This window comes from Ovis aries, chromosome 2 (assembly GCF_016772045.2).
Source record: "Ovis aries strain OAR_USU_Benz2616 breed Rambouillet chromosome 2, ARS-UI_Ramb_v3.0, whole genome shotgun sequence".
Taxonomy (NCBI): Eukaryota; Metazoa; Chordata; class Mammalia; order Artiodactyla; family Bovidae; genus Ovis; species Ovis aries.
The window spans coordinates 12,004,569-12,130,748 of NC_056055.1; the positions used below are offsets into that span (position 1 = coordinate 12,004,569).

Here is a 126,180-nt window from a genome sequence, read left to right on the forward strand (position 1 = left end):
TTTAAGTGATAGAAGAGTACTCTTGCCTGGAGAATCCCATGGACGGAGGAGCCTGGTAGGCTGCAGTGGATTGAGTGCTTCGCTTTCACTTTTCACTTTCATGCACTGGAGAAGGAAATGGCAACCCACACCAGTGCTGTTGCCTGGAGAATCCCAGGGATGGGGGAGCCTGGTGGGCTGCCGTCTATGGGGTCGCACAGAGTCGGACATGACTGAAGCAACTTAGCAGCAGCAGAGCTTTTATTTTAAAATGCAATTATTTACAATAGAATCCATTGTTACAATTCTTTCTTTTCAGTTCTTTAAGTTATGAGAGGAAGTTTTAGATGCTAATCGAAAAATATGTAAATGGGTTACACTGTTTTCCAAAATTTTAGGGGGAGTGGGGGAATGTGAACAGAACACTATGAAGTCACTCTTTTAAGGAAATAAGAGGAGATAGAATCATCTGGTATAGGGATAAATCCTATCCCTAAGAAAATAGGTTGCCTCATTCTCTAGAATGCAAGGTATGGTATTCTCTTGGACCAGGTAAAGTTTTTGCCTTTTCCCAGTGATATCTGGGAGGGAAAAATAAAGTGAATGGTTAGGGCTTGCCCAAGGTTGGGATTGATTGTCATCTTTTGTAAGATAGAAATCAAGGAAAGAAAGACTTGAAGGTTCTAATAAGAACTCATTGCCATAAGCAGAAAGTGGTGGAAACGTCTGAGGTGAGAATGAGGATCTAAAACATACACTATGTCCCTAAAAATAAAGGCTTAAACTAATTAGGATTTTCTCTTTCTCATTCAATAACAAAATTGGAATCAGGCTGACTGTAGGTTGTATGGCAGCTCGCACAGTATTCAGGGACCTGGCCTCCTATGGTTCGGCTTCAGTGGCCTTCAGTGGTAGGTACGTCATGTTCACAACGTGGTGGCTGGAGCTCCATCCGTGTCTAAATTAACTGAAAAGGCAGGAATTAACAGAAAGGACAGGAAGCAAAAATGACATATCTGTTGATTCAGACCTTTCTAAACAAATTATGGCTACTGCATTAGTTTCTAGACGAATTTGCTGCCGTTGCTAAGTAGCTTCAGTTGTGTCCAACTCTGTGGGACCCCATAGACGGCAGCCCACCAGGCTCCCCCGTCCCTGGGATTCTCCAGGCAAGAACATTGGAGTGGGTTGCCATTTCCTTCTCCAGTGCATGACAGTGAAAAGTGAAAGTGAAGTTGCTCAGTCGTGTCCGACCCTCAGTGACCCCATGGACCACAGCTTTCCAGGCTCCTCCGTCCATGGGATTTTCCAGGCAAGAGTACTGGAGTGCCGTGCCATTGTCTTCTCCGTTTAGATGCATTTAGCCATTCCACAATTGGAATTGCTTCAAAAATTTCTTTCCCACAATTTTCTATGTTCTTTCCACCTAGTCTTCTACTAAAGAAGTTTGAGGCTTCTGTATTTTCAAATTCATCTTTTTTGTGTTTTTTTTCCTCCTCTTAATCCTTCTGAAAGACATATTTTTAGCATTCCTCTATCTCTTAATTTGCTACTTCTCTAGTTTGCTGTGTCAAGCCTACTGTTCTCTTGGTTATTAAATTAAAAATAAAATTTTCAATTGACTAAAAAAATGTACTCCAAATCTATAGGAATTAGTAAAACAGAGGAAAGATTCTATATGCTGGTTAGAGATCGATGTTTCTGAGCTTGAGTTTTAGAAAGTAGAATGTTTTGAATCATGACATGGTTTTTTGTGCAGTGAAATATGTCTTCAATCAATAACTGGCTGAAAAGAGCAAAGATGAAGATCATTAATGTTGGGCCTCTGTTGGCAGATTGGATCCAGTCCCTGACTTTTTCAGCAACTGAAACGAATTCCAGATGAGTCTTATTTATTTATACAGAATTTTGGTTTGTCTGGGACTTTGGGAATGGATAACTGAAACTTTTAGGGTAGTTGGATTTTCTAGATAGTTTAGAATTAAATCTTTAAGGCGCTAAAATTGCTTACTTATTATAATCACTTTAGATGAAATTGCTTTGTAAGCTATTCTAATTCCTTGATTTTTGATGCATGAAACTAGACACCATTTCATCTTTTTTTTTTGGCCATGCCATGAAGCTTGTGAGATCTTAGTTTCCTGACCAGAGATTGAATCTAAGCCCTCAGCAGTGAAAGCACGGAGTCCTAACCACTGGCGTGTGAGGGCAAGGTCATTTCAATTGTGTCGGCTCTTTGCGACTCTATGGACCATAGCCCGCTGGGTTTCTCTGTCCATGGGATTCTCCAAGCACGAATACTTAAGTGGGTTGCCATGTGGTCTGTCCTCTAGGGGATCTTCCCAACCCAGGGAATGAACCTGTGTCTTTTCTGTCTCCTGCATTGGTGGGAAGATTCTTTACCACTAGCACCATCTGGGAAGCTCCCCTAACCACTGGATCACCAGGGAATTCCTTATTTCACTATTTCTTGATGTCAGGATTAGCACCACGAGCATCACTTATTCAAGTGAAATGATTTCAGGCTTATGGGATGGGTAGTGCTTTTGGTACTTTATAAATAACCCCAGTATGCTTTGCTTTTCAAGTTCTTACAGCTTCTTTTCATAGTTTTCCTGTATCTTCCCTTGTTTTTAGGGTGTACGTTAGAACTTTTGTCATATCCATGTACCTGCCCAGAAGAGCGCCCCCTAATATTCTGCTTCTAATCTACTTTGACTGACTATGGAAGCAAGATTGTTTATGCTTACTGTATCATAACTGTGCATACATTTAGTCTGAGTAGGACCTAGCAGAGGGGAGAATGACTTCTAAGGTATAAAAGACATATATTTTTAGTTCTTGGATTTAGTGATGTACTATTATTTTTTTAGTGGCCTTTTCCTGGCCCCCTTCTTAATCTCCCCGAATTATTTATCTGGTTTTTAAAGTATAGTTGATGTGTAATATTATGTTAGTTTCAAGTGCTAGCTAGTTAATTAAGTTGCTTAGTTGTGTCCGACTCTTTGCGACCCCGTGGACTGTAGCCCACCAGGCTCCTCCGTCCATGAGATTCTCCAGGCAAGAATACTGCAGTGGGTTGCCATTGCCTTCTCCAGGGGATCTTCCCGACCCAGGGATCAAACCCAGGTCTCCAGCATTGCAGGCAGACGCTTTAACCTCTGAGCCACCAAGTGTACTACATAGTGATTTGACATGTGCATACATTACGAAGTAAATGATCACCGAAATAGGTCTAGTGACTATCTGTCCTAATGCAAAATTATTCTATTATTGACCATATTCCCTGTGCTGTATATTATATCCCTGTGCTGATTTATTTTATAACTGGAGGTTTGTACCTCTTAATCCCTGCCACCCATTTTACTGTCTGTTCTCTCCCCCTCTGGCATTACCTGCTTGTTCTATCTAGGAGTCAGCTTTCATTTTTTTGTTTTGCCTTTTAGATGACACATGTAAGTGAAGTCATACAGCATTTGTCTTTCTCTGTCTTATTTCACTTAGCCTAATAGTTCAGTTCAGTCACTCAGTTGTGTCTGACTCTTTGTGACCCCTGGACTGCAGTGCACCAGGCTTCCCTGTCCATCACCAACTGCTGGAGCTTGCTCAACTCATGTCCATCCAGTTGGTGATGCCATTTAACCATCTCTTCCTCTCTCGTCCTCTTCTCCTCTGGCCTTCAATCTTTCCCAGCGTCACGGTCTTTGCCAATGAGTCAGTTCTTTGCATCAGGTGGCTAAAGTATTTGAGTTTCAGCTTCAGCATCAGTCCTTCCAATGAATATTCAGGACTGATCTCCTTTAGGATGGACTGGTTGGATCTCCTTCAGTCCAAGGGATTCTCGAGTCTTCTCCAACATCACAGTTCAAAAGCATCAATTCTTCAGCACTCAGCTTTCTTTATAGTCTCTCACATCCATATATGACTACTGGAAAAACCATAGCTTTGACTAGATGGACCTTTAGCATAAAGCCACCTATATTCATCCATGTTGTTGCCAATGGCAAAAAATTTTTAATGGCTGAATACTATTCCTATATATCTATATCCATTTCTTTACACATTCATCTATTGATGGACACTTAGGTTGCTTCCATATCTTGGCTATTGTAAATAATGCTTCTATGAACATTGGGGTGCATGTATCTTTTTGAATTAGTATTTTTGTTTTTTTCAGCTAAATACCCAGAAGTGAAGTTGCTGGATTGTATGGTAGTTCTATTTTCAAAAAAAAAATTTTTTTTGGCTGCACTGTGCCACTTGTAGGATTTTAATTCTGTGACCAGGGATTGAACCCTAGCAGTGACAACATGGAGTGCTAACCACTGGACATTTTTTGAGGACCCTCCACACTATTTTCCATAGTGGCTGCACCAATTTCTATTCCCACCAACAGTCCATGAGGGTCTTTCTTGTTTGTTTTTTAAAATTGAAGTAAATTCTAGATAGGAAGTATCCCAAGGCTACTATTCAAAACCAAAATCCCTAGTAAGATGATGATACTATTTAGTGGGGAAAATGTACTATTAATAGTTTGAAGGGAGAAGCAACTATTAAAAAAAAAAGCTTAGAAGTAGCATTATAAACTGCTATAAAGTACTGTATATAATGAAATGGTAAAGCCATCCCCCCCCCTAAAAATTCCAAGTCTACATACAGAAATATGTGACTTCATAAATATATAGGAATGTTTTACAGTAGCAGTTTTGCAGAAACCTAAATGCTCAATAGGCTTCCCTGGTGGCTCAGAGATTACAGCGTCCGCCTGCAATGCAAGAGACCTGGGTTCAATCCCTGGGTCGGGAAGATCCCTTGGAGAAGGAAATGGCAACCCACTCCAGTATTCTTGCCTGGAGAATCCCATGGACGGAGGAGCCTGGTGGGCTACAGTTCACGGGGTCGCAAAGAGTCGGACACGACTGAGCGACTTCACTTTCAAATGCTCAATAGGGGAATCGTTAAATTTTGTCATGTACTTATCATGAAGGTTTTCTTTTTTTTGCAAGTCTTTGTAAAGAAGACTATCATGCAGTCATTTAAAAGAATAAGGTAGTTCTCCACATACAGGTCAGAGTGGTTAAGAATGCAAATTCTAGAGCCATGCTATTTGCGTTCAAATTCCTCCTTAACCACTTACTAGTTTCTGGCACTTTAGAGTTGTTCCTCAATCACCCTATCTCATAAAAATTCCTACTTCATAAGATCTGTAAGGATTAAACAAATTCATCCAAGTAAAGCACTTTAAGTAGTGTCTGGCACAATTAGTATTAGCTATTATTACTGATAAAGAAGGATACCTGTGATATATTGTTTGAAAGGTAAAGTTACGGAACACACATTGTAGGATTCCATTTTTGTGAGAATGAACATACCTATATGTGATTTGCACACATGTGGGAATCTGGAATTTCTACATAGGAGGAATTTGTAAGTTGCTAACTGGCTTTGTTTGGAAGTCAAAATTACAAACGACTCTTTTTTGAACTTAGATTCTATACTTTGGAGGTCACAGAGTTAGATACACTGAAGTGATTGAGCACACACAACACACACATGTACTTTGGAGGAGGGGTAGCTTTAAAAGGATCTATTGGAGGTTTTGGGAAATGAAAATTTCCCCATACTAGTCCTTGGTAGTCATGCTATCTATACATTCATAGAAATGATCAGGAAAGGTTGTATACACCAAGCTGTTAACAGGAATCCTCTCCAGTAGGTAAGACGAGGGGATGGCGAGCAGGGAGGTGGGCGACAAACTACTTTATATTTCCGGTATTGTGTTATTTGCAAATAGTTCGTCGACTTTCGTGTCACCATCAAACAAAAGAAGCAAAACGTCCTCAAAAAAAGGGACTGATTAACTTAACATACTATGAAGTCATCAACAAAAACAGTGGTGGTGGTGGAGAGCTTTTTGAGATAACGCGGCACAATATTTACGGGGGGAAAACAGTGATACAGAATTTTTATCATGAATCTGAACCCCCTCCCCACTTATTTACTTTGGGGGCTTTATACATGTGTACACAGAGACAAGGCCCTGGAGGATGTACATTCAAGTGCACCCGTTAAACTGCAGTTTTCTCTGGGGAGTGAGATGGTGGGAGGGCGCAAGGGCTTTCACTTTCAACTTTAAATTCTGAATATTTGAAAATTTTGCAAAGATCGTGTATAATTTCTATAGTAAAAGCAATAAAGGACACAAACGTCTTTACTGTTGTGTAAGTATCTTGTACTTGCACAAGTTACATCTGGAATGGTACGTATTCATTTTTCAAGAGATTAGGTTTTTATAGATTTCTTTTAGAGATCAACACAATTTCAACTCACTTAGGATCTTAATTTCTTCTTAAACACACACAAAATGTACCTGATCTTGTACCTAATTTGTTATGCCAGTACTATCACTTGAAGTAAAGCAATTATGCAAACGCCTTAACTAAGTGACGTCACGGGCAAACAAGGCGTAAAGTTTAAATCACTATATTCAAACTCAATCACTCGGGTTACCAAAAAGAACGTAGGGATTGCAACAAAAATGTAAGAAAACAGCTCCTGTAAGCATACAAACTTGCATTTGAACTTTAAAAATCCTAGTTTATTGAACTTTTAGTTGGCGTAGTGATCTTCCCTCACTGGGTAGTCCTAGTTCCTAAGAGCATCAGAAACCTACACGCTATGACTGCCTTTAAGTATAAAAGAAGCCCAGCGAGCAGGGTCGAGGGCCGATCGCCGCGCCGGGGCTCGCCCGGGACTGAGTCAGCGGCAGGGCTGAGAAGTTCGGCGGGAGGCGCAGGGCGGGGCTTCCTCCCGCCGACTCTGAACCCAGCTTTACTTTTCCGAGTCCACGTCTCTTCCTTTGGACGGGCGTGTTTCTCCAGGTCGGGACCAGCCAACGTGACAGCCACAGACCTTTACAGAAAGAGCTCCGGCCCGGCCTCAAGGATTTCCCCGGTCGGCAGCCCGGGCCAGCTCGGCCAAGCCCCTCACGGACGGCGGCGCGCGGCTCCCCGCGGGCCGAGCTCGCCGCTCGCCTCACTTCTGGGCGCCCGCGTCGCGGCGCCGAGCGCAGCATCCCCGGCATGGAGACCGGCTCGGACTCAGGTCAGAGGCCCGCGCGTTTGTTTCGCTCCGGGGCCGCCGCAGGGTGCGCGGGCGCGGAGGGGCGGGCGAGGAAGCGGCTAGGCCGGGCCGCCCGCGCAGGCCGCCGCGTGCGGGGTCCGCGCGGGGAGCGCACGCGGGGCCGGCTCCCGCGCGCGGGGCGGGCGGCGGCAGGTGGGCAGGACGAGCCGCGAGCGAGCGAGCGAGCGAGGGCGGGCAGGCGGGCGCGCGAGGGGCCCGGCGGGGGGGCCGCTGGGAGGATGGCTCAGCTCTTTCTAAATATAAAACCGGCGTGAGTCGGGCGAGCGCGGCGCGGAGCCGCAGAGCCGCCGCGCGGGCCGGGCGCACGGGGGACTCGGCCGACCGACGGCGGCTGCTCCGCAGAGGCGCCGGGCTGCGGGAGCGCCCCAGCCGCGAGCTCGCGGGGGACTGGGAGAGCGACGCGTGCAGCGAGGAGGACGCAGGCGGCGGCGGCGGCGGCGGCGGGCGGGCGGGCCTCGCGGGCGCAGCGCGGCCCACGCCGAGCGACCGGAGGCGGCTCCCGGCCCCCGCCGCACCGCGAGCGGCGAGCCCCCCGCGCCGCCCGTCCGCACCCTCCCCCTCCGGCCCCTCCCTCCCTCCCCGGCGCAACATGGCTGCGGCCGCCGCCTCCGCCTCCCAGGACGAGCTGAGTAAGTGCCACGGCAAGCCTGCGGCCGCGAGCCGGAGTCAGCGCCGCGCCGGGCCGGGGGTGCGGCGGCCGGGGCCGGACGGGAGGGTCGGGTCGCCGGGCGGGACGGGCTGGACGGACGGACTGGCGGGCCGCGGCTGCGGCGTGTGGGGGGCTGGGGCGCTCGGGCCTGGTGGGCGGGCGGGCCGCCGCCGCCACCGCTGGCGTTTGTAGGCCTCAGCTTTGCACCGTCACGTTGCGAAATTGAAACCGGAGCCCCGGGAGGAGCCCTCTGTGCGATCCGCCTCGGCTCGGTGTGTCTGGGGGGGAAGCCTAGCTCCCCTGCCCGCTGAGGCTGGGCTGGCGGAGCGGCCGGAGCCCCAGGGTGGCGGGCTGTGCCCACCGTCCCGTCTGACCTCTCCGTGGATTTCTCCGGTCCTAAGTGTGGGGCAAGTTCTGGAAATAGCGCTTTCGGGGAGGGAGAGAAGGTGCCGTGTTGTGACACTCTGGAAATCAGCGGAAGGTCAAGAATAGGCGGTGACCCTCAGGTGGAGCAGGAAGGACTGGGGGGCAGAGAGGGTCGCGGCGCTAGCTGCAGGGGAAGCCTCGGGGTGACAGCGCTCTGGGAAAGGAGAGCCAGTGCACACTTGACCTTAAACGTTGCAGTTTTCCGGGGGACGGCGATCTACGTTCGGGGAAAGCGGTGGTCACCCTGAATCACAGGCCGCTCCGCCCGCCGCCCGGGTTCGCCTCGGTGCTTTGTGGGAAGTGTAGTTCCCGGGCGCCGCAGGCCCACGCTGGGGGTCAAAAAAAAAATCGAATTTTCCTAGGACTTGTAAGATAATTTCTGATTGCGTTTTGGGGTGTTTGGATATAAAGCTTTAAGTTGAAGTGTTGGGTTTCTCCGTGCTGCCCTTCAGTTTATGATCAAAAACAAGAAAGGTATTATTTAGGGATGCTGTGAGTTTTAAATGGAATGAAACCTGGGACAGGTGTAACAAGCCTTGGGAAGTTTCTGTTGTTACAGCCTCCCCTCTCTCAATTTCCATATGAAAGTAGTTGTACACATAATAATAATTTCTGTTTCTTTGGTCTTTGGCTGTTTAAAGCTACTTTAATATGCATGATCTCACTTTTCCCCTCGTAACAGCCTACTAAAGCAGGTAGGTAGAAATTATCTTTGTTTTAAAGAGGAGGCGTGTTTAGAGAGTTAAATTTCCCTGCTGCTTTGACACAAAACTGGCCTAGCAGTAGTGGTGTTTGGTCATTTTGAAGCTGAAATAAAGAATTGATGTGACCCTGGTTAGGATACAGAGCCTGAGTAGATTGGGTCTCTTGCGGTAGTTAGAGATAGACAGGGGCTGATAGTCACAGAGTTGTCGCTTGCCTGTTATTGTCAAGCTGGAGCACCACCACCAGGCCTTCTGGGGAGGTCAGCTCCCTGATCTTTTTTCTTCCATTTTTTGTTATTGTGGTAAAATAAACGTACCATGAAATTTACCGTCATAACCATTTTTAACTGTATAGGCCAGTGGTCTTAAGGACATTTCATATTGTTATGCAACCATCACCACCATTTACCTTGAGAATACTTTTCATCTTGCAAAACTGAAGTTCACTGCTCACTAAATCCCTCCTCCTCCTCCTCCTCCCCCTCCCAGCCCCTGACAGCCTCTATTTTACTTTCTGTCTCTATGATTTTGACATCTCTAGATATTTCATGTAAGTGGACTCATACAAGATTTGTCTGTGACTGGCTTATTTCATCTGGCATAATATCCTTAGGGTTCATCCATGCTGTAGCATGTGACGGGATTTTCTTCCTTTTTAAGGCTAATATTCCGTTGTAGGTATATTTCATATTTTCTCATCCACTCATCTGTCTGTTGATAGATACGCTGGTATGTTTTATCTGTTGTGACTATTGCTGATATGAATATGAATGTGCGTGTATCTCTTTGAGATTGTGCTTCCAGTTCTTTTGTATGTATACCCCAAAGTGGGATTGTTGTGTGATATGATAATTCTATTTTTAATTTTTTTGGGAACTGCCATCCTGTTTTCCACAGTGGCTATATCATTTTATGTTCCCACCAGCAGTAAACCAAGGGCTCCAGTTTTCTTCTAGAACCTTGCCAACGCTTGTTATTTTCTGTACTTTTGATAGCAGCCATCCCAAGGAGTGTGAGGTGGTCTGACTTTTTAAGTGGTTCCACTGCTAGATGCCTGAATTCATGTTATACCACTAAACACATTAAACTATAAATTACTAGTTGGAATGGGGAACAAAACTGGAGGAAGAATTGGGTCTCATTCTGAAGTGGCTGATGTATTTCTATACGTGTGTACTCCTCTACATCAGTACCTGTTAAGATGTTTGCAGTTCTTCTGGTTAAGGAATTTATTGGCTTTAGCAGCTACTGGAAAAGTTAGGAGGAAGTTATTCCAGTCCTTGCCTTTTCATTCTGTTTGGCCAAATCCCCAGTCATTGACTACAGATGTCTGTTGACTTGGTTTCTGTATTTAAGGAGAGATTAAGTACTTGGTAGTTGATACCTTAGAATAATTTAACTTGAAATTACAGTCATAATATACTGCACATATATATAAGGAACTTAAAATCACTTTCAGTTTCAGAAAGGCTGTAATAAAAGGAGAGATGGCTGTAAAAAAAAAAAAGGAGCTAAGTATCTGAATATTTGCTGGTTGTTGTTTATGACTAGTAGATGCTGTGTGTGCTCTATGCTTAGTTGCTCAGTCGTGTCTGACTCTGTATGACTCTATGGACAGTAGTCCACCAGGGTCTTCTGTCCATGGGATTTCCCAGGCAGAAATACTGGAGTGGGTTGCTGTTTTCTTCTTCAGGGGGTCTTTTGGACCCAGGGACTGAACGGCACATCTCCTGCCCTGGCACACGGATTCTATACCATCTGAGCCACCAGGGAAGCCCCAGTAGATGATAATAAAAGCAAACTACTAGATGCCAGCATTGTTCCCTCCCCCCGATATTTTATTATAAAAATCTTCACAGACATACAGAAAAGTTGATTCTACATATGATGTTTCACTACTGGCTTTATCACATATCTGTCCATTTTCAAGCCACACTTTACAGTGTTATTTTAATTATTTTGTTATTTTTGTTTAAAAAAGGATTGTGGTAAGATACACATACGTAACAAAATTTACCATCTTAGCCATTTTTAAGTGTACCGTTCAGTGGTATTAAGTACTCAATCCATCTTATTTTGATGCATTTCAAAGTGAATTGGAGACAACAGCGCACTTCAGTATTTCAGCACTAGCATTCTTTTAAGTGCTTTGTATATATTGTTTTATTCGTCAGTATAATCCTAAGAGGTAGGTAAAGTTATTACTGCTGTTTTATGGCATGGAAAACAGGCATTTTAGATTCCTAAGATCCCACAGCTAGTAGGTGGTAGAGTTAAAGTTGGATCGCAGATGGCTCACGGACGTCGGTAGCCAGCCTTTAGGCTGTGTACCTTGGTGTACCATAGAACAGCAAGCCTCCACCTTTTGGGCACCAGGGACCGGATTTGTGGAAGACAGTTTTTCCATGGACTGGAGATAGGGGGTGGTTTTGGGATGATTCTCATAAGGAAGGAGCAAACTAGATCCCTTGCATGTACAGTGCACAGTAGGATTTGCACTTCTTTGAGAATCAAATGCTGATCTGACAGAAGGCGGAGCTCAGGTGGTAATATGAGCGATGGGGAGTGGCTGTCAATACAGAGGAAGCCTCGCCTGCCTGCAGCTCACCTCCTGCTGCCTGGCTGGCTTCCTAATAGGAACCTGGAGGTGGGGGACCCCTGTCGTAGAGTGTTCATGCTGATGAAGAGATGAAGTCAGATGCATTCCTAACTTCTCAGCGACAGGTTACTTTAGTCCAGTTATCTGACTGCTTTTTTTACACTGCTGTGGGTGACAAAAGAAGTCTGCTGATGGAATTAAAATACTATTGAGAAGAAAGAGGAAGAATACATGTAAAGAGATATGTCAGGCCCAAACTGTATGAGTTGTTATAGATTATACTAGAGTAATATTAACAGTTTTGGTCCTCAGGTCTGTTATTTTGAGATGTGTAGTTGGTAACACTGCCTTTCTACAGATTTTAAATCATTGCGTTTTACCATTGCATTTGAAGTGATATGCGTGTTAAAAATTTAAATGGAATCTATAGCTGCTCTCAGTGTATCTGCTACCACACTCTAGGAGCTCCTGAGGAGGAAAACTGATGGGTAGGCTTGTCTTTTACTCTTCTCTTCTCTTTTCTCCCTCTCCCTCTCTCTCTTTCTTTTTTTCCGAGTAGTGTCATGGAGTGGTATCATGTATGAAGGTTGCCAAAAGGTAAGCAGGATAATCTTGGGTTGGAATTTGTTAAAATTTTTTATCCTTTCACAAACATCCTGTCATTGTCACTTTGAATCAGGTGATTGTAATAGAACAATGGTAAAGCTAATGTTTATTGAGAACTTACTGTTGTGTTCTGATCACTTTGTACATGTTAATTGGTTGAATCCTTACAACCCTGTGACTTTGGTACTGTTACTGTCTGGTAGAGCTGTCTCATATTACAGAGCTGGGGCTTGAACTCAGAGTCTTTGATTCCAGAGTTTGTGTTAATCCCGTGCTACTGCTGTACTACTGTCTCTGAAGGGGAAAATGCAGTTTATAAGAAGATCAGCATGGCTTTTTTCCCGATGTCTTGCTAGCCTCCAGAAGAAACCTCTTATCGTGTATAAAATGTTATAAGATTCTGATGTTCATTGAATAGGACATAATAGATTTTGGGGGAAGATGCTGAAATAGAGAACAATTATTTCTGACTGCTAAAGGCAGTTCTGAAATCTAGTTTGTAAATTAAGATCACAGTCTGTAGTTTTCTTTCTTTATATTTAGGGTAATGTAACTGTTTGGAATGGGATGAAATTCAGTGCAAGGCATATCTAGTTTTTCTTCCAATATTATCCTCTGCCAATGCATGGAAATGTTGACATTGTAGTTATATTTTAGCAGTGGGTAGGGAGATCTGACAGGAGAGGAAGCATTTGAGACTTTTCACCTGGTCAGCTGTTCATTGGTTTCATATTTTGGGCTGTATAATTCTAAGGCATCCTTAGAACCTGATCTTCTTTGGGGTAAAGGCAACTCAGGAAGGAGCAACAGCCTGGACTCTCAAACACATGGATGCTACTCAGCTTGACCGCTCGACACAGCCACTTTAGTTTTCAGATGTTGGCTGGATAGTCGTCATGTCATATGTCTTCTGAGAGAGTCTCTGCCAGTGCCAGGCATCTTAGTGGCTCTTTTAGGGAATGAGACAGGGAGGCTGTGTGTGTAGCTGTGTAGGTGAGCATGAGTCTGTGAGCACACTGAAACAGCCCCTGAGAGACGGCTGTTTTAATGGCAGCCATGCATGCAGCTGAGCTGAGCTGTGTAAACAGGCTAAATCAAGCCAGTATCATCTCCGTTTTGATTACTTAGCCAGAAAGGAAGGTTAGAATGGAAAATAGTGATGGTATTTCTGCTTTTTATAACTTGTCGTTTTTCACTTCTACCTCCTCTTGTTTTAAATTCTGCTTGCACTAACTTGTAATGTTTCATAAGGGCCAATGTAGGCGAGAATAATTGGCACTGGGGCATTCGACTTTGTTCAGAAGATAGATGTTAAAATTGTAGGCACTGCCAGTGTGCCCAGATGGTTTGATTCAAGTTGCTGGTCTGTGGTTTCGGTCCTGACCAGTCTCTGCCATGATGCTTGCTGTCTTAAATGCCTTGTTTTCCCCACACATTTTCTGGTTCAATAAGCAGACTTTAAAAATGGAGTAACTAGCTTATGGTCCTGGCCTCATAGAGCTTATCATTCAGTGTAGTATTTTTTGTTAGTTGCTCATTCATGTCTGACTCTTTGAGACACCATGGATTGTAGCCTGTCAGGTTCCTCTGTCCATGGAACTCCAAAGATTGGAGTTAAGAGATTGGCCCTTTCTGCCTTTTACAGTTTGAGATCTTGAGCAAATTGTATTTCTTTACTAAGTCACCGTTTCTTTCCCATAAGAAATGCATGTTAATGCAATGTACAGACAGTTAAATTCTGTATAAATTATTATTCTTGATGAGGGATGGTGGTAGGAAGTAAAGCTGGGAAGATAGGTTGGGACTGGCTTGCATACGAATGCCCACGCAACTAGTCTGAACTTTGTTCTGTAGACAGTAGAGGACCATCAAAGGCTTTTAAGCAGGGAATGTAACATGAGTAGATCCTTTTATAAGTTTAACAGGTGGCCATGATGTTAACATTGATTGCAAGGGTCCAGAGACCAAGAGCAGCGAGACTAAAAGGAAGGTAAATATTAGAGTAGCCAAGTTAGCAGAAGCTTAAGGTCTGAACTGGGATAGTGGAAGTGGATTCGACAGGTAATATAATCTAAAATCCTGAAAATAGGCAGAAACTGTTGGCTGAAGAGTAGGGAGTTATTCATTGAAGGAGTTAGAAATGATTCCAAGAATCTACCTGAGAGATTACAAGGAGAGAGAATGTAGCCTCTAGACAGATTTTGGGAGTTAAGAATAGAGATAAGAGAGAACAGGATTGTGTTCAAGAAATAGTAAATCATTTGTTGAATGAATGGGTTAAATTATTGAGGCACCCATGTTGAGTTGTCTAGGGAGACTGTTTTGAATAGTGACTAAAACCTCTGGCCTTGAAGTCAGAACTAGTTTTGAATCCTGACCTTGCCACATTTTATTTTTTTTAGATATTTATTTGGTTATGTCAGGTCTTGGTTGCGACTTGCAAGCTTCTCTCTAGTAGCGTTGCACAGGCTTAGTTGGCCTGCAGCAGGTGGGATCTCAGTTCCCAGACCAGAGATCCAACCCACATACCTTTCATTGAAAGATAGATTCTTAACCACTGGACCACTGGGGAAATCCCTGCCATTTTTAAGTTTTAATGTCAAAGGACCTAACTTTTGGGCCTGGATTTCTCATTTGTAAAGTGGGATAACAGAGCTATTTTACAGGGTTGTTCTAAGAGTGGAAAGAGATGATACATGCTAAGGACTTTGGTATAGTGCTGGGCACATGGGTTGCAGAGGTGTGGGAACTTTGATTCTGAGGCTTGGGAGAATGTGGGGTGATGTGGACAGATTGTCCAGAAGACAGCTGTCTGGGGGCTATGCATAGATAAGGATGAGAGGAAGTCAGAAAGAACCAGGGAAGGGGATCAAAAGTGTCAAAAGAGGGCAAAGGTTTCCCAGGGTAATGACTATTGACCATTTACATTCTCAATTGTTGTAATGTGTTAATAGCATGTGTGCCCAGCCACTAATGCTCCTATAAAAATATGGTATAAATCAGACACTTTGTTCTAATTTTAATGTAACGTTTTGTATGTTTATGATATATATGTACACGCACAATGTGTATGTTTATTGGAGTTTTTAGCCTTAATACCTACCAGTATGTGTGTGTGTGTATATATATATGTGTATATATATATAATATAAAGTATTAGCATATTACTTCTACACACTCAATTTTTCTTTAACTTAGCATACTTGATTTACAATGTTGTGTCTGGTGTACAGCAAAGTGCTTATTATACATATTTATTCCTTTTCATGTTATTTTACAGTATGGTTTATTACAGGATATTGAATATAGTTCCCTGTCCCATACAGTAGGACCTTATTTCTACACACCAAATTTTATTTATGGACATGTTCCTTACTACTTCTCCAATTTGGTAATGACTATAATTTCCCCCCTTATTCTGAATTTGCAAAAGCAGGGCATGCATCAAAGTAGGAGATCTTAGCATAAAAATGAAAATTGCTTATTTTGTTCTTTTAAATGGTAGCTGTAAATATAAATCTTTTAATTGTTTTTTTTTCCCCTGGTGTTCTAAATAATAGATTCTTTATACAATTGCATATGTACGAGTGGATGAACATACCATTGGTGATCCAGAGGATTTTTGCCAAGACTGGATAAACCATGTATCACATTGATTGTAGAGGTTAGTAGATTTAGTTCCTTAGGATGTGTGCATTTTTTGTAGTAGCATTTAAAAATGCATAAATTTATCAAATAGCTCTCCCCCACAAGATCTTCATGGGTTTTTCTCCTCTGACTGTCCTGAGATAACCAGTGAAAGTTCATATTAGTTTTTATTTATGTGAAGCTTCTATTCTCTTGTCATCACATAAACATTAACATTTAAAAAAATTATCAAGAAAAAGATAAAACTTAAAGGTGCTACTCAGCAGTGTGTGCAAGGAAGAGGGTGTGGGTGTCAGTTCACAAGTAGCATTGTATACCACAACCAGAAAAGCATGACTTTATGTGCTCCAGGAGGGTCATCATGGGTTTAATTGTTTTATTTATGAAAAGAGGTGTTGAGAAAGGCATCATCAGGATAATTGGGTATTCCTAATTCTGCCAGTTTGACATGTACTGTGATGGAAAAGCCATTAATTCTACTTCATCCTGAGGCTGAACAAGAATATGGTGTCGGGTTCACTCTTGGGTGATGCTGAATAGTCCTGTGATTGAAACTCTAAATTCAGATTGTAATTCTCTGATATTATGAGTTCAATATCCATGAGTACCTGAGATTTTGTAGCTTCAGTCCGAAGGTACATTTTGTTGCTGTCTTTCAATTTAACTACTGGATTCCTCTTCGCCCAGTTCATTCTACTGTTTCTTGGTGTGTACTTTGCTGCTAATGGTGTATGATGCCTTAATTCATTTACATGGAATTTTGAGTGACGGAATGAATGGAATATTTTATAAACCAAAGTTCAACTTTAGAATAAACTTGAGTTTATTTTTGCTATTTCACATATTTTTGTTCCATAACAGAGGTGGAAAATGGAAAGGTTGGGGAAAGGGTTTAGGAGAGAAATGAGGACATTATTTGCGCCTAGATTCTTTTCTTGGAGCTTTTTCATGGGCCTACATGGATAGATGTGTTAATTACGATAGACTGAAGGCAAGCAGGTCAAACCACAAATGCTGGGATTTAAATAATGACTTAAATAAAAAGCTTTCCAGAGTTTACACATCCAAGTGAGCGTTGTCGTAAGTAATTAACTGCTTTGGGTGGATCTTAACCAGCACACATTTGACTTTTATGCAGTCTGACCTCTTGCATAGTATGTATCATCTCCTTTAAGCCGACTTTCATAAGCTGAACTAATCTTTCTGCTCATCAGTTTACTAACACTGATTTCTGACTGGGCCTCTGCCAGCGGCTGTCTCTGGGGGAAAGAGCCTCTTTGGGGGTTGGGAGTGTTTGTGGCCTCAGTGCATCTGGAGTTCGGCCCACATTCATTAAATCTAGGGGACAGGTGAGCACTGCTGTTTCTTCACTTGACCCAGCCCTGCCAAGCCGACTGTGATTTCTTCCACCCCACCCTCTTTGTGTGTGCTGTTGCAGGGGTTGGTCAGCGGGGGAGTGAGGGGCTGTGTGTGTGTGAGCAGGGAGGGAAGAGCATTGCTCTGGGCTATCATGGGTTGGTAGTGGGCTTAAAGTAGCCTGACATTTGCAGATGGCTAGGACTTCTGAAGTAGCTGAAGAAGAAAGGCCACTTTCCTCTTCCCTGGAAAGAGTCTAGTCACTAGTGCATCCTGATGCAGGGGTTTCCACACGGGAGTGTCTGCTGGGGCCCTGGGGGTATTTGAGACTGGTGGATTGGGGAACAGGAAGATGGCTTGTCTGATTGCCTTGGTTCTGGGGCGAAGGAGTCTCAGCAAGGACTTTGTCAGCTGGAACCTCCTGCTCAGGACATCATTGCCTGAGAAGGCTCTTATCTACTGCCCGCTGGGTTCTTGGGCTGCCCTGGCTGGAGGGAGGCAACTGCTGCAGGCAGCATGGTGGATTATCTCCTACTGGGAATGGATTCCACACCTTCCCCTCCCTCCCTACCCCCCCTCCCCCAGCCACCCATTTTACTATATTTGTATTTACTGCTGGACTCCTCGACATTTTCTTTTTAATACGTTTGTGTTTAATGAGCCTTAAAAAAAAACAAACTGGGAAATAGGGACAAGCCTGTCTTTAGAAACAGAATGACATCACAGTTGTAAGCATTAATTCCCAAAGAAGTATCCTACTGACCTCATTTAGATTTTGCCAAGTATTAGAGTGACATTTGGTGACCCAAAATGGGTAACAGGAATCTATAGATGTGAAGTTGTTCAGTCGTGTCCGACTCTGCAATCCCATGGGCTGCAGCCCACTGCAGGTTCCTCCGTCCGTGGACTTTTTCAGGCAAGAGTGCTGGAGTGGGTTGCCATTTCTTTCTCCAGAGGATCTTCCTGACCCAGGGATCAAACCCAGGTCTCCTACATTGCAGGCAGATGTCTGAGCCACTAGGGAATTTCAATAGATGATGTAGACTGACACTTCCAGTTAGTATGTGGTTAGATTTTTAAATTCTGGTAGATTGATCTACCGGAAGAGATTGAGTATTACATATAAAATCTAGATTCCAGCTAGGGCATCCATGTTCTTTGTAGTTTTAGCCTTTATCTCCTAATTGCAGAGATTGTCAAAGTCCAGAGGGACTCACTGCACTATGCCTGTACTCTATCACATCCAATTTTTGTGAATTTTTTAGTTTAATTTAACTTAATGCTTTTCTTAGCTTCTGGGCCCCATTTCTGAAAAAAAGTGTTTTGGTTCCACCCTTGTCAGTTTGGACATGAAACCCATGTGTTTTGCTGGTGATGCAGACAGACACAGACACATACACACCCTTGTTAATTTGGACATGAAACCTAACGTGTTTCACTGGTGACACACACACACAGATACACACAGACACATAGACACACCCCTCTTTCCCTAAGCATTTCAGGAATTCACTTAGCTCTAAAGCAGCTCTTAACTCATAGATGTAGTGAGTCATGGGGAAAGGCCTTGACTTTCTGCCCTTTCCTGGTGTGTCCTCCCCTTCCATCTTTCTTTTTTTCTCCTATCCTTCTCTTTGCGATAACTTCTGTACTCCTCCTTATTTGGAGCAGAACAGATCTGTCATCTTCAAACCTTCTGGATTTCTTTCCACCTCTTCTTTCTTTTTTAAAAGCCTTAAGCACTTGTCATGATATTAAAAACATACAGTCCCTTTCCCAAGAGATTCTGATGTCATGTGTTATGAATTGTTACCAATCCCCTCCTTTCCTTTGCTGCAGAGTTATCAACCTAAATAGCTTTTCCAATGCATGAGGAATTAATATTGCATACACCCAACAGGAATTTGAGCAGCTTCTTTCTGTGAGGCACTGAGTTAAATGCTGGGATACTAAGAGACTAAGTCAGTGTCTCAGCCTGCAGAGTTCTGGAGATGGATGAGCAAATGGACACCGTCATGTGGAAGCACATCTCACGGAGCTGTACGGTCTTGGGAAGGAGATTGGCCGGTGGCAAAATGCACAGTGAAAGATAACAAGTGCCAGGGAGATGTAGAAAAGGGCTTTGAGAGTTTGTGGAGCCAGAATGGGGTGTGTAGGTGTGAAGCATGTAGTATGTGAGCTGGACCTCAAGTGGGGAAGAGTTGGGTATGTGGAGATGGAGAGATGGTCAGGAGAGGTTGGGAGGGCATTCCTGGATGAGGGACTAGGTCGATAAAAAGAGCTGGGCAGAAAGACCACATGGCGCACTTAAGCAGCTCTTGCAGTGTGGACTTCTGGTGGGGAGCAACGTGATGCATGGTTGAGAAGGTCCTTTGTGGCTGGACTGGTCCACTCTTAAGAAGGACTTCCTGTCTCCTTTGATATTCACCCCAGGCGTATGCTACATGTTCTAGCTGCTACTTACATTTTTAATGTCCTTTTTCCTTGGAGAAGGAAACAGTAACCCACTCCAGTATTCACGCCTGGAAAATCTCATGGACCGAGGAGCCTGGTGGGCTACAATCCATGAGGTCTCAAAGAGTCGGACACGACTGAGTGACTTCTGTGCGTGTGTGTTTCCCCTAAGATTTTTTTTTTCTTTTTTTGATGCGGACCAATTTTAAAGTCTTTTAATCTGTTACCATATTGCTTCTATTTTATGTTTTGGTTTTCTGGCTGCAAGGCATGTGGGATCTTGGTTCCTTGACTGGGAATTAAACCTGCATCCCCTGCGGTGGAAGGCAAAGTCTTAACCACTGGACCACTAGGGAAGTCCCTTTTAATGTACTTTAATGGAAATGGATCTGGTTTTTTTTTTTTTTTGCCTCTTGGCAAAGGCCGTCCATTTGCGTTTGGACCCAGTGGTAAGGTGAATTTCCCTGAGGCTTCCCTGGTGACTCAGTTGGTAAAGAATCTGCCTACAATGCGGGAGGCCTGGATTTGATTCCTGGTTTGGGAAGATCCCCTGGAGAAGGGAACGGCTTACCCACTCCAGTATCCTGGCCTGGAGAATTCCATGGACTGTATAGTCCATGGGGTCACAAAGAGTCAGACACAACTGAGCAACTTTCACTTAACTTATCCGGTGGTAAGGTGGTGTAAGCAAAAATGGGATACTTACTATAAGGAGTCAGGGAGTCTTACGGATATAAGAGGGGCTCTCAGGAGGGGTTTGGAACTAAGAATTAGAGGTCCCCTAGTTCTTCCAGCTTCTCTGTGCACCTGAGGAAGAGATGGATGAGTCAGGGGCCATTCCTGTCACATGGGCTGTGGTCAGGGTACAAAGTCACCGTGTACATCGTTGTCTAGCAAGGCTTAGCGTCATCCCCGCCCACTTTCTTGTAATGTAGCGTATCAGAAGGAGCATTGGGTTTGCAGTTGGACCAGGAGGTTGAGTCCTAGCCCTGCCACTTCCTACGTTTGTAATCTTGGTCAGCATTCTCAATAACTTCTAGGCTCTGTTTCCTCATCTGTACGTTGAAGCGAATATTCCTACTTCAGTAAACAGCAGTAATACTTTAGAGGGAGGTAACTGTGTTCTGTTGTGCACTTGGAGGTTAAAGACCTCTTGGTTCAACTTGGGACTCTATGTCATTAGCTTTGACCTTTGGCAAGTCAGTCAGGATCCTGAGCCCGTTTTTTCATCTACAAATGCAGACAATAGCTGCTCACCTCGCAGGGTTTTTCTGAGGCTCAAATGGCCGTGTAAAACTGCTTTTTGACTGTAGTATATTTACATACATGTGAAGCAGAAGAAACTGAATACTTTTAGGGAGTCTGTTTCCTTGTGAAATTGTTCTATTATAGTCTAGTGTATTTCAGTGGTGACTTGACAGATCTTTCTCAAAATATCCTGTAGTGTTGGACTGTTAATTGATTAATGATGCTGTGAGCAGTGGTCCAAGTATTTTCAGCTTTCCTTTTCAATCTCATCTTCCACTTCAGGCTTCTCAACCTCATTTATAATTTAAAATTTGCTTTCACATTCAGAAAAAAAAAAGTAATGTTGTTTGTAGAGAATTTAAACAAATGTAAAGAAATCTGAAACCTGTCCCCCTGGAATAACCATTTTTCTCTTTTAAATTTACACAAGTAATTCATGCTCATGAAATACTGATAAATTAGTAATGACATAGAATTAAACCAGCAAGCCAGAAAAGAATCCTCTGAAATTTGACCACCTAGGGGTAATTACTACCTTAAATGTAGTCCTGGTCCTTTTGACAGAAATGCTTTTCTTACATACTTTGTAAGGAATGTTTTGATGTGTAAGTTGTCATGAAGAGGTGATTCACCTAAGGAAAATGAGTTATTGCTTTTTCTTTTCTTCTTTTTCATTTTCTAAAATATTTTTTCCTTAAGTGATGATACGAGTGAAAGCCACCTTTTATAATTCTGTGAGAAAATAGCGTTTCTTCCCTGACTCAGAGGCCAAAGTTATATTTTTTGGAGAGCTACGAAGAATGAGTGATTTATCTGGACAGTTTTATTTCTCAAGGATAATGATACGTTTTCAGAATTATTCATGACTAATGGTAGATAACACTGAAATGAAGCCCTTAAACGTTTCCTGGGTTATTTCTTCCGTGAGGGTTAGGAGGAAGGAAGGTCCTTTCTGTCCCTTTAGCTGGAGAAATTGGAGACAGGTGAATAATAAGAATCAGAATTATTTAATGAAAAGTGAATGAATGTATTTATTCTTAGTAGATTTTTTTTTCCTACATGAATGTAATAGCTGATATAAGCTAAACTGAAAATTGTTTATTTGGGGATTTAAGAATCTCAGTTTCTGATGTGTTTCCTTCGATACTAAGTGTTTTTTACAGGCTTTTTTAGGACAGTTTTAGGTTTGCAGCAAGACTGACAGGAAGGCACAAAGGTTTCCCATATGCCTCGCCCTGCCCACCAGATGGCACGTATCTTACCAGGGATGGAGCTACACTGATGCATCATAACCACCCCTCTTCTGAAGTTCACACCATGGTTGACTCTGGGTGTTGTGTATTCAGTGGGTTTGGACAGATGTATAATGATACATATCCCATCATTGTAATATTGCAGAGTATTTTCACTGCTTTACAATACTCTGTGCTTGCCGTATTCATCCCTCCTCCCTTCTTCTTCCCTGGCAACTGCTGGTCTTTTTACTGTCTCCTTGAAGAACATCAAATAGTTAGAATCATAGTATGTAGTGTTTTCAGATCGTCTTGTTTCACGTAGTAATATGCTTTTAAGGTTCATTCTTCCATGCCTTTTCATGGTTTGACAGCTCATTTTTGTTTAGTGTTGAGTAATATTTCATTGTCTATGTGTACCAGTTTATTCATTCACTTGCTGAAGGACCTCTTGGTTGCTTCCAAGTGTTGGCAGTAAGGCTGAATGAATAAAGCTGCTGTAAACATCCGTGTGCAAGTTTCTCTGTGGACATATGTTTTCAGCTCCTTTGGGTAAACACCAAGGAAGGCATTTGGCGGATTGTATGGTAAGAGTGTGTTTAGTTTCCCAAAGTGGCTGTGTCGGTTTGCATTTCTAACAGTAAATGTTCTTATTTTTGTTCTCCCGTATTCTTTTAAGGCTCCTTTCAAGTTGTAAATTTCTTTATCCTTGAAACATGGATTCTTTAAAAAAAATTTGCTCTGTATGATATTTTTCCTGAAAGAAATATATTTTTACTGAAGAATATTTGAAAAGTACATGAAAATATAAAGAGAAATTACTGATATATTTTCTTTTTATATAGTATCATAAAACAATTATTATGGTATGTATGCATATTCTTTTTTAACATAGTGAAATATTTCTAGTATGAAGAAAAATATATCGAATAATCTTAGAAACAGTTATGTCCCCACTCATCTTTGTCAGATCTGTACATTTTTTGCTGTTAGCTTCAGGTCTTTTATTTTTTAATAAGACTAAACATTACTGATAAGATTCAAACTCCCTGTGTTACCCCATACAAATTTTCCTTTTTTCTCCTCTCCTCTCCCCTTCCCTTCCCTTTCACCTAGGGCTTGTCATTCCTGTGCAGTATATATCATAAGCAGTACACACAGGCACACACACTGAAGAACTTGACATGAGTGGAATTATAATGTACAAATCCTGCAACTTGCTTTCTTTGTTTGATCTTAGTTTTTAAGGTATTGTTATGTTGGTCCATGTGACATGTGACTCTTGGTATTTTCATTGTTATGTGCTACTGCTGCTAAGTCGCTTCAGTCGTGTCCAACTCTGTGCGACCCCATAGACGGCAGCCCACCAGGCTCCCCCGTTCCTGGGATTCTCCAGGCAAGAACACTGGAGTGGGTTTCCTTTTCCTTCTCCAGTGCATGAAAGTGAAAAGTGAAAGTGAAGTCGCTCAGTCATGTCTGACTTCACTGTTACGTGAGCCTGCGACATTTGCTTTATCCATTTTCCTGGTAACTGCCATTTAGATTGTTTCTGTTCTTTCTTTGATTTACTGACCCCATGGCAGTGAACGGTTTCTTTCTATTTTTAAAGTTTTTATTTATTCACTTGTTATCGGCCCTGCTGGGTCTTTGTTGCTTTGCACAGGCTTTCTCTGGTTGTGGCAGGCGGGGGGTCGTCTTCTGTTGCGGTGTGCCAGCTCCTCGTTGCAGAGCGTGGGCTCTAAGCACGCAGGCTTCAGTCATTGAGGCGCATGGGCTTAATTGCCCCGCAGCATGTGACGTCTTCCTGCACCAGGGATCCAATCCATGTCATGTGGCATGCGTTGTCAGGTGGATTCTTATCCACTGTGACACTAGTGAAGTCCCGGAGCAGTTTCTTACAGGTGTCCTTGTGCTTGTCTCTCCCTGGGAGTTTTTCTCCAGGACTGTGATACACAAGTTGTTTTCTGAGGACTGGGGAATTATGTCTTGCAGATGGGGCACTCATGGCAGAATGTAAATCAACTCTCACTGTTATTTTATTTAACATTTCTTAGGCTGGTAAGACTTTCCTAGTGAAGGAAAAAGTGTTCTTTCTCTCTTAGGGGGCTGGTGGACTAGTTTGACTAGCACTGCCCGAGAGTATATTCCGCTGGAGGAGGGCTGCCAGGTTGAACGGATGTGCCTGTTGAGCTGTAGTGGAGACTGCTTACCTAGAGACTTGTTGCTTAGAGACTGTATCACTGTAGCCTGTCAGGCTCCTCCACCCATGGGATGGGATTCTCCAGGCAAGAGTGCTGGAGTGGGCTGCTGTTTCCTTCTCCAGGGGATCTTCCCGACCCAGGAATCGAACCCGGGTCTCCCGCATTGCAGGCAGACACTTTACCGTCTGAGCCACCAGGGAAGCCCTCTGTCAGTGTACACCGCATGAACAGTGAGCCTCAGTTCCTCCTGGTTGGTTTCCAGTCCTTACCAACATTTGAAGATTTTTTTCTAATGTGAAGTGAAAGTCGCTCAGTCGTGTCCAACTCTGCAACTATACAGTCCATGGAATTCTCCAGGCCAGAATCCTGGGGTGAGTAGCCTTTCCCTTCTCCAGGGGATCTTCTCTACCCAGGGATTGAACCCAGGTCTCCCGCAAGATTCTTTACCAGCTAAGCCACAAGGGAGGCCCATTTTTCTAAAGTAAAAGGTGCGAAATTGTATCTCATTATTGTGTTAAGTTTGCGTATTCCTGATCAGTGTGATCGAGCATCTTTTTATGTGTTGTTAAATATATGACTCTTATCTCTGAATTGCCTGCTTATGTTCTTTGTCCATTTAAAAAGTTTGAATTAATTTGCTTTTCCTTGATTTGTAGGAGTTTTTAAAGTATGTTCTTTGCTCAAGTTCTTTTCATGTAATAACATTGTAGCTATTTATAATTTATTCTTTTACTTTATGGTGTGTTTTATGATATTTTAAAATCTTAACCTATTAGCCTTTTGTGCTTTGTACTTGAACTTTAGTGTTCCCTTTTCACTTTTCTCTTGAAAGCTTTAAAATCTTGCTTCTTACACTTGTGTCATTTATTTATCTGATGGAATTTTAAAATTTTTTGTTTTTAATACAGGCAAGCAAATTTTTTTCCAGTTCTTCCTGACTAGTCCATTTTTTCTTCCCTGAGTTCTTATAACCTCCGTTTTCTTCCTGTTTTTGTGGGGTGCCTGTCCCTCCCTTTCTCAGACTCTCCTTCTTCCATCCTTAAATGCTCTTGTCTTGAGCAGTCTGTCTCAGGCCTTTTGTTGTTGTTTTCTCCTGCAGATGCCATACATGTGTGCTAAGCATGAACACCAGCCTCGCCTCTTTCTTCTCTACTCTGTACCCATGCCCACCAAGCTCTGGCACACAGTAGGGCTTCGATTCATGCTGGAATGAGTGTGTGAGTGAATGAGTGACCTAGATAGCGAGTCTGCTTCACAGGGTGAGAGTAGCAGGTTGCTGGGCCTGGGAGGAGGGGCACATCTGGAGGAGCAGGCAGAAGGAGGTCAGTTATAGGTTGTCACGTTTGGTCTTAGCTTCTTCTTATTCATAGTAATGAGCTTTCTCTGGTGGTGTTTTCTGACCTTTGAATTTGTACATTTTCCCATCGTCACAGATACCACCTGAATCTGGCAAGTTCTTATGATTCTCTTATGATTCTCTTATGATTCTGGTGATTCTCTCAAACAGGGCTCCTTGTAGAAGGTGCAGTGTACAGGGACCCTGCCCTATAAAATACAGGTCATCATGGTGGAGGGTTGCATGGGTGGCTATGTTCAGCGGCTCAGTCGTGTCTGACTCTGTGACCCCCATGGACTGCAGCATGCCAGGCTTCCCTATCCTTCACTATCTCCTGGAGTTTAATCATACTCATGTCCATCGAGCTGGTGATGCCATCCAACCAGCTCATCCTCTGTTGCCCCCTTCTCCTCATAGGTAGGCAAAGGTTTTTAGACTGAACATCAAAAGACCCTGTTCTAGTTCATACATGGCTGTGATTACCTCTGTGATCTTAGATGACGTTGAAATTCACAGTGCTTTTGAGTGTTCAACAGTCTTTCAGTCCTCTCTAAGTCAAATAGAAACCTTTCTTTGTGTGAGTTTCAAAACAAATTTTTCTTCTTGACTTGGGCAGTAGCTACATAGGTGTTTATAATAACTCATTAAATTATACTTACATCTTGCACACATTTCTAAATGTTTTATTTCATAATAAAGGAGATTTAAAAAACCCACAAAAGACAAGGTTTCTTTACATCCCTCATGAGCCAAAAAAAATTCAAGTTGGATTAAAGAAAGGAAAATTGTAAGAGCTAGAAGAAAACACGGGGTGTGTGTGTGTGTGTGTGTGTGTGTGTCTGTGTGTGTGTGTGTGTGTGTGTGTTGTGGTTGCCAGGACCACCCCCAGGCTCCGTGACTTGCTGGGATTCACAGGACTATGCACTTACTTGTACTCATGGCTAATATTTATTACCATGAAAGGATAAAAAGCAGCAGTCTGGAGGAAACCAGGTGCATGCTTCTGAGAGTCCTCTCCCACTTGAAGCACGTGGGACATGAGTAATTCTTCAGCAGTGAGTTAGGACAACTCACACAAGTTATGACAACACGTGTGAAGTGTTGTCTGCAGGGGGGGTTCATTAGAGACTCATTACTGAAGGCTTTTATTTGGTGCTCTTCACGTTGGCACCTTCTGCCTAACACATTCCAAAATTCCAGATTCTCAGGAGGAAAGCATGTGTTGAGCATACAGCATATTGTTTGCACAAACAGTTCAGACACAGCGAGTCAGTCTTCATCAGCCCTGGCAATGGTGGGAACCCTCCTGAAATCCAAGCTTTCCTGTGGCAGCCAAGGACTGGCCTTGACTGACAAAACCTCATAAGGACAGCAGTCTCAGGCCCGCTGTGTTAACTCTTTGCTGTAGAATATCGTGTTTTCATAATCTTTGAATTAAAAAGGTATTTCTAAGCATGGCTAGAAACTCAGAAGCCATGAAATGAAGGAATGGTACATTGATATTTGAAAAACTTACATACAATAAGAAAAAAGTCACTAGGCATACTGGGAACAAAGCATTTTAATTTAAGGGGGAACAGGTGGAAATTTTTTCACTATTATATAGAAGCTTTTAGAACTTAGCAGGTCAAAAGAATAAGGTAATTCACTGAAGAAGAGATTTCAAATGACCAATGAATATTTAAAAAGATACTTTACCTCAGTAATAAAATATATATGAAACAATAGTGTGGTTCTTTCTCATCTATCATATTCAGCTAAGATGGATTACTTACGATCTTGGTAAGATTGATTAGATTACTCAGTGTAGGCGGGAATACAGGGAAATTGGTATTTACAAGTACTGCTAGTGGTACAAAGGATCATAACCTTTTGAAGGGAATTTGTCAAAAATCTCTTAAACTTGACACTCCTACACTTTACCTCAGTAGTTCCATTTCTAGGGTTTTAGCTTACAGAAACCCATCCAAGTGCACGGATACACAGGGATAAAGATGTTCTTTGGAGCATTGTTTGTGGTACTGTAAATCTGGTAATGGGCTTCCCTGGTGGCTCAAAGGTTAAAGCATCTGCCTGGAATACAGGAGACCTGGGTTCGATCTCTGGGTCGGGAAGATCCCCTGGAGAAGGAAATGGCAACCCACTCCAGTACTCTTGCCTGGAGAATCCCATGGAGGGAGGAGCCTGGTAGGCTACAGTCCATGGGGTCGCAAAGAGTCGGACACGACTGAGTGACTTCACTCAAATCTGGTAATAGCACATAGTTGAATAAATCATTCTTCTAAAGTTGCTATTATCAATTTGATCTTTATTTAGTGTCGAGTGACTGAACTGGACTGATGGAAAGATACTTAAAATTTTATGCATATCTCAAGTTTTTTGTCTTTTTTTTTTAGTGTAACTCTTTTGATATTAAAACCTGACCTGAATGGATGTGAGTGAGGTTCTTTATCCACATAGTAAGACATATCCGTATGTCTTACTGCAGAAATCTGAATGTATCTAATTATAGGAACTGCCCTAGAACGCACAGTGTGGTTAGGGTTATATGAAATACAAAGCATATACACTTTATTTTAATTAAGAAAATCTGAAAAGTCCTGAGACATGCATTACTCCATGTATTTGTGTTAATTAAAAGGAAAAAAAGGCAAATTGTAAAATGGTATATGTTATATTCCAGTTTTTACGTTAAAATAATGTTAGTGTATGAACAGGAAAAAGTAATAGCTCAGAATATATTCCCCACATTGAACGGTGATGATCTGAGGGTATGGTGATGTCTTTAATTTACCCATAAGTGAAATTAAGTCAGTATGGGTTTGACTAAGAGGAATAACATCACCGTTGATGGAACTTGCTCTTGACTCTAGAATAATGTCTGTCATACCTCAGATGCTTTGGTGATGACCTGGAGGATCTCAATTCCTACAACTGAACACTAAGTCTTTGCGAAGGGTGAACTTAACGTTAGATTCCTCTTGAATTTTCAGAGCCTGTGGTTATGCTTCTTGTTTCTGAATAGGCACGTCCGGGGTTAGAGGCCTGATGCCGACTGCCACTTTCACGGGGCTCAGTGTCCAGGGTTGAGGGGAAAGTCACAGGTTCTCCTCCTCTTGTGCCTCTGACAACAGGATTCAGCCACCATCCTGTTGCCAAATGTTTCCCGCTATTTTCTTGACTTTGTAGGCTGAAAAGGTCAGTGGTTGATTATACCTGCATGTTTATTTACATTTCTTTTCATAAAGTTGAACAGGATTGATGATGGCTTGTTGAAAGTGCTGCTGTTACTCAGATGAGGCATCAGTGTGACGCTGACCTCCCCAACGGGTGCAGAGGCATCGCCTGTTCCCTAAGGGCGCTCGGCTTCTCCGACAAGGACCCCCATGTGATGTCTGAGGCCCTTTCTTTCCGTTCCCACATTCCCATCGTCTGCAATTTTACTATGTTGGGATGTTATCTTTTCCTTTCTAGTGAGGGAGAAAGTGTTTGGTGCTCTGCTGGGCATACAGAAGCAGCACCCAGATGATTGTATGAAAAATGAAAGGGACCAGATGTCACTTGATTTTTTTTTTTTTTTAAGCCTTTGGCACAGGTTCTGCAGATGAGTTTCTTATGAAGAATCTAGCCCTGCCTTCTTCCACCGGACAATTCCAAGTTTCTGTAGCTAAAATCTGTAGTTTCCACTGCCTGAGATCTGTGAGGCGCTGAGGCAGGGCAGAGACGCCTTATCTCTAGTTTGCACAGATACGCTGGATGAATCCATTGTTCTTAAAAGCTACTTTTACAGCAGTGTTTCAACTACTAGCAAATCGAGGGGTTTGGTCTGCTAATCTCAGAGGCAGCATGCGCACCTCCCCTCCATTCCTTCCTTTACTATTTTAAAAGCTGAACTTGAGACTTTATTTGGATTTCACCAGTTTTTCCACTAATGTCCTCCTGCTGTTCTGGGATCCAGTGCAGGTTGCCACACTGCGTTTAGCTGTCACGTCTCCCCAGACTCCTCTGGTCTGTGACGGTTTCTTAGCCTTTCTCTTCCACAGTCTTGAAAATCTTGGTCAGTACTGGCCATGTATCCTGTAGGCTGTATTTTGACTTGGTGGTGTTGGTTTATTTGTGTTACCCCATGTCTAGATGGAGGTCGTGAGTTTTCGGAAGGAATACCCCAGAGGTGAAATGCCCGTCTTGTCACATTTGGGAGCCTGATACCCAACCATGGCATCACCTGGTTAAAGTAGTGTTTATCCAGGTTGTAGTTGTACCACTGTGAAGTTAACGTCTTCCTCATTCTCTCTTCTATTCTTTGGAAGCAAGTTGCTAAATCTAGTCTACCCTACAGGGATGATGGGTAGAGGCAGGAATTAAGGTCTATCTCCTGTAGGGGGAAGTATCTACACATAAATTTCATTGAAATTCTATAAGAAAGACTTACCTCTTTTCCTCCATGCATTTAACCATTCAGTCATTTATTTATATCACTGGGTCATGTAGATTTCTTTTATACTTTGGGTTAGAATCCAATACTGTGTTATTAGTTCCTCAATTTGGTCCAGCCTTGACTGTGATGGAGCTCTTTCAGGGTGGTTCCTGCATCCTTTTGACTCATTCCAGGCCCCCTTTCCTATCTGGCCCCCTTTCTTTTCTGCAGGACACTTCAGGTCCACCTGGTTTTTTCCTCACCCTGACCCTAGAGTCGGGCTGCTTTGCCTGGAAATGTTTTTAAAAACTAAGATCTGGGCACTGGGTGTGCTTGTTGCTACTCGATTGTGCCAGGTTGTTGTTGCCTCTAGGCTCCCCATAGAGATACATATCTACATACCTATATTTATGTATCTATATCTTTATGTGTGTGTGCGTGCATATATATATAAATCTTTCTCTGAAAATTATTATGGAAATTTCAAGTATACACTAAAGCACAAATTCTCAGTATCTATCCCATAGCTTATACAGTTATCAACTAATGACTAATCTTGGTGTCATTTATATGGCTTCTCCCTATAGCTCACCCCAGCACCCCCAATTATTTATTTATTTTAAAATGAGAACCTACCTGAATGAAGCCATGGCTATTTTTATTTATTTTTACTTTTTATATATATATATATTTTTTATTTTTACTTTTTGAAGTATATATATTTAAGGTGTTCAACATGATAATCTGATACTCATATACATAGTGAAATGAATAGTTCAGTCAAGCTAATTAAAATATCTTTCTCACAGTTGCCTTCTTTTTTTGGTGAGGTGAACATCTGAAATTTACTCTTTAAGCAGATTTCCAGTACATCTTTGATTATTTGATGTACATCTAAGTTGCTGTGTTATTTCACTTGTAGATATTTCAGTCTTTATCTCTGGAAGGAAAGAATTCTTTTAAATTTTTAAAATTTTTAAATAACTTGTAAAGTTGAAGTATAGTAGATACAGTAGAAAGTATGACAATATAGAGACTGTGACTTTTTATAATATATATTTTGATAATCACCACTCAGAATGTGAGATGTAGGACATTTTCAGCCCCTTAGAAGGCTCCCTAATCACTACTGATCATTTTTATAAGAACCTCTGAAAAAATAAACATAACCGCAATACAATGATAACATCTAAAAAATGAACAAAAGTCAAATATCCAGTCATTTGCCATTGGTAAATTCCCCTTTCACCTCTCCCCTCCCCTGTAGTGTATTGATTGAACAGATGTAAACTTTGAGTGTGTTATTTATTTATCCTAAAGTTTATCACAGACTGGGTTTTGCTGAAAGCATCCCTATGGTGTTAAGATGTTTCTCAGTGGCTTTCTTGGTGGAAATTTATCTTTCACAGTCTGGTTGGCTAATTCTAGTAGTAGTGGGCAGTGATTCTGTCTTTGCAGAAATTTCATCAGTAAGGTGGTTCCACCAAAGATCTATTATCCGTGGTATCTGATTAAAGTTCTCCTCCCTGACTCTCTTATCTAGAAAATTTCTTAAAAACTTCTGTATCTTTTCTGGTATCCACATCCTTTAGAAACACTGAATAGTTTTGTAAGTAGGAGAGAAATTTTGCCTTGTTTCCTTCCCTTCTAGAGGTTAAATGACCAGGACAGTTCTAAGACAGTATAATTAGCTAGTAAAGCTTTTTAGTGTTGTTTCACAGCGGGGCCAAAATCATCTGTACAAAGGGCCAGCTATGGTTAAAGTTCTGACTGCAGGATCTGCATATAGGAAAAAGGATTAAGTAAGAAAAGTGATTAGTCTCGGTTCTGTTTGATTTGCTAAGTTCTCCTTTTTTCTTTTTATGTTATAGATCAGCTTGAACGAGTCTTTTTACGACTTGGACATGCTGAAACAGATGAGCAGTTACAGAATATCATATCTAAATTCCTTCCTCCTGTTTTGCTCAAGCTGTCCAGCACCCAAGAAGGCGTGCGCAAAAAGGTAAGCATGCTGGGATTATTGCGGGTGAATTCAATGGGGAATACATGGATGTATTTTATGAAGTGAGTTTTCTGTTCCCATTATTGAAATCCAGCTTCATGAACCCAGTTAAGGCCTTTCACAAATGGACAGTGAGTCCATAACCTCCTTCCATGATTTCAGAGTACCTTTTGAATGCTTAGCACAGCTACTTTTAGCTCCAGCTGTAAACTTGGCATCAGTACTAGATGATAATAGTTGAGATAATTGTTCTGGAATGCATGGAGGCCTGATTTAAAATCCATGCTCCTGAGTCCAGTATGAAAAGTGGTGGTTGTTCAGTTGCTAAGTTGTGTCCCACTCTGTGAGCACATGAACTGCAACACGCTAGCCTCCTCTGTCCTTCACTATCTGCTGGAGTTTGTTCAAATTCATGTCCATTGAGTTGATGATGCTCTCTAACCATCTTATCCTCTGCTTCCCCCACTTCTCCTTTTGCCTTCAATCTTTCCCAGCATCAGGGTCTTTTCCAGTGAGTCAGCTCTTTGCATCAGGGGTGCAAAAATCTTCTTTAATCATTGGTTATGAATATGAGCTTAATTTAAAGGGATTACCAAGGCACCAGGGATTCCCTGGAGAAGGGCATGGCAACCCACTCCAGTATTCTTGCCTGGAGAATCCCATGGACAGAGGGTTCTGGTGGGCTACAGTCCATGGGGTCACAAAGAGTCAGACATAACTGAGCAGCTAAGCATGACAATGAATATGAATTTAATTTAAGGTAAGCAAAAGAGATGTTTTTAAAAGCGAGGCAGTCTTGCATAGCTCCTGTTTTAGGATTTTTATAAAGAACTATACTAGAAGTTGCATAACCATGACATCAAGATGTTCTTTTTTAACCTAATGTTCTACAGGGAACATTTGGACTCTTCAGTTTAAAATAGTTCATTAGCCTTCCAGTGTATTTATACTAGACTTTCGGGTTTTTGAGCTATCATCAGATTTCATCCCTTGGGCCACTCTAATTGATTGGCGATGACCTTCCTGGAGGTCTGCCCTGAGAGGGATTTTGAGTTCAGTGAAGAAAGAGTATCTTTCAGAATGTCTGTTATGTTTACAGGAAGGAATAGGACATTCTTGTCATATATTAATATTTGACATGCCTGTTGTTAATAACTGCTTTGCTGAGATAGATATGTGTTTATGTCATTTTCCTATTTAAAACTCTCCTATGGCCTTTTTTTACCCTCAGAATAGCAAGGTATAAAAGGCCTTCATGCGTTGGTTTCTGTTTCTTTATTTAGTCTCATCATTCATTTGGCAAATATTTGCTGAGTACCTTTTATACGCCAGGTGTTAGGAACACCTTGGTGAAGGAAAGAAACGTCTAGTTAGGGAGACCATTATTAAACCATCAGGCAAACAGTATAGAGTTAAAATTGCAGTCAGTGCTAAGATGGAAAAGGACCCTATGAAAGAATATGTTTGGGGACTTGATTTAAGTTAAATGTAGGGTGTAAGGGAGGCCTCTGTGATGTGTAGGAAATAGCCAGGCGGAGAAATGGGAGACCAGTAAGGGCAGAGAAGGCCCCATGCAGAGATTTTGAGCTGGAACTGAGTGTAAGGCCAGCGGGGAGCTGAAGAGGGCCACAGAGCTGCACCCAGCGCATCAGAAGGAAGGGCTGGGAGGTCGGGCGTGGGGAGTCCAGTGGCAGCTCGCCAAGGGTGTTGGTGATAGTGACTCCAGCACTCTGGCTGTGGCATGGAGAGAGACTTGCAGTGGCGACATCAGTCGAGGTTTCTCGGCTGAGTATTTTCAGTAAGGTGGTTTTTTTTTTTAAAACTTGTTTACTTAGGATTTTTACGTTTCCTTGTGTTTTTATCTTTTATAGAAAATCATTTATCTCTAACCATCTATATGTTCCATTGTTTATTATTCACCTCTATCATACTATTTCTCTTAATATTCTGTCAACCATTCAAGTGGAGAAATTCCATTCTTGTTTCTACTTTTTTTGTTATTACCAAACCTTTGCTTTTTTTTTTTTTTTTAAAGGCGAGAGAACACCTTTTAAAAAGAATTTGCAGTCTTTTTAAAAAATGCACTTGTTTATTTATTTGACTGCATCAGATCCTCGTTGGCACCGTGCAGGATCTGTCGTCGTGGCGCGCAGGCTCAGTAGTGCTTGCGGCAGGCTGTCTCTAGTTGTGGTACCTGAGCTTAGTTGCTCTGTGGGATGCAGGATCTTCGTTCCCCGACCAGGAATTGAACCCTTGTCCTCTGCATTGTAAGGCAGATTTTTAACCAAGGACTACCAGGAAAGTCTCAAAAAACAGCTTTTAGATTTTTTTAAAAGAGTATTTTTCTTCTGTTTGTATTCAAATATTCCTTTTTTTGTTTTCCTTTAGTATATTTTTCTCACATAAGATTTCAGTTTATATAGTAATGATAAAGGTTATTATGTGCCAGGAAAAGTGCTAATAACTTAAATCCTCACAGGATTACATGAGGTATAAATATGATTTTCATTTTATAGACTAAATTGAGACTTGGAATGATTGTCATTTGTTTAAGGTCAGATTAAAAAAAAAAAAAGAAACAGAACCAAAAACGGGTTTAGCTGAGGATTTCTTTTTGGTTACAATTTTGGTTATACGCCTTGGGCTTCCCTGGTGGCTAAGCTGGTAAAGAATTTGCCTGCAATGCAGGAGACCCTGGTTCGATTCTTGGGTTGAGAAGATCCCCTTGGAGATGGGAATAGGCTACCCACTCCAGTTTTCTTGGGCTTCCCTGGTGGCTCAGGTGGTAAAGAATCCATCTGCCTGCTTTGCAAGAGACCTGGGTTCAATCCCTGGGTTGGGAAGATCCCCTGGAGAAGGGGAAGACTACCTACCCCAGTATTCTGGCCTGGAGAATGTCATGGCCAGAGTAGCCTGGCAGGCTGTAGCATGGGTCGCAAAGAGTCAGACACAACTGAGCAACTTTCACTTTCACTTATACTCCATTGTTATACTGATGAGCAGTATTAGGTTATTTTAATTTTGACTTAATAATTAGTTTATAAGAATATTGTTTTCAGTTTCAAAATTGTGTAAAATTTGCATGGTTTTATTGCATTCTGATTGGAAACCACAGTGAGCAAACAAACGCTCTAATCTTTTAAAGTATATAATTTCTGATGTTCATGAAAGCTATTCATAAGATTGAAAAAAACAGTTCCTTTGTGTGCAATATGGGAGCTCAGTGTGTGGAGAGGCCACTCAGCACCGCGCCCTCATTTCTCAAGAAGCCTGTCCTCTAGTCCTGTTGTGAACTGATGGTGAATTACGGTCTCCTGCTACTGTTGTGAGAATAGTCATTTCACCTGGATGCCTTTTGGTGCACAAATTGAAGATCTTGGCTTTCTTAGTACTTTACAATATGTTACATACTTTTCTCATCTTTTAAATCCCATTTAAGATTTTTTTTTTTAACCCCAATACCTCTCCTCTGAGATAAGTATTGTAACCAGTGTTTTCCTTCCAGGTAGGTTTGATCGGTGAATCTTTGGCTCAGCTAACCAGTTTAACTTTATTGACTTTGGCTGCGTCTCTTCATCTGTATAATTGACATGTCTCTTTCTTTTTTTTTTGAGGTTTGGATGGAGGGCATTTTACATCGGTTGCTCTGGTTATTAACCTCGCTCATCGCTTGATCCGTTCTCAGTCTCTCCATCTCTCCCTCTTCTCCTTCCTTACCTTCTCATCCTGCCACACATTTTCTGTGTAGGCCTTTGGTCACCTGTATTCTGTTTTAATATAATGATTAATCAAGCCAGTCTATCCACATTCTTAACCTTTCAGTCATTAATTTGTATCCGAGTAAACAAAATGTTTTACTCAGTTACCAGCAATCACATTATTTTTATCTTGATGAGATTTCTCCCCTCTCCCTCTCCCCTTCTGTTTCTTCCTTCTTTAGAAAGCACTGAGGATCTGGTGAGCTGTTTTGTGGTTGGATCCTGTGTGAAACTTTGAATCACTTAACTGTTGTTAGAATTCTAAGCAATATCCGCCTTTTTTCTTCATTTTACTTGTTACGTTTGTTCTCTTACTGCCTCCCCAGTCCTCACTGTGTGTTCTCCAAGATATTTGTCAATAAAAATATGTATGTTAAAGATCTTTTCCAAAGAAGGCATAGCTGCTTCTTTTTCAAGCTGTAGAATTCAGAAAAAAATGTTTCATTTTTATATTTCATTGTGTAGCATGTCAGGTTTTTAGAAACTTGCTAATTTGAAAAAGGACCTTTGGAGTCTTTTCCCTAGAAGTTTGCCTTTGATTTTCTTCTCATATTCCAAATAATGCTGACTTTGATCTGTTGGTGAATTTTTCTAACCTTTTTACAAAAAACTTGAAGGAAATATGTGAACATGTATTTGAGTGATGAATAGTACAGGTGAGTTTTTGAAAACAGCTTTGAATCCTGTGGAATATTATGCAGCTATTAACAAAGAATGAGTTAGGTCTAAATTAAGAAGCTTATATATTTTTAACTGGAAACAAAGTGGACTCTATGCTGATGTTAATGATATATAGCTCATTTTTGTAAAAAGTAAAGATGTAAAATCTAAAATGTAAATATGTTTGTAGAAGTTTATGTGACTGCAGAGAAAGATGTGAGGAAGAACACTAGACGGTTAACACTGGTGTCTTTGAGTGGCTGTGAATGGGCTAGGGAAAAGGGATGATTACTTTTTTTTCAATTTATTGTAATAAATGGGTTTTTCTATTATAATTTTGAAAAGCAGCAAAATAAAATAAAGTATTAAAGATATAATTATTATGAACTTTGTTTCATATTATAAAACATCGATTTTATTTGCTTTTTTTGCATATCGTTTCTGTTGATAAAGAGGTTTTGCTGGTAAGTAAGTGTGAAAACTTCCGGCCTAAGGGAAAAGAGATTTAAGAGCTGAGATACCTGTTTACATTCTAAGCAGTGTGCTAGACTCTGACATATCTTTTCATTTAATCCTCACAATGGCCTGTGAAGTGTTATCATTTGATTTCTGCAAATGAGGACAAGTGGTTCTGAAAATGATATAATGCAAAGCATTAAATGCCTATGTGATCATTGTCTCTCAATTCATTACAGCTTACTTAACAGCTCTGCCGGGTATAGATGCTCATGTTTTTCCCGTTTTATTGAGGAAAAAGCGGAGGCTCAGGGAAGCTAAATAATTAGCTTTGTGGCACATGGGATTTTATACCTGAGAGATGATCCTAAACTAAGTAATTTCTGCCAGGCTTTGCCTCCACTTGATGGCAAACATGTTCATTGTTTCTCTTACGAATGAAAGTGAATTCAGTACATGAAGGGTCAGTGAATGAAAGTTGGGGATGAGAGAATGACTGAGAACAGTAACATAATTTGCCTGCATGTTGTTTTGACTCCGGGCTTCCCTAGTGGCTCAGCTGGTAAAGAATCCGCCTTCAGTGCGAGAGACCTGGGTTTGATGCCTGGGTTGGGAAGATCCCCTGGAGATGGAAAAGGCTCCCCACTCCAGTATTCTGACCTGGAGAATTCCATGCACTATGTAGTCCATGGGCTTGCAAACAGTCAGAGACAACTGAGCGGCTTTCACTTTATTTTGACTCCAGGTGGTGGAGACTTGATGTATGTTTCCCTTTTATTTGTTTTGAAGTATTAGATACTTGGTCAGATTTTTAATTATTTTGAAATATGGCTATTTGGTCAGACTTTCATGATTTGTACAGTCCTGTGCTTATACTAATACCTTTTGCAAATAGAATCAATATAATAATTGGACTTTTGATTATTATGTTATTGTTAATAAAGGATATAGATGTTTGTCACAAATCTGGAATTCAGTTATAAACATTAGACCTTTTTTTTAATCATAAAAATAAGACTCCTATAAAAGCAGGGTAGTTTTTAGTAAAAGCTTATGTATAAATAGTTTCAGCATGTAAAGTTTTATCATCAGTGAAACTAGGAGTTAGTTCCTGACCAGGGATTGGATTTGGGCCATCTCAGTGAAAGCTCCTAGTCTCTTAATCACTGGACCAGCAGGGAATTCACAGGAGAAATAAGTTTCAGATTTCTGCTACCACATCATTAGAGTACATTTCCTGTTTTAAGGAAAGTGAGATATGTTATGTAGAATTCTAGTTTACGTAAAATTAAAATTAGAACTGACCACTGCTGGTGGGAGTGTCAATTAGTATAACCACTTTAGAAAACTGCTTGGAAATAGTCTAAGGTTTATCATACATATACTTCATGACCAAGCATTTCCAGTCCTGGGTTTATATACAATAAAAATGTATATACATGTGCACCCAAAAGACATCACTAAGAATGTTCATAGTAATTATTCCTAATGGTCCAAACCTGGAAATAATCTAATATATATCATGATGGAGGAGAATGGATACATTCTGGTTTTCTTCCTAGTAGAGCAGTGAAAGTGAACCATTACTGTGCGCAACACCATGGATGAATAGCAGATATAATACAGAATGAAAAACACATAAATCTGGTATTAGAAGTCAGGAGGAAGCATTAGTGAGTTGAGTGCAGGAACTTTGTACTTCTGGTGTTACAAAAATGTGTTTCCTTTGTGAAAATTTATTAAGCCATACACATTCTTAACTTTGCTCTTCAGCTATGTGTTATACTTCCATTAAAAAGTTGGCTAATGAACAAATGAATTTAAATGAATGAGTAATAAGAACTGATGGAGACAAAATATTATACACCCATGGCTAATAATTTTGGAGGTTTACTGACAGAGGTTAACTGTTGTTGATTTTAGCTGGGGGAAGGACTGGTTCAGTGGATTTCCTGATTTTTACAAGTTTATAAAGGGTTCCAGGCAGTAGATAATCTACTACTATAATCTAGTAGTAGAATTTGGAAAGTAAATCAATATTTAAGGTGATAATATTGCTAGAAGAAAATTAATTGACTTAGAATTTTAAACCTGTGATGAACAAGAGTATGTAATTCTGGGCGCTGTTGTTTATCTCGGGTCCTTATAGGAATCAGCCCAGCTTAGGTCGTGGGAAGAGGGCTGTTTCCTTTGGCCTGTCTCCTCCTAATTTTTTTCCCTGTCATCCAGCTGAATCATAAATCTGGATGGGCAGGAGGTTGGGTGAGGTAAGCCTGGTAATGTAGAATTCTCGGTCTTTGCAAAGTACCAGGGTCCTGAGAGTGTCTCACAGTGACAGACCCTTTAGATACATTGAGCTCAACTGTCAGTGTGTCTGATAAGGTTAAAAATATGGATCCTGGAATCAGATCTTGACTATGCCACTTGCTGTCTCAGTCAGCTTGAGCAAGTTACTTCCTTTCCTGAGCCTCTGCGTCTTCCTGGGTCAAATGGGAGTGAAAACAGTGCCTCTTCCGGTTGTTTTGAGAATCAGATGAGACAGGAATGCAAAGTGCTGTTCTGCATGGAAACTGCTTGATAAATGTCAGCTATTTTATGATTATTATTATCACTTGTTTAATGAATATTATTAGATTTGTTATTCTTAAAATGCACTTATTTCATGATTTCTGTAAATAACTGAACTTTTGCTGTGAACATCCCTATAAGCTCTCCTTAATACTTGCTTTGAAGCTAGAGCTCAAATTTCAGAAATGATGGAGAATAGTGTAAGCCGTGCCCTCTGGAATAGTCTCACTTTAAATTCTTGAGTCTTTAGTTAAGGCTTTCTAAAAATCTTATATCTCAGTGCTCCTTTATTAGTTAGATAAAGTGGTGTTATCCCACTTTATGGTTAAGACTGGGGTCGTTTGACGTGAGCCTGTGTAGCTCCCTTTCTTCCTGTGAGAATCGTTGCTTGTTGACCTCGGTTTCTGCCGTCTCTTCCCACTTAATGGAGAGGAAGCTTGGTGTTACTTACTTTAAACTGTTGAATAGAATCAGAGGATCTTCAGAATAAAGCAAAAACTTCTCAGCATTTTACCCAAATCCTTTTTATAATCGAAGCCGCACTTTTATCTCTTAGGAGCCAGACACAACTGAGCGACTGAACTGAACTGAACTGATTCTGTTTCAGTCAGATACAGTGCACCGTGTTTGTTTAGACCTCTTACACCTACTTATAACTGATCTTCTGCTTGGGGTTTCATCTGCTCTTTAGGACTTCGTTTCCTGTCACTTTCTCCTTGATCTTGGCAGACAAGTTTTCTTCTTGAAACTCATGGTACCCTGAGTGCTTCTCTTTCTGTAGTACTCTTAGTTAGTAGGGGCTGCTAGAACAGTGTACCGCAGACTATCTGGCGTAAACAGCATTTGTTTCTGACAGTTTTGGAGGCTGGAAGTCCATGATGAGAGTGCCGGCATGGTCAGGTTCTTCATCAGGAACTTTTCATGGTTTACACAGGGCTGTCCTCTTGCTTTATCCTCAGAGGACAGAGAAAGGAAGAACTGATATCTCCGTCCCCTTATAAGGGCGTCCATCCCTCACATGTGAACTCTACCCTAGTGGCCTCATCCAAACCTCGTTACCTCCAGATCACAGCGGGGATTAGGGCTTTGCGATACGACTTTTGGGAGACACAGACATTTAGTCTGTAGCATGGTGTGTTGCAGTCATTTGCTCACCACCTTCTGGGGGACTGTGCCTCAGTACAGGCCTCTGTGGAATCTCAACTTTAATTAACATAGAGGACATTGTGAAATACATTGCCTAGTAAAATTCTGGTGTATGGATTCTTGGGGATAGCATTTGGAACAAGATTCCAATACTCTATACTCCCTTTCTGGGATGCCAAATTTACATCCTTTACCAGAAAAAAGTAAAATCGGTAATACTTGAGAAATGAATTTGTTTTTAAAATATGATCAAGAATTTCAGTTCACGCCTTCCTCTATTTCAGGTAATGGAACTGTTGGTCCATCTGAATAAGCGCATAAAAAGCCGCCCCAAGATACAGCTCCCAGTAGAGACGCTATTGGTTCAGTACCAGGACCCTGCTGCGGTCTCCTTTGTCACAGTGAGTATTGTCTTGGACTATTTTCTGACTCACAGTACGTTTTCTTCCATAACGTTTAGTAGATGTTATCAGTATATTGGCCAGCCTAGAATTTCATCTTAGACTATTTCTAAATAAAACATGAGATGTTTTTCTTCAAACGGACACACTGTTTTTCCATTGAGTATTGACCTGGAGGAAACGGTAGGAACGGGTTAATATATGGCCGTTTTACACAGGGCGAATGTTGGTATAGTGATGTGTCAGGTATGTTGATATATAAAAGAATGATTGATTCTTAGTAAAAGATTATGAAACATTGGTATAAATAGAAAGAGAAGGGTTATGTAGCATAGAATAAGTAAAGGATGATAGAAGAAGAAAAAAAGGTAAAAAGACAGGAAGAGATAGGAAGGCTGAACTAAAAATAATATATTTGATATATATATTATATATTTAGAAAGATATTCTTTTTAAAAGTGGAGTAAACTGGGGCTGGTAAGAAATATTCCTATTAAATGTTCTCTTCATGAAAATGAAGTGTAAAAAAAATTGATGCTATGTAATGGCAGATGATTATTCTTTTCCTGGTCCTTGCGGTTGTAGCTTTGGGGCAGAATTCTACTGGGTCTCATCTAACATCTGGATTCCAAACCTTTGGAGCCACCTACTGGCCCAGACCATCTTGTCTGTTCCTGCTGTGGGCATACAGCTCCATTATACATGTGTCTTCCTCTAAGCAAATAGGAACAGTGTGTGCCAGTACAGCTGCCAAATAGGATGTCTTTAAAGGAATAATTTTACGAAGTCTGTTCTAAAGTCCTTCAGAAAAGCAAATTTCTATCCTATGTGTAAATCTGGATATGCATTTATGGGTTTGCTTAAAATGAGGCATTCACATGGTGACAGCATGCAGCTTCCCCTTGCTTCATCATCCATCGGTCAGATGTTGGAGTGAGGAACCACAGTGCCACAGTGTACTGAGGTTATTTTAGTAATTGGCTAGCTTGGAAATGACAGCCTGGAACTTAACATGGGCCTCCTCTCAGCTTGAAAGGATTAATGTAACAGACTGGGAGATCTGATTCTGGTGTGTAGTATGTCAGTTTAGGTAGGTCAAAGGATTACTTTTTTCTTTTCAGTGAAAAGTAACTGCACATGTGAGTACCTAATTCCCCGCCCAGGTTTATTGAAACATAGAATTGACAAATAGAATTGTATATGTTTAGGGCGTATAGCAGGATGATGTGATGCATGTTTCAATGCTCTAGACTAGGTCATGCTCCCTCCTGTGAAGCCCATCTTAAAGCAAGCACTTTGAGTGAGTGGGGCTGGAGTTCTTCCTGAGACAGATTGGTTGGCCAGGCTGTAATAGGTGATAAGCATGAGGAAGGAGGATTCAGTTTCTTCATTATAAGATAACTACCTAGGCTATCAACCATGCATTTTTGTTGAAATCCTTGAATATTTCTTTTATACTAACTTGCCTTTCTTTCATTGCGTCAGAATTTTACTATAATTTATGTTAAGATGGGCTATCCTCGGCTACCGGTGGAGAAACAGTGTGAGCTGGCTCCTACGCTTCTTACTGCCATGGAAGGCAAGCCTCAGCCCCAGCAGGACAGGTATGCTGTCCCCGGCTACCTGCTCCCCCACCTCTGAGAGTCGGTGCTGCCGTTCAAAGACAGATCCACACGTCTGGTTTCACCCGGTCAAACACAAAGGCTTAAGCTCCTTCAGCCGATATTGCTGTGTTACCTCAACATGGCTGTTTGGTTAATTTTGTAAATTATAAAATATCTTGTGAGCATATGGGAAACTGTGCAGAACCGTTAACATATTTTTCAATCTAAATGCATTTTCAGTTTGGTCAGTTATTTTGAAGCAACTGATCTTCTTGATTGCAAAAATTAGAGCTTGTGATTGCAAAAATTAGAGTTCTAATATGCTTTTCATCAAACCTTTCTGTCTTGGAGGATATAAAGTTTCAGAGCAGTTTTCTTAAGAAACCGATTACTTGTTTGTATTCATGTGGGAATTGAAAAGATGAAGAGGTTTGGACTATCATCCTTAGTTTCTCGGTGTAGCCCCAAAGTCCTGTATCCTAGCCTTGTTGTAGTGAGAAACATGAAGAGAAGCTATGGAGGGAAGAGTTAAGTCATGTTTTCAGTTCGTTTTTTAGAGCATAAACATTTTTAAAACATCTTAATGCTCACATTTACAAGTAAAAAAAAAATTTCTTTGGGGAGTGTGTGGTAGGATCCCTTTAATGTCTGTGTGCGTGCGTGTAACAGGATAACAAGGTGCAGAGAGCTGTGTTCTTGTGGTAGCTAGTGCTAAAAGCCTTCCTACAAGTAAAATTAATAGACATTGTAAACATTGTTTGAAATTGTTTTCATAGCAACAGGTATAGTGAAAGAAGGAATTACTGAAGCTGTGTTACTTAAATTCACACAGTGGAAATTTAATATTATATTCCAAATATTGATATGATTCATGTTTAATTTCTTTAGCTTTCGAATGACTTTATTTTTAATTAAACATGAAAAGGGGAAAAAAAAAAGATTGACAGGATGTGTTGTCTGTTGAACTTTACCTAAGATTTCATATTAAATCTCTTGTGGTAATAGCTACTAACATTGAGCTCATATTATATACATTTTTCTCAGGTGTTTTTGTGATGAGTCAGGTTGGCTAAAATGTCACTTATCACTCAATATACTGAGGTTTCAGTAAGAAATAAGAATGAAGTCTAGGCCAGTCCCTAGACTTTGTAAATGAGTAATTTTGAAGATGAGTGGTCCTTGCTATTACTGCCATTTTTTGCCATGTGATTTTTTTGTTGTTATTGTTTTATCTGTTATTTGCATGTATAAAAAACCCTTATTTTTAAATAGTTGCAATAAATGTAATTGTTTTTTCAGCTTAATGCATCTTTTAATACCAACCCTTTTTCACATGAAATACCCTGTTGAATCATCAAAATCAGCTTCTCCGTTTAATCTTGCTGAGAAACCAAAGACTGTGCAGCTGCTTTTGGACTTCATGCTGGATGTCCTTTTGATGCCTTATGGGTAAGTAAACCAAAGCAAAACAAAACAAGTGCCCTTGTTCTTGACTGCTTTTACTGTGTGGAGTCCAGTACTCTTTTCAGTGATTCAACTTTCACGTGAAAATGAGTGTGTCTCAGGTTTGCTTTGGTGCAGCCCTGACCTCTCCTAAACTCCAGCCCCACTGCTTACTGACCTTAACAGCCTGGAGCCGCTTTTGTGCTTTCAGACTTGACCCATCCAAGCTGAAATCAGTCTTTCCCAGTAAACGTAGTTTCTCTCCTTTAATTACATCAGTGCTGTGATGATTCTCTTAGCCATGTAGGCATACAGTTATAAGTTGCTCCAGCTTTCGCTTCCTGGTTGCTTCAATGTCAATTCCATAAAATCCCCTACCACTGCCTCCATGTGCCCTGGAGTCATTCCCATTGCTACCTTCTAGTTCTGGCTCCTTTCACCTCTCTTCACCTCTCTTCATGTTTCTCACCAGCTTCTCTTCTTTAGTACTGTCTACACTGCCGCAGAGTTTCCTGATTTTTCAAATGCAGATCTTACCAGGTTACACTTTAAAATCCTTGGGCTGTTATTTTCCAGTCGTTACATGCACTTGTGCATTTCATGCATTCCATGCACTCTGTATCTCCTGGCCTGTCTTTGTTTTAAGAGCATACAGTTCCCTCTGCTTAGAATGTTTCCCCATCACAAAAGAAAGGAAGAAGGAGAGAAAACAGCAAGAAGCGACAGCTAAGAAAATCACTTTGAAAAAGCCTTGCAAAGGAGCTTAGACGTCAGTGCTGTTGTCTCTGACGCAAACTCCTCGCCCTAGGCAGAGGACGCTCTCCGTGCCCGCATAACACCAAGCATGCGTCTGTGGGGCCGCTTGGTATTTTGGTGCGGTGTTGACATGTCCCTCTCTCCTACTAGGCTGGGAGCTCTTTGAAGTCAGGAGCTGTTTGCTCCGGCTCAGGCTCCTGGTGCCCACATAGTGCTTCCAGCCTGCTCATTGTTTAGGTTGTCCTGCTGCCAGAGGTATTTTTCTAAAGTACTGCTTCCATTGTGCTTCTTTGGTAATCTACACCACGAGCGTGGCATGGGGGGCTCCCCATCGTCTGTCCCTCCCTCAGCCACAAGAGAGCTGACGCTGTTCACTTTCTCTCCTCTCCCATTTGTTCTCTTGCTCTTCTGATTTGGCGGCTTTATTTTCTGGACCTTCCACTACCTCTGTGATGTGTGTGCTCAGTTGCGTGTGACTCTTTGTGACCCCATGGACCGTAGCCCGCCAGGCTCTTCAGTCCGTGGAATTTTACAAGCAAGAATACTGGAGCAGGTTGCCAGTTCCTCTCCAGGGAATCTTCCCGGCCCAGGGATCAAACCCACATCTCTTGTGTCTCCTGCATTGGCAGGCGTGTTCTCTACCAGCTGAGCCCCCAGGGAAGCTGCCGTGGAACTTGTGTCATATGATTCCTTATTTCTCTGCAGTTTCTTTGTTGTCTGATAACATCCTGTGCTGTTGTGCGTGCTGTGTTGTTATTTTCTCACCTTGCTCCAGTCGGCAGACACTCAAGTCTTACACCTCCTGTTGTTCCTCTGTCTGGTGTTTGGGATGGTAGTCTGTACAATATTAGTTGTTCAGTAATTGATTGGTTTACTTCCCGTGTACTGCCAGTCTTGCTGAAACTTAGGAATAAATGAAAATCTCCTTTTATGGTTGTTAAATCAGGAGGCAGCCAGAATTGGCAAGTGATGATGGCTTTGGTAATTTAACTTGGAAGTCCAAATTTTAACTTAGGCACACAATGTACCCAAGCCAGTGGTCCCTCACATTTTTCTTCCCAGTGAGAATTTGCATTGTTTATATACAAATATTAAAGTGGTTCTTCAACAAGTTTTAAAAAAATTAGATGAATTTAGGAATGAAATGAATATAATATATAGTAATGTGGAATAGTTTACTGTGCTGTTAGGCTCCTAGTGTTTAATTTTTACTGTAATGGATATTTTAATATCAAGTCTGGGAATTCGTCAGCTTAGAATTTTAGATTTCAAATGGACTTGATTCATTATTTATATCAAAATTTTCATTTTGTAGATGAGAAATGCTTAATTGGTTTAAATGCTTAACCAGTTTAATTGGTTCAAAATGAATTTACCAGAAATCTTATTTTTAATCTATAGATGCTAAAAATGAAATAGGATGATAAATCAATAAATAAGTATTTGTGAAGCTGTATGCTTTGAACATATAATGGGAAAAGCTGATCCTTATGATTTTTTTTCTTTGGATCCTTTTGAATTTTTTCATTTTGGGGGCATTATATGCTTGTGTGGTAAGTGGTTTGGAGGTTTTAGTGGGTGTTCTAATGGAGAGATACAAGAAGTTTAAGGAGAATTGAACAGAAATGGGAATGAATATAAAATTATTCTCTGCTTTGGGTATAAAACAATAGCATTTTTTTTTAACTTCCATTACAGTCAACAAAATGTAGTGGGTTCTTAGTGACTTTTAGAACAATAATTTATGGATTGAGCATGAACAGAATACTTATATTCATTATTGGTAACTGTTATGGTTCATTTGTAGTCAAATTGAGCAGATATACTCTAACGGTTAATTTGCTGAGGATGTGGATACCTTTTAAAGATACCTATTTTTAAAATTCTCCTTTATGATGAAATTTTAATTTCAAATGTTTATTCTTCAACAAAAATTCTGTGGGAGGAAAATATGTAACTGAATGTATTACATATGCATGTGTTTGCTTGTGTTTTTATAGAGGGGTTAAATTCCCATTTCCTTTCCAGATATGTGTTAAATGAATCCCAGAGTCGCCAAAATTCATCTTCAGCACAGGGTTCTTCTTCAAATAGTGGGGGAGGTTCTGGAATACCACAGCCTCCCCCAGGAATGAGCTTTTATGCAGCTAAACGAGTTATTGGAGATAACCCATGGACACCTGAACAGTTGGAACAGGTATCACACACTGTGTGTTCATATGGAGCTTAACCCTGCACACTTGCCCCTGTGAAGTCAGTCCGTGGAAGCATGTGTCAGAGAATTCCAGTTATTCAGACTGTCTAATGAAATACATTTGAGAGAAGCGATTGATGTAATGTGCTCACATCATCATGTCATTTATTGATTAAAGCCCCAGGGAGAGGGAGGAGTGGGAAAAACTCTTCAGGTTTTCAAATGTTGCGTCCATATTTCACGTATAAAATACAGCCCACTTACAGATTGAATGTCTTTAACTTCTTTCATTTTAGTTTTTAATTATAGGTTTAATGTTTAGCTGCTTTGCTGCAGTTAAAATACAATTTATCTTATGTTATTCAGCTTTTTAGGGCTGTACATTTTGTGTAAAGTGAGGAACAAGTGACCGTATGGGGGAAAAAGCATGATGCCCTTTTATATTTCTTCCTGGGAATTGAAAAATTGGCATTAAGAATTTTATTCTGGATTTAAACAGGACACAGATGTTCTCTGAGCAGCTTTTAAAAAAGACTGGTGCTCTACAGAGAAGGTGCCTCACTGTGTCTGTGTCATCAGGCACCTCAGGGAAGAACAGATGAGATCAGTATGTAATTATTTTGGAATTCAAGCAACATGGGTTAGTCTTCCAATCCTTCCTTTATCTCTCCATGGCAGTCTAAATGATTTGGTCCTTTTCTTTCTGGCAATGTAAGTGATCACTGATCAAAACAGTGTTCCCAGGAAAGGGAAGAATTCAAGTGGGCATTCTTGCCACTCATAAATTTATAGAATGATTTGTTCAGCAAGGGTTCTATGTGATTAGATTAAATCTTCATATTTTATAGATCTTTTTTCTTCTTAAACTGTGATGTAAGAAAGAAAGGTAAATACTAGCAGAAGCTACTCTTTTAAGTGTGATCTATGTGACAGGCACTATACTGAGTACTTTGAATACATCATCTCATTTAATCCTCACAGCAGAACTGACAAGGCATAGAAATTATTGGTTCCCTTTTGTAAAAAGAACTGAGTTTGGAGATTCACCACAGTCTCACTGCTAGTAGGAGGCTTTGCACCTAGGTCTCTCTGAGCGCTAAAGCTCTCAGTGCCGGAGAATCACTGTTAACATTAAATGGTAATCTTACATTGGTCATGATTTGCTGATTCCTGAGGGCTTCTGTATGCCTTTTGTCCATTTCATGGTCGAGCCTTGAAGAGTTTGGTTTCGAGGATGAAAGCTGTTTTCCTCTAACTTTTAAATATCCCTTTTGTTTTTTACATTTTTTTCTTTCAGATGAAACAGCTTTTCTCTTTTTCAAATGATGGTGTTAGTGATAGTGTAAATATTCAGATAATACAGAACATTATAACAAGAAATTAAAAATCACTCGGAATCCCACCACCCTAGTTTGTCGTTCATCTTTCACCTACGTTATATACGTGTGTGTGTACACAAATGTAATTTTACACATTACACTTTTATATATGTAATATACTATTTGAACTTCATTTTTTAAACAAAATGTCAGGTTTTAAAATAATGTCTTTTTAAATGTCTGTATTAAATAATGCATAAGTCACACATGTTTTAAACTAGTCTCCTATTCCTAGACATGAGTATTGTTCTCAGTTTCCTTTGAACGCTTTTTCTAGAAACCTTCATGACTCGCATAGCTGCAGTCAGTGCTTGCATCTGCTCTGTTGCAGCGCTTTTTGCAAGTCAGCTGTATTGAACACACAGAGGGAAGGCAGGCAATTTTATGATCGGTTTGTCTGCTTTTTAAAATTGCATCCTTTGTCATTTAGTATTAATAATTGTAAACTTCATCGGTCCTATTTCATATACATGAGAACTATTATGTAACTGATTTTAAAGGTAAAATTTCATTTTTCAGGCATATTTATCCTAAATTCAGTTATTTGTGGTAAAAGGCATAGCTTCTTCATGTTGCATGAAGTTCTTAGCAGAATCTAAGAATCTCTTCTGCAGTCATTTTAGCCAGTTAGATTGAATGCTGTTTGATTAGAATTTTCCTTACATTTGAAATTCTTGCATATGTTTGAAATCATGTCGTTTCCAGTATGTAAGAATGTAGAGGGCACAGTTAGTATGTTAGCAGTAGAACAGAACTCCATGGACTGTGAGTTTTATTTCTTTTTGAACTGTCACAAGAATCCATGGAGTACTTCACTCCTCATGTACCACACTGTACCTAGAGGCTCCAGATTTGGACTTCAGTTCAAGGCTTCACCTTTCTAGAGAGGGTTTCCACCCAAATAGGAAGGGTTTGTATCATAGTGGCCTTGGAGTCTGAGAGACTTGGGTTTGGATTGTGCCTTCATCATTTATTAAATGTCTTAATCTCTTCAGCCTTGCCTCAGTTTTCTTATCATAAAAATGGGTATAATGATACTCATTTCGTAGATTGTGAGGGTTAAATGAAATCATGAATAGGTATGGTCTAGTATGGTCCCTGGCACACTGTAAGGCTAAATAGGAGTGGCTACTGTTGTTCTATTAATCTTTGGTTTATGACCATAGTAATATGTTAAACAGATACTTCAGGTTGGTGGTCTTTGTTTCTCTGATCGATGTTTTTCCTTCCCTTCATTTATCTACAGTGCAAATTGGGTATAGTGAAATTCATAGAAGCTGAGCAGGTGCCTGAGCTCGAAGCTGTTCTCCACCTGGTGATTGCTTCTAGTGACACACGCCACAGTGTAGCCACCGCAGCAGACCTAGAGTTGAAAAGCAAGCAAAGGTGAGCTCCTTCCCCCTTTAAACTTTAAAAATTGAAAAGATGCTAGATTTCTAAAAGCTTGCTCAGCACATATTCTTTTCAGCTTTTGCATAATGAGGCATTCAATTTATGAGATTGTGAAATAAACCTAATTTGTATGAAAGACAGTTTGCTGAGGAGCAGAATTCTATATAAGGCAAAGAGGAAAAGCTGTTTGGAGAAGCAGTCTAAAATTGGAATGGATAAGGATAATTACCATAAGAACTGAGACCTTTGTTTAGGTAAATGAACTTAAAGAACTAATGTTAAGAAAAATGTCGAAACCCAAAAGTTACTCATTTTTGATTCTTCCTCTAAAATTCTTTGAGATGGCTTTTAATAAAGGATATGTAGGTATTATGGTTAATATGAAAATCAGGTCCTGTGAAAAGAGATACTGAATAGGTCTTAATATACGCAGGAGAAAATACATATAAATAGACTCATGGAAAAAATTGTATATAAGAAATCAAATCATACACAATAAAACAATAGTATGCCAACTGGTAAATAAAATTGTGTAACAGTTGATTACTCCATTTAAGTTTCTGTTGAAACTGCTGTGCTTATACCCTGTTGATTGACACCGTAAGTTGAAATAATTTTTGGAAAGCAGTTTGTAGTAGGTAATGAATCATAAAAATACTTACAGTATTTTTTTTAATCTGAATTTTCTGGGACTTTATCCTAAGAGAATCACTCAAAAGAAGAGAAATATTATATTTAGAAAAATGTTATAGATTCATTAATTGTATTATTTCCTATAATTGTTAAAAAAGGAAAATCAGATTTCTACAGTGAGTAAAGAGTGAAATTAAGTATGTGACCTATATAGAGTATTATATCTATATAGGTATTATTATCTTCCCAAATAATTATAAAAATAATACAGCAACATGTAAATTGCTCCAACATAATGACAAGTGAATAACACATAATACAAAATGATATATGTCCTGATTTTTAATAAATGACATGTGCAAAGACTGGAAAATACATGAAAAATTGAAGATACCTTGTTTTAAAAAATCAGACTATGGAATACTTCGTTCTTGGATTTATTTTAATTCTTAATGTAATAAAAAGACCATGGAATGTGGGTAAGATGATAAAACTTTATAAAGGTGTATATCACAGTTTTCCCTCTCCAAAGAAATACAAGTAGGTATCACAGGATAATGAAATTAGCTTCATTGTGTCTTAGTTTGCTTGTTAAGATACAAGTGATCTGTGTCTGTGTGGTCGTGGTTGGGAATGCATGTCTGTCGTGGAATTAATTCTGGTCCTGCCTCTTGCTGATTGTCTGAATTTGGAAGACTCACTTAACCTCACTAGACTTTGGACTCTGTAAAATGAGAAATTTGGACCAGATTGTACTTAACATTCCCTACCAAGTCCAAAATTCTTTCATGCTTCTGTGACTGTGTCTTCCTGGTATCTCCTTCAAGAAACTTATTTGGTTTTGAAGTGTTAAAAAAAACCTTTTAAAAAATTTTATTCAAGTATAGTTGATATACAGTGTTGTGTTAATTTCTGCTGTATAGCAAAGTGATTCAACTATGTGTATATTTTTTTATAGTTTTATAAAAATATAAAATATATTATATATATATATATATATATATATATATATACTTTTCTATATTCTTTTCCATTATGGTTGACCACAGGATATTTAAGATAGTTCACTGTACCATACAGTCGGACCTTATTATTTATCCTTTATATAATAGTTTGATGTATTTATATTTTAAAAATTTAAGTATAGTTGATTATAGCATTGTGTTTATTTTCTGCTGTACAGCTAAGTGACTCAGTTATACATATATTCTTTGTCATATTCCTTACCATTATGGTTTTTCACAGGATGGTGAATATAATTCCCCGTGCTATACAGTAGGACCTCATTGTTGATCCATCCTGTGTATAATAGTCTGCATCTGCTTATCCCAAACTCCAGTTCTTTCTCCCTCCTCCCCCTTGGCAACTGCAAGTCTGCTCTCTGTATCCGTGACTGTTTCATAGATAAGTTCATTTGTGCTATATTTTAGATTCCACATACAAGTGGTAGATCATGTGGCATTTGTCTTTCTCTTTCTGTCTTACTTCCCTCAGTATGATAATCTAGGTCCATCCATGTTGCTGTGAATGGCATTATTTCATTCTTGTTTTGTGGCCGAGTCGTATTCTATTGAATTTATGGGCCACATCTTCTTTATCCTTTCATCTGTTGATGGGCATTTAGATTGCTTCCACGTCTTCATGTCTTGGCTGTTATGAATAACGCTGCTGTAAACATACGCATGCGTGTATCTTTTTGTATTATTGTTTCGTCAGGCTGTATACCCAGGAGTGGGATTGCCAGGTCCCACTGGCAAGTCTTTTTTTTTTTGAGGACCCTCCAAACTGTTTTCCAAAAAAACTTCCTTTAAAACTTCGTTTTGTTTGGACTGGCTCCATTCTTTATACCATGCAATAGATTGGATTGTTGGACATATAAATGTGGTGCTACAGTATTCTGATTAGTTTTGGTTTTGTTCATTAAAACAAGTGTATTTTCCAAAAAAAAAAAAAGTGTAACATTGTTGAGAGGTAAAAAGTGAGTTGAGAACAATGTGTAGTTAGCCCATTTTGTTAAATAGAAATCCCAAAGTATCTCTTCAAGCGATCCTTGTCTATATTGATCTATCTACCTGCCATACCCATCTAGCTATTTTATGTGCATAGGAAAGAAGTCTAGAAAAAGATACACCAAAGTTAGTGGTTACTGAAAAGAAATAGAGAGGGTTAGGGTGCAGAGTATAAGGAATTGTATTCTCTATATTAATAATTTTTGAATTTTCATAAGCGTGTAATCGGAAAACTAAAGCTAGAAAGGTGACAAGAGAAAAGAAGAAGAAACAGTGAAAGTTATCCTTATTAGTTAACCACTGTTAGGTTTTTTGTTTGTTTTACTAAAGTGTGTGTGTTTTGTCAAATCTGTAAACTTGAAGTATTTATAGGAGAGAAACAAAGGTGGAACTCAAGGATTATTTAGTAGAAATCAGCCGAGGAAAGATATAGGTAAATATAAGTAGGATTGTAGACTGTCTTTGAGGATAGTAGGATTGTGGCTATCCAAATGAGGTATTTCGATAAGAGATGAAAGAAGAGCTGGATTAGGAAAACAGTCTAAGCACCGTGGTAACTTACATTTGCACAGATACCATATGGTTTGAAAGCAGAATCAAGGTCAAAAGAGAGAAGATAGTGTGGTTAAATCTTACTATTCAAGTGAAACACAGAACCGCATTATCACTTGGTTTATAGAATGACTGGCTGGCAGCTGCTGCAGAGGGTGGGTGTACATCACCAGTCACATTGTATTTCTAAGTCAGGGGTCCCCAGCCTCCATACCATGGACCAGTCCTGCTCTCAGATCAGCAATGGCATTAGATTAGAAATAAACTGCACAATAAATGTATTGCACTTGAATCAGTCCCAAACCATCCTTCCCTCCACCAACCCATGGTCTGTGGAAAAACTGTCTTCCAGAAAATCAGTCCCTGGTGCCCAGAATGTTGGGGGTGATGTTCTAAGTCACCTTATTGTGGGGCCCAATTAGGAATAAGTCTTAATGACTAAATGGCAGCAAGACTGCTCTGTAGAATTAGGTGTTAAGACTGCAAGTGTGTGCTGGTAGATAAGAGGGGGATGCTGGAGGTCACAGTGACACAGAATTTGAGAAATGCCATGGGCTGCAAGCTTCCTAGGCTTGTGGCTTTAATGGGTAAAATGGTTTTTTTGGTCACTTTCCATATCACTTTTGAATTTCCAAGTGGCTAAACAGAAGAACTGTGCCTCAGGGCTCTTTGAACAAGTGTAGTATGGCTCTGCTTTGTTGTACCTGCTCCGTGTCACTGACCCTCAGAATGGAATATAGTCCAGATTTCCTGAGTGGTACCAAATCGGGCCGCTGGCTGCAATGATCTATGTTACATTGAATCATGGTGGGATAAGGGACTTTATTTTTCCTGTTTGAAAACTAACTTTGATAGAAATGAATCCCCTTCCTTCTCTTTTGCAGTCAATTGCCTTCTCTTCATTTGTGTATTTATAACATTTTTCTTTAGTACTGTATTGAGGTTACGACATTTTGAAATTATTGAAGTGGGAGAGAAAAATAATAATTTTAACAAGCTTTGTTGAAACTTTCTGTAGCTTGATTGACTGGAATAATCCTGCCATCATTAATAAGATGTACAAGGTATACCTTGGAGATATACCACTGAAAACAAAAGAGGTAGGTTGTTTTGGTTTATTCTTACATCGTCATAAAAGCATTTTATTGACATGGTGATACTTGAACATTTTCTCCAGGTTATTTTGATTTAGGCTGAACATACGCTGTAGGAAGTACTAGTTTGAGACCATACTAGTGTCGGTAGAGTAAAATCTCCTGAAGTAGCTTAGTTTACCTGATGTGGTGTTTTTTATTCAGCTGCCTAGACTAGGCCTCAGTAAACATTTTCTGCAGATATTTTCGACTTTAATGGCTTTATAGTTCTGAGGCTGCAGCTCCTCAATTTAGCCGTAACGTGGCAGCAGTCAGAGAACACAGCTGAAGGAGCATGGCCGTGTTCCAGTAAGGCTTTATCAGTAGTGAAATTTGAATTTCTTATTTTGTGAAATACAATTTTACAGAATATCGCTTTGATTTTTAAGAAGTCGTTTGAAAATGTAAAAACTTCTTTTAACTCACAGACCTTACCAAGACATAGTAGGCTGGATTTGGCTCATGGGCTGTAGTTTGTTGACTCCTGGTCTAGAATCTAGGACAGTAGGTGGGTTCTTCTGAATTTTCAAAGTAAGATGTTGCTTAATAACATAAGTTCTTTTTAGTTCACTGTGTTTGGAAGTATTCCAAGTCTAAACCTAGACATGCAAAATTATTTGTTTGCTTTATAAACCATAGATAGTTGTTTTAAAAATCGTATTAACTCCTGTTAGATTAAATTGAGTGTAATAGAGACTTCCCTGGCTGCCCGGTGGTTAAGGCTTCCTGCTTCCAGTGTCAGGGGCAGGGGTGTGACCCCTGATTAGTGAGCTGAGGTCCCTCATGCTGTGACACAGGCCTCCCCCCACCTCCCCGAAGAAGAAAAAGTTGTGTGCGATGTAGCAGAGAGAACAGTGAGTTGGGAATTCTCACCCCGCCCTGATTGTCCTCCTGAATGGATGTGTATCAATGTCTTGGAGAGGAGAGATCTGGCTTATTGCACAGCTTTTCTGGGCATCCTGTTCTTCATGTAGAAGAACCATTAGGTCAGTGGTTCTCAGAATGTGGTCCATAGGTCACAGAGGGTCCGAGGTTCACAAAGCCAAGACAGTTTTTGCCTTTTTTTTTCCTGTGTTGAATTTTGCACTGATGGTGCAAAAGCAGTGATGTGTGTCACTACTGGGACCTTAGCATGAATCAGAGCTGTGTCATTAAATAATTATTAGGAATCGTTCTGTTCCTCACTGTCAGCACTCTTGGTTAAAAAGGAGAGAGGAATTAAAACTCAGCTTATGAATATCCTTGATGAATTCATGCAGAAAAAATTATTTTATATTAAGAGTAGAGAGACAAACTCTGGTTATTAAGATGGGTATTTGGCATGAATTTTCTCTTTTAAAATGAAAAAAAAAAGATTTCAAGAAAAACAGTTAACATGCTCTGTTGGCAGTGGTGAAAGTTGAGCTTTTTAAGCAAAAATTAGAATTTTGGGAAATTTGTATTCATTGTGATGAGCATGACAGCTTGTCAGTATTTGCAGAGTTTTCTGATAAGATTGGTCATGATATTAACGTGTGATTTGTGTGTGTGTAGATGTTTTATAATGAAATATTCGCGTAACTCAGTGAGCCAATATTTTCCAAATGACCAGTGTTGTTACAGAAGCATACAAGGGTAAGGGAGCCATTTAATATAATTTAATAGAGTGGTGGAATTTAGTGTACTGTAACAGAGTATGCAGAGGTTCCATTGATACATTTTCAAATCCACATGACAACCTTTAAGAAACTATTGTATATCAAGTTTGTGGAAGTTTGTGGGTGGTATCTGTATTTAGAATATCTGTAATTAAGAATATCTGTAATGACCTGAAAAACCTAGTAAAATCATCACCAGTTTTCCAGTCACATATCTGTGTGAAGCTAGCTTTATTTTTTTTTTAATATACTTAAACCAGAATAACATATCACAACAGATTAAATGCTGAAAAAGATACAGGAATCCAGCTTTCTTCTATGAAAGTGGATAGTGAAGAGATTTATAGAAAAAACAATACAACTCTCTCAGTGCAGTTTTTTGTTTTGAAAAATGTAGTTTTTAATTTGTCTAAAAATATGTATTTATGAAAATATATCATGGCTTTAATACTATTTTTAAGTGAATAAGTACTTAAATTTTTTTCAGTTTTAATTTCTAATATAGTAAGTATTCATAGATATTCCAGTATAAAAGAAATATCTTTGGAAGCTTCAGTAGTTTTTAAGAGTATAAAGGAATCTTGAAACAGAAGTTTTAGAGACCATTGATTTAGATGATCTCTCATGATTTCTTTCAATTGATAGTAATTTTGAAGTGCTGAATTATAATGTTTTCAACAGGGAGCAGTTCTGAAGCCAGAGCTGAAAAGGGACCCAGTCAGCACAAGGGTCAAGTTAAAGATTGTCCCCCACCTTCTTCGTTCTAGACAAGCTGCCGAAACGTTCCCAGCTAACATTCAGGTAACTGATTTTTTTTTTTCAAAAGAAATACAACATGTTTACAACTTCTATGTCTATGTAACTAGAGAAAGAACTGCATTAATGAATATTCAGGAGGTAGGTTGATATGTATAACAAGATTAATGAGATTCTTTTTTCTCTCTCAAGTTTAGCTGTAGAAAATACTTAAAATTTTTTATTATTGAGACTTCCCTGGTGGTCCAGTGGTTAAGACTTTGTTTTCCAGTACAGGGGGTGCAGGTTCCATCCCTGCATGAGATCCCACATGTCTTGGAGCCAAAAGACCAAAACATAAAACAGAAACAGTGTTGTAACAAAATCTGTAAACATTAAAAAAAAATGGTCCGCATGAAATATTAAAATTTTTTGATTATAGAATATATACTCTATATGGTTACCATTCCCTCTAAATGTATGGTGATAATCCCTTTCAAACTAGTGCTTTTCTGAGTGGTGTTTTTCCAAAAATGGTAGTAGCAGAAACTTGTAGAATAAGTGGAATAATGAGTGGAAATAACGAGTCATCCTTGCTTGGAGCCCCACGTGCAGGCAGCGGCCGCAGCCTCTGAGCTCTGCCGCCTCAGTATCTTCGTCTCCCTAGGGCAGGTGCTGATGTTAATGGAGCTCGTCACTTCTGGTTTTGCTTGTCTTCCTTACAGTTCTCTTCCTTGTTGCCCCGTCTTGCCCACAGTCGGTCTGTTTTCTGTGTTGCCACCAGAGTTATTTTTGCACTTGGCAATCTTTGTACTCTTTTGGTATGGGATATGAGCCTCTCCGCAAAAGCCCTTGCCTTTCATCCGAGTGATGACCAGTCCAGCTCTAGAGACAATTTATTTGAGCATGGTTTTGTCATTAGTTACTTGCTTTTGATCTTAAATAGGGCTTCCCTCGTGGCTCAGTGGTAAAGAACCCACTTACCAGTTGTAGGAGAGGCAGGTTCGATGCCTGGGTTGGGAAGATCCCTTGGAGAAGGAAACAGCAACCCACTCCAGTGTTCTTGCCTGGGAAATCCCATGGACAGAGGAGCCTGGCTGGCTACAGTCCATGGGGTTGCAAAGGGTCAGACATGACTTAGTGACTATAAGCAACAACAAGTACAACTTTTCATCTTAAATAAACCTTAAGGTTTTTTCCCTGAAAAAATCTGTAGAATGGGTGTAATGATAGTAGATAGCTCATAGAAGTGTTGTAAAGACTTGAGTGGGATAGCCGATAGAAGATTTAGAGCATGCTGCTGAAAGTTCTCAGTAAATGGTGGAAAGGCAGCGGTTATTTCCCATCTGGTCCCGTATCTCAGCACCCTCGCCCTATAGCTTACGCACCAGCAAAGGTCGTTGCTCTTAAGTGTGCCGTTTCCATGGCTCTGTTTCATGCCTCCTGGTGTAGGGCCCCTCCCCCTGTAGCCTGGTAAACATCTCCTCTGGTTTCAGGATCTTCTCTAGTGTGGCCCCTCCTCTCTAGAATGTCCTTATTTCCTGCCTCTCCTCCCTTTCAGTCCCAAAGTAAGAACACGCTCGTCTTGCTCACTGTATGTGTATGGTGGACATTGACTTCTGTCTTCACGTCTCTCCCTCTTAAGACTTATTTAAGTGGCTGCTTCCTCTTCTACCTTCTGTCTTCATCTCTCTCCTTCTTCAGGCTTATTTGTCCTACCTCCTCCTCCCAGGTGATAACAGCTTTTATTCCCAATATCTGCTCTCCAATATTTAGTAGTAGTAGTGTTAGTCACTCAGTTGTGTCTGACTCTTTGCGACCCCATGAACTGGAGCTCACCAGGCTCCTCTGTCCATGGGATTCTGCAGGCAGGAATACTGGAGTGGGTTGCTGTTTCCTTCTCCAGGAGATCTTCCTGACCTAGGGATTGAACCTGGGTCTCCTGCATTGCAGGCAGATTCTTTACCATCTGAGTTACAGGGAAGTCCTTGACTGATTTCAAATACTGTGTTCTGTGTTTCCATAAACATAAAATAATCACAGAGCTTCTTCCATTTTGCATATTAGACACTGTTCTCCCTCGTAGTGCCTTAATAATTTTGGTTCAGAAATGGTGGTGGTAGTAATGCTACATTATATAATAAGCAGCTAGAATTATGTGGCAGAATACTCATAGACCTCTTGTAGGTCTACACTTTGTCAGTCAATTCAGTTCAGTTGCTCAGTTGTGTTTGACTCTTTGTGAGCCCATGGACTGCAGTACACCAGGCTTCCCTGTTCATCACCAGCTCCCGGGGCTTGCTCAAACTCGAGTCGGTGATGCCATCCAACCATCTCATCCTCTGGTGTCCCCTTCTCCTCCCACCTTCAATCTTTCCCAGCATCAGAGTCTCTTTAAGAGTCAGTTCTTCCCATCAGATGGCCAGAGGATTAGAGTTTCAGCTTCAGCATCAGTTCTTCCAATGAATGTTCAGGACTGATTTCCTTTAGAATGGACTGGTTGGATATCCTTGCAGTCCAAGGGACTCTCAGGAGTCTTCTCCAACATCACAGTTCAAAAGCATCAGTTCTTTGGTGCTCAGCCTTCTTTCTAGTCCAGCTCTCACATCCATACATGACTACTGGAAAAATTGTAGCTTTGACTAGATGGACCTTTGTTGGCAAAGTAATGTTGCTGCTTTTTAATATGCTGTCTAGGTTGGTCATAACTTTTCTTCCAAGGAGCAAGTGTCCTTTAATTTCATGGCTGCAGTCACCATCTGCAGTGATTTTGGAGCCCAAGAAAATAAAAGCCTGTCACTGTTTCCGCTGTTTCCCCATCTATTTGCCATGAAGTGATGGGACTGGATGCCATGATTTTAGTTTTCTGAATATTGAGTTTTAAGCCAAAATTTTCACTCTCCTCTTTCACTTTCATTAAGAGGCTCTTTAGTTCTTCGCTTTCTACCGTAAGGGTGGTGTCCTCTACATATCTGAGGTTATTGATATTTCTCCCAAAAACCTTGAACCAGCTTGTGCTTCATCCAGCCCAGCATTTTGCATGATGTACTATGCATAGAAGGTAAATAAGCAGGGTGAGAATATACAGCCTTGACGTACTCCTTTCCCAATTTGGAACCAGCCTATTCTTCCATGTCCATTGCAACTGTTCCTTCTTGACCTGCATACAGATTTCTCAGGAGGCAGGTCTGGTGTTCTGGTATTCCCATCTCTTGAAGAATTTTCCAGTTTGTTGTGATCTACACAGTCAAAGGCTATAGTGTAGTTAATAAAGCAGAAGTAGATGTTTTTCTGGAACTCTCTTGCTTTTTTGATGATCCAGCAGATGTTAGCAGTTGGATCTCTGGTTCCTCTGCCTTTTCTAAGTCCAGTTTGAACATCTGGAAGTTCACAGTTCATTTACTGTTGGAAGCCTGGCTTGGAAAATTTTGAGCATTACTTTGCTAGCGTGTGAAATGAGTACAATTGTGCGGTAGTTTGAACATTCTTTGGCATTTCCTTTCTTTGAGATTGGAATGAAAACTGACCTTTTCCAGTCCTGTGGCCACTGCTGAGTTTTCCAAATTTGCTAGAATTTTGAGTGCAGCACTTTCACAGCATCTTTTAGGATTTGAAATCACTCAAGTGGAATTCCATCACCTCCACTAGCTTTGTTCATAGTGATGCTTCCTAAGGCCCACTTGACTTTGCATTCCAGGATGTCTGGCTCTAGGTGAGTGATCACACCATCGTGATTATCTGGGTCATTATCTGGGTCATGAAGAGCTTTTTTGTATAGTTCTTCTGTGTATTCTTGCCACCTCTTCTTAAAATCTTCTGTTTCTGTTAGGTCCATACCACTTCTGTCCTTTATTGTGCCTATCTTTGCATGGAATATTCCCTTGGTATCTTTAATTTTCTTGAAGAGATCTCTAGTGTTTCCCATTCTATTGTTTTCCTGTTTCTTTGCATTGATCGCTGAGGAAGGCTTTCTTATCTCTCCTTGCTGTTCTTTGGATCTCTGCATTCAAATGGGTATTTCTTTTTCTCCTTTGCCTTTTGTGTCTTTTCTTTTCTCAGCTATTTGTAAGGCCTCCTTAGACAGCCATTTAGCCTTTTTGCATTTCTTTCTTGGGGGTGGTCTTGATCCCTGCATCCTGTACAGTGTCACAAGCCTCCATCCATAGTTCTTTAGGCATTCTGTCTATCAGATCTAATCCCTTGAATCTGTTTCTCACTTCCACTGTATAATCATAAGGGATTTGATTTAGGTCATACCTGAATGGTCTACTGGTTTTCCCTACTCTTCAATTTAAGTCTGAATTTGGCGATAAGGAGTTTATGATCTGAGTCACAGTCAGCTCCCAGTCTTGTTTTTGCTGACTGTTTAGAGCTTCTCCATCTTTGGCTGCAAAGAATATAATCAATCTGATTTAGGTGTTGACCATCTGGTGATGTCCACATGTAGAGTCTTCTCTTATGTTGTTGGAAGAGGGTGTTTGCTATGATCAGTGCATTCTCTTGGCAAAACTCTATTAGCCTTTGCCCTGCTTTGTTTTGTACTCCAAGGCCAAATTTGCCTGTTACTTGAGGTATCTCTTGACTTCCTACTTTAGCAATCCAGTCCCCTATAATGAAAAGTACTTCTTTTTTGGGTGTTAGTTCTAGAAGGTCTTGTAAGTCTTCATAGAACCGTGCAACTTCAGCTTCTTCAGCATTATTGGTTGGGGCATAGACTTGAATTACTGTGACATTGAATGATTTGCCTTGGAAATGAATGGAGATCATTCTCTCATTTTTAAGATTGCATCCAAGTACTGCATTTTGGACTCTCTTGTTGACTATGACGGCTACTCCATTTCTTCTAAAGGATTGTTGCCCACAGTAGTAGATGTAATGGTCATCTGAGTTAAATTCGTCTGTTCCAGTCCATCTTAGCTCACTGATTCCTAGAATGTTGATGCTCACTCTTGCCATCTCCTGTTGACCACTTCCAATTTGCCTTGATTCATGGACTTAACATTCCAGGTTCCTATGCAGTATTGTTCTTTATAGCATCGAGCTTTACTTCCATCACCAGTCACATCCAGAACTAGGTGTTGTTTTTGCTTTGGCTCTATCTTCATTCTTTCTGGAGTTATTTCTCTACTGATCTCCAGTAGCATATTGGGCACCTACCAACCTGGGGAGTTCATCTTCCAGTGTCTTGTCTTTTTGCTTTTTCATACTGTTTGGGGTCCTCAAGGCAAGAATACTGTAGTGGTTTGTCATTCACTTCTCCAGTGGACCACATTTTGTCAGAACTCTCCACCAGAACCCATCTGTCTTGGGTGGCCCTACACAGCCTGGCTCATAGTTTCATTGAGTTAGACAAGGTTGTGGTCCATGCAATCAGTTTGTGATCTTTTGTACTACACTTTGTTCTTCAAAAGTAGCTTCAATAAACCGTCTGGATAACAAACACAGTGGAAGCTACCACTAGGAAGCAACAGAGAGTTCATGCTGCAGTGGGCCACCACTCTCATGCAGAAGACATCAGGAGATTAAATTATTTGGGAGGTATTAGCTTTCTTAATTACATGTGAATTTATTTTGAAAGACCTTCTCTGCGGGGGAGTGGTGGCCCGCTGCAGCATGAACTCTGTGTTGCTTCCTAGTGGAAGCCCCACAAATAGTGTAATACAAAAGACCTGCTGTTGAATCCTCAGTCGTATTTGAAAATAATAAATTGCTGTTCTTCTTAATTGGTATTCTTGATATTCTGTTTTCATAGGTGGTGTATGATGGACTCTTTGGTACAAATACAAATTCAAAATTAAGAACATTATCCCTGCAATTTGTGCATCACATTTGTGTAACGTAAGTTTTTTGCACTGTTTATAAAGTTTTCAAGCCATTCGGAGCGATGAAGGGATGTAAGAGCATCTCACCTAGAAAGAAAATGTGTTTGCTTACCTTAAAATATGTCACATTTTGATAGATTATTTAAACTTATGTCATTCATATCTGTTTTAAGTAATAATCTGAAACAATATGTAATTACGAGATTCTTACATCTTGCTTTGTGTATGTGTTGTTTTTTAACAAGCTGTCCAGAAATCAAGATTAAGCCATTAGGTCCAATGCTTTTGAATGGTCTCACCAAGCTAATCAATGAATATAAAGAAGTAAGTGACTTGGTTTTTTTTTTTAATTTTGTTAATATTTTAGTTTTTAAATTCTGTTTTAAACTTTCCTGGTCTGTATGTTGATACAGTTAAAGTTATTCCATCACTTCTTAACATTTTGAGGTGGTGCAAATTTCAGAAATTACCACCATCTTTTGCCCCTTTTTGGGGAAATAAGCATTAAAAATTGATATGGACCTTGAGGTGGTCTTATCATTTCTTTATGTAACATTTTAAAAAGCTGGTACATTTTATTTTAGAAACTGCACAAAATGGAAATGAAAAGAATTAGATTTTATTTTATGATTTATTTCCATATAGGTCTATTTGGATTTGCTTGTATTGAGAAACTGTTAATTCTTAGAGACTGAGATTTTATTGATTCAAAACTGTCAAAACATGCATTCAGTAAATTTTTGATTCCTTAAGCTAAGTGGGATGAGGATTCCTTGGATTGTAGTTTTTCAAATCCTGTTTTTTCTTGCTGTATCACTCTTACCATTTCTAGTGTTTCAAGGGAATTGGCTAAAAAGAAAAAAAGGTAAAGTTTTAAGAACTCTAGTTAATGTTCTTTTCCTAAGTCTTAGCTGAATATGAATGCATGTTTGCAGTAGTATAGTGACCAGTATTTTGCCATTTGGAGTTAGAATTGAGTTTGAATCCTAGCTTTGTTCCTTTGTGAGTAACTTAAATTCTTCGGACCTCTGTTCTTTATTAGAAGAATGAGGCTAATAGTATCATTTCATTGAATTATGGTGAAGATTAAATGATTATAGATGATTGTGAAGATTAAATGAGCTAATTTAGCATAGCGAAGCCATGTTAGTAGATATTATTATTATTGAAAACTGTTCACTTGCTGTGCAGCTGTGCTTTGGGGCAGTCCTAGGCCTGACTCTCCTGTCTTCTTCTGTTGAGTGAACAGAGCTTGCATGGTGCTTAAGGCCTTGGGAACCTTTCAGATTATTTTTATGGCATAGATACATGCTTTGGATGGCTGGTAGAAATAAAAATGCTTTGGGGCTTTTGGGGGAGAAACTATATATTTGAGACTAGATTAGAGTGGCCAGATAATCTACGGGGCTGTAATGATCTTAACCTCCAGATGACACCCGCATGTCTTCCCAACAGATGACCCATAAGAGTGGCCATGTGGGTGTGTGAATCCTTTGTGAAGTGTATAAACCTCACCTCATAGAAGTGCCGCTATGTTCCGAGTAGTGTCAGACTCCTGATTTTCATAAAGCAATGTAAAATTGTATCTCTATCTTTAGTGGACCCCTCTCTAACTCACCCGAATACTATGATCCCTTTAACTTTTTAAGGTGAAAGATATGAGAAGAAGCAATTTACTATAGTGCAGATTTATAGACAATTGCTCTCCTGTGTCCTGAAATTTGGGGTGAGAGAGGGTGGATCCTAGTCTGTTGGGCAGTGATTAATTCTCTGATAAGTTAAGCTGTCTTCCTAGTATGTTGGTGGTGAATTTTGGTATTTGCAGGTTACGTAGTATTGAAAGGATCCTGAAGTTAGCATCAGTGGAGAGAAACTTTTCTATCATATGACCTCTGCATTTTCCTTTTGGAGTGAGTGGGGGATGGAAAGTTTTGTTTTTGTTTTTTCTTTTAGGAGTCTGATGCATCCTGGGTTTGGACATTTTAATTTGTTTTGTTCAGATTGTGGTATCATGTAGTTAGGCACAGTGAGACTTAGGTTTAACAAGGAGTAAAATAATGCATTTCATTGCAGCAAAAAGGTTTTGCCGTTTACTGTGTTTTTGTTCTGTCTGCTTTTTTGTTCTTTTTTTTTTTTTTTTTTCTTAATTTCAAGGACCCTAAGCTACTGTCTATGGCATATTCAGCTGTTGGAAAACTCTCCAGGTGAGTAAACTCCTTTTCAGTGAGAGATACCTTGTTGGTAAACTAAGAAAAATTGTGGCATTTAATAGTGGATGGATAATAAATTTGTTATGATTCTGAAAGGAAATTATTTAATGGCTGCAGGTTGTTTAGAAATGTCTTCCTTGTAGAAGGATAATGATGTGAGACGTCTTAATTTATATTTGAAGATATGTTACTGTATTAAATGGCAGTATTGAAATGAGATTTTGAGCTGGGTTGTGTCCTAACGTGTTAGTTTTCTTGCACCCTACATAGAGACACTTGATTGATCTTAAGTGTTCTTGTTATGACTTACTACTAGTGATTATCATATCATTAATCAAGGGTTTTTCTAGTGATTCTCTTTTCTGATAGTGTTAACGATTCTTGAGTTTCCAAAGGTGGATTTTTTTTTTCTCCTTTGTTTAGTATGGTTTCTTGCACCCACTTCTTCCTGGTTTCCTTTCTTCATGTATTTCAGAGCAGGGGGTGAGAGGAGCAGCATCTTCAGGGGCCCTAACCACTGCCTGCTCCCCTGCACAGGTTCTTTACTGGCCTGTGGAGACTAGGTCGGACTCTTCTGCACTGTGTAGGGAAGGAGTTTGGGGGCTCAGAAGACAGTCATTTCAGATCAACTGATAGAGCACAGCGTTGTCAACAGACCTTGTCCCTTGCGTGCTGGCATGCAGTTGACAGAACTTGTCACCGTAGTCTTTAGTTTAAATAGCACTTAGTCTCATCTCTTTTCTTTATTTCAAAATCAGAAATGTTAACTGAATGCATGGAATATTCTAGTGAGACTATCTGGATAACACGTATATTAATCTAGAGTTACTTGGATTAGACAGTAGAATTAAATATGGACTTTAAAACAATGTTTGGTTCTTTGGGGAGGTAACCCAGTGATGCTCACATGGTGCCCAGGGGTTAAAGTGCAAGTTCAGGAACACGTGTGTTTAGTTTCGTTCTTTTCTGCCTTATGGAAGTTTTTGATAGTAATGATGGTCTCACGTTCTCTTGCAGTCGAATGCCACATTTATTCACTAAGGATATAGCTCTCGTGCAGCAGCTTTTTGAAGCCCTGTGTAAGGTAGGGAAACACCTGGCAAGCGTGTGCTTTCTGTTTGGATGCTCGGCTGGAAACTCGACCGTGAAGGAAACACTGTTTTTATCATCTTTCACAGGAAGAGCCCGAGACGCGACTCGCTATTCAAGAGGCATTATCCATGATGGTTGGAGCTTACAGTACGTTGGAAGGCGCACAGCGGACTCTCATGGAGGCACTTGTGGCCTCGTATTTAATAAAGGTAGGTCCAACTGTGTGAACCACAATGGCTGGTAGTGTACACATTTTATATTTTTATGATCAAAATTTGAATTGCTTTTCTTCTTAATAATGAAGAGGAGTATTTGCTTTCCCTTGGATTGTGATTTATGATTTGTTTTCTTTGCCCCTGTAAAGTCTTTTATTGTCAGTCTTGCCTTTCAAACCAAGGTTTCTAGGCACAAACTAGGCATAGAAAATAGCTGTTTGAAGGGAAAATTCTAAAGTGCTGTGTTTTTAATTCTTCGTTATGGAAATATGATTTTAGAGAAGGAGTAGTGATATGCACAGAGGCCTTATGTTTAAAGCCTTCCTTGTTGGAGAACTTTTTTTAATGGCACGTTCTCCTGCTTGGAAGTGTTTTGTTTTAACTGGTAGCTGAGCCCTACAGTCCCTTGTAGTGGAGTTCTGTAGGTAACACTGGGGGAGAAGGGCAGAAGGAAATACACATTGTATGTATCAAAATGAGTCTGTAGGAAATAAGCCAGCACCATCATACATACTCTTCTTTCTTTAGCCCTCTTCATCTGCCTGTTGTGGAAGTTTGTAAGAGAATTTTTAATATCTATGGTTATATACACATAGTGTTAGTCACTTAGTCATGTCCAACTCTTTGTGACCCCATGGACTGTAGCCCACCAGGCTCCTTAGTCCATGGGATTCTCCAAGTAAGAATACTGGAGTGGGTTGCCATGTCCTTCTTCGGAGGATCTTCCCGATCCAGGGATCAAACCCAGGTCTCCCGCATCACAGGCAGACTTTTTACCGTCTGAGCCAACAGGGAAGCCCAATATACATATACACGCGTGTATATATGGTATATACAGTATAAAATAATATGTGTTGCTTTAGTCAGTTTTTTGACCTCTATTTCTAAGAATAGAGAGGGAGATTAAAGAGGAAAAATGTCAAATGTTGGTGAGATTAATATGATTTGCGTGCCACTGAATTTGGCTTCCATATTTATATTGAGGGAATTACTAAAGGTTCAGAAACGTGTCTGGCTTCTGTTGAAACAGAACAGGATAATTATGAACATTCAGAAATCTTATTATATATAGAGTCCCATTGTCAAATGCTCTTGGTGTCCAGTGTACCTGGCTCATGGTCGTATAACATGAGCAAAGTAGTATAGGCTTATTTGGAAGCTCATTAGAATCAAATACTTAAAATTCTTCATCAGTAACCTCACAAGAAAATGGAATGCTTGTAGAGTGCACAAGTGCTGGTTGTACTTATGCAGATTAAGTCACATAACAATATTACCAAGTCATAGGTGATTTGGTTTGTTTTCCCAGACTACATGGAAGGCAGCCAGACTGAGAGCTAAGTCATACAGACTAGTCCTTAGTATATTGCCCTATAAAGGGAATGCTGAAGAGTAAGAACACCTGAATGAATGAGGTAGCACATGTTTCTAAGCACCTCTCATCTCACTTATGTTGTGACTGGAGGATTGACTCAGGGGGAAGGTAGATGAGAACAAAGCTTCAGCATCATTAGACTCTACAGCTGCTTTTTCTGGTCGAACTTTGTATTTATAGATTGCAGTCTCAATCTATTTAAGTTAATTGGATATAGGTGAAATTGAAAGTTGCTTAGTCATGTCCGACTACTTGCAACGCCATGGACTGTATAGTTCATGAAATTCTTCAGGCCAGAATACTGGAGTGGGTAGCCTTTCTCTTCTCCAGGGGATCTTCCCAACCCAGGGATCGAACCCAGGTCTCCTGCACTGCAGGCAGATTCTTTACCAGCTGAGCCACAAGGGAAGCCCAAGAATACTGGCGTGGGTAGCCTATTCCTTCTCCAGCGGATCTTCCCGAACCAGGAATCGAACTGGATTCTCCTGCTTTGCAGGCGGATTCTTTATCAGCGGAGCTATCAGGGAAGCCCCAACTGGATATATAAGCTGAGATTTTGCTTTGGAGTCATTTTTAATTTTAGAGCTAACCCGAAAGTGTTGGCGATATTTTACTTTAAATTTGTAGGGACTCCAGGTAGGCTCTGTTTGTGTTCCCTGCATACTATATGAATTTCACTCATGTGACTGGGAGCTTGAGAGTTGAGGAAACAGAGGTGGTGGCCGGAAACCACCCCTGTGACCTTGGTCCCATGGTGGGGCTGAGTATGGGCATCTATAGAGAGATTCTCTGATAGCGGTCTTGGTGGGGTTTCCTGCTTTACTTGGAAGATCCCCTTAGGTCATAAAAGCACTTTTTAAGTAATGCCTTTGTCCAGAGACTTTTAAACAACATGGTTAAGGATCTCGACTAAAAAGATTTTTATTTATTTAGATATATTTATTGAAATATCAACTTAAATTTTGATTATTTACAGTTAAAATGACTTACCTTGATTGGAATGAGTTGTTACTTATCTTGACTGGAATTTTTCTTTTTTTAATCTCTGTGTTATGTGTGTGTGTGTGTGTGTGTGTGTTTATGTGTCAAATAGCCTGAAGTTCAAGTTCGACAAGTGGCTGTGAAATTTGCCAGCACGGTGTTTCCCTCAGACCATATTCCTTCCAGATACTTGCTCTTGTTAGCCGCAGGAGACCCGTAAGTTTCAAAGGTGTTGATATGAACTTGGGTTTATTTCACATTGTGTTGAAAATCGAATAAAATTTATGCTGCTTGTAGCATTAGTCTGTGGAATTTAGAAGCAATGTATTAGAGTTAAAAATATGGCCCCCTTGACACAGCATGCAGACCTGTAGTCATACCCTGTCTTGTTATTTCCTGTGGGTAAAATTCGAAGATGCAAGCCACGTGGCTAATGAAATTTCGAAAAAGAAGTGCTTGCTTCTCATGTATTTTATGATTTTTTTGCATGTAGCCAAGAATATCCTTAAGATAGGTGCCAGATAAAAGTGCTGATCTTCGTCTTCATATGATCACTCTCCGGTTGGTGAAATTCATTTATTTTTCTTCTCTTTCCGGAAGGCGGGAAGAAGTTCATGGAGAGGCGCAGAGAGTTTTAAGGTGTCTTCCTGGTAGAAACAGGAAAGACAGTGCTTCTAAGCAGATGCCGTCTTTCCCAGAAATGGTGTACTATATCCAAGAAAAGGTATGGTATTTACTCTCTAATATATTATTAGTTTGAATCATACAGTGAATGATGAAAATAAACATACTGGTTTTTTTTTTTGGTGACACTTTGTAAAATGCTGATCACTAAATGCTGAATAGTAGTAAAGTTTCTAACAATGTTAATATTTACCATAAGAGGGAGGTACAAGATGAGAAAAATATAAATCTCAAATGTAATTAATTTGCCCAGATCTAAATTATTTAGTTTCTTTTATGCTCTTCAACATTTTGGCTTTGTTTAAAATTTTTCCCCTTGGCAAGACATGCTTAAAAATATTAACACTTATTATTTTTGTGTTTATTTTTTGAGTTGTGCCATGCAGCCTGTGGGATGTGGGATCTTAGTTCCCCTACCAGGGATTGAACCTGGGCCCCCTCAGCAGTGAGCGCATGGAATCCTAACCACTGGATTGCCAGGGAATTCCCCCACATATATCGTCTTATTTTTAAGGGCATTATTTAAGGCAGTGTAACTTTAAGAACACTTTAGGGAGCAGTTCAGATTTCTCCCCCCTGTGTTCATGAGAGAACATCATATCTGCTCTTTGCAAGTCTCCTATTTTACTGGTAGATCAGAGGATTGGCAGTCACAACTCAGACCTGTCCGACTTTTTACATGAATGTTTCTGAAAGTGTGCTGGGGGACAGCTTACTGCCTTCATCTCTACCGGTGGTCTTAGCTTTTTGCGTAGACAGACATCTTACAGGTGTCGGAGGGCAGTTTGTGGCAACCATGGTTCCCTTCCCTGTAGCGCTGCCATAATTGGGGGCAAAAGGTGCTTTCATGCTCATGTTTTTCTTCTACTTGCATTATTAATGAAAACAGCCGGCATTCAGTGCCCTGGTTCGACTGTGTCATTAGATGCCTGGAGTAGGTTTATTCTTCTAACTTTTACTCTAACTGTGTCATCTTTGGAGCTTTTTCTTGTTTTCCTTTCTTTTAATGAAAGTGTAGGTAATTTGTAGGTTTCTTCTTTTTTAAGAAGCCAGTCAAAAGGCAACACATCTGTCACTTAGGGTTTGAGGTCTGTGTACAATCAAGCATGAATAATGTAAAAATATTTGACTAGAAAAAACAGCAGCAGACAATAACGTAGCTAGAAATACAGTCACCTTTGAGTCAAGAAAAGGTACATGTGCTTTGTTTTTCAGTAATTGGTTTTGGGGGGTTTTTTCTTATTAGGCTTCCCATCGAATGAAAACACCAGCCAAGTACATGACTGGGACCACTGTCCTTCCATTTAACCCAGCAGCGTTTGGAGAGGTAGGACCGGAGTATATTTCTGTTTTGCTTTTGCAGAACGTTCTTAAAGATAATAATGTCACAGTCAAAGAGATGTCTGTGAATTTTTTGTCTTCTAGGTAAAAACCCATACAGTGACGTCATTGTTTTATATCAGATTGTTTATTAGGAAAAACAGTGCTTGCTAGTTGGTATTGTTTCAGTTCACAGCAGAGTCAAGAAATATATTTATCTCAGTGAGATTCTCTTCACAAGAGACTTAGGTACTTTCCATTGATTGCTGTTGGGAATTCACAGCAAATTAGATTGGAATTTTAAAGCCAACGATATATTGAGGTTATTTGGATTATCTAGCTTTGGAGGTTGGAGGGTTAGATTAATCTACCTCATTTATTAAGGACAATTCTATTGTTTCAGTCATTGGCTTGAGATAAATGGCAAGAGATAATCTTGTTCACAGTGAGAATACTCACGATGGAATTGTCGCCAGTCCTGTCCCAGCTGTCAAGGAAAAGTGCTTCCAGAGGACTCCTGAGCAGCTAATTTGTGTCAGAGGTTTTTAATGACATCATAGCTACTCTTCTGTAGATGATTTGAACCCATTTTCTCAAATTTCTATGCTGGTGGAGATTAAATTCAGCTGGAGTTCCATAGGAGTAGATCACTGGCCCGGGTTTCTGCCTACTGTCTGTCTGTCTGTCTGTCTCTCTCATGAACACACACACATCTCTAAAAAAAATGATTTTCGTTATACCTGTTTTAGACTTTAAAAGTTGAGTGTGCATTTTAACTCCATTAAACTCTATTAAAAAGCACTCTCTGGATTATAAAAGCTGGTTATGTAAAATTATAGTTTTTTCAGTTCACATATTGAGTCATGTTTTCCAGCTACTGTGAGGATTATTGAATAGCTTTGTGAAGGATAGTGGGGGCATCAAAGCTGGGAACTGTCACTTTGAAGAACATCTCCCACCTTGATTTTTTTGAGAAGCTTATCTGGGTGTCCTTCTTTCTTCCATCCATAGATTGTCCTGTACTTGCGCATGTGCCTGGCTCACAGCGCGGGGGTGGTGCCTACCTCTCAGAGTTTAGCTGATATGCAAGACCACGCCCCAGCCATTGGACACTACATACGGACTTTAATGTCAGGCAGCCAGGCGGCACCTTCCTCCTCATCTTCCAAGAGTGGGGAAACCAACCCTGTGCAGATCTACATCGGCCTGCTTCAGCAGCTGTTAGCAGGTGTCGGAGGTAGGAGGTCATGATGCCGAGGACGGATACTAAAGCACTTAAGTAAAAATCTTAATTTTAAACTCAGCTGACAATTTTCACCAAAATTATTTTCTCTCCTCTCTCCTATAACCGAACGTGAATCTTTCTTTTCTAAACTTGTCTAATTTCAGCTTTGATACACTATTTCTCTTTGCAGAAAGAAATGCTAACAATAGATAATATATTTTTACTTTGGAAGTGGGAGTGAAGAACAGGGCATCTTTTTATAGACAATAAGGCTGTAAATTTGCTGTATTGAGTCACATACTATGTATTCAGGTTAACATTTGTTTTGTAAAACTTGGAAATGCCTCCTAAAGATGTAACCTTATGCTTTGAAGGAATTTAGTGATCCCTGTATGTGTATCACTTTTCTTGACATTAAAATGCTTCTGAATTCCTTCTTCTTTAGGTTTGCCAGTCATGTACTGTCTGTTGGAGGCTGTCTCAGTGTATCCAGAAAAGTTGGCCACCAAATTTGTAGACAAAACTGAATGGATAAAGGTATATCCTTTGCCTGTGTGTTTCTTTTTGATTCTCTGTGTTTTAAACTTCAGTGTCATGATTTCGCCTTCCTACCAGGGTTCTTGTGACCTTTTTTGCCTTTAGGTCACTTTGAAAACTCTGATCATCAGACATTTCCTAGGAAGCTTGTAGGTCAGTGTGCAGCAGTGATCCATTTAGATGAGGGGGGAGATGAATTGAGAGTCATATAAGTAAAAAAGAACTATTTTTCTGCTTTAAAAGTAAAGAAGTAATCATTTTGTATAGTTTAAATAAAACATTATGTAAAACATCTTTCTCTGTCTCTCACCTGCCCAGATTCCTTCAACTTCCTGCCTCTTCCTCTCTCACCTGACAGACATATAGGTCATCACTTATTTGTATATGGTGTCCCTTCTAGAGTTGAGGTACATGTATACATGCAGATGAAATCAGCATTTTAAATTTTTCTTCCTTTTTTCACATACAGGTGTTACACGATACTTTTTCACACTGTTTTGTACCTTCTTTCCCTTAGCTTTAGAACATGAAGTTATTCCTGCATGACTGCAGAGAGAACATCCTCTTTGTTTTAACAACTTGTTTATTTTCCACTCTATGGCCGTGGAATTATTCTTGTTGATCAGTCGTTCAGTCGTGTCCAACTGTTTGCAACCCCGTGGACTGCAGCACGCCAGGCTTCCCTGTCCATCATCTCCTGGAGCTTGCTCAAACTCATGTCCATTGAGTTGGAATTATTCTAGATCCTTACTGATGGTCATTTAGGGTACTTCCAGACTGCTGCGATGAACAGTCTGTCATTTTGAATACGAGTGGGTGTATTTTTAGTTGGATTCTGCAGAAATGGAATTGAGGCCACATGGATGCACTTCTGTAGACAGCGCACATCCTCCATATGAGAAAGTGGAGTCTTGCTCAGTCATGTCCGACTCTTTGCAACACCGTGGACTGTAGCTTGCTGTCCGTGGGCTATACACTCCTCTGTCCATGGGATTTTCCAGGCAAGGGCACTGGAGTGGGTTGCCATTTCCTTCTCCAGGAGATCTTCCCGACCCAGGGACTGAACCCAGGTCTCCCGCACTGCAGGCAGACGCTTTACCCTCTGAGCCATGAGTAGTTCCGGTTCACACTCCCACCAACCATGTGTTCCCATGGTCACACCAAAAGAGTTGCCAGGGTTAGCAAATAAAGATGCAGGATACTCAGTTAAATTTGAATTTCAGATGAGCAGAGTGAATCATCTTTCTTAGTACAGGTCTGGCTTCTGCAGCTTTGTGTACCTCTTGTGCTTCATGATGCAGCTCTTTTTGGAAGGTACAGTTTGAATTATGGTAAAATGTACAGATTCTTTTAAGTGTGAATGCGTGAATGTGGTTTACCAAGAGGAGTGAGTTTCACCCTTCTCTAAAAAAATCTAGTCTCATGAAATTGCATCTAGTTCAAAAAGATTTTTTACTCTGTGGAGATTTGCTGATTTTAAAATGATTTTAGACCTTTGGTCTTGTAGATCAGGGGGTCATTAGCCTGCAGTCTGTGTGCCAAATCTGTCCTGCCTCCTGTTAGTGTGGCCTGCCAGCTAAGACTAGCGTTTACATTTCTTAAGGGCTGGAGGAAGAATCAAAAGATGAGTAAAATTTCCTGACCTGTGGAAATTACAGCGTCGATGAAATTGTATTGGAATCCAGCCACATCCATGTGTTGTCTGTGACTGCTTTTATTAATACAGTGGCAGAGTAGGCCTCCTGCGTCATTCGAGCATGTAAACCTGTTTTAGGTCAGCTGTATGTTAATTCCAACTGCTTTATATTTTGTACCTTGGATGAAAATGCACATGAGATTCTGGTCTACCCTGTGTGTGGTCAGTCGTGTCTGACTCTTTGTGACCCTATGGACTGTAGCCCACCAGGCTTCTCTGTCCATGGGGTTCTCCAGGCAAGAACTCTGGAGTGGGTTGTCACACCCTCCTCCAGGAGATCTTCAGGACTTGGGGATCGAACCCACATCCCTTATGTCTCCTGCTTAGGGGGGTTCTTTAGCACTAGCACCTTCCAGTCAAAAAAGAAAGAAAGCATTTAATCCTGGGAAGGAAATCCTGGCACTTCCTGCCCCCTCCTGGCCCATGCACAGGCTCTCCAAAGATGAAGGTGCATTTTGAGGCAAGGCACTCCTCAGAACAGGACGTGCCTGCCTCAGGCCTGCAGTGACTCACTATTATTCAGAAATGGTAACATCGGAAGTCTGCTGGCCCCGTATCCTGCAGTGACATTCAGGCACATGCAGGTCCCTTTCTTTCTTGAAGAGGAAGAAGTTCCCAAAGAACAAATTGGGGTGGGGAGGGGAGTGTGGTCCCCTGTGCTAAGGACCCAGGGAATTGCAGGAACCTGCCAGGAGGGAGAATGAATGCCCTTGTGGTCCAGAGGGCAGAGCAAGGGCGCCCCCATGTGACCAGAGGTGCCACCTGCAACCACGTGTTCTTTCCCATGGGCCGCATCCATCAGATCCTCAAAGCTAAAATGCTCATTTTCAGAAAGGGAGGGTAGCTGGGCTTCATTTTGTTTTGAAATAGTAGGTTGTTTTATTTTCTCAAAAATAGCAATAACTTGAACATTGTAATATATCATGTGTTCTTTTAACTTTAAATGTTAGAAGTTGTCAGCAGGGAGATGATCCTATATCATGTACATATTTCTTTCTACATTGCTCAGAGTCTCATGAATAGCAGTAAAGAAGAGATGCGTGAACTGGCAGCCTTGTTTTATTCCGTGGTGGTATCTACAGTGTCGGGAAATGAGCTGAAGTCAATGATAGAACAGCTGATAAAGACTACAAAAGACAATCACGTATGACATCAGTTTTGCCTTTCTCTTTGTGTGTGTGTGAAATAGAAGTTTTACAAAAGCATCTAGTATATTTTTTTCTATGTTCTCATTTGTAAAATGAACATATAAATTGCTTGCTTTTATGATGGTAAAGATGAAATGAGACAGATAGCACTCGGATGCAGTCAGTTCAGTCAACAAGTCTGAGTGCCTTGTGTCTCACAGGCACTGTTTCAGGGGCTAGGACGACAATGGGGAGTAGATACATGAGAAGCTCTGGTAGTGCTTGGTGCTCCTTCCCCATCTTCTGCCACCTCTCTCTGTACCTATCCCATCCGGAAACACTGTTGAAGTCATGTGCTTTTCAAATCATGCCTGCCCGTGTTTGGAGGTTTTTGCAATTAGAAATAGGCTTTAGTTCATTGTATTTTGTTGGCAGTAGGGGAAAAATCATGCTTGGAAATTATGATGGTATAGTTATATAAGTGTTATAAGGGAGAAGAAAACGTATGTGCTTATCAGAGCATCGAGGGAGTCACCTCACCAGAACTGAAGTATGGGATTAGGGAATCCAAATATAAGTCATGACTCAACTCAACTTCTCAGAATTCTCTGTGTTTGAAACTCTAGGTTTCTCTTGTTCGCCAGCTGATTTATTAACATCCCGTGGAGCTTCCCATGATCACCTTATTCTTTGGCCTTATGTTTTGTGGGGGAGATGACTGTGATAAGCACAGTTATTGCAGTGCGTTCACACACATGTGAGAGAGAGAGATAAGACATACGCTGTCGTGTTGTTAAATCCAGAGCCCGGAGATACAGCACGGATCCTTGCTTGCACTGGGATTCACAGTAGGAAGATACTTGGCTAAGAAGAAAATGAAAATGGCAGAGCAGCCAAACTTGGAGACACATGCTGATTTCCTGCCCGAGCAAGAGGCGCTCATTCAGAGTGCCACAGAAACAATCGGTAATTAATGCGTTTATGCTGATGTGGATGTCAGCATAAATAGGTTACAAGATTTTGAATGAGGTTAAAATTTATTGTAACATTTTAATTTCTTTTTATAGCATTGTACTCTAAACACACAAGCTTTTTCACAAAATCTTGATGCTAAATAAATTCTGTTTTTAATAACTGAAGGTATTCTCATTTTTCTGTATATATTTTCTATTTGTTTCTGTTTAACAGAGATGATTCCATTATGGGAAAAAGTTTAAATGTCAAGAAAGGACCCCACTCCGTGGTGTTTTATTACTAAAGAAATGATAACAAATTATTAATTAGAAAATATATTGTAGACTTTGATTTTTATTTGCTGTCTTTAAGAAAATCTCAATTACGTCTCTGGTTGTTTTGGATTCCAAGGGTGATAAGTATAATTCTGTTTTGTGTAAATGTGTTCACAGGCTCATTTTTGGATAGTACCTCCCCTCTCTTGGCGATTGCTGCCTGTACAGCCCTGGGAGAAATTGGCAGAAATGGTCCCCTCCCAATCCCCAGTGAGGGATCAGGCTTTACCAAGCTGCATCTTGTGGAGAGCCTGCTAAACAGAATACCCTCCAGTAAAGAAACAAATAAGGCACGTCTCTTCCTTTTACCCTTCTCTTCTAAAAACTGTTTAATTTTGAGTTGTGGGTGATCTGTATATAGCCTTTGTGTGTGTGCCCTTTTGACCCAGTTACTCCAGTTAAGGCCCATAACTTGTTAAGATTAAACGCATCAAGTTTATTCTTCTGTCATGCAAAAGGTAGATAATAAAGTATTAAATAGTTATATGATTTTTATAATTTCAGACCAGCTCTAAATCTTAACCTCCTATAACCAGGTGGGTTTTAATAAGTTTGGGCATTGGTAAGCAGTGTGAGTCATCTCTGAGGAAAAGGACCTTTGAATGTGAAAGTGAAGTCGCTCCGTCGTGTCTGACTCTGCGACTCCGTGGACTGCAGCCCGCCAGGCTCCTCTGTCCATGGGATTCTCCAGGCCAGAATACAGGAGTGGGTTGCCATTTCCTTCTCCAGGGGATCTTCCCAACTAAGGGATCGAACCCAGGTCTCCTACATTTTGGGCAGTTTCTTCACTGTCTGAGCTACCAGGGAAGCCCAGAGGATCTTTATAGTATTTTAATTTTAGATAAAAACCTTCATAGACTTTAAATTTTTTCTTTGGGATAAGAGTACCTCAGTGTTGAAATGTAAGATGATTTAATGAACAGAAAAACTCAGTTTACTGCAAGTTTAATAAATATGTAATCTTATTCTCAATCTAGCTAGTTTTTAAAACTTAGCAAGAAGATTGCAGTGTAATTTTTATCGGCTGTTATTAGCTAGTCATTACCATCCAAGCATATGCTGAGTGCATCACCTGCTTTTATTAACTGAATCCTCAGAAGGTCTAGTGAGGTAGGTATGCTTGTCATCTCTGTTTTCCCAGAGGAGGAACATTCAGAAAAGTGAAGTAACTTGCCTGAGGTCACACAGCCTCAAAGGCTACTAAAAGTGGTCTAGCTGTGACCCGATCTTAGGTTCCTTCTGGGCCCAGAACCTCCATTTATAACTGTTATGGTTTGTAGGGTTCTGAGCTGGTTAAAGACTTTGTGCTTCCTTCTTTTGTAGTGGTGGACCCTTAATAAACTTAGTTTCGTGTCTTTCAACCTCCAGTGTCTTATAGACGTAATTCTGTAAAATTGGATGCTTGAAAAAAAAGAAAACTTGCACGGATGCATTTAGTTAGACAGACTCCTCCTCCCTACCTTCTCATTTTTCTCCCAGAAGACATTTTTCTGGGACTAAGCTGTTATATACTTCCTTAAAAAAAAAAAATTGTCTGTTCTTCCAGATGAAAGAAAGAGCTATCCAAACACTGGGGTATTTTCCAGTTGGGGATGGAGATTTTCCTCACCAGAAGCTCCTCTTGCAAGGTCTGATGGATTCTGTGGAGGTATTTATATTGCTATCTGATTGTTAAGTCATTCAGACGAAAGGCATTTTTTTGTTGTTGTTGGAATTTTGCATGTTGTGAGGTTTTAAAATGAGACTTTGATTCATTCGTTCCCCAAGTGCTTAGAGTACCAGCCATGGGCGGTGCTAGTCATAGCATTGATTGAGCCGCCTGTGCGGGGAAGTCCTTATCTCGCGATTTGTTCTGTAAAGTGTGGTGCAGGGTGAGTAGAGGGGAAATATACGCAGTCACCTGGCTGAGGGGAGTGGGTGCCGGTGTTCCGGTTGCTCTTGAGTCTGAGGTCTTCTAGATAAACGTCCAGTGTGGTGGAGAAGACCTCCAAGTAGCTGCTAGCCAGTGTGATCAGTGACTCGACACAATTGGCCCCAGTTGGGCTTTGGTTGTTTTCACTGACTCACGTTTTTCTTCCCCAGCCTCTTTTTCCGTCTTTGTTCTGAGCTTTGAAAGACCCTCGTGTACTTCTTTCTCAGGGTGTTGCTGCGCCTCTTTGGAGACCTCCCCTGACCCCTCACCCGAGGGTGGATTTGCTCGTTCTTTGTGCTTTCCTGCTTCTCCATGGTTTCTTCACATTCACCACAGTTCCTAATTGCCCACTAGGCTGAAGGCAGAGTTTGCTTTGTGCCCTACAGCCCATAAAACTGGGGCCAGGTGGTGTGACTGGCAGAGTCTTGATGAAGTATTTTTGAGGTGAAATTTTTTGACAAGAAATTAAACTCATGTCAGATTCTCCCTGGATGTCACTGACATTGTATCCTCTTGGGGAAAAGTTTGTGATGTCTGGTTTCTCATCCTTTTTCTTTTTTTAAATCTGTTATATAGATTTTGCCATTCTTCCTGGACCCACCTGATGACAACAGACTCTCTGCTGTAGCCAGGTTGCTTCAGAGACTGAGCATCTGCTGAGACTGAGCTTGGATTAGCTAAACTGTCATCTGTCCCCGCAGTGTCCCCATAGCCCTCATGCTCTCTGCTCTTCATTCTCTTCCTATTCTCCATGCTTAAGTCTCTTCCGGTTCCTAGCAAACACGAGAGAGAAATGCCAGAGACTGGCCCAATTCCAGATCTGTTGTGATTCACAGTTGTGAGATGTGTCAGTTTCCAAATCTGATTTTAAAAATTTGGGTATATGTATACAATATGCATAGTTTTGATTTTTGAAATAATTTCAGATTTAAAGTGAAGTTGTATGAATAATTTAAAGGACTCCTCTATATCCTTCATCCAAATTCACCAAATTACATTTTACCACATTTGCTTTTTGGTTCTCTGGGTTTTTTCCCTGAACCATTTAAGGTGGTGATTTAATCACTAAGTTGTTGTGTCTGATTATTGCAGTCCCATGGGCTGTAGCCCGCTAGGCTACTCTGTCCATGGGATTTTCCAGGCAAGAATACTGGAGTGGTTTGCCATTTCCTTCCCCAGTGGATCTTCCCGATCCAGGGATCTAACCCTGGTCCCCTGCACTGCAGGCAGATTCTTTACCGACTGAGCTACCAGGGAATCCCTAACAACCATTTGAGAGGATCTTGCAGATATCATGTAATTTAAGTGTACAGAGAGGAGATGTCTGTCAGTGATAAAGGCCAGTGTTATTGTGCAGTTACTAACAATCAGGTGTCTACTAGTTGCCGTTTGTATGTTAACCGTGTTTAATCCCTATGGCCTGAACAAGGTGGGTGATGGTATTATTTATGCTCATGTTACAAATGATGTTGAGGCTCAGAGTTTAATGCTGTTAAACTTAACTGGTGAGTGACAGTATTTCCCTCGAGATGTGTATGGCTTCACAGTCTGTGTCCTTCTCCCCAAGTGAATGATTCCAGTCTTCCAAAGATTAAAAACCGCTGCTTATTGGTTCTCTGCTTAGGTGAAAAGTGCAACGCGGACTTGGGAAAAGATCTTCAAGTCATTCTTGGGCGCTCTGTTCCCTCACCCTGCCCCACTTTCCAACCATCCTGTTAGAGCGTTTCAGGCGAAAGAGTGGAAACAAACAAAGCACACTGAGAAACAAGACCAGTAAACAGCCTTTTTATGGAAATGGATGATTTGGGGAAATGTTCTCTCTGACCCCTGGCTTTTGTCCCCTTCATTGCAGGCCAAGCAAATAGAACTTCAGTTCACCATCGGTGAAGCCATCACCAGTGCCGCGATAGGAACTGGTTCTGTGGCCGCCCGGGACGCCTGGCTGGTAACCGAGGAGGAGTACACGCCCCCCGCCGGTACCTTACAGTCAGCGAATTGGTGTATTCCCGCTGTATAACTCTCTTCTGTTCTTGTTCCCACCTCTGAAGCCAGAGGGAAAATATATACATTCCATTTTGACTCTTTTTCTAGTAATTGTATATGTCTCCTGAGTTCGGCTCAGTCAAGAAAGATAGCTGGTTAAAGGAGACGGAGCACAAAGTGAGCAAGAGCCGTTCCTTTAGTCCTCGGGCAGGGAGGCCAAGGAGTTGGCTGTCGATTCCCTTCAGACCTGTGCTCTGTCCGTGAGGATTCCTTGGGGTGTTTAGCCAGTGTCAGAGGTCAAGGCCTAGCAATCTCCCAAGTTTTGTGTGCCCCGATTCTTTTTTTTTTAATTTATTTTTTAATTGGATGAAAACTGCTTTATAATGTTGTGTTGGTTTCTGCCGTACAGAAATGCAAATCAGCCATAATTAGACATACATCCCTCCCTCTGGAGCCTTACTGCCCTCCTGCATCGTGCCCCCTGCGTCAATAATTTTATTTATTTATTCTTGGCTGTGCCAGGTCTTCGTAGCTGCGTGTGGGCTTTTCTCTAGTTGGTGGCAAGCAGGGGCTCTTCTCTAGTTGCAGTGTTGGGCTTCTCTTGTTGTGGAGCATGGGCTGTAGGGTACTTGGGCTTCAGGAGTCGGGGCATGTGGGCTCTAGAGCACAGGCCAGTAAGGCGCCTGGGCTTAGTTGCTCCTTGACAAGTGGAATCGTCTCAGACCAGGCCGTCGAACCTGTGTGTCCTGCATTGGCAGGCAGATAGTTTACCACCGGGGAAGCCCACCCCTGATTCTTCATCACGCAGTGCCAATCATGCTGCAGGTGCGTCTCTCCACTAAGTTGCTCTGGCTTTCAGTGGCCGTGTAGGTGAAGGAGTGTGTACTTTCTGACTGCACGTTACAGGTAGAGTGACTTCACATCTCTTGTGTGCTGTGAGCATCCTCCAGGGCACAGGATGGCTCTCTACAGCAAGGTGTCCTGCTGAGGCTAATCCTGCCGGCCTCAATAGTGCCGAGGTTGGGGAACTCTGAAGGGACAAAAGGAGAACAGTGGTGTAGTAGCGGGAGGAGGAAGGCGAGGTTAATAGAGGTTGGTTTATGTGTTAGTTTTTAGATGGGAGATGGGAAAGATACAACAGAGAAAGAAGAATTGCTGACACCAGAGAAAATGGGGATAATGAAAATTAAGACAAAATTAACACAGCATTGTAAATTAACTATACCCCAATAAAAATTTAAAAACAAAGAAAACCATTTATTTTAAAAACTTCATATGCAGTTAAGGTTCCAAAGGGAATATGAAGGAGGGGAAGTAACTTTTTCCCCCTACAGTCACAATTTAAATGAGTAAAGTTACATTAATCATATGGATATTAAAAAAAATTAAGATAGTGTCCTAGAAAGAGAAGTTTTAGGTTCAGAGCAAAATGAAGAGGAAGGTGCAGAGGTTTTCCACACCCTCCGCCACTGCACATGTCTAACCTCCCCCACGTTGGTGATAATTTTTCATTCTAGGAAACTAAAGGTGTCTGAGTACATTTGAATGGTTATTTAGTTTATGCTAGGTTCTGAAGTAAATGATGATCAGTTCCTTCAGCAATTTATTTAAACACCTTATTTGTTTAGATATTAATATGTTGTAGGATTGTTCTGTTGAGTAAATGTTGACTAGCATTTAACATTTTTTTCGGAAGCTCTATTCAGTTATTTTAATTTGCTTCTTATCATTCTTTGCTTTTCCCTAGGAGCCAAAGTTAATGATGTGGTCCCCTGGGTGCTGGATGTGATTTTAAATAAACACATCGTCAGTCCCAACCCACATGTGAGGCAAGCAGCGTGCATCTGGCTCCTTTCCCTTGTGAGGAAGCTAAGTACCCATAATGAAGTGAAGGTAGGCCATCTATAAATGTGATCCAGGTCTATTGCAGTCTATCTATGAAATATTTATAATAGGTGGTCGGAAGGGAAATGTATGGGGGCAAGGGCCATTAACCTGTAACAGATACTTTTGAATAAGCTACACATGAAGGAATGAGGGCTGATACCTGGTATATATGAACTGGAGGATGATTCTTAACTTGAAGGTGTAAAGTCAGAGGAAGTGATGAGGACGGGGAGGTTTGGACTGTGTGAATAGACTGCTGTCAGTGGTACAGCCTTCAGGTAATTTGGCCACCTTCACAGATGAGAGTACAGCAGGGTTTGTGACTGCCTCAGGTTGTGAGACTTCACAGGTGGTGTGTACCCCGAGAGCAAGATTCTCAGTCTCCCAAGGGGTAGAGTTTCAGTGTTCTGAATGTCTCTTTTCTTATTTCAGTCTCATCTTAAAGAAATCCAGAGTGCATTTGTTTCTGTTCTGTCAGAAAATGATGGTAAGTTATTGGCAAATATTTGATTTCCAAACTTCTTTAAACTTGTATCTTAAATTTTGAAAAATCTGGATTATGACCATAAGAGAAGGCTACAGGAAACTTGATTCTTACGCACTTATTCATTGTGTGTGTTAATTCCTCCGTTGTGTCCAACTCTTTGCAACCCCATGTACTATAGCCTGCCAAGCTCCCCTGCTCATGGTATTCTCCAGGCAAGAATACTGGAGTGGGTTGCCATGCCCTCCTCCAAGGTATTTTCCTGACCCAGGGATCAAACCCATATCCCTTGCGTCTCTTATGTCTCTTGCATTGGCAGGCAGGTTCTTTACTATAGCGCCACCTGAGAACCCCATTAATTGTATTCATTAATGAATCATTTATTCATCAGATCAGTTTTGCATTTGAAAGTGGAGCCGAGGCTATGTTTAACATGCGTAGCTTCTACTAAATAATAGCTTTCTTCTACTTAGGATTCATTTTTTCCCTTTGTGATTTAAGCTAGGAGAGGGGGCAAATATATGTGTTAGATATTTAAATAGTAGCTTTGTTTTATAAATTGTTTTAAACATGTGATATAATATTGACCTTTCATTTAAAAATTACCCGTGGGTTCTCCTGAAATTGATGACCTCTCACGTGTGCCCCTTGCATCCACTGACCGTTTGTCACTGTACACTGAGGCCCAGCCGGGTTGGCTCGATTTGTGAGTTGGATATTGTGTGAATGCAGTTCTCATTTACAGGGACTTGGCTGGTGTCCTGTCCACTCAGATGATTTAATACATTTTTTAACAAAATAGGTTGATGGTGTTTTCATATCTTTGCTTTGATATCATTTTTAGTTAATGTTGCAGGTTTATTAAAGTTTTTTTCACTTGATGGCTAGAGAACAAATTTTTATTAATATTGTTTTGTCTGACTTTTGTGTAGAACTGAGCCAGGATGTTGCCTCAAAAGGCCTTGGGTTGGTGTATGAACTGGGCAATGAACAAGATCAGCAGGAATTGGTTTCTACTCTTGTAGAAACACTGATGACTGGCAAAAGGTACTGTGAACTTGAAAACTTCAGATTTGAACATGCAGGGCAAGTTTTGTACACACCAAGAATATGCAGTGAAAGAAGGAGAGTTCAGTTTTTGAGTTTCCTGTTTATTAAGCCTTTTCTAAATTGCAAGTCATCAACTGCTATGCTGTGGACAGCAGTTTAATTATCCAGTGGATACTGTTTAGAAAGTAAACTAAATTACTGTTCACAAACATGCCAATAACTCAGGCTTTGAAAACTGAATGCTCTCGGGACAGGTAAAGCATTGGATTACAGAAGTACCATAATTATGATTGGCTAAACAGAAATGAAGACAGGAGAGAGGGCTTGCGTGTCCTTCACAGTCTGATCTGTGAAGAGAATCGATTTGTTCTTCCTGGACTTTATTTTACAGAATTCTCAGGCTAATGGGAAGGGCGAGTTGGCTTTTACATCTTGCTCACTGTAGATACTTAGTAGGGAATTTGATTTTATCGGTTTACGCCTGAAATGTTTACATTAGTTGAATGGCAGTATGAAAATTTTGAGGCTCATGTAAATTCTTGCTGTTGTTTTTGTTTAGAGCTAAACATGAAGTTTCCGGAGAGACAGTGGTGTTTCAGGGAGGAGGTCTTGGCAAAACCCCCGACGGGTAAGTGTGCCAAATCCACCCATCATTGGAGACGCCTTCCGTCCAGTGGAGAGGACACTCACCAAGTTGATTTCCAGCCTCGTGGGAAGTGTTGTGTGTTAGCGGAAGAAGACCCTTCAGAGAAAAAGCATAGGGTTTTAGATTCAGTTTCCTGGAAACCAGACTGAGATGGAACTCTATGTGCTGGAATTTGATTGAAGGGGACCTTGGGGTTCTCACCTGGGGAGTGAGGGGGCAGGACGTGGCCAGGAGCCAAGAAGGAGCTGAACTGCTGCCCACATTTACGAGGTCCTGACCCATCAAGGAGCCCGGGACTGGACTGGGAGGGCGATGCAAAAAAGTTCTTATCACTCTAGCTTAGAAAAGACCTAGGGAAGACAGAAGTTGTCTTCAGACGGCTCTGTCAGGATCCGCAGACTTTGGGGCACAGTGTACAGAAGGATTATCGCGGCCTTGGAGGTGGCGAGGGCTGTACCCACACGGGCGTCGTACGTGCCTTAGGTCACTCACCAGCTGTTGCCGAGAACTGAATGTGGCAACTTCTTATTTTCTCTTCACCCTGGTTCTCTGCCTCTGTGGTAAAGAGATAACTCAATATTGGAAATTCAGTGGAAATAATTTTAAGATGTCCTAGTGATATTGGTAGTGTAACTTTTGTTAGACTGGAGGTAGAGAAATACATGACTGCGTACTTTTTGGTTCTTGTTTTTAAGCCAGGGCCTCTCTACTTACAAGGAGCTCTGTTCTCTGGCAAGTGATCTTAGTCAGCCGGATCTGGTGTATAAATTTATGAACCTGGCCAACCATCATGCAATGTGGAACTCTAGGAAGGTAAGTGGCTGTTGCTGGACAGTTTTGTGTTTTTGTCTTCCCTTCAAATCAAACCTGCCTCACTGGCAGACAGTGAAAATTGATAACGCAGTGTGTTTTGTACAAGTCTGTGGGGAGAGAGCTCTATCCCACCCCAGAGCTGATATAGTATTGATACTGGACACTCAGTAAATCAGGCTATCTTCAGAGACAAGTCTAGGAGGGAAAATTTTGTGGTATTTAATGCATTAATATTTTATTGCAGTAGGTATGTCTGAGCTACTTCATCTTACTACTGTGTTTCTAGGGTGCTGCTTTTGGTTTTAATGTAATTGCTACCAGAGCTGGAGAACAGCTGGCTCCTTTCCTGCCTCAGCTAGTTCCGCGTCTTTATCGTTACCAGTTTGATCCTAACCTTGGCATTCGACAGGCCATGACAAGCATTTGGAATGCACTGGTCACTGACAAGTCAATGGCAAGTATCTGTGAACCCCGGTCCCAGGTTACAGGTGGGATGCAAACCCAGGCTTACCTCCCTTTCTCCTCTGTATACCTGTTTGTTTAAACAAATAGACTTTCTTTCATCTTTTTGCTTTCTTCCTCCTTTCAAGGTACCAAAGATGCTCATGGCAACAGTTACTGAAACCTCACAAATGAAAGTAGTGAAATGTCTAGTGGGTGGATGGTTAAGGAGATGCAGTATATCCCCACCTGTGGGAAACTGTGTCTGTAGCACTGATGCAGTGGAGAATAGGAGGTAGATGAGGAGGCAGGCAGTTACCGTGTTTGGCCACTTCTCTTATTCTCTCGCATTGTTAGATACTAGGATTTCTCAGGACTTGCCTCTGAGTACCTTTTTCTTTCTCCACTTTCTCCTTTGAGATGAGCTCTCAGTTCCAGGGCTTGTAAATGTCACCCTGACTGTGACGGTTCCCAGTCTTATTCTTCTGACCCAGGCACGACTTGTGTTCCTGACTTCACTGCCTGCTTGACATTGTCACTTGGATGTCATTTCAAGATATGTTAGACATACCACGTTCGGAACAGATCTTAAGAGAAACAGCCTTCCCTTGGGACTTCCCCAGAGGTCCAGTGGTTAAGACACTGTGCTTCCGCTGCAGGGGATGCGGGTTTGATCCCTGTTCTGGGAACCAAGATCCCACATGCCATGTGGCTGAAAACAAAAACTATTGCAGCCTTCCTGCTCTCTTCTTCCACGTTCATCTATTTCCCCAAGCTGCAGAACTGGGCGGCATCTTGTTGCTGTCTGTCTCATCCCACCCTCAATTGAATCTAGTAGCAAATTCTGTTGATTCTTCTCCCAAGGTCTCCCAAGGTATTTCTTTCTTTCCTTTCTTTTTTTTTTTTTTTTTTGACTGCACAGTGTGGTTTGCAGGCTCTTAGCTCCCTGACTGGGGAGCGAGCCTGAGCCCATGGCAGTGAAAGCACTGAGTCTTAACTACTGGACTGCCATGGAATTCCCTGCAAAATATTTCTTGAATCTACCCTCTTTTTTCCCTAATTCTTCCCTAATGAATACGTTGTCATCTTTCTTTTCTATTTGCCCTCCTTCATTGACTTACCAGCAGTAAAAGTGATTTTTAAAAATGCAAGTTGGATTGTGTTTGGGGTTGAAATCCTTTGGTGGCTTCCTAGATCACTTTATTTTTTATTGATTTATCTTTTCAAGCAGATAATATTTTTATCCAAGGATGGGAGTAGGTCAGGGAGCGTTCCATGGTGAAAAACATGAAAATATCCTGGGCTGAATAATATAGTTTCCTTCTGTTATTGATTATTGATGCATTATTATTTGTTATTATTCCATTATGATCAAACACGTTTTGTATGATTTCAGTCCTTTTAAATGTTTTGAAACACTTCATGACCTTGCAGATAGTGACCCTGGAGAATGTTCCCTGTGTACTTTAGAAGAATTTGCATTCTGCTATTATTGAAAAGAAAATGTTCTATAAATGTCTGTTGGATCTAGGTAGTTTATCTTGGTGTTTATCTCCTGTCTAGTTATTCTTTTTTTCTGTTTTGTATTTCTTTAAAAATTTTTTAAAATTTATTTTCAGTTGGAGGGTAATTAGTTTACAAGATTGTATTGGTTTCTCCTGTCAGCAACATAGATCAGCCATAGGTCTATGTATGTCCCCTTCTGCTTGAAACTTCCTCCTACCTCCCATCCCATCCCACCTCTCTAGGTTGTCATGGAGCACCGAGTTCAGCTCCCTGTGTTATGCAGCAAATCCTAGTTCAGTTAAATAAACCCCATGACCCTTACTGTGTCTTTCCATCCCTAAGCACGATACGGCCTGTTCCTCTCTCTCCAGTCTGGTGCTGGAAGGCACTGGAGGGTTTCCCTCTGAGGGTTTGACGAGTTCTGTTTGCTCTAGGAGAGTACTTGGTACAGATGAGCAGCCGAGATCTCGGAGGCTGAGTTCAGGGCCCAGGCCGAGGCTCTTGAGATGTGAGTGTCATCTCTGTGCATGGAAGGTAAAGCCACAGGTGTGGATGGGATCACTGTGAAGGCTGTCTAGAGACATGGCTTAGAAAGGCATCAGTTTCTTTCATCTTAGATGAGTTATTCCCTTCCTCTCTTGGTTTTCTTGCATGCCAGTGAGGATAACAAAACCTCTCACCTATGAGAGTAAAAGTGGAAAAGCCATACGTTTTGAAGTTCTGTTATTGTTGCTTAGTTGCTAAGTCCTGTCTGACTCTGCGACCCCACGGACTGCAGCATGCCAAGCTCCTCTCTCCTCTACTATCTTCCAGAGTTTGCTCCGATTTGTGTCTGTTGAGTCGGTGATACTGTCTAACCATCTCATCCTCTGCTGCCTCCTTCTCTTTCTTCCTTCCCAGCATCAGGGTCTTTTTCAATGAATTGGCTCTTCATATCAGGTGGCCAAAGTATTGGAGCTTCAGCTTCAGCACCAGTCGTTCCAATGAATATTCAGGGTTGATATCCTTTAGGATTGACTGGTTTGGTCTCCTTGCTGTCCAAGGGACTCTCAAGAATCTTCTCCAGCAGCACAATTTGAAAGCATCTATTCTTAGGTGGTTTGCCTTCTATATGGTCCAACGCTCACACTGTATATGACTACTGGAAAAACCATAGCTTTGACTATACCAACTGATGTTTGCAAAGTGGTATCTCTGCTTTTTAGTATGCTGTCTAGATTTGCCATAGCTTTCCTTCCAAGGAGCAAGTGTCTTTTAATTTCATGGCTGCGGTCACCATCCACAGTGACTTTGGAGCTCAAGGAAGTAAAATCTGTCATTGCTTCTGCTTTTTCCCTCTTGTTTTTTGCCATGAAGTGAGGGGACTGGTTGCCATGATCTTAGTTTTTTGAATGTTGAGTTTCAAGCCAGCTTTTTCACTCACCTCTTTTACCTTCATCAAGAGGCTCTTTAGTTCCTATTCACTTTCTGCCGTTAGGGTGGTGTCATCTGCATATCTGAGGTTATTGATATTTCTCCCAGCAGTCTTGATTCCAGCTTGTGATTCATCCAGCCTAGCATTTCACATGATATACTCTGCATATAAGTTAAATAAGCAGGGTGATGATATATAGTCTTGTCGTATTCCATTCCAGTTTTGAATCAGTCAGTCACAGTGAATCTGCTATCAGTGTGTTGTTGTTATCAAATGAAGAAGTGTATAGCAAAACTAAAAGGTTAAATTCATCTTCATTCTGAACAGTCAGATCCTTCTTCATGTGCCAGACACTGTGCAAGGTACCAGGGAGGCAAACACAAGTGAGATGCTGTCCCTGCCCTTGAGGTCTCAGTGTGAAGGGGCAGGACTGTTACTGTGCCGTCTGATATGATGCACTTAAGCAGGTGCCATGGGCATATATGGGGCAGGATCGATGATTCTTGTCTGTCAAGGTGATGCCTGATTTGAATCTCGGAGAAATAGAAGTTAGCCAGGCAAGTAGGTGATAGAAGAGCTCGAGGTAATATGTGCCAGGAAGTGGAGGTGAATGAAGGTGAGATAGGACATGAGACCGTGGGAGCCAGAGAGCCGCAGGAGGTCTTCATATCCATACTTGGGTGATTGGACTTCATTATCACACGCTGAGGAAAAGAAGAGATCGTGCTTGCATTTTAAGATGATCGGTTGGGCAGCTTTTAGCAACCAAAGTGGGGAGAGAGTTGTGGACTGAAAGGCCTAGAGAGACACTTAGGCTGTTACATATAGAAACACAGTGTGGTAGAGATGCACCATTTGACTATTGATGGATTTTGCATTTTAAATTTTACCCTTTTACTCTCATTAGGTGGATAAGTATTTGAAGGAAATTCTTCAAGATTTGGTTAAGAATCTAACCAGCAATATGTGGCGAGTTCGAGAATCCAGGTATCATTTTTGGAAATATAGCTAGTCAAAACTGCATTTTTTTCCCCCTTCAAATTTCCAAGTTTTATACCTTGTGCAAAAAGAATGAGTTAAAACCACTAAAAAGCATATCTGTGGTTGGGTTAGATCATTAATAACGTTTAAGCTATAGCCAGTGGTTTTCCTAAGTTGTCTTAGTTTTTCCAAGTATGATTTATTGGGGTGGCCAAAGTTTGTTCAGACTTTTCCATGCCACTGTACTGAAAAACCTGAATGAACTTTTTGGCCAGCCTGATGAAAATAGAAGATCACTTGTTAAATTAGACATCAGGGTGCATTTATATAGTCTCATAACTGCAGGGTAGCATTCATTTATGCATAAATAATTTAGGTCTACTCAGTGTCTGCTGTGTGCTTGGTAGTGTGTGCTGGAGGGATATTGCCAACTGAAAAATGATGATGACATTTGATGGTTGTAAACGCCGTATGCCTGTGGTGTATCTCAGGCATCAAGGAGACTCATACCTATCTTGGAGTAAAGGGGTTAAGACTACAGGTATAGGCAGAAACCATATTCTTATCTGATATGAATATTTTCTAGTGAAAGACTGAGCTTTTTGGATCATATATTTGAAACCAAATTGTTTATTTTCAGCTGCTTAGCTCTGAATGATTTATTAAGAGGAAGACCTCTAGATGACATCATTGATAAACTTCCAGAAATTTGGGAAACCCTCTTTAGAGTGCAAGATGATATAAAGGTACTGTATAAATAAACCTGCATTTATTTGTAGACTAGCACAAATTGGAATTGTTAAGATATGTGTGTTACATATTTCACAATTCAGTATCCGGACAATTTTTTAGAAGACCAAAATTTTCCGAATTTTCCTCCAAAGTCTCGGTCTTGATCTGTCTGTGAAGTGGTAAGGTTAGATATCTTTAGGTCTAAATTTAATTACCGTTTTTAAAAAAATAAAGGGTAGCTACTGCTTGATTTTCTTTCAGTAGAGATCTTGCAGTGCTATTGATGAATGACAAATAATAGTTTAGAAATAATCCAATATAACTCTACTTTGATCACTTTCATAACTTGCATCAGTCATTCCCAAATAATGTGTCCAGTTTTTCTCTAAATTTTGCCTTGACAATCTAAATTTTAGATTTTTCAATCTTACAATCAAAATTAGATGCTTCTTTTTTTTTTCTTCATCAGAGATTTTTTAGGTCTTTGAGAATCTTCACATACGTCTTCACACAGTTGCTTTTATAATCAATTTAGTTTCTAAGCTGTTATACTTAATATCCATATTTTTGTATGGTCAAAATCGGTTGTATCTAATTTAAAAAATAATAGTCTATCATGGTAATATGCTCCTTGATGGGTACAGAGCCTAGTGAAAGACTGTTTTTACTTGTTAATGAAAGTAGGGTTTGTCATCAGTTTGTGTAGATTTGGGGGCAGTTTAATTGCATGTTTGGGGGTAGATGAGATGGAAGCTCTGACTTGTATGATATCAGACTTCTCTTTTTTTTTTTAGGAATCTGTACGAAAAGCAGCAGAGCTAGCTCTGAAAACTCTAAGCAAGGTGAAAACTCTTAATCTTTTACTGGGGGTGAAGTGGGGCAGGATTCTATGTGACAATGAAAATAATAACAATTTTTTGTCATATAAAGTGACATTTAGTTGCATTGTAATTGACTTCATGTTACAACCTACTGTTCTTAACGATGAATGGAAAAGTGAAAGAAAGTGAAAGGCACTCAGTAGTGTCCCAACTCTTTGCAAACCCATGAACTGTAGTCCATGGAACTCTCCAAGCCAGAATACTGGAGTGGGTAGCCTTTCCCTTCTCCAGGGGACCTTCCCAACCCAGGGATTGAACCCAGGTCTCCCACCTTGCAGGCAGATTCTTTACCAGCTGAGCCAGGAGGGAAGCCCAGTGAATGGGAAACTGGGTGCTATGACATTAGAATACGAGCATTTCTAACAGAGTCTGTCTCTGGGCTCTTTAAATGGTCGGCTTCTCTGGGCCTTTATATAAGATACGGCTTTCTCTCGACTCTGAAGCACGCATTACATTTAGATCAAGCATCTGTTCTCTTCATTATTGCTCTGTTTATGTGTTAACCTGCCTTTCATAGTCACGAGGTTGGCAGCCTTTTTAAAACTAGTTTCCCATTTGTGTTTTGTTTTGTGGTGTATCAGGGCCTTCTAATGTGTTCTAGCTTGTATGCCTTGCTGTAAGTCACATGACTAGTACGCAGTAAAACTGGGTTTTAAACCCAGGTGTTTCTTCTTCCACATTTGTGTTCTTGACCTCTGTGCTATGCTGCCACCCAAAGGTATTGAGGATCATTATGGTGACAATACCTTAAGCCTCTTCGGAGTGCTTTCTTAAATGGTGTCTCATTTCATCTTCAGCTGTTGCCTGTTTGACAGATGAGAAGACCAAAGCTTAGAAAGTAAAATGTGTTAGCGGATTTTCTGTTTAGTTATTGGCAGCCCTAGGACTCAACCCCAGATCACGAGGTCTTCTTTTTCTCTCTTCAGTGGTAGAAAGTGTTGCATCACTTGCTCTCTTCTGTGGCTGTAGGAAGTGGCAAGTGTTTTGCCAGATGAACGCTTTATCAGATGAGGGGTCAGGTTCACTAATTTCTATGCTCTTTGTCTGTGAGGTCTGTGTGAAAATGTGTGACCCTGCCAAAGGAGCAGCTGGCCAGAGAACCATTGCTGTCCTCCTGCCCTGCCTGCTGGACAAAGGAATGATGAGTCCTGTGACCGAAGTTCGAGCCCTCAGGTTTGAATCAGCTGATGAGATGAATATACTGGATTTACTTAGTTCTTAGCCATCCGGTAGAAATTGGATTTCTTCAAAGGTTAAGATTCTGGGACATATGGAGAAGGGAGTTGAGGAGAATCCATTGGGGTGACCCAAGAGCGTGTGTGAGAAGTGGCGAGTCGGAACATTTTTGCAGAGACATTCTCTTGGGAACCTTGCTTCTGCCCAGCGTTCTGCCACCCTGCCTCAGCCGGGAGTGCAGGGCGGTCTTTTCTCGTCACTGGCCTCTGCCCCCATCAGGCACATCTTGTTATGCCTCTGTTAAGCAAGATCTTGGGAAGCTTGCTTGTTGATTATATTACTTAGTAACATTTCACCGATTATTAGATTTAAAAATAAGCTGTTTACTACCTGTGAAGTATTCAAGAAACATGTATTTAGATTTGTATGGCTCTTCTAAGTCAAAGTCAGTAGTGAAAGATTCTAGTTTCGTTTTTTTTTTTTTTTAACTAGAATACTATCTAGAATGAATTCCATTTTTATTTCACTCTTTATATTAGATCAGATTAATAGTATTAGCACTGTTTTGTGGTAATCAAGTAGTTGGTTTGGGAAAGTTCTTTTTAGAAGGATTCAGCTAACAAATGCAGAGGAATGATAAAATTAGGATACCACCATTTTGCTGTCATCAGTAAGATGACCCAGGTAATGATCGTAAGTGGCTCTAAGTCCACTGGTGAAAGGCTGATGTGGGGAGTTACAGTGGATGGTTGGTTTGTGCTGACCAGACTTGAACCCTCTGATCACTCTTTGAGAGCACAGAAAAAGATAAGCATGCTAATGTGATGGGATTGGACATGACCGACCATCTATGAAAGATTCTTATTTTTAAAAAAATTTGAACTAAACTTGAGTTAGCCTGCAGATCTGCATAAGCTACAGAGGGACATGTTAAGTGATACCGTCAGAATACGGTCAGTGAGGACAAATAAGTTATAAGAAAAAAAGAGGAAGGAGGGCCCTGTGAAAAAAGATTCAGGAAATGCAGTAGATTGCAATGTGTGGATGGACTCTGGATTCAATTCTGTCAAACCAGCTCTTAAGGACATTTGTAAACCATCAGGGAAATTTGGATATTAGATGATATGAAAAGAATTCTTAATATTTTGGGGGTGTGAAATGGTATTTTGATGATGATAAAGAGTCCTCCTCTCTTGGTGACACATACTGAAGTTACCTTAGGGATTATGCTTCAAAATACGACGACAGCAGGGGTAAAAATTATATGTATGATCTGTATGCATGGTGGATGTATAAGTGAGACAGAATTGGCCAAAGGTTATTTATTGTTAAACTGAGTGGAGAACATAATAGAAGTTCACTTATGATCTTCTGCTTTCATACAGATGTGAAATTTTCTTTAATCAAAAGTAGAAACAAAATCCAGAGAAACAACACAGAGCTAAGACCAGGCTCTGAACCCAAGAGAGAATGTTCCTTAATGCAGGAAACTGCAGAATATCCTCATGATTAGACTTGTGGGGCTTCTTCTTTTTGTTAAAAGAACTCAAGAGTTGTGTTTTGTGTGTCTGTAGTATCAACACCCTGGTGAAGATCAGCAAAAGCGCAGGAGCCATGCTGAAGCCACATGCGCCAAAACTCATCCCAGCCCTGCTGGAGTCCCTGAGTGTACTGGAGCCCCAGGTTCTCAATTATTTGAGCCTCCGGGCTACAGACCAAGAAAAGGTGAGTTGACAGCACAAGCGTATTGACAATTATTGTGAAAGGAGAGGCCCGTTAAGATACTGAATAGGTCCTCCAGAGTCCTTGGTCAAACTACACAACTCAAATGATACTTTCAATACTCTCAAAACAACATGCAGTCTTTTTTTTTTAGTAGTGGGGTGGGCAGGGAGAGGACTCATACACTGTTATGTGAAAAATGACACTTCTAGCCAAAAAAATACATCAGTGCATTGATTTAACAGAGTTTTGGGTACATGTTTGTTTATTTTTTAGGGGTTAAGGCTACACTCTCAGAGTCTTTTTCTATGAACTGTTCTTGCCCTACAAGTCAAGAGGATTTCTAGCTAGACTTTGGCATGGTTCAAAAGTATCTTGCTTTTTACGTATACTATAGTTCCCTAGTCTCTTAGAGTGTTGGGTTTTTTTTTTTTTCCTTTAAATTACGGATGAAATATATTTATTATGAAAAATTAAAACAACACAGAAGTGTAGAAAGTAACCCGCTGGGAGTCCCCTCTTCTCCGGCAGCACAGTGACATTCCCGAGGAGTACACGCTGTCAGCAGTTCCCTGTGTCTCCTTTCAAGTTCTTTTGTAGTCACAGGCTACAAAATCAACAAACACATTAGTTTAAAAATAGAATCAAGCTACAAAAGTTGTTCTGCAGCTTGATTTGTGTTTTTAACAAAACACCGTGTGTGTACGTCGGTCTGTTTCATTCTTTTTCGTGCGTGTGTAGTGTTCAATAGTGAGGTTATTTTGAGCTTTTGTGCGGGAGCTTTTATAATATCAAAAGTTAGGAATGTTCTGTTTCCCTCCACGTCTGTGCCAGCACTGAATAATCTCCGTCTGATAAGAATCTCATTCTAATTTGCAGTTTCCTGTTACTAGTGTTGTCCATTGTCTTCATATTGTGTTAGTCATCCGTATTTACTTTGTGAGTTGTATTGTTTCTTTTCCATGTTTGTTTTTCACTTGTTTATATTTTTGCGTTTGCCCTTATTAGAACCGTCAGGCTCCTGTCATGTGATTGTGAAAGCTTTCTCTAAGCTCTGTGTGGTTTTTGGCTCACCTAAACTGTTCTCTGCTCATTCCCTCTGCCTCTTTCTTCTTCAGTCATTCTTCCTCTTTCAGCAGTAATCTTGCCCTTTCCTGTGTTCCCACCTAATAGGTGTTGGGAATGAAGAAACGTAAACTGTAGTTCAGACTTTGCAGCTGTAGGCAAGTCGCTTCTGTATGCCTAATTTTTCTTGTTATTGTGTCTGGATAGTGTCAGCCCCTCCTGCTCCTTAGTTCTTGGACTAAGACACCATATGAGGGCCCTTTCCATAGTTAAAGGAAAACATGTATAAAAATTAACAATCATGTCTTAGATGGAAAATTATGTGATCTGTCTATTTATTGGATGGAGAACCTGAGGCTCCGGAAGGCTGGATAACTTGCCCAGAGCCATACTGGGGTGTGTTCTAGCCGTGGTTAATACTGAACTGTTGTCTGCATGTCTAACCTGTGATGAGGTGCTGCCTTTACATATCTGTGGTTGAATGCAGGACCAAAGAAGTTATTTAGACTTGTGTTTTAATTTGTTGTATCTATGTATTCTTTTTGAAAATATTCCTTAATTTGGCAGTCTCACCCAGCGGGAGTCTGCGGAGGTTCTTCTTGAGTGATCGAATGTCCTTGTATTTGTGTTCTCAGGCTGCAATGGATAGCGCCCGACTCAGTGCTGCCAAATCCTCTCCCATGATGGAAACAATCAACATGGTCAGTGCTTCCTATAATGAGAACGTTTGTCGGCTTACTTTAGAGTGTAATGTACAAAGTCTTCAGGTTACAGTGCCTTGAATGAACTAGAGATTTAAGGGACGAGTCAAGCAGCTGTTGTGACTGTAGTTTTTTCTTAAGAATTCTTTTTTCTTCTCCTGTATTGCTAAAGGAACACATACTTTACCCAATACTGGACTCCATTAGTCTAGATTTGTCTCATGCAGGGAAACAATATATTAAAAGATTTCCCTGTAAATCTGTATCTGTATGTCTTTTGGCCTGCCTGTCTAAAGAAAGGTTCAGCTATTTGTCTCTGCCTGAGCACTGTCTTGGGGACCTAGGAAGGTGTAAGCTGGAGGTGTTCAGAGAAATAGACAGCAGAAAAGGTAGGGAGAGAGAACTGAGCACCTTTGATAGGTTGTTCAGTTAAAGGAAGGGGATTTGCAGAAAAGAGCTGCTTAGCACCAAGTTTCAAAGTTCCAGTGTCTGTGGAGTCGTAGATTAAGAGTCCCTAAGGTCACAAAAGCCGACTCTCCTGTGCCTGCCCTGGAGTGGTTAACTGGGAACTCATGAGCTACTGGAAATTGTGGTGGTAGGCAGATCACAAGATTAGACAAAAGAAGAAATTTTTCTAGTGCTTACTGGGGAATTATTACCAAAATTTGGTCTAAAGATGTTATATTTTAGTTGGATGATGGAGGAAGAAAGATAAAAGAAATAGAAATAGTTAGCAAACTTCTTATAGATATGTTCATCGGTGATAGAATATAGTGGTTACACTGTCAAAAAAACAGTATCACAAATTCAGCCTACGAAGTCAACTTTAATAAGATGGCTTGGTAGGTCAGTTTTAATCTGGACTGATAAAGAGGAAATAGACCCAGAGAGATCCTTTCTTTTTGGGTGCTCATTATTTATTTTCTCCTTTATAAATCAGTGCTTTTTATTATTTTTGTTTCTAATTTTGAATCACTGATAAATGGCTTTCTTGTGTGTAGTATAATGGTGGTCTTAACACTGAAATTAGAGCAAAATCAAACCAGTAGTTTTTCAACTTCATGTCAAAACCAGTGGGGTGCACAGCTGATGCGGGCAGTTTTTTAAGGGGTGGGGGCGTGGCTAGTTCCCCGACCAGGGATCAAACCTGCTCCCTCTGCAGTAGAAGCTCAGAGTCTTCACCACTCAACCACCAGGGAAGACCCGGGCAGTTTTTAATTGAAGATATGGTACTGACTGACTGACTGACTTATTTCCTTAAGTTAACTTTATATTTATTCTCTTCCCAAAGTGCCTGCAATATCTTGATGTATCAGTGCTGGGTGAGCTAGTTCCTAGATTATGTGAACTGATCAGGAGTGGTGTAGGTCTTGGAACCAAGGTAAGTAAGTGTATTTTTTACCAGAGAAATTTGCATCTTCATTAGTTTGGGCCACAAACATAGCATAGATGTCATGTGTGAAATACATTTTTTTTCTTAAAACCTAATACTATTTTACATTAACTAGTTTGTTTCTGTGACTGCATTAGTAACTTAAAACATGTAACTCATTCAGAATATAAAACGCGTGATTTACTCAGTAAATATCATCTCCTCTGTCCAAGGGAATTCTCCAGGCAAGGATACTGGAGTGGGTTGCCTCCTGGTGTCTCTGTGTGCATGGGTCTTACACAGTGCCTTCTTTAATGGCCACATGATACTTATTCTCTTGTGTGGCTGGAACATCATTTATTTTAACCCGTCAGGGAACATCTGATTGGTTTTCGGCTCTTTTGATTCTCCACAAGGCACTGTGGTGAATGTCCTTGGACACATCTGAAGCTACTTCCTTTGGTTAAATTCCTAGAATTGGAAATGTTAAAGCAAGAACGGAAAGGACGGCAGGTTGCCCTCCCAGAAGATCGTATGAGTCCCCTCCTCACTTGCAGTGTATGAGAGCAGTGTACATTTGTGCTACAACGGTTCCTGCTGGAACTCTTGAAGAAAATCTTCATGTTGGTAGTTTAAAATAAGAGTCTTTCCTAGATGGTCTCTTGGAGGGGCTGTTAGGCTTTGCGTATTTCTTTAAATCTTTGACTCCTGAAACAAAGTTCGATGGAACACGTGGCCATCAAACTTAGGCCTTTGCCTTTGTGGTCCTGCAGGGAGGCTGCGCCAGTGTCATCGTGTCGCTAACTACTCAGTGTCCCCAGGACCTAACACCTCACTCAGGTGAGTCTGCCTGAACCGTGTGCGGCGATGTTTTGGTATGGCCGTGTCTTGTGTGACAAGGTTTTAAACGGAAAAATAACGGTCATTGAGCCACGCTTGAGATAACTGTGTACTTCTTCTTCCCTCAAGCTCCCCCGCCTCTGCCTTTATCTCTCTTTGCAAGAGGTACAAGGTGATCAAGTTTAGCACGTTTTCACTGGTTTACAGATTTTATTTCTTGCTGGTATAAGGCAGTGAAAGTATCTCCTCTTCTGTAGGATTTGTAATGTTACATGGACATTTTCATCTTGGATTGATTTCCAGGTGGGGGTGATGGACTTTTGTAAAAGTACCTCACTCATTTTTGCAGCTTTCCCCCCAGTATTCTAGGCACAGATTATTATTTGTTTACTTTTATTTCTTGACACACTGTGCCATCTGCAGGATCTTACTTAGTTCCCCCTGGTACCTCCTGCGTTGGAAGCACAGATTCTTAACCGCTGGACTGCCAGGGAAGTCCTGATGCAGTTTAATTTTTAATTTTGCACCAAGCAAAGAGAAGTGAATGGATAGTACAAATGTAACGTGCAAGAGCTCTAGGCTACCATGGAATAAATCAGATACTAACTACAGGTTTAAGTTTGTTTGGGTCCTGGGAACAGAGCAGAGCGGTCGTTCTACCAGGTGTCAAGATTTTCCTCCTTTGTTTGCACCAGGTAAACTCATGAGTGCTTTGCTTAGTGGCCTGACTGATCGGAACAGTGTAATTCAGAAATCCTGTGCATTTGCCATGGGCCATTTAGTTCGGGTGAGTTGAATTTCTTACTTAGTTAAATAAGTATAGTGGCATAGTTATAGAGAAATGACTGGGATCGTTTCTCTTCCAGACCTCACGGGATAGCAGCACTGAGAAACTCCTGCAGAAGCTTAATGGCTGGTATATGGAGAAAGAAGGTGCCTTTCTTTTCCTATTTCGGTTACTGTTAATTTAGATGTAAACAGCCTAATGTAACAGGACAGATCAGGTCTTACCCTTTCTGATTTTATATGCTCTGCGAGGAACATTGCTGGTTGATTTTACTGGTTTGTTTTATTGTGGTACAAGTTCTACGGTGGTCTTTTTCAGCCAGTTACTCTTAAAGACGGTACGAGTCATGAAGATTGTGGGCTTTTCTGCTTCTCTTTAGAACCCGTCTACAAGACCTCTTGTGCTCTGACCATTCATGCTATTGGACGATACAGCCCCGATGTACTGAAGAACCATGCCAAAGAAGTTCTGCCTTTGGCATTCCTAGGCATGCATGAAATTGCTGATGAGGAGAAAGCAGAAAAAGAAGAATGTAACTTATGGACTGAAGTGTGGCAGGAGAATGTCCCTGGTTAGTAAACAGTGTCTATGAATTAAACCTGTTCCTTAAGAACCACAGTTGAAATTTATTTTTCTCTTTAAAAAAAAAAAAAAACTTTTACTGGAGTATAGTTGAAATGAAATATTGTGTTAATTTCTGCTGTACAGTGAAGTAAATCAGTTATACATACACCCCTTGTATTTTATATTCTTTTCCCATAAAGGTCATTACAGAGTGTTGAGTAGAGTTCTATGAGCTATACAGTAGGTTCTCATTAGTTATCTGTTTATATAGAGTAGTACATATATGTCAGTCCCAATCTCCCAATTACCCCTCCTGCCATACCCCTCCAGTAACCATAGTTTGTTTTCTGCATCCCACTGTTGGAATTTCTAGCTCACTTTTCATTTGCAAACTTCTGTAGTTACTTTTCCCGGCACGTTAACACTGTGTGTCCCGTTGGGTTCTCAGCCTGTCCAAATTGCTGAGTTCTCAGGTTGGCACTCAGAGCTCTTTTCTTTCCTCTCTCATTGCTGCCCATGTGAAGAACAGAAACTGCCCTAACACAGCAGAATTTGGCTCATTTCAGTTGAGAGTAAACAGTGATTTTTCTGTTGCTCTGAGTAATATTTTAGCGTAGTGCTTCTCCACTCTGCTTTTCACCTGGACACACATTCATGGGTGAGAGCCCAACTCTGGGCGCGTCCAAGTTCGTAAAGTCCTGCTGCTGTGAAGACTCCTCACACCCCTCCTCCCTTTCTCTTCCTTTCAGAGAGTGATGTGGTGCAGTGTCGCTGCTGAGTCACTGCTTTAAACTGACGTTCACCGACTTTTATTCCAGACTTAGGGGGAAAAAAATCCATTAGTTTTGGGGGTTGTTTTGGTCATTTAAAAGTTGCTTTAATTTTGCTTTTCATAATCTAGGTTCCTTTGGCGGCATTCGGTTATACCTGCAGGAGTTGATTACCATTACCCAGAAGGCTTTACAGTCTCAGTCCTGGAAAATGAAAGCGCAGGGTGCAATTGCCATGGCGTCAATTGCAAAGCAAACCAGCTCCCTCGTGCCTCCGTATCTGGGAATGATACTGACCGCATTACTACAAGGCCTAGCTGGAAGAACGTGGGCAGGAAAGGTAAAGGAACCATTCATGCCCAGTTAAACTTAAGGTATCCTTAAAGGATTATGACTTCGTCCTTCACGTTTCATTTTCTGTAAAAATTAAAATATTGTTTTGTGGGACAAAAGATGGATGGTTTTTGTGAAACAGATTTCTTAGGCAGTGGGAAGCCTTGCGTAAACTTTGATTAAATGTGATATTTCATCAGAGTATAACCCACATGTCCTTGAATAGTGCACAGTAATGCTGGGGGTTAATTTTTATTTATCCTGTTCAACTTTCCAAGATAAGTCTTAAACCAAGTGGTCATCCTTTTGTCCCTGTTGACCTCACGAGCAGACCGTCAGGACTGGGCATATGTGAAACTGAGTGTCCAGGCCAGTGTGTCTGAACCCCAGAGTTCAGAATGCACGTCTCTGGGGCCTGTGAATTGGTCATTTTTTATAGACGGTTGATGGTAGGCTACACACAGTGACCGTATATGGGGAGCAGGAGACTGTGATCGTATATAGTCTGTGTGACGTGGTGGAATCCCTGGTGGCCCGTGCAGAGCTGTAAATGAAGTGGGGGCCTCGGAGTCGGAGCCAGTTCTGATCCCATTGTTAATGCTTCTGCCTCTCTGCCCTTGGGCAAGTCGGTTCTCTAGGCTTCACGCAGTGGAGATGAGGACAGTTACCCTGCTTCCATGGTCTGGAGTAAAACTCTGTGGATGTGCTCAGTAAACAAAAAGTATGTTATAGATGTGGTGACTGGTTCATTTTTGTTGCCATAATTTTTAGATGCTTCTGAGGTAGTTGTAGGCATGTGCAGAAAATGTAAATGACACATGGGTGCTGATCTTTTCCTCTTTCAACCCTTTAGGAAGAACTTTTGAAAGCCATTGCCTGTGTGGTGACAGCTTGCAGGTAAATGTTCCTTCAGTGAATCAGACTCCATTTCTTAAACTGAGCTGGAAAGCCACAGCCTTTGTTAATTGTTTGATGCTTTTGTGTGGGTCTTACAGTGCAGAGCTGGAGAAGCCTGTGCCTGGTCAGCCCAGCACAAATGAAATCCTGCAGGCTGTTCTGAAGGAGTGTGGCAGAGAGAACCCCAAGTACAAGATTGTAGCAATCAGTTGTGCAGGGGATGTCTTAAAGGCCACCAAAGAAGACAGATTCCAGGAGTTTGCCGACATTGTCATACCTCTCATCAAGAAGGTAATGACTGCCATCTTCTTTCAGGTTTCGTTTATACTTTAAAAAATTTTTAAAAAGGAGGAGATTTTCCTGTGTCCTCTTTGCACATTTTGTTAGGATTCATGTAGCTGCAAATTGCAGAAGATCCCAAAACATCATGGCTTTAAGCAAGACAGACGTTTGTCTCTCACATACTAGCTTTGGGAGTCTGGCTCTTTACAGCTCCCAGCTCTGCTGTCCCTGGGGGGTGGCCACTATCTTCACAGTCCACCGTGTGTCTGCGTTCCAAGCGGGCGATGGCAGGGGAGATGGAGAAAGGATGAAAGGTCAGAGTAGGCACATCAGATCTCTTTTAAGGGGAGCTCCTGGAAACTGGAGTAGGGCCTTTTCACTTCCCCCATTGGTCAGTGCTTAACCAGATGGCCAGACCTGGCTGCAAATGAGGTTGCAAACAGGAATCTTCATTTTAGGTATCCATTTCCCCTCCATGGGATAATGGTGGATTTTTTTCTTTTTTTTTCAACAAAGCAGAGGGCTTCCCTGGAAGTCCAGTGGTTAAGACTCTGGACTTCAGTGCAGGGGGTGTGGATTTGATCCCTGGTCAGGGAACTAAAATCCCACATGCCATGTGGCATGCCAAAAAAAGAGAAAACAAAGCAGAAAGATGAGTTTATTGCAGAGATTTCATCCTGAGAGCCAGGAAACTTAGGGCTGCAGGACCAGTGAGTTCCTAAGTCTGGTATTGGAGTAGACGAACAGTCTCTCTCATGGTGGTAATGAGCTTTGCATTGCAAGTCTGTGCAGCAGCCAGCCCAGGCATCCCAGAGTGAAGACAGGGAGCTCAGTGTGCCACTGCTAACTGCCTTTGCTACAGATTGGGGGACTTTGATCAAAAATGGACCTTGATTTATTTTGGATAATGAAGTTCTCGTTTTTAAAGGTTGGACACTGATTCAGAGAAAGAAGGGTATGGTTTACCAATTTTTTTTTTTGGTGAAACATAAAATATTTAAAATAACATTTTTATTTGGTTTCTTGTGTTGCTGCTATTTTGCAGTTGTAAAAAAAGTTGTTTAAATAATTTCTGTTACACACATAATGGTAGTGTATGGATTTGGGAGACCTGTATTTTAAATGGATCATTTCACCAGCCAGCTGGACAAGTGACTTCCTAGCTTGTTTCCTTATCTTATAAAGACAGAGTTTGGATTTAGATCATTACTGAGTTCTTTCTCCTTTAATTCCATGATTGTAATGCCACCCTTTCTGTGTTGTGCTCAAAATACTATGTATACGATAGGTTTTTTCACCTTTGCCCACAGAGTCCTTTACAGGATCACCCACATTTATTGGAGAGATGTAGTCTTCCTGTTCAAAATTCTTTTAATGAATAGGGCGACCCATAGTAGAGAATTTAGCATTTAATTCCTGGTTAATATCTCATACTCTGGTACCCTGAATGTTTTAATAGTATACTTGTAACTTCAAAGAAAAAATTTTTTTTTAATTTGCTTTCTTTTTTTTTTTTTGCCTTTCAGAACTCACCTGAAAGCATTGGAGTACGGACAACCAAAAATGAAGATGAGAATGAGAAGGAAAAGGAGCTCCAGCTGGAATCTCTGCTGGGAGCCTTTGAGAGCCTGGGCAAAGCCTGGCCCCGAAGTGCGGAGACCCAGCGTAAGCAACAGAAGCTGCATTTCAAGAAGGGCTGCTGTAGTCAGGAGTTACGTCACAAGAGCAGAGGCATTCTTTGTGATGATTTAAGGCTGCAGTTTCCTGTAGAGCCTGACTGATGGATAGAGAGGATTATCCAATATAAATCTTACTTCTATGTTGACAAATAATCTCATTGACCATTAATTTGGTACGGCTGCTGTAACATAGTCCTGCAGACTAGGTGGCTTCTTTTCTCGAAGTCTGGAGACTAGAAGTCTGAGACCAAGGTATCACCAGTGTTGAGGTTTCTTCTGGGCTCTTTCTCCTTGGCTTGTAAAGGGCCATCCATGTCTCTGTGTCCTAATGTTCTTATATCTTATATACCAGTCATCTTGGATTAGGGCCTTAATGGTCTCTTTGAAAACTGTCTCCCAGCACAGTCACATTCTGAGATACTTGGGGTTATTAGGACTTCAACATGTGAATTTGTGGGAAATGGCAACCCATTCCGATATTCTTGCCTGGAGAATCCCATGGACAGAGGAGCCTGTCAGACATGACTTAGCAACTAAACCACCATAACAACTGTGATACATTTTGGGTAGATAATTTGACTATAAAAAGAATTCTGTTGGTCTTGTTTATGGCACTGTATTCTGAGATATCCATAGAACTTATTAGTAGGGGGTCTCTGTCTCAAAATAAATAGCCTTGTTGCTCAACCTTCAGTAAGCAAATGAAATCTGTCTGCCTGAGAAACTTGTAATTTTCTGAGAGATTTGCAGATTTGAGCATAATCTTTCCAGGTGAAAAGTGAAAGTGAAAGTTGCTCAGTTATGTCTGACTCTTTGTGACCCCATGGACTGTATAGTCCATGTAATTCTGCAGGCCAGAATACTGGAGTGGGTAGCCTTTCCCTTCTCCAGGGGATCTTCCCAACCCAGGGATCAAACCCAGGTCTCTGGCATTGCAAGTGGATTCTTTACTAGCTGAGCCACAAGGGAAACCCAAGAATACTGGAGTAGGTAGACCCCTTCTCCAGTGGGTCTTCCCAACCGAGAAATTGAACCGGGGTCTCCTGTGTTGCAGGCGGATTCTTTACCAGCTGAGCTATCAGCGAAGCCCAAGGTTTAAATAAATGGTAAACCTTTACTCGTGGGTTAGGTTGTAGTTAGTAGGAGTTTGCTTTGTATTGGTTCTTGCAGTGCATCCTACATCTGAATATACCTGAATCTTATGAAAAGCATCGTTGACTCTGTGATTCAGTTCAGTTCAGTCGCTCCGTTGTGACTCTTTGCGACCCCATGGACTAGAGCACACCAGGCTTTGCCGTCTATCCCCAACTCGAAGGGACTCTCAAGAGTCTTCTCCAACACCACAGTTCAAAAGCATCAATTCTTTGATACTCAGCCTTCTTTATGGTCAGGTCTCACATACATACATGACTACTGGAAAATCCATAGCTTTGATTAGACGGACCTTTGTTGGCAAAATAATGTCTCTCTGTTTTTTAATGTTTTGGATGTATCTAAAATCACACTTAAGAGCGTCATTGAGCCTTGCCATCCTTTGTGTGAACTTCAAAAACTATATTTGCTATGTATAGGATGGGTTTCCCCAGAGATACAGATTTGTAAGAGGTTTTATTTCTTGGTGTTAAGTTTGGACTGCAGTGGAAGCCCACTTATTTGATTTCATTAGGACTATTAACTTTTGCTTGATAGGTGGAAAAAATTCAAATAGGGAGTTATGTAAAAAGATGATACGTATACAAGGCAGTCATCAGTTTAGTTCAGTTCAGTCACTCAGCGGTGTCCGACTCTTTGTGACCCCATGAATTGCAGCACGCCAGGCCTCCCTGTCCATCACCAACTCCCTGAGTTCACCCAAATTCATGTCCGTTGAGTCGGTGATGCCCTCCAACCATCTCATCCTCTGTTGTCCCCTTCTCCTCCTGCCCCAATCCCTCAATGAATCGAGATGTACATTCATATATCAGTTACAGGGGAAGGGCAAAGGCCTTTGAGAATTTGTTCCACACTAGCTTCTCATATACATCTTACTCTTAATATGTCATCTTCAATTTCTGGTTTTATTTCCTCTTTTTGTTTTTGGTTTTATTTCTTTATAGTGGAGAAAGAAAGCACAATTTCTTAGGAAGCAGTTCAAATGCAGAATCTAGATTCTTAACCCCTATCCATCTTTACATTTGTGAACCTTACTAAATTCTGCAGCATTTCAAAAATAACTACTTTGTTGAGTTTTATGCTCCTGTTTCATCACTTAGCAAAATATTAATTACATAATTATAATAAGAGTGCAGTTGGCATACCAGATTTGGAATAAAGCACCATTGACTCTAGTTAAGTCTGCAATATGCATAAGCTTGTGAGTGTCCAGCAAGGACCCCCCAGCCTCCAGAGTCCTGCTTTCTTTAGCCGTCATTTATGGTATTTTGCAGGAAACATGCAGTGTGGTTGGCTCTCTGTCAGCTTTGTAGAGAAGGATATTGCCTTGACAGTGAATAGTTACAACTTTTGAACAGTTATATACAGTTTGAGGGTTGGGGGGGGGTGCATATTTCTGATCAAGGAAGTTTGTGGGAATTTAACAGAGTCATGCTGAAGTGTTTTTGAATTTTCATGGCTTTAATTAAAGGCTTTTGTTTTGTTTTGTTTTCACTTTTTCCTCTTTCCCTCTCTCTTCCACTTACCTCCCAACCCCACCCTCTCTCTCTTTGTCCCTCTCTCCCTCTCTGTTCTTTGTTTCTCTCGCTTGCTCTGTCTCTTGCTTCTTCTTACTCTCTGTCCTGCTCTGTCCCAATCTTTCTTTTTTCCCAGGTTGTTATCGTCAGGAGTTGTGCAAACTGATGTGTGAACGGCTGAAGCTCAGCACATGGAAAGTGCAGCTGGGAGTCCTACAGGCAATGAATGCCTTTTTTCAGGGGTAATTCGTTTCATAGTTCAGTCATTTATTTTACTTTCCCCTTCCCCTTAGCATTTTATGTGTAATCAGTGGAATTCTTTTACATTTCAAAAAGCTAAAATGACATCTAAAATAATACATGCAGATAGGGATCATTTGTGCCAGGAAAGGCTTTAGAATGTTTCTGAAATAACTGGTATTTGGATCTTGCTTTCTAATTTGTACAGATTAATGCTTTTAGAAGAAGAACATGCAGATCCTGAGGCTCTGGCTGAAATTCTCCTTGAAACTTGTAAATCAATCACATATTCTTTAGGTGAGTGGTAAACTGATATGGTAAAGAGTCTGCTTGCAGTGCAGGTGACCCTGGTTGGATTCCTGGGTCAGGAAAATCCGCTGGAGAAGGGATAGGCTACCCACTCCAGTATTCTTGGGCTTCCCTTGTGGCTCAGCTAGTAAAGAATCCGCCTGCAATGCAGGAGACTTGGGTTCAATCCCTGGGTTGGGAAGATCCCCTAGAGAAGGGAAAGGCTACCCACACCAGTATTCTTGGCCTGGAGAATTCCATGGACTATATAGTCCATGGGGTCCCAAAGAGTCGGACATGACTGAGCGGCTTTCCCTTTCACTTTCAAACTGACATGGATAAGGGGGTTTTCATTTTAAAGCTCAAGGAGTTAAAGTTCAAATATGTCCTACCTTGTGCTGGGAACTAAATTCATGGAACCAACTACTGAACTCTTCTATTTAATAGACTCAATCTGTGCCCCCAAACTGGAATGTATTAATCTGAAACTAATTAGGATTTCAACACCTAGATTAGAAAAACCTTTGTGATCAGTATTTTTTAAAACCTTGTATTTGGAAATAATTTCAAACTTAGAGAAAAGTACAGTAATAGTGCATATGATACTTGTCATATGCTTTACCCAAAGTTACCTGTTAGCATTTTGTGCCAGTTACTTTGATTTGCCTTCTGTAGACATATAGTACTTTTCCCTGAACATTTGAAAGTATATTTACATCCTGCCCCTCTTCTCCTAAGTTCTTCAGTGTGCCTGCTTTTACGTAATCATAGTGTAGTTGCTGACTTTAGACAGTGTAATGAGGCAGTGTTTTTAACCATTCATAGTCTAGGTTTTCAGTTGACTCATAATGTTTTTATATAATTTTTTCCTCCTCTTCTTAAGGAATCTGGTTCAGTCATTTAGCGCATTTATTGATAGTTGTCGTGTCTTTTTAGTCTCCTTTGATCTGGAATGGTTCCTTGGCCTTTTTCCATCTTATATGACATTGGCAATTTTGAAGAAAAGCCTTGGCTTGCTGTGCTTGAAAACCAGCGTGTTTCTCATTTGCCACTTGTCTGGCATTTCCTTGTGGTCAGATCCAGGTTATGAGTTCCCAGCTGTGCTTCTCTGTAAGGGATGGTGTGTCCTCTCCCATCAAGAGGTACACTGTCCATCTGCCCTCACTGGTGAGGTTAATTGGGATGATCCAGGCAAGGTATTACTCCGTTTTCTCTGCTATGTGGTTACTGTTTTTTCCCATTCTGTCTGGTAAGCAGCCTGCAGGAGAACGTATTTTAAGACCATTCGAATAACTGCTCCTCTTCAGAACTGTGTCTTCTAAAGCAGTCTGGGAGAAGACACTTTAAGACCACGTACATGTACTGCTGGTTTTCAAAATATCTCCTCTAGCGTCAGCATGCATTGATAGGTTTTCCTGAGCCAGCTTTTACTAAGAGGATTTTCCAGCTCTAGCACTGCCTCTGCATTTACCCTTTGACAGCTGATTTCCTCTCATAAGCCAGGTCCCTCTCCTGAACTCTATTAATCTGTTATCCACATTGTTTCATGCATCCCTTTATTTCCCCATTGGTTTATAATTACTTTCCTGAATTAATTTGTTGCTCAAATTGCCCCAAATTTGGCCAGCGGAAGCCCCTTTAAGCTGACTCCTGTGTCCGGTTGTCAGCTCACCACCATTTTTTAAGCACTTGTGTACTTCATAGCATAACAACCTGTTAAAACCTCATTTTGTTCTTTCTTTGACTCAGGTCTGGTTATCTGTTAGTTTTTTCTCTAGACAGTTTCACTGTGAGCTAGATGCTCCGTGTAGAGTAGAGACTAAGGAAGCATATTTCTGTGGTGATCCTTGGAGGTAGCCACGTGGTTTTGTATAAAGAACTGGCAGCTAAGAAACTAGTCCTCGTGGGGTCGGGTCCTGGCCAGGTTTCCCTGAGTTGGCTCTTTACCCCTGGATTGTGTCATGTTCTTTGCTAAAATGAAGAGGTGATGAAAACCTTAAGACTTTTCTTAGGTATCCTATGAGGTCAGTATGTGTTTGAGATACTGTCTTCTGATTTCTGACTTCTAAAATGGGTCCTTTAAATATTGCCATTTATTGTGGAGATTGGTATATTTCACTGATGGCTTTTTTTTTGTGGTAAGGAATGTGGACTTGTAACATATTTCTAGTATTTGATGATAATTGGCAAAGGGATGCTTACTTAAGAATAAGTATATCTTTTTCTGAATTTATAATTTCTGAATGTCTTTTTTTCGGTAACATTAACTTAATCTTAAAAGTACTGTTTGTAAGGCATATAAAACGAATAATGTGAACTGTATGATTTCCTTCTTAGAAAATAAGACCTACTCATCTGTGAGAACAGAAGCTTTATCTGTGATAGAATTGCTGCTTAAAAAACTTGAAGGTGAGTTCTTGATACTTCTGATTGGAGGACCAGAAATCCAAGGAGACTTCATGGCAGATGTTTTAGGAAATTTTTTTATTTTCTGTTTTTATTTTTAATGAAGCATATATTCCAAAATGTAAATTAATATATTTATACATGAAAGTTGAAGATACATAGCTAAAACCTTCAATGATCTCTGTTCGTTTCCAAGGCAAACCATTCATATCTCTGTAATCCAAGTCTATGCCCCAACTAGTAACGCTGAAGAAACTGAAGTTGAACAGTTTTATGAAGACCTACAAGACCTTTTAGAACTAACACCCCAAAAAGATGTCCTTTTCATTATTGGGGACTGGAATACAAAAGTAGGAAGTCAAGAAACACCTGGAGTAACAGGCAAATTTGGCCTTGGAATGCAGAATGAAGCAGGGCAAAGACTAATAGAGTTTTGCGAAGAAAATGCACTGGTCGTAGCAAACACCCTCTTCCAACAACACAAAAGAAGACTCTACACATGGACATCACCAGATGGTCAACACCGTAATCAGATTGATTATATTCTTTGCAGCCAAAGATGGAGAAGCTCTATACAGTCAACAAAAACAAGACCAGGAGCTGACTGTGGCTCAGATCATGAACTCCTTATTACCAAATTCAGACTTAAATTGAAGAAAGTAGGGAAAACCACTAGACCATTCAGGTATGACCTAAATCAAATCCCTTATGATTATCTAGTGGAAGTGAGAAATAGATTTAAGGGTCTAGATCTGATAGAGTGCCTGATGAACTATGGAATGAAGTTCGTGACATTGCAAAGGAGACAGGGATCAAGACCATCCCCATGGAAAAGAAATGCGAAAAAGCAAAATGGCTGTCTGGGGAGGCCTTACAAATAGCTGTGAAAAGAAGAGAGGCGAAAAGCAAAGGAGAAAAGGAAAGATATAAGCATCTGAATGCAGAGTTCCAAAGAATAGCAAGAAGAGATAAGAAAGCCTTCTTAAGCGATCAATGCAAAGAAATCGAGGAAAACAGAATGGGAAAGACTAGAGATCTCTTCAAGAAAATTAGAGATACCAAGGGAACATTTCATGCAAAGATGGGCTCGATAAAGGACATAAATGGTCTGGACCTAACAGAAGCAGAAGATATTAAGAAGAGGTGGCAAGAATACACGGAAGAACTGTACCAAAAAGATCTTCACGACCCAGATAATCATGATGATGTGATCACTAATCTAGAGCCAGACATCTTGGAATATGAAGTCAAGTGGGCCTTAGAAAGCATCACTAGGGACAAAGCTAGTGGAGGTGATGGAATTCCAGTTGAGCTATTTCAAATCCTGAAAGATGATGCTGTGAAAGTGCTACTCTCAATATGCCAGCAAATTTGGAAAACTCAGCAGTGGCCACAGGACTGGAAAAGGTCAGTTTTTGTTCCAATTCCAAAGAAAGGCAATGCAAAAGAATGCTCAAACTACTGCACAATTGCACTCATCTCACACGCTAGTAAAGTAATGCTCAAATTCTCCAAGCCAGGCTTCAGCAATACATGAACCGTGAACTCCCTGATGTTCAAGCTGGTTTTAGAAAAGGCAGAAGAACCAGAGATCAAATTGCCAACATCCACTGGATCATGGAAAAATCAGAGAGTTCCAGAAAAATACCTATTTCTGCTTTATTGACTATGCCAAAGCCTTTGACTGTGTGGATCACAATCAACTGTGGAAAATTCTGAAAGAGATGGGAATACCAGACCACTTAACCTGCCTCTTGAGAAACCTATATGAAGGTCAGGAAGCAACAGTTAGAACTGGACATGGAACAACAGACTGGTTCCAAATAGGAAAAGGAGTACGTCAAGGCTGTATATTGTCACCCTGCTTATTTAACTTATATGCAGAGTACATCATGAGAAACGCTGGACTGGAAGAAGCACAAGCTGGAATCAAGATTGCCGGGAGAAATATCAATAACCTCAGATATGCAGATGACACCACCCTTATGGCAGAAAGTGAAGAGGAGCTAAAAGCCTCTTGATGAAAGTGAAAGAGGAGAGCGAAAAAGTTGGCTTAAAGCTCAACATTCAGAAAACTAAGATCATGGCATCTGGTCCCATCACTTCATGAGAGAAAATGGGGAAATAGTAGAAACAGTGTCAGACTTTATTTTGGGGGGCTCCAAAATCACTGCACATGGTGACTGCAGCCATGAAATTAAAAGACGCTTACTCCTTGGAAGAAAAGTTATGACCAACCTAGATAGTGTATTCAAAAGCAGAGATATTACTTTGCCGACTAAGGTCCATCTAGTCAGAGCTGTGGTTTTTCCTGTGGTCATGTATGGATGTGAGAGTTGGACTGTGAAGAAGGCTGAGCGCTGAAGAATTGATGCTTTTGAACTGTGGTGTTGGAGAAGACTCTTGAGAGTCCCTTGGACTGTAAGGAGATCCAACCAGTCCATTCTGAAGCAGATCAACCCTGGGATTTCTTTTGGAAGGAATGATGCTAAAGCTGAAGCTCCATTACTTTGGCCACCTCATGCGAAGAGTTGACTCACTGGAAAAGACTCTGATGCTGGGAGGGATTGGGGGCAGGAGAAGAAGGGGACCACCAAGGATGAGATGGCTGGATGGCATCACGGACTCGATGGACGTGAGTCTGAGTGAACTCCGGGAGATGGTGATGGACAGGGAGGCCTGGCATGCTGCGATTCATGGGGTTGCAAAGAGTTGGACATGACTGAGTGACTGAACTGAAAACCTTCAAACTTAATGAAGTGTTAAATTTGGTACACTTCTATTTTATATACTTTTAATGCGCTATGAACTATGATTATCTCAGTAAAGTTTTAGTTTCCAACACAAAAAACCTCAAATAGCCAAAGCAATCTTGAGAAAGAAGAATGGAACTGGGGGAATCAACCTGCCTGACTTCAGAATATACTACAAAGATACAATCATCAAGACAGTATGGTATTGGCACAAAGACAGAGATATAGATCAATGGAACCAAATAGAAAACCCAGAGATAAATCCATGTACCTATGGACACCTTATCTTTGACAACAGAGGCAAAATTATACAATGGAGAAAAGACAGTCTCTTTTACAAGTGGTGCTGGGAAAACTGGTCAACCACCTGTAAACGAATGAAACTGGGACACTTTCTAACACCATACACAAAAATAAACTCAAAATGGATTAAAGATCTAAATGTAAGACCAGAAACTATAAAACTCCTAGAGGAAAACATAGGCAAACACTCTTTGAGATAAATCACGGCAAGATTCTCTATGACCCACCTCCCAGAGTAATGGAAATAAAAGAAAAAATAAACAAATGGGACCTAAGTAAACCTAAAAGCTTATGCACAACAAAGGAAATTATAAGCAATGTGAAAAGGCAGCCTTCAGAATGGGAGAAAATAATAGCAAATGAAATAACTGACAGTTAATCTCCAAAATGTGCAAGCAGCTCATGCAGCTTAATACCAGAAAAATAAATGACCCAATCAAAAAATGGGCCAAAGAACTAAACAGACATCTCTCCTAAGAAGACATAGAGATGGCTAACAAACGCACGAAAAGATGCTCAACACCACTTTTTATCAAAGAAATGCAAGTCAAAACCACAATGAGGAACCACCTCACACCAGTGAGAATGACTGCTATCAAAAAGTCTACAAACAATAAATGCTGGAGAGGGTATGGAGAAAAGGGAACCCTCTTACGCTGTTGGTGGGAATGCAAACTAGTACAGCCACTATGGAAAACTGGAACTAGAACTGCCACACGACGCAGCAAGCCCACTGCCGGGCATCCACACCGAGGAAACCAGAATTGAAAGAGACACATGTACCCCAATGTTCATTGCAGCACTGTTTACAATAGCCAGGACATGGAAGCAGCCTAGATGTCCATCGGCAGATGAATGGATAAGAAAGCTGTGGTACATAGACACAATGGAATATTACTCAGCTATTAAAAAAAAAAAGCACATTTGAGTCAGTTCTAATGAGGTGGATGAAACTGAAGTGAAGTACGTCAGAAAGAAAAATACCAATACAGTATATTAATACATATATATGTAATTTAGAAAGATGGTAATGATGACTCTATATGCAAGACAGCAAAAGAGATACAGATATAAAGAACAGACTTTCGGACTCTGTGGGAGAAGGTGAGGGTGGGATGATTTGAGAGAATAGCATTGAAACATGTATATTACCACATGTGAAGTAGATGACCAGTCCACGTTCAATGCATGAAGCAGGGCACTCAAAGCTAGTGCCCTGGGACAACCCAGAGAGATGGGGTGGGGAGAGGTTTCAGGATGGGAAACATGTACACTATACCCATGGCTGATTCATGTCAATGTGTGGCAAAACCCACCACAATATTGTAATTAGCCTCCTCCTGAACATTCATCGGAAGGACTGATGCTAAAGCTGAAACTCCAATACTTTGGCTACCTGATGTGAAGAACTGACTCATTTGAAGAGACCCTGATGCTGGGACAGATGAAGGCGGGAGGAGAGGGGACGACAGAGGATGAGATGGTTAGATGGCATCACTGACTCGATGGACATGAGTTTGAGTGAACTCCAGGAGTTGGTGATGGACAGGGAGGCCTGGCGTGCTGCAGTCCATGGGGTCACAAAGAGTCAGACACGACCGAGCTGCTGAATTGAACTGAACTAAAATTAATTAGTTAAAAAAAAAAAAAGGTTTCGTTTCTGTAGTGGATCTTGAGTTAATCTTGGTGAATTACGCCTCGCAGCTGACGGTGGCGCGCAGAACTCACTGCACACATGTCAGTAACAGGATGGCGCACTGAAAAGTGAAGTTAGGAAAACATCCGGAATCGTCAAATTTGATCGCAGTTTTCTCAGTTGATTTTTTTTTTTTCTGTTTTCCTTTTTAAAAGCTGTCTTATACAGAAGTGAGTTTATCTCATGGTCTGTTCTATCACTGGTAACAGGAGTCTGGGAGCATTTCTCCAGTAGTGTATCTGCTACTGACTTCAAAAGGAGGCCTCTTTACTTTTTTTTTTCTGTTTCCTGGTCTTTGTTATTTTAGCCATATGAATAAAGAATGAGGAAGATGAACAGCTTTCTGTAGAGCCTTATGTATTTGCTGTTTCTCATTCTGTCTCTGACCTCGCCTAGCAATTAAAGCACCTCTCAAGGCTCCATAAAGTAGGCTGTTTAGATTCAGTAGCATTGCACAGCTCATAATCCCATTTTCCTTGTTGAAATGAAAGCTAGGAACTTAGATATATCCCTGGATTCTCAGGTTGGCCACATATGTATGCATACATTCTAGATGAGGAAAACGAAGCTAAACAGTGAAATCTCTAGCTTGAAACTCCATCACCAGAACGTATCAGAACCTCATAAACAAGATTTAGTATCTGACATACTTTCTGAATTTCTAAAATTTTGAGCATGCATGTAGTTCTTCTATGCTTCTCTTAAAGGTGTAATAAAGTATCATCTGTTCAAACTGTCTCTACAGTTTTCAGTTGTATTATTATTTTTTTTTTTTACTGAGCTTATCTTATAGAGATATATTCAGTTCAGTTGCTGTGATGGCTTTTTGTCACTGTGTGCCCTGTCTCCTGAGTGGCTTCAGTGTCCCTTCATTCTCTTTGTCCCAGCAGCTCTGGAGGCAGAGGATGAAACCCCCTGATAGTCCCTCAGGTTATTGTCAATAATTAGATTGAGACAACTATTAAACCTGTGATCATTATATATGCAGGACAGTTATTGCATTTACTTCAGGGATAGGATGTGTGGCATAAAAGCAGAAAGAGTAGTTTTGGGTTTTCTGCTTGCTTCTTCTATAAGGATTCTTTTGTGTTTCTTCTTTCCATTCAGAATCGAAACAGTGGGAAAGTTTGACCCCTGAGTGCAGAGTGGTCCTGATTGAGTCTTTAGGAACTATGGAGACAGACAGCAGACCTGAGCTGCAGGAGAAAGCATCGTTACTGAAGAAAACACTTGAAAATCTGGAATAAATTAGAAGGGGAAGAAACAAAACAAGTGCCATGTTCATTGGGGTTTGAAACGGTGGTGTTCTTTGAAAAACCAAGTGGGGAAAAGTAAAGATTAATCTGTAGCATGCATCATTCCTTGGCTGAAATAAAAAAAAAAATGCCTTAAATTTTGTTCCTTATTAGCTTTATTTTACTCGATGTTTTAAAAGTATCTGGACTGGATAAGCTAAATGGAACCTTGGATGATATTTGAGAGGTGGTTGTAGGTGAAACTGACAGAAATAGCTGTTTAAAGAATTAGAGCTGTTATTAAAGGAATAGACAAAGTTAGAGCGGGAACCTGCATAAAAATCTTAGAACTGCATCCAAATTTTACAAAGTCCTTTCAGGAAGAGGGGCTGTGTAAATCGCTTAGTTTAACCCCCTTCTGTAACCTGAAGAAGTAGGCTATGAGATGATGTAGTTTCTGTTCGGAGGCCTGTGCCGAGGCTGGAACCTGCATGTTTGTTGACCTACCCAGGACACTTTTCTTTTACACCCTGCTGCCAATCAGTGCTAACCTTGATCTACCTGAGAAATTCCCAAGATGAGAAGGTACAGTCATCCTGGCACCAGAACTGAACTGACCCATTATGTAAGCACTCTCGGATTCTTGAAGTTCAGAAGCTGAACGTTTTGTCTTATCATTTGTTTAGATGGTTGGCTTTTAGAATGGTTATTTACCAACCTTATAGATTGAGAGGGAGGGGAAATTCAGTTTTTATGTGATAATCGTCCTCCTTTTACGAGCAGATGAAGGTAGATTAGGACAAAAATGTTCATTCTGTCGTGTGTATTTTGCAAAAACTCCAACCAACAACGATATCGTAAGTGCTTTGGTTTAGATCATTTGTAATCTCAAAACTGTAAAGGCAAATTAAAATTTTCTACCCACTTTTATGCTCACAATATGACTGGGACAGAAAGAGAACCATTTTAATTAGCCATCTGGGAATAACATGGTATCATTCAAAGTAATTGCAGCTAGGGAGTCTTTCCTTATACTGCTCATACTCCTGCCAAGGGATGTCAGGTAAGGGGGAAAGAAGTTTAAATAAGTGTTTATCAAGGTGAATGGAGAACCCTCTAGCTCACCTTGGATTCCAAGCACAAAATTGACTTTCACTCAATTCTGACCCCTTACTGATGTTAACAGCAGGGTGGAAATTCCATGTTGTTAATTTTGGGGGCCTCTGTTAACCGAAGTGGGGCTTCCCACGTGGCGCTTATGGTAAAGAATCCATCTGCCAATGCAGGAGATGCTAGAGACATGGGTTCGATCCCTGGGCTGGGAAGATCCCCTGGAGTAGGAAATGAATTTTCTTGACTGTGACCCATAGTCAAAGTAACTTTTTACATCATGACTCAGAACTCTGTGTGTTTGTGTGTGAGAGAGACAGAGCTAGAGGATGAATAAAAAATCTTTAACTTAAATAAAATGTTTTGTGAAATGATATACTCTTTAAGTGTGATCTGCTTTGATCCCTTCCCACCAGCTCCCCACCACCATTCTGAATGCCCTTCAGACCCACTAAATTCATTTTCTGACTCATAAGTGGGTTATTTATAGTTTGAAAAACACTGCCCTAGATAGTACCTAAGCCTAGCTGTATATGCTATGTTTTGGGGTTGCTTCTGATTGGAAAAGGAGTTTACAAATGAAAATTTAAGTGTTTATTACCAAAATATCCTCCTAGCTGATACTAAATATAATTGTGAGTTTTGGCAGCATCATGAATTTTAAGTAAACGATCATGGATTTCCACTTGAGAGTGGTGTGTGTTTGGGGAAGAAAAAATAAACCCCATTTTTTAGAAAGCTTATGTCCTCATGGGACTTGGTGTTTTTCAGATCAGTATTACCCCTTCCACTAAGTGCCCTCTGACTTTAATTTTCAGTACCTGGGATACTCTTCCTAGGCAAGAATGCAGTGTAGGTCAGGTATTATCAGAAAGTAAGAGTGTAAGGGCAAGAATTGTGCTCTTGGCTCGTATCAAGTTTAAAACCTCATAAGATTTTATGCTTTTTAAACTTTTTGTTACTCAATAATGGGAATTTCCCATGGTGCTGAGAGAGGTGCTAAGATACTTGAACCTTAGTGCTTAGTGCTATTGAATTAATTTGTTTTCATTTTCTAAGCACATTTCTAAGTTTTACACTTTGCCTTCATCTTGACCAGCCGAGTCATTTGCACAGCTAGTCACGTTATTCATGGTCTCCCGATGCAGCTTGTGTTGGTGTGCATATGCACACAAATTTATTTAAAAGAGTTAAAAACTGAGAGTTTGTAATTGTGGAATAGTGATACTGGTGAACAAATGGCAAAAGGACCTGTGAACATCTGTATCTTTGGCCTTCACTTTCCAAAGCTATCTGAAACAGATCTTTATTATTTTTTCCCTAGGAACATTCAGTGCTACTCATCACATAAGCAACTGATTTAGAGGGTCTACTGAATTCCTTATTCCTGGAATACATATCGTCACAAATTTAATTGATAATGTGAAAAGGAGGTACCTGAGATTTGGCAATTGGAAATCAAAACAAAGTATAAAACTGTCTTTTTGGTGATAAAGAGCAGCCATTTCTTTAATGTTTGTGTCCAATTTACAATTGCCAGTGTGTCTGCCTGTAATACAGCGTACCTGCACAATAAAAACCGAGTGCCACCGAATCCCCGTTGCTTTACCCTCCCATCCTTTACTTGTGTATTCACTGATGAGAAAAGCAAAGAAAAAAAGATGTGACTGTTGGTCTGTGCTCTAGTAGCAACTGCACTGTGTAGAACACTGTCTGCCCATTGGGGGAGGTTCCTATCTGCTGCTGCCACAATATATTCATGCTGCTTGTGAAGTACAGGGAGTTGTTTTGACACTGGCACCCACTGTAATGTACAAACTGTTGTTAATGGATGTATATGTAACAGATTTTTGTATTTTATATGCAAAGTCTTCATAGAATCCTCTGCAATATGTACTGAGCTAGCGAAGCATGTGATAGTCTTGAAAGGAAAATCCTGATGCCCAAGGAGATATTAAGTGGTAAATAAAAGCTGCATGATCAGTTCTTTGAAGTGGTCCATTAATTTTGACTGGTTCTCTTGGAAAAGAGTTCAACTTCCAAGACATTGCTTAGTTACTCTTTAAAGACCAAAAAAGGTCCTACTGCCTGCCATATTCTGAGCTACTTCTAACCAAGCAGAAATTGTTGGCTTAGGTGTCTGGGAATTTCAAGGAAAAATAGAAACAGTCAAGACACCTGAATAATTGCTGTCAAATATGTGGAGAAATGCAATCATTGAAAGATTGGATTTTTTGATAAAAGTAATCCCAGCAGTGGTTCTGCTTTTGATCAAGATTAACATACCTGGCTATATACATAAAATATCAGAGATTTGGTTTCATCCTATATTGTAAATGGACACCAAAAGTTTTAGGCTGTGGAAGATAGGCTTGAAGGTGAGAGATAACTTGCTCTTTCTCTCATAGCAGATAACAAGCCTTAGATGCTCCCTTTTCTGTTACGCTTTTCTTTCCTTTTCCTGCTAGTTCCAGATGAACTGATTAGAATAACAGTTGGGTGTTTTTTTTTTTTTTTTAAGTGGAACATTCACAACTAGAGAGATGAAAATCACTAAAGGAAAAATCTCATTGTTAAAGGCAAATATACAGTGAAGGTAGTAAAGCAGCCCTTTGTAAAGCTAGTAGGAAGGTTAAAAAAGTAGTAAAATCATCTAAATCCACAATAAGTTAAGGGATACACAAAGCAAAAATGTAAAATACATAAATAGTAAATGTGGAACAGGTAAAAATGCAGAGTTGTTAAAATGCATTCAAACTTAAGGGATCTACAGTTTAATCATGTATTTGTATAGAGTGCTATATATAAACATAATAGCCATAAACCAAAAAGTATATAAGAGACACCCATACAGAAAAAAGAAATCCAACCAGTACTAAAGATAGTCATCAAATCACAAGGAAACAGAGCTAAAGAAAAACAAGAAAGAAGAAACAAGAAAGCTACAAACCAACAAAATATCAGTAAGTACATACCCATCAATAATTACTTTAAATGTAAATGCACTAAATGCTCCAGTCAGAAGACAATAAAAGTGACTGGATACAAAAACATGACTTGTAAGTGAATAGCTGAAATAGTCATAAGAGCTCAAAACTGAAAACAATCTAAATGTCTATCAACTAGTGAATAAACCATTGTGATTTACGCAGTGGAATACTCAGTACTGATGAATATAAACATAAAGCAGTATGCTAAATGATGAGGCTGTTTATTATATAATTCTATCTATATGAAATTTCAGAAAAGGCAAAACTAGTGACAAATCAGTAGTTTGGAGGCATAGGATCAGAGGAGATCGGAAATGGGCACAAATTAAGGTCTTAGGCGTCGGGAGTGTTCTATATCTTGATTATGTTCATCAACCAAATTGTATTTCTAATGTATTTAAAATCCCATGGACAGAGGAGCCTGGTAGGCTACAGTCCATGGGGTCGCAAAGAGTCGGACACGACTGAGCACACTTTCACTTTCACAGTGTATTTAAAACAGCTCTCCTTGTCCACAAAATTAGATTTAACCCATTTCAGTTCAGTTCAGTTGCTCAGTCATGTCCGACTCTCTGTGACCCCATGAATCGCAGCGCGCCAGGCCTCTCTCTCCATCACCAACTCCCGGAGTTCACGCAGACTCACGTCCATCGAGTCGGTGATGCCATCCAGCCATCTCGTCCTCTGTCGTCCCCTTCTCCTGCCCCCAATCCCTCCCAGCATCAGGATCTTTTCCAATGAGTCAACTCTTCGCATCAGGTGGCCAAAGTATTGGAATTTCAGCTTCAACATCAGTCCTTCCAATGAACACCCAGGACTGATCTTTAGAATGGACTGGTTGGATCTCCTTGCAGTCCAAGGGACTCTCAAGAGTCTTCTCCAACACCACAGTTCAAAAGCATCAATTTTCTTCACAGTCCAACTCTCACATCCATACATGACCCATTTAATTTGGTGTAAAAACCATTTATGATGTCATTACCACTTAATTTTAACAACTTAAAAATTTATGCTTCTACCTGACTCTTGTCAATGGAAACAACTTTCAGAGGAAAGAGTGCCAAATTAGAAGTTCTATATTTAGAAAATAAGGCTTCTTGAGACCCCTGTTCACCATTAATTCCATTGTGTGCTTGGAATCTGGGGAGAAGCTTCCATGGGCCCTTTGTACATTTGTGCTCACAGAATTCCGTCTTGAAAAGTATGCAATCTGGGTGCTTTTAGGTGTTCTTTTTAATATGTAACTCCTAATATAATACTTTAAATCATTTGACAAAATAACAATCTGTTTAAATCCCTGGAGAATATTGATTCACAAAATGTATCCTGTTTTAATTAGTTTTACCAAAGGTTTTAATTTTGAGATCAGCCCACCAGTTCTGTCCCCAGCTTGCATAAACTCCTGTGCAAAGGGAAAAAGTCTCTAATCCAAAATCCTTACCAAGTTCGTACTATACACATCTCACAAATACCCTTAAATATTCTGAATTCCTGACCTAGGCTCCATAGGAGTTAAGAAAATGACTATTGTTTTAAGGCACTAAGTTTTGGTTGCTTTGTTATGAAACAATAGGAAACTGATACTTCTGATAGTAAATTTTCCTACTATGTTGGAAAGTCAAAATCTACTAAAGGTGATGTAAACATGTTATTTCACATATCAGTTTTCACTCCTAATTATATACTCAGACTTGTACCAAAAGATACACATGCAGGTTTGTAACAGCATTGGTTAAAGAAGCCAAAAAGTGAAGCCAATTAAAATGTCTAGTGTCTAAAAACAGAATGGTGGATAAAGTATGTTATGATCATAAAATAGACTATGATATAGCAATAAAAAATGAACAAACAGCAGCCACACTCATCAACATGGATCTTGCAAGCCTACTCTGGAGGGAAGGAAGAAAATTGTACTGCTTAATGGCATAAAATCAGCAGGTGATGCTCCATGTGTCCTTGAGAAGAATGTGTGTGTGCATTTGTCTGTTTTGTTGGATGGCATGTTCTATAGGTTGTGTTAAATCTAGTTGATTTATAGTGTTGTCAGTCCTATATCTTTATTGATATGCTACCTCATTTCTTTTATTTTTAATTTTATATTGGAGTATAGCAGATTAACAGTGACAGTCTCAAGATGGACAGCAAAGGAACTCAGCGATACATATACATGTATCCACTATTATTTAGTTTGTTTTTTGAGATTTCAGTATTAAATTCTTCAACTATTACTGTTAATTGTCTAGTTCTCCCTCTGTCAGTTTCTGTTTTAAGTGTTTTGGGGCTCTGCTTTTCATATGTGTATATATAATTGGTATGTTACGGCAACAAAGGATGAGATAGATAAAGTGCATCACCATTACAGTGGACATGAATTTTAACAAACTCTGGAAGATAGTGAAGGACAGGGGAGTCTGGTGTGCTGCAGTCCATGGGGTCCGAAGAGTCGAACATGACTTAGCGACTGAAGAACAACAACAAACTGTTATGTCTTCTTGATGGATTGACCTTTCTATCATTATTAAAAATGGGCCATATTTTCCTGTTCCTTTAAATGTCTCTTTTGTTGAAAACTGGACATTAAAACATTATATGGCAAATCTGGAAATTGGAATCTCCTCCCATTGCACCGTTTTTTGCCAGTTGCTCTGTTCTTTTTTAGTTACTTCCTGAACCAATTCTGTAAAGTCTCAGTTCTTTATTGGACTTGATCACCTAAGTCTCTGTTCAGTTAGCCTGGTGGTCAGCTAATGATTGGACGGGGATTTCCTTAAATGCCTTGCAAACCACAAGTTCCCCATTCTGGCAACTACTCCTGTTCCTCCATTAGCCACAGCTCCACTACCAAAGAGTGTTGTGTTTATATGACTTTAACTGAATTTTTGGGAATAACAGAGGGAGTAGAGAATAGCTAAGACCTGCCAACAGCCTAAAATTCAATATAAGGTATCTCTGTTTTTATAGATCCGTAGCCTTCCCTCTCAGACTCTCACGGCTCGGTCCATCTTCCCTGCTTTGTTGAGCAGCTTCACCACCTCGTCGTGGATGATGAACACGAGGGTCACGTCCAGATAGGCTGGGGCGGGGGGTGGAGCCACTGTAAATTGCCTTGAGCCCCTCACTCCTCACTACCAGCGAGCAGCCGTCCACGTGTTTGTCCACGTGTTTATTCACGTGTTCGTCCACGTGTTCAGTGTTGTTGCGCCTCCAGGCTCTGAACTGGGGTCTTGATCTCTTGCAAAGATGTGTTCCCGAAGCTCCTGGCTGCGCTCGCGATAGCTCGAAAAGCCTGTGGTCGGCGGTTTCCGGGGCTCGCTGGAGTTCGGCCCTGGGCACTTGTCTGTCGTGCAGCGAGCTACTGACCAGGAGGCGGATGATCTGGTGAAATGCGCTGGCTAGAAGCCGTGGTGAGTCCGCTTTCGTCCTTGTTTCGAAACAATCTCCCTGACCGTGTGGAAGAATCCTCTGTACCATGGGTTTAGGGGAGGTCTGGTCGCAGATAAACTTCACCTGGATGGTCTCCATGGGCGCACAACCATCAAGGCGCCGGCCTTGTGGGCGTCCGGGCCTCCCAGCGGCCCACCCTGCTGTCCCGCGGTCCCTGGCCATCTCTTGCGTGGGTGCTGAGGGACGCAACCATCTTGGATCTGACGGCTGGAGCTGTAGAGCGGGGAGGAGGACTTGGTGCAGCGCGGGGCACCAGGGCTGCGGACCTTCTGCCACACTCAGGACCACGCCATGCAAGCGGGCATAGGTCTGCTCCTGCATCATCATGCGCCCTGTGGGCATGGTGATGCAAACTGCCATCTGAGCACTAGGCCACCTGCCGGGACCTGGCCTTGATATTTTTGAGAAGTATCAGCTGGTTATTTTGTGGAGTATCCCTCAGTTTAACTGACTAGTTTTCCCTTATGATTAGATTCAGTTTACATACTTTTGAGAGGAATACCCCAGAAGTGCTATTGTGTCCTCAGTGGAGGCACGTGGGTATCAGTTTCAGTTCAGTCCCTCAGTCCTGTCCAACTCTTTGCGACCCCATGGACCGCAGCAAGCCTGGCCTCCCTGTCTGTCACCAACTCCCGGAGTTTACTCAAACTCATGTCTGTTGAGTCCGTGATGCCATCCAACCATCTCATCCTCTGTCGTCCGTCCCCTTCTCCACCTGTCCTCAATCTTTCCCAGCATCAAGGACTTTTCAAAGGTGTCACTTGTCAGTTCTTCGCATCAGGTGGCCAAAGTATTGGAGTTTCAGCGTCAACATCCGTTCTTCCAATGAATATTCAGGACTAATATCCTTTAGGATGGACTGGTTGGATCTCCTTGCAGCCCAAGGGACTCTCAAGAGACTTTTCCAACACCACAGTTCAAAAGCATCAATTCTTTGGTGCTCAGTTTTCTTTATAGTGCAACTCTCACATCCATACATGACTACTGGAAAAACCATAGCTTTGACTAGATGGACCTTTGTTGGCAAAGTAATGTCTCTATTTTTTAATATGCTGTCTGGGTTGGTCATAACTTTTCTTCCAAGGAGCAAGCGTCTTATAATTTCATGGCTGCAGTCACCATCTGCAGTGCTTTTGGAGCCCAATAAGATAAAGTCTGTCACTGTTTCCACCGTTTCCTCATCTATTTGCCATGAAGTGATGGGACCAGATGTCAGGATCTTCATCTTCTGAATGTTGAGCTTTGAGCCAACTTTTTCACTCTCCTCTTTCACTTTCAAGAGGCTCTTTAGTTCTTCTTCACTTTCTGCCGTAAGGGTGGTGTCATCTACATATCTGAAGTTATTGATATTTCTCCCGGCAATCTTGATTCCAGCTTGTGCTTCTTCCAGCCCATCGTTTCTCCTGATGTACTCTGCATATAAGTTAAATAAGCAGGGTGACAATATACAACTTTGACGTATTCCTTTTCCTATTTGGAACCAGTCTGTTCCATGTCCAGTTCTAACTGTTGCTTCCTGACCTGCATACAGATTTCTCAAGGTCATGTGGATATATGTCCCATTATTGGTGATGTTAAGGTATCTGCTATAAAGCTATTACTATCTTGTTTTTGAAATTAATGAGTAGTTTGTTGCGAGATACTTTAACATCATGTAAATATCCTGTCTCTTATCCAACTTTTGCTTGTGCAACTATGATATTTGCATTTACCTGCAGTAACACTTTACCTATGATAATCTATTACTGTAACAGCCCAGTCCTTGATTGATGATTTTCTAACTACATCGTTCTTCCATGTTTATAGTTTAGTATTCTGCTGTAGGGAAGACCCTGCCTTCTTCCCTTCCTTCCAAAAGAATTCATGCACTTATCCCCTTCTATGGATTATAATCCACTTTTACCATTATTTATTTTGATGCTCAAAATAATCTGTCCCAGATCTGGCCAGTGGAAGCCTCATCAAGTGGGCTGCTAAAGCCCTTTCAAATATCCCAGTTGTTCTTTGCATACTTTCTTACTGTTCTAGTGCGATAAACTACTGCAAGCTGCTCTTGTCCTTTACCTGCTCTAGCCTTGAGATCAGCCATTTCTCTAAGGAGCTATGTTTCCTTTTAACTGAGAATTGCCTTTAGAAACAAAGGTGTGGGTGGGTGGGGTGTGTGTGTATGTCTTTTGTTTTAAGACCTTCTCAAAATATGTAATTGAATAATTTTTTTTTTTTAAGTTGCTGAGATGAGTCGTGTTTGACTCTTTGTGATCCCATGGACTATACAGTCTGGAATTCTTTAGATCAGAATACTGGGGTGGGTAGCCTTTCCCTTCTCCAGGGGATCTTCCCAACCCAGGGATCAAACCCAGGTCAGATCTCTGGCATTGCAGATGGATTCTTTACCAACTGAGCTATCAGAGAAGCCCAATTGAATAAAAGTTCTGATCATTTGTTGGGACAAGTGACTTAATGAGTACTCTTTCTTCCTTTAATCTCTGAAAACTAAGGAGCAGTTTCACAAATGAAAAAAGATACATGTAATTTCACAAGTAAAAAAAATACAGGTTTTAGAATTTTAGGGCTCTCTTTTCTCTATACACTGTGGAGTACTCTAACTGTAATCTTTCAAGAAGAAACTCTTCATTGGCTGGATTGGACAGAGAGGAGAAAGAAAATTCTGTTTTTATGAGTTCTTTGAAATTATTTTGGGAGAACTGTGGTTCACGCTTTGTCTCAATGTTTAAAAGTTTGATATAATTGGGTCTTTGGGACTTTATCCCTGAAGGATATAAAGTTTCAAACCTCTGCATGAACTTTATAGCTACTGAACTTTAAATTGTTCAGGGACAACAGGTATTCCCCCAAATCAACAGAGCATTTAAATTTGCATAGTATTTCGATTGTTATACCTTGGCATTTTTAGTTACTGAGGTAACAGACAATTCTAAAAGAAATGATTTGCGTTGTTGACTTTTAAGGAATATGTTTAACATTGTAAACATGGGTGCAGTTCATTCTTTCTTGCACACAGCTAAGTTTATGATGTATTTCATAGACAATATTTTAAATGGCACTGGTGATAGGGAATTCAAATTTTCTTGGCTACTATTTTTAAACTATAGAAGATATCAAGTCCCAGGCAACTGAGCTGATTTTAAATTCTTGAAAAAACTGTTTTCATTGCTAGTCTAAAGAACAGCAGTCTTAGAACCTGTTTCGTTGAAATCATCTCCTGCAGTAATATAATAAAATTTTTGTAGGAAATTTGTTAAATATAAAATCTGGTAGAGAAGTTTCTAAGTCATCTCTTAATTAACAAATAAATAAGAACTAACTCCTAGGATGTAGGAAAAATGAAGTTCTTAGGAAGAAAGGCAGAAACTCTGTCTGCTCAGTTACCACAGAGGGCAGTAGTACTGACAAGTATTCCCTAAAATACTCAGAGTATTCAGGATTACTGATGATGTTTGGATCTCAATGTAAGCTGTTGGAGGTCTGATAACTTAAACAGGAAAAAATATTGACAGGTTTGATAATAGACTGGATATGCGATACAGTGAGGAAGAGGTCAGAGATAATAATGTAATATAATGAAAGGTATTTGACAAATATGTCCCTGTTATATAGCCGTGATATAAGGTATTGCCCACGACATTATTATTTTCACCATCACCATTTAGGCCAGGTTTTTACATAAGAAGAACTGGAAGACAAATGATAATATTGACTGAAATTAACAAATAAGTGATGAGAAAGTGAAGAGTGAATTGCTGCAAGATAAACCATATAACTGAGGAATTTACCTGTGAAGGGAAGAGCAAAAATAGGATGCAATTTGCATAGGTAGCATGACAATGAAGGGAATTTTTAAGAACAGTATATTGGAAAATAGAAAGGAGAGAACTAGTGGGGAAAGGAAAAAGATTGATGGTGATAAAAGAGCAATATCAGTGCATAAGCAAGGTAAGTTTAAAAAAAATTTATTTTGGTTAATTATGTGAAATGTAAAAACAAAAGAAATAAAACCTTAAGTGTCTTGTAGATAATTAGATGATCTGTAATCTTTTTTTGTTATATTCACTCATCTGTTTTAGATTCCACTATTAGT

At 40.6% G+C, this 126,180-nt stretch overlaps 1 protein-coding gene across 12 annotated transcripts; it reads left to right on the forward strand.

Annotated features, from left to right (window-relative positions):
- The first annotated feature begins 6,701 nt into the window (after positions 1-6,701).
- ECPAS (Ecm29 proteasome adaptor and scaffold) lies at positions 6,702-114,695 on the forward strand. Of its 12 annotated transcripts, none has more exons than XM_042242900.2 (50): positions 6,702-7,083; positions 15,667-15,770; positions 31,870-32,000; positions 40,873-40,989; positions 42,475-42,593; positions 43,893-44,042; positions 46,821-46,989; positions 49,612-49,751; positions 53,970-54,051; positions 56,403-56,522; positions 62,209-62,294; positions 62,524-62,602; positions 64,433-64,482; positions 65,506-65,572; positions 65,667-65,789; positions 68,264-68,367; positions 68,752-68,875; positions 70,082-70,162; positions 71,167-71,392; positions 71,826-71,917; positions 74,623-74,757; positions 75,544-75,706; positions 76,147-76,319; positions 77,576-77,677; positions 79,794-79,917; positions 81,672-81,817; positions 82,244-82,298; positions 83,228-83,342; positions 83,905-83,973; positions 84,687-84,804; positions 85,091-85,258; positions 89,073-89,152; positions 89,787-89,892; positions 90,673-90,720; positions 91,811-91,932; positions 93,510-93,660; positions 95,358-95,423; positions 96,715-96,804; positions 97,569-97,635; positions 98,331-98,422; positions 98,502-98,568; positions 98,802-98,993; positions 99,888-100,096; positions 100,943-100,986; positions 101,085-101,277; positions 102,795-102,933; positions 105,753-105,858; positions 106,065-106,153; positions 108,482-108,553; positions 114,410-114,695. In XM_042242900.2, exons 2-50 carry the CDS (start codon positions 15,749-15,751, stop codon positions 114,547-114,549), a joined length of 5,523 nt encoding a protein of 1,840 aa, XP_042098834.1. In that variant the 5' UTR covers positions 6,702-7,083; positions 15,667-15,748; the 3' UTR covers positions 114,550-114,695. The 12 variants fall into 12 exon arrangements, with proteins under 12 accessions (XP_042098834.1, XP_027819919.2, XP_060264908.1 ...); XM_060408925.1 differs by lacking the exon at positions 6,702-7,083 and adding an exon at positions 7,696-7,810; XM_042242899.2 differs by lacking the exons at positions 6,702-7,083; positions 15,667-15,770 and adding exons at positions 7,696-7,810; positions 24,415-24,616.
- The last annotated feature ends 11,485 nt before the right edge of the window (positions 114,696-126,180 follow it).

Coding starts and splice junctions, on each gene's coding strand:
- ECPAS (XM_015092980.3), top strand. CDS start 7,712: ATGGCTGCGGCCGCCGCCTCCGCCTCCCAGGACGAGCTGA. Junction 65,790..68,263: donor TGGCCTCGTATTTAATAAAG/GTAGGTCCAACT, acceptor TGTGTCAAATAG/CCTGAAGTTCAAGTTCGACA. Junction 77,678..79,793: donor GTCTGATGGATTCTGTGGAG/GTATTTATATTG, acceptor CCTTCATTGCAG/GCCAAGCAAATAGAACTTCA.